This window comes from Salmo trutta, chromosome 9 (assembly GCF_901001165.1).
Source record: "Salmo trutta chromosome 9, fSalTru1.1, whole genome shotgun sequence".
Lineage (NCBI taxonomy): Eukaryota > Metazoa > Chordata > Actinopteri > Salmoniformes > Salmonidae > Salmo > Salmo trutta.
In genome coordinates, this window is record NC_042965.1 from 26,142,120 (window position 1) to 26,286,298 (window position 144,179).

Below are 144,179 nucleotides of genomic sequence, written 5' to 3' on the forward strand. Positions count from 1 at the left end.
AGTATGTCATCTGTCCTTGATTGAGCTTGCAATGAGTGCAATGGAACCAACTGAATAGTCCCATAAGCGCAAACCACCTTGAACCCTAGTCTGAGTTGGAGTTAGGAGAAAGACTTTACAAACCCTAAGTAACACAACCCTGCTTGATTACTACTTCTACTTCAGGCCAGACTTGTGTGATCGGCTGACCTGGAGGACCTTGACCAGTGAGGCTCCAAACCCCTCTTGCCACCCCTACCACCGACTCAGCTGACGAAAGAAGCAGCCCTCTTGTGCGGCCAAGCCCACCATCTTCTGATGTGGGCATGAGTATCCCCCTGGCGAAGCCAATGGAGGGCTCGCTCGCTGGGAAGGGCACTCCTCTCCCATACTGCATTAGCAGTGAATCACCAGGGTTGATGAAACCCCTGGCTCTTCCTGTTGCTGGCTTATCTGACAGAAGTCCTCCCTCCTGCAGGCAAGTCATGTGGGAGGCTTGGGAACTAGGCTTGTTTGGATCCATTCCAACTAGCTTCTCTCATATTCAATGCTTGTGAGATGCAAAAGGACATATGGAAACTTGCTAAACCATGAGAATGCTCCAGATGGGAATATGCACATGTATTTTCTCATAATGAAAATACCTACTTTGCTAGTATCAAACCACGTATGGAAAATGTATTATGACGGGGCAAAAGACAGGAGGCGACTTGCTGGGTTTGCTCAACGCCGAGGGCGCAACACTTGAGTTCACTCAGCAAGGCTCAGCCGCCAAGCCAATTCATGTCAGGGTAAAATTTGCAATATCTACGCCTGAGAACGCAACCGGTTGCTGCCAGTCGGGGATAGTTATAGCCGGCTAACTAGTTGCATGTGTTTTTCCTCTCTAACATTCATTAGACTAGTAACGTAAACTACTCAGACATGTTATACCAACATCAATATTGCAATGGCAATTTCTAGTGTTTTAACAACAGCTAATGAATGCTAGCAGCAAGCGTGACTGCTTTTTCTTGCAAAAACATGCACTGGTGGAAAAGGTAACGCGAGAGATAATCATATTTCAGCATGCGTCGCTATTTCGTTGCGTGATACGTTCTTTACAATTCAAACAGAATGCCAAACCTTATTTTCATCAACTTTTGCTGTATTTACAGGACTCGCATCTCAAAATGTGTACCGACCTGTCTGCCACTTGACAACTGTAGCCAAAATTACGGAATGTCTGGAAACACCCTGGTAAATCGAACAAATGTGTCAAAGTGCATTGGTTCACGATAGCTGTCAATCGGGAAAATAATATTCAATAAAATATTTACAATTGTAATATTTTACGACAGCATACATTTTCACAAATTACGCTTTAAAAATGTTAGCAATCTATTTTATAATATCTGACATGATGTAATAGAAGACACCATCGTCAATTCTAAGCATGTCCATTGTTGATATCTGTCACGACTTCGGCCGATGTTGGTGCCTCTCCTTGTTCGTTCGGCGGTCATCGTCACCGGCTTTCTAGCTACCACCGATCCACGTTTCTTTTTCCATTTGTTATGTCTTGATTGTTCACAACTGTTTCCCATATCGTTATGATTATTTTCCCTATTTAACCCTCTGGTTCTCATTATGTTTTGTGCGTGAATGTTTGCTTGTCATTGTGTTAGTTGTTTTGTGTCAGGATTATTTATCCCAGCGTGGATTTTTGACTTCTTCGAGAGTAAAGTACGTTATTTTACTCAGTTCTGTGTCCTGTGCTTGACTCTATCCTCATCTCCACAACTGACACTGACAATACCGTAGGAAGACAGCTGCTTTGCTTGTATCGATACTTATCATTCGGACCTTGCATTGCATTTTACATGGAAGGTTATACTGTAGCTAGTAAACGTTTATATTTATTTATCTTAATGATTAAACCCTGTATAAGTTCACCATGGGAACCTGTCAAGAAAAAGCATTTTGTCTTGAGACTTGACATCACTACAATGCATGCTGCTGGATGAAAACAGGAACGCATATCACCAAAATCAGCAGCACATACTGTATAACCTGAGTGGGAGATGGGTGGGCCTGTTTGGATTACATTTTGAGTTACAGCTGTACACAAGAGACAGAGGTTTGTTTGATGTGTCGATACAATTGAACATAGTGCAGGCAGTTGACATTTTATGTTTACTCACACACATTTTTGGCTGCTGCAAAGTCACCCTGCTGTTTTCCTTTTAAGCCAGCTGCATCCCAGCTGGGCCGGTCCACGGCATCAATGTGGTAGTGAGTAGTCCTAGAGATAGATCTACAGTAGTAACCCCTTTAAAACCTGTTGGGGCTAGGGGGCAGTATTTGCACGGCCAGATAAAAAAATGTACCCGATTTAAACTGGTTACTACTCTTGCCCAGAAACGAGAATATGCATATAATTAGTAGATTTGGATAGAAAACACTCTAAAGTTTCTAAAACTGTTTGAATGGTATCTGTGAGTATAACATAACTCATATGGCAGGCCAAAACCTGAGAAGATTCCATACAGGAGAAGCCCTGTCTGACAATTTGTTCTCCTTCTGCGGCATCTCTATCGAATATGCAGCATCTCTGCTGTAACGTGACATTTTCTAAGGCTTCCATTGGCTCTCAGAAGGCAACAAAGTGGAATGACGTCTCTCCAGTCTCTGGGCGAAAAACAGCAGGAGATTTTGTGAGTGGTCAGGCTGAGAACAGTGACACTGGAGATGCGCGTTCATGTGAATTCTCCATGTTTTTCTTTCTCTCTTTGAATGAATACAACGTCGCCCGGTTGGAATATTATCGCTATTTTACGAGAAAAATTGCATAAAAATTTATTTTAAACAGCGTTTGACATGCTTCTAAGTACGGTAATGGAATATTTTGAATTTTTTGTCACGAAATGCGCTCGCGCGTCACCCTTCGGATACTGACCTGAACGCACGAACAAAACGGAGCTATTTGGATATAACTATGGATTATTTCGAACCAAAACATCATTTTTTGTTGAAGTAGAAGTCCTGGGAGTGCATTCTGACGAAGAACAGCAAAGGTAATACAATTTTTCTTATAGTAAATCTGAGTTTGGTGAGGGCCAAACTTGGTGGGTGTCAAATTAGCTAGCCGTGATGCCCGGGCTATCTACTCAGAATATTGCAAAATGTGCTTTCGCCGAAAAGCTATTTTAAAATCTGACACCGCGATTGCATAAAGCAGTTCTGTATCTATAATTCTTAAAATAATTGTTATGTATTTTGTGAACGTTAATCATGAGTAATTAAGTAAATTCACCGGAAGTTTGCGGTGGGTATGCTAGTTCTGAACATCACATGCCAATGTAAAAAGCTGTTTTTTTATATAAATATGAACTTGATTGAACAAAACATGCATGTATTGTATAACATAATGTTCTAGGAGTGTCATCTGATGAAGATCATCAAAGGTTAGTGCTGCATTTAGCTGTGGTTTTGGTTTTTGTGACATATATGCTTGCTTTGAAAATGGCTGTGTGATTATTTTTGGCAGGGTACTCTCCTGACATAATCTAATATTTTGCTTTCGCTGGAAAGCCTTTTTGAAATCGGACAATGTGGTTAGATTAACGAGAGTCTTCTCTTTAAAATGGTGTAAAATAGTCATATGTTTGAGAAATTGAAGTTATAGCATTTATGAGGTATTTGTATTTCGCGCCACGCGATTCCACTGGCTGTTGACTAGGTGGGACACTTGCCCAGGGAGGTTAACAACCAACGTTCCCACAACTTTAGAGAAGAGTCTCATTAGGGCTCCCGAGTTGTGTAGCGGTCTAAGCCACTGCATCTCAGTGCAAGAGGTGTCACTACAGTCTCTGGTTCGAATCCAGGCTGAATCACATCCAGCTGGGATTGGGAGTCCCATAGGGCGGCGCACAATTGGCCCAGCGTCCTTTATTTAACTAGGCAAGTGTAACCGATGTGAAATGGCTAGTTAGTTAGCGGTGGTGCGTGCTAATAGCGTTTCAATCAGTGACGTCACTCGCTCTGAGACTTGAAGTAGGGTTTCCCCTTGTGTTGCAAGGGCCGCGGCTTTTGTGGCGCGATGGGTAACGATCCTTCGTGGGGTGTCAGTTGTTGATGTGTGCAAGGGTCCCTGGTTCGAGCCCGGGTTGGGGCGAAGAGAGGGACGGAACCTACACTGTTACACAAGTCAGTTAAGAACAAATTATTTTTTACAATGACAGCCTACACCGACCAAACCCGGACAACGCTGGACCAATTGTGCGCCGCCTTAACATACACAGAATACGGTTGCCATGTTCTCTGAATTAAAAATATTAACATGCTAGACACGTTCATGGGAATGTTGCAGGAACATTTCTGTGTATCAGTTGGCATGATGTCACCTAATGGTCCCAAAGAAATCAGACTTTGACATACATTATTACATTGTGCATGTTAATTGATGCATAGATTATTATCAGTGGCGATTTTAGCTTGTAAATCTTGCTAGGGTAAACTCGTTTTTTATTTATGCCAGCAAAGCCACTACATAACACAACACTAAACAATACATTAATTGCTCTATAACGGTGACAAATGGTGCCCACAAACTGTTAGGGCCTACATAAAGCTGTCCAATAGCAGAGCTTTCTTTTCAGCACCATGGAGTGAATCCTTACCACCGCTACACCTGGCTATCGGAGGAGCCTTCTCTGGCAGCGAAACAGTTCATTCAGCCTCATTTACTGCCTTTTTAAAAAACATAGCTGATATGGCTGACTTGCTTAAACAAATGTGGTTTCTACTGACAAATGTACAAACTATGGCAGGGAACGATAAGAGGCAATCCATAATTTCGATTAAGACAATGAGTGAGCTAAGACGAACGTAGTCAATATAACTATTGTTCAGCACTTTTTTGAAATGTTCAGCGACAGAATTCAGAACATTGGTCATTCTTACAGTATTATCCATGTACACCAAGTCAGAGCCATAGAATAAAAAAGGGGGCATATAAGCAGACAATGAAAGCTCTTGCAATATTCAATGATGGCATTTCTCTAAAGCAGGCTATAGGCTACATGTGCACCACCAACTCAGAACAGTAGGCTAAGTTATGAGGAGGAAAGGGACCAGATGATTAGGGTGAGGCACATGGGCAACTAACCGCTTACTACACAACATACACTTAGTATATACATATCTCCCAGGCATCTTGCATTTATGCAGCAGCATACAGTGCATTTTTGGACTCACCTTGTGCTGTCTGTGCTCACTTGAACAGGAAGTTATTTTGTACTTTGTCATTCAAATCTGGCATTCTCTGGATTTATGGTGCTTTCAAGATAACTGGGAACTCAAAAAAACAAGGTTGAATCATGACGTCAGTGATCTTCAGGTCAGAGCGCTAGAAAGAGGCCCGAGTTCCCGACTTGGAATTCTGAGTTGGATGACCATTCAAAACGTATTTTCCCAGTCGCAGCTCGTTTTTCGAGTTCCCAGTTGTCTTGAACTCACTGAAGTCTGAGATTTCCCAGTTCTGAGTTTCTAGATGTTTTGAACGTGGCAGAAGTCATGCTGGATTGACAGCAGGCTAGTGATTGCTTTGCAACGCTTGCAGTTAGCCACTGATTCCTTCCAAACCACTCATTGAATTTGCGATTTACGAACTTGTGTAATGTTTATATGTCCAATGGCCGATGAGCACTGATAGTTTTATCTATAATTTCTCCTCATACGACAAGGATTGAAAAGGATTTGCCATTAGATTGTCGACTTGATTCATGATGATAACTGCTTGTCTACCTTGCTAGCTAAGATTTAAAGTATGACGTTGACATGATCAGTCCAATCAAACCTACGGCAGATATTTACGTGATTTGACGTCATTCTATCTGTGGCCAATGACCTTGAGCCTTCTTGGATGGGCACTTCTAATGCTATGGTAGCACCCAAGGGGCTTGCATTTTCTAGCTCTCCCTGTAGATTTTGTGGTGACATAGTGTCCCCATGAGTGACAGAACACTGAGCCAATCACGGCGCAACTAGAGAACATTACCAACTCCTGCGCTTTTGTATTTTCCGCTGGCTGCCCCAATACCACAGAAGTCACTGAGCTAGGCTGAAACACCTGCATTTTGGAGCTGACTTACTCAAGAAAGCAAAGAGAGACCATGTTTGTATGCGGCTTTGTTAACTCTTTCTTTTTTTACATCATTTGCAAACTGATATGTGACACGTATTAATGACAAAGTAACATGCAAATATGGCAACAACAAAAATAAAATGAATATATATATATATATATATTTCTTTGCTGAACAGGTGGTGCTCAAAACAGGGTCGCCCTGAATGACGGGTTGTCACTGATTATTATTCAACATGTCCACACCTGGGATTTAAACTCACAACTTCTTGGTTCTCGGCATTCCGATCTTCCTGCTAAGAGACCATGTCAAGACATGTGTGTAGGTGGCAGAGAAGTCAAGCGCAGGAGAAACAAGCTTGGTGGAAGTGGAGTAGTTTAAGTAAAACAAACTCCAAAAACCAAATTACAATAAAAAGGAAACATGGGTACCAAAACCCTGTTGCGCACCAAAAATGACAACACGCGCAAAACAAACAATCTCTGACAAGGACATGAGGGGAAACAAAGGGTTAAATACACAACATGTAATGAATGGGTGTCGTAGGGTTTAGACCAAGACGCAGCGGGAAAATGTATACTCATCTTCTTTTATTAAAGGACAAAGAAGGAAAACCAAAATGAACACGTATACAAAAAAACATGACGACAAAGAACAGGCCGGTAAGGCACAAAGCTATACACAGCAACAATCTCCCACAAAATCCCATGACAAAAACACTCCTAAATATAGGACCTTCAATCAGAGGCAACGATAGACAGCTGCCTCCAATTGAAGGCCCCAATCCCCATTACCAAAACATAGAAATACAAACACCTAGACAGAACATAGAAAAACTAACATAGAACAATAACCAAAACCCTGGACTAATAAATCAAATACCCCTCTACCTAAATACATAGCCCGAACCATATAAACCAAATACCCCCTCTACATGAACACATACACAAACACACCCTGAACCACATAAAACAAATACCCCCTGCCACGTCCTGACCAAACTACAAGAACAAATAACCCCTTTACTGGTCAGGACGTGACAATGGGAATTGGAACCAGGTGAGTAGGAAGACAAGACAAAACCAATCGATAATGAAAAATGGATCAATGAAGGCTAGAAGACTGGTGACGTCGACCGCCGAGCACCGCCCGAACAAGGAGGGGCATCGACTTTGGCAGAAGTTGTGACAGACCATGTATGTGTCAGTTATCACTTAGTCTGACTATTCTCTCAAAATTGATTTGATTGACTTATTTAGGCAATTAACGCCTTCTGTATAGTTTACCCTGTTTTCACAATGATATATATATATATTTTTTCACCTTTATTTGACCAGATAAGCTAGTTGAGAACAAGTTCTTATTTACAACTGCGACCTGGCCTAGATAAAGCAAAGCAGTGCGACACAAACAACAACAGTTACACATGGAATAAACAAGCGTACAGTCAATAACACAATAGAAAGAAAAAATAAAGTCTATATACAGTGTGTGCAAATGGCGTGAGGAGGTAAGTCAATAAGTAGGCCATAGTTGCGAAGTAATTACAATTTAGCAAATTAACACTGGAGTGATAGAGCAGATGATGATGTGCAAGTAGAAATACTGGTGTGCAAAAGAGAAGAAAAGTAAATAAAAACAGTATGGGGATGAGGTCCCCAGATTGGGTGGGCTATTTACAGATGGGCTATGTACAGCTGCAGCGATCGGTTAGCTGCTCAGATAGCTGATGTTTAAAGTTAGTGGGGGAAATATAAGTCTCCTGCTTCAGCGATTTTTGCAATTCGCTCCAGTCATTGGCAGCAGAGAACTGGAAGGATTTGGGGATGACCAGTGAGATATGCCTGCTAGAGCTCATGCTATGGGTGGGTGTTGTTATCGTGACCAGTGAGCTGAGATAAGGCGGAGCTTTACCTAGCATCAACTTATAGATGACCTGGAGCCAGTGGGTCTGGCGATGAATATGTAGCGAGGGCCAGTAAGGGGCTTTGGTAACAAAACGGATGGCACTGTGATAGACTGCATCCAGTTGAGTAGAGTATTGGAAGCTATTTTGTAAATGACATCGTCGAGGATCGGTAGGCTAGTCAGTTTTACGAGGGTGTGTTTGGCGGCGTGAGTGAAGGAGGCTTTGTTGCGAAATAGGACGCCGATTCTAGATTAAATTTTGGATTGGAGATCGGAGATGTTTAATATGAGTCTGGAAGGAGAGTTTACAGTCTAACCAGACACCTAGGTACTTGTAGTTGTCCACATATTCAAACTCAGAACCGTCCAGAGTAGTGATGCTAGTCGGGCGGGCAGGTGCGGCCAGCGAATGGTTGAAAAGCATGCATTTGTTTTTTTTCTAGCGTTTAAGAGCAGCTGGAGGCCACGGAAGGACTGTTGTATGGCATTGAAGCTCATTTTGGAGGTTAGTTAACACAGTGTCCAAGGAAGGGCCAGATGTATACAGAATGGTGACGTCTGCGTAGAGGTGGATCAGGGAATCACCCGCAGCAAGAGCGACATCGTTGATATATACAGAGAAAAGAGTCGGCCTGAGAATTGAACCCTGTGGTACCCCCATAGAGACTGCCAGAGGTCCGGACAACAGGCCCTCCGATTTGACACACTGAACTCTATCTGAGAAGTAGCTGGTGAACCAGGCAAGGCAGTCATTTGAGAAACCAAGGCTGTTGAGTCTGCCGATGAGAATACGGTGATTGACAGAGTCGAAAGCCTTGGCCAGGTTGATGAACACGGCTGCACAGTACTGTCTTTTATCAATGGCGGTTATGATATCGTTTAGGACCTTGAGCATTGCTGAGGTTCACCCGTGACCAGCTCGGACACCGGATTGCACAGCCGAGAAGGTACGGTGGGATTCGAAATGGTCGGTGATCTGTTTATTAACTTGGCTTTCAAAGACTTTAGAAAGGCAGGGCAGAATGGATATAGGTCTATAACAGTTTGGGTCTAGAGTGTCACCCCCTTTGAAGAGGGGGATGACCGCGGCAGCTTTCCAATCTTTAGGGATCTCGGACGATACGAAAGAGAGGTTGAACAGACTGGTAGTAGGAGTTGCAACAATGGCGGCGGATAATTTTAGAAAGAGAGAGTCCAGATTGTCTAGCCCAGCTGATTTGTACGGGTCCAGGTTTTGCAGCTCTTTCAGAACATCTGCTATTTGGATTTGGGTGAAGGAGAAGCTGGGGAGGCTTGGGCAAGTAGATGCGGGGGGTGCAGAGCTGTTGGCCGGGGTAGGGGTAGCCAGAAGGAAAGCATGGCCAGCCGTAGAGAAATGCTTCTTGAAATTCTCGATTATCGTGGATTTATCGGTGGTGAGTGTTTCCTACCCTCAGTGCAGTGGGCAGCTGGGAGGAGGTGCTCTTATTCTCGATGGACTTTACAGTGTCCCAAAACGTTTTGGAGTTAGAGCTACAGGATGCACATTTCTGTTTGAAAAAGCTAGTCTGCTTTCCTAACTGACTGCATGTTTTGGTTCCTGACTTCCCTGAAAGGTTGCATATCGCGGGGACTATTCGATGCTAGTGCAGTCCGCCACAGGATGTTTTTGTGCTGGTCGAGGGCAGTCAGGTCTGGAGTGAACCAAGGGCTATAGCTGTTCTTAGTTCTACATTTTTTGAAAGGGGCATGCTTATATAAGATGGTGAGGAAATTACTTTTAAAGAACGACCAGGCATCCTCGACTGACGGGATGAGGTCAATATCCTTCCAGGATACCCGGGCCAGGTCGATTAGAAAGGCCTGCTCGGAGAAGTGTTTTAGGGAGCGTTTGACAGTGATGAGGGGTGGTCGTTTGACAGCGGACCCATAGCGGATGCAGGCAATGAGGCAGTGATCGCTGAGATCCTGATTGAAAACAGCAGAGGTGTATTTGGAGGGCAAGTTGGTCAGGATAATATCTAATTAAATAGTGTTTCTTGAGTGTACTTTTAACCAAGCTGATATTTACTTCAAAGTGCATTCACCCTATTGCTTACACCTATGCAGTTGTTTCAGTTCTACACAAGTGCCTCTGGAGAAGTGGTTAGGGTTTGCTTCTGGACAGGCCATAACTATACTGGTCCAATAAGCACATGCCCTAGGGGAAACCCTTATTGGGACAGTGGTTAAGGTATTTGTCATTGCTGCTGGGGGCCTGTGTTCGAGATCCGCTAGAGGAGTCGCACTACTCTCACATTCTTAGTAATATATCTTAATGTCAATATTTGGCAACAGTTGTAACTCCCCTAATTTATCTAATTCAAATGAGTTTCTCATTGAAAGATGGGAATCTGTAGGATTACCCCTTGAGCCCAAATGATGACCACAGCTGGGAAGTTCCACCCTCTCAATCTCCAGCATGGACTATTCTGAATTCTGCATCAGTGATTGACATTCTAGGGGGAAGGCTGTCATTGACATGCGTTATCTGCATGATTTAGGAAAACAACTAACTTCCTGCATTTCAACACATTTTGCCATGGGGTATAGTGAAAAATGTGCAGTTTTATAATGCTATTCTACAAATGTATTTTTATGTGCACTACATCATCAGACACAGCCTTTTATCTGCTCGTTGCCAATTGGATGGAAACCTAACTATAGTCCTCGTTATGTCAACTAGTTTATTGAACATTAGTCCAGTTAATTACTACCATCAAAGAGATGAGGCTGTCGCACAGCTGCCAACCTCTGAATATAACTTTTACAATTACTCTGATTATTGGCATTTGTAATCATCATAATCTTTTGATTATTTCATGTCCCAGAACCGAGTCCTTGACCAGATAATGTCGGGATTAAGGTCACAGTAACGAATAATCTTCAATTTACCACCAACCAAACGAGATAAACAATGTTTATCTTCATCTCTCCTAGAATAAGCCTGCATTATCACAAACTGCCCCATAGAATGTACTACACTACATGACCAAAAGTACAGTTGAAGTCGGAAGTTTACATACACTTAGGTTGGAGTCATTAAAACTCATTTTTCAACCACTCCACAAATTTCTTGTTAACAAACTATAGTTTTGGCAAACATCCTACTTTGTGTATGACACAAGTAATTTTTCCCAAAATTGTTTACAGACTGCCAATCCAAGTTGGCGTAGCAGTCAGATGTCTTTGTTCTTCATATTGTCGTGTCCCATGTATATATATTTTTATATATTTTTCTTCGCATATCTTTTTTATATATTTTTCTAAACCTAAACTTCAAGACTCTCCTGCAACCCGCCTCACCCAATGTGGTGTGGATCTGTTTTTTCTAAAGTATTTTTATTTACTTCCAATCCAGAATCCCCCAACAGAAGCTAGCCAGCTCACTAGCTACTAGCTAGTAGTCAGCTAACCACTGCTAGCGGTCACCAGCTAACCTTTAGCTCGGAAAGCTCTCGCCAGTTGTACAACGCGACTCAAACCAGAGCATACCGGACCTATTTTCTCTCCATATCCCCGGATTCCTACCGCAAGCTCTGGACATTTTCACCTGTATCATCGCAGCTAGCTAGCTGCTATCCGAGTGACTTCTCCGGCTAATGTCGGTCCCGAAGCAAGCACAAATTAGCCTGGAGCTAGCCCATGCTAGGCCCTTTCTCCAGCTAGCTAAAGAGGCCCATCAGCCACTCCTAGGCTACAATACCCGGACCCCTTCTACTGCCGGTACGGGGCACGGAACCCCACCGATCCTTCACGAATGGACTACGACGTAATCTGCTTGAGGGGGTACTCAACTGGCCTCTACATCGCGACATCCCCTGAATGCCCATCTGTTAGCCGGGGCCCGCTAGCTACTAGCCGCAGGCTGCTAGCCGCGGCCCGCTAGCTGTCTAGAGCATATTGGACTGTTAGCTGTATATAGATCCATCAGCCAATTTCTTGGGCTACTATACCTATAGTGAGGGAAAAAAGTATTTGATCCCCTGCTGATTTTGTACATTTGCCCACTGACAAAGAAATGATCAGTCTATCATTTTAATGATAGGTTTATTTGAACAGTGAGAGACAGAATAACAACAAAAAAATCCAGAAAAACACATGTCAAAAATGTTATAGATTAATTTGCATTTTAATGAGGGAAATAAGTATTTGACCCCCTCTCAATCAGAAAGATTTCTGCCTCCCAGGTGTCTTTTATATAGGTAACGAACTGAGATTTGGAGCACACACTTAAAGGGAGTGCTCCTAACTGCAGCTTGTTACCTGTAAAAAAGACACCAGTCCACAGAAGCAATCAATCAATCAGATTCCAAGCTTTCCACCATGGCCAAGACCAAAGAGCTCTCCAAGGATGTCAGGGACAAGATTGTAGACCTACACAAGGCTGGAATGGGCTACAAGACCATCGCCAAGCAGCTTGGTGAGAAGGTGACAACAGTTGGTGCGATTATTCGCAAATGGAAGAACCACAAAAGAACTGTCAATCTCCCTCGGCCTGCGGCTCCATGCAAGATCTCACCTCGTGGAGTTGCAATGATCATGAGAACGGTGAGGAATCAGCCCAGAACTACACGGGAGGATCTTGTCAATGATCTCAAGGCAGCTGGGACCATAGTCACCAAGAAAACAGTTGGTAACATATTACGCCGTGAAGGACTGAAATCCTGCAGCGCCCGCAAGGTCCCCCTGCTCAAGAAAGCACATATACATGCCCGTCTGAAGTTTGCCAATGAACATCTGAATGATTCAGAGGACAACTGGGTGAAAGTGTTGTGGTCAGATGAGACCAAAATGGAGCTCTTTGGCATCAACTCAACTCGCCGTGTTTGGAGGAGGAGGAATGCTGCCTATGACCCCAAGAACACCATACCCACCGTCAAACATGGAGGTGGAAACATTATGCTTTGGGGGTGTTTTTCTGCTAAGGGGACAGGACAACTTCACCGCATCAAAGGGACGATGGACGGGGCCATGTACCGTCAAATCTTGGGTGAGAACCTCCTTCCCTCAGCCAGGGCATTGAAAATGGGTCGTGGATGGGTATTCCAGCATGACAATGACCCAAAACACATGGCCAAGGCAACAAAGGAGTGGCTCAAGAAGAAGCACATTAAGGTCCTGGAGTGGCCTAGCCAGTCTCCAGACCTTAATCCCATAGAAAATCTGTGGAGGGAGCTGAAGGTTCGAGTTGCCAAATGTCAGCCTTGAAACCTTAATAATGACTTGGAGAAGATCTGCAAAGAGGAGTGGGACACAATCCCTGCTGAGATGTGTGCAAACCTGGTGGCCAACTACAAGAAACGTCTGACCTCTGTGATCGCCAACAAGGTTTTTGCCACCAAGTACTAAGTCATGTTTTGCAGAGGGGTCAAATACTTATTTCCCTCATCAAAATGCAAATCAATTTATAACATTTTTGACATGCGTTTTTCTGTTGTTTTTTTTTTATTCTGTCTCTCACTGTTCAAATAAACCTACCATTACAATTATAGACTGATCATTTCTTTGTCAGTGGGCAAATGTACAAAATCAGCAGGGGATCAAAAAAAAAATTCCTCACTGTATCTTGCCAATTGGACCTGGACCCCTTTACCACTCGGAACCCTACTAATCCATCACGACTGGTCTATCGACATCACCATATGCTGAGGCTAAAACAGACTTTCCTCTGTCGAGACGTCCCTCTAAGGCCCGCTACTAGCTTGCTAGCCCCGGCCTGCTAGCTGTCTGAATCGCCGTGTCTCCAGCCAGCCCAACCACTCACTGGACCCCTATTGATCACCCGCTACGCATGCCTCCTCCTAATATCAATATGCCTTGTCCATTACTGTTCTGGTTAGTGATCACTGTCTTATTTCACTGTAGAGCCTCTAGCCCTGCTCAATATGCCTTAACCCACCATTTAGTTCCACCTCCCACATATGCGGTGACATCACCTGGTTTAAACGTCTCTAGAGACAATATCTCTCCTATCATTACTCAATGCCTATGTTTACCTCCAATGTACTCACATCCTACCATACCTTTGTCTGTACATTATGCCTTGAATCTATTCTATCGTGCCCAGAAACCTGCTCCTTTTACTCTCTGTTCTGAACGTAATAGACGACCAGTTCTGATAGCCTTTAGCCGTACCCTTATCCTACTCCTCCTCTGTTCCTCTGGTGATGTAGCGTTTAATCCATGCCCTGCAGTGCCTAGCTCCACTCCTACTCCCCAGGTGCTCTCATTTGTTGACTTCTGTAACCGTAAAAGTCTTGGTTTCATGCATGTTAACATTAGAAGCCTACTCCCTAAGTTTGTTTTATTCACTGCTTTAGCACACTCTGCCAACCCTGATGTCCTAGCCATGTCTGAATCCTGGCTTAGGAAGACCACCAAAAACCCTGACATTTCCATCCCTAACTATAACATTTTCCGACAAGATGGAACTGCCAAAGGGGGTGGGGTTGCGATCTACTGCAGAGATAGCCTGCAGAGTTCTGTCTTTCTATCCAGGTCTGTACCCAAACAATTCGAGCTTCTACTTTTAAAAATCCACCTTTCCAGAAACAAGTCTCTCACCGTTGCCGCTTGCTATAGACCACCCTCTGCCCCCAGCTGTGCCCTGGACACCATATGTAAATTGATTGCCCCCCATCTATCTTCAGAGCTCGTGCTGCTAGGTGACCTAAACACCCCGGCTATCCTACAATCTAAGCTTGATGCCCTCAATCTCACACAAATTATCAATCAACCTACTAGGTACAACCCCAAATCCGAAAACACGGGCACCCTCATAGATATCATCCTAACCAACTTGCCCTCCAAATACACCTCTGCTGTTTTCAACCAAGATCTCAGCTATCACTGCCTTATTGCCTGCATCCGTAATGGGTCTGCGATCAAACGACCACCCCTCATCACTGTCAAACGCTCCCTAAAACACTTCAGCGAGCAGACCTTTCTAATGGACCTGGCCCGGGTATCCTGGAAGGATATTGACCTCATCCCGTCAGTAGAGGATGCCTGATTATTCTTTAAAAGTGCCTTCCTTACCATCTTAAATAAGCATGCCCCATTCAAACATTTTAGAACCAGGAACAGATATAGCCCTTGGTTCTCTCCAGACCTGACTGCCCTTGACCAGCATAAAAACACCCCGTGGCGTTCTGCATTAGCATCTAATAGCCCCCGTGATATGAAACTTTTAAGGGAAGTTAGGAACCAATATACACAGGCAGTTAGGAAAGCTAAGGCCAGCTTTTTCAAGCAGAAATTTTCATCCTGTAGCACAGAGTCAAAAAAGTTCTGGGACACTGTAAAGTCCATGGAGAATAAGACCACCTCCTCCCAGCTGCCCACTGCACTGAGGGTAGGAAACACTGTCACCACCGATAAATCCGCTATAATTGAGAATTTCAATAAGCATTTTTCTACGGCTGGCCATGCTTTCCACCTGGCTATCCCCAGACTCAACAGCCATGGTTTCTCAAATGATTGCCTTTCCTGGTTCACCAACTACTTCTCTGAGAGTTCAGTGTGTCAAATCGTCTCTATGGGGGTGCCACAGGGTTCAATTCTCGGGCCAACTCTCTTCTCTGTATACATTAATGATGTCGCTCTTGCTGCTGGTGATTCTTTGATCCACCTCTACGCAGACGACAGCCTTCTGTATACCTCTGGCCCTTCTTTGGACACTGTGTTACTAACCTCCAGATGAGCTTCAATGCCATACAACTCTCCTTCCGTGGCCTCCAACTGCTCTTAAATGCAAGTAAAACTAAATGCATGCTCTTCAACCGATCGCTGCCTGCACCCGCCCGCCCTTCCAGCATCACTACTCTGGACGGTTCTGACTTAGAATATGTGGACAACTACAAATACCTAGGTGTCTGGTTAGACTGTAAACTCTCCTTCCAGACTCACATTAAGCATCTCCAATCCAAAATTACATCTAGAGTCGGCTTCCTATTTCGCAACATGGCATCCTTCACTCATGCTGCCAAACATACCCTCGTAAAACTGACCATCCTACCGATCCTCGACTTCGGGGATGTCATTTACAAAACAGCCTCCACCACTCTACTCAACAAATTGGATGCAGTCTATCACAGTGCCATCCGTTTTGTCACCAAAGCCCCATATACTACCCACCACTGTGACCTGTACACTCTCGTCGGCTGGCCCTCGCTTCATACTCATCGCCAAACCCACTGGCTCCATGTCTCTGCTAGGTAAAGCCCCGCCTTATCACAGCTCACTGGTCACCATAGCAGCACCCACCCGTAGCACCCGCTCCAGCAGGTATATCTCACTGGTCACCCCCAAAGCCAATTCTTCCTTTGGCCGCCTCTCCTTCCAGTTCTCTGCTTCCAATGACTGGAATGAACTGCAAAAATCACTGAAGCTGGAGACTCATATCTCCTTCACAAGCTTAAGCAGCAGCTGTCAGAGCAGCTCATAGATCACTGCACCTGTACATAGCCCATCTATAAATAGCCCATCCAACTACCTCATCCCCATACTGTATTTATTTATTTATCTTGCTTCTTTGCACCCCAGTATCTCTACTTGCACGTTCATCTTCTGCACATCTACCATTCCAGTGTTTAATTGCTATATTCTAATTACTTCGCCACCATGGCCTATTTATTGCCTTACCTCCCTTATACTACCTCATTTGCACATGCTGTATATAGACTTTTTCTACTGCATTATTGATTGTATGTTTGTTTATTCCATGTGTCACTGTGTGTTGTTGTATGTGTCGAACTGCTTTGCCTTATCTTGGCCAGGTCACAGTTGCAAATGAGAACTTGTTCTCAACTAGACTACCTGGTTAAATTAAAATTAAATTTAAAAAAAATATATATATATTTCACTTTTATTATTCACTGTATCACAATTCCAGTGAGTCAGAAGTTTACATACACTAAGTTGACTGTGCCTTTCTGGAAAATTCCAGAAAATTATGTCATGGCTTTAGAAGCTTCTGATAGGTTAATTGACATCATTTGAGTCAATTGGAGGTGTACCTGTGGATGTATTTCAAAGCCTACCTTCAAACTCAGTGCCTCTTTGCTTGACATCATGGGAAAATCTAAAGAAATCAGCCAAGACCTCAGAAAAAAAATTGTAGACCTCCGCAAGTCTGGTTTATCCTTGGGAGCAATTTCCAAACGCCTGAAGGTACCATGTTCATATGTACAAACAATAAACGCAAGTATAAACACCATGGGACCACGCAGCCGTCATACTGCTCAAGAAGGAGACGGCGTCTGTCTCCTAGAGATAAATGTATACTGCTCAAAAAAATAAAGGGAACACTAAAATAACACATCCTAGATCTGAATGAATGAAATAATCGTATTAAATACTTTTTTCTTTACATAGTTGAATGTGCTGACAACAAAATCACACAAAAATAATCAATGGAAATCCAATTTATCAACCCATGGAGGTCTGGATTTGGAGTCACACTCAAAATTAAAGTGGAAAACCACATTACAGACTGATCCAACTTTGATGTAATGTCCTTAAAACAAGTCAAAATGAGGCTCAGTAGTGTGTGTGGCCTGCACATGCCTGTATGACCTCCCTACAACGCCTGGGCATGCTCCTGATGAGGTGGCGGATGGTCTCCTGAGGGATCTCCTCCCAGATCTGGACTAAAGCATCCGCCAACTCCTGGACAGTCTGTGGTGCAACGTGGCGTTGGTGGATGGAGCGAGACATGATGTCCCAGATGTGCTCAATTGGATTCAGGTCTGGGGAACGGGCGGGCCAGTCCATAGCATCAATGCCTTCCTCTTGCAGGAACTGCTGACACACTCCAGCCACATGACGTCTAGCATTGTCTTGCATTAGGAGGAACCCAGGGCCAACCGTACCAGCATATGGTCTCACAAGGGGTCTGAGGATCTCATCTCGGTACCTAATGGCAGTCAGGCTACCTCTGGCGAGCACATGGAGGGCTGTGCGGCCCCCCAAAGAAATGCCACCCCACACCATGACTGACCCACCGCCAAACCGGTCATGCTGGAGGATGTTGCAGGCAGCAGAACGTTCTTCGCGGCGTCTCCAGACTCTGTCACGTCTGTCACATGTGCTCAGTGTGAACCTGCTTTCATCTGTGAAGAGCACAGGGCGCCAGTGGCGAATTTGCCAATCTTGGTGTTCTCTGGCAAATGCCAAACGTCCTGCACGGTGTTAATCTGTAAGCACAACCCCCACCTGTGGACGTCGGGCCCTCATACCACCCTCATGGAGTCTGTTTCTGACCATTTGAGCAGACACATGCACATTTGTGGCCTGCTGGAGGTCATTTTGCAGGGCTCTGGCAGTGCTCCTCCTGCTCCTCCTTGCACAAAGGCGGAGGTAGCGGTCCTGCTGCTGGGTTGTTGCCCTCCTACGGCCTCCTCCACGTCTCCTGATGTACTGGCTTGTCTCCTGGTAGCGCCTCCATGCTCTAGATACTACGCTGACAGACACAGCAAACCTTCTTGCCACAGCTCGCATTGATGTGCCATCCTGGATGAGCTGCACTACCTGAGCCACTTGTGTGGGTTGTAGACTCCGTCTCATGCTACCACTAGAGTGAAAGCACCACCAGCATTCAAAAGTGACCAAAACATCAGCCAGGAAGCATAGGAACTGAGAAGTGGTCTGTGGTCCACCTGCAGAACCACTCCTTTATTGGGGGTGTCTTGTTAATTGCCTATAATTTCCACCTGTTGTCTATTCCATTTGCACAACAGCATGTGAAATTTATTGTCAATCAGTGTTGCTTCCTAAGCGGACAGTTTGATTTCACAGAAGTGTGATTGACTTGGAGTTACATTGTGTTGTTTAAGTGTTCCCTTTATTTCTTTGAGCAGTGTAGTTCGGTGCGAAAAGTGCAAATCAATCCCAGAACAACAGCAAAGGACCTTGTGAAGATGCTGGAGGAAACCGGTACAAAAATATCTATATCCACAGTAAAACGAGTCTTGTATTGACATAACCTGAAAGGCCGCTCAGCAAGGAAGAAGCCACTGCTCCATAACCACCATAAAAAAGCCAGACTACGGTTTGCAACTGCACATGGGGACAAAGACCGTACTTTCTGGAGAAATTTCCATTGGTCTGATGAAACAAAAATTTAACTGTTTGGCCATAATGACCATCATTATGTTTGGAGGAAAAAGGGGGAGGCTTGCAAGCCGAAGAACACCATCTCAACCGTGAAGCACGAGGGTGGCAGCATCATGTTGTGGGGGTGCTTTGCTGCAGGAGGGACTGGTGCACTTCACAAAATAGATGGCATCATGAGGACGGAAAATTATGTGGATATATTGAAGCAACATCTCAAGACATCGGTCAAGAGGTTAAAGCTTGGTTGCAAATGGGTCTTCCAAATGGACAATGACCCCAAGCATACTTCTAAAGTAGTGGCAAAATGGCTTAAGGACAACAAAGTCAAGGTATTGGAGTGGCCATCACAAAGCCCTAACCTCAAACCTATAGAAAATGTGTGGCCAGAACTGAAAAATTGTGTGCGAGCAAGGAGGACTACAAACCTGACTCAGTTGCACCAGCTCTGTTAGGAAGAAGGGGCCAAAATTCACCCAACTAATGGTGGAAACTTGTGGAAGGCTACCCTAAACGTTTGACCCAAGTTAAACAATTTAAAGACAATGCTACCAAATACTAACTGACAGAGGTGGGACCAAGTCATTGTTTTACAACAAGTAAGTCTCAAGTCTTAGAACTCAAGTCCCAAGTCAAGTCTCAAGTCAAGAGGTGGGACAAGTATCAAGTCAAGTTTCGAGTCCTAAACAAGTCATAATGTACTCTTCAGCAAATGTAATACCATTTCATATTTTTAACAAGAGAAATAGTTTGTATATTACATTTACGCAAGTCATGAATGCTTTTAAAAATATATTTATTACTTTCCAAATAGACTTTATTTTTCCATGTTAATACATGGGTAGCCATTAGAAAGAACTCGCCGACGTTCCTCTGCACTGCCACGTGCAACTTTTTCTCAGCTGGAACAATTTGATTGGCTGCTGTCCGATTCAATCTATAATCTGTTAAATTAAGAGTTGATGTGCTGCACACTTTTTTTATATTTGGGGTTGGGGAAGGGAATATAAAGTCAGTTCGAGTCAAAAGGCTCAAGTCCAAGTTAAGTCACGAGTCATTGGTGTTAAAGTCAAAGTCGAGTTGCAAGTCATCATATTTGACTCGAGTCCAAGTCATGTGACTCGAGTCCACTAATTGAGTGTATGTAAACTTCTGACCCACTGGGAATGTGATGAAAGAAATAAAAGCTGAAATAAATCATTCTCTTTACTATTATTCTGACATTTCACATTCTTAAAATAAAGTGGTGATCCTAACTGACCTAAGACAGAATTTTTACGAGGATTAAATGTCAGGAATTGTGAAAAACTGAGTTTAAATGTATTTGGCTAAGGTGTATGTAAACTTCCGACTTCAACTGTATGTGGACACCTGCTAGTAGATCATCTCAATTGAAAATAATGGGCAATTATATGGAGTTGGTCGCCCTTTTCTGCTTTAACAGCCTCCGCTTTCCACTAGATGTTGGAACTAGAGGTCGACCGATTATGATTTTTCAATGCCGATACCGATTATTGGAGGACCAAAAAAAGCTGATACCGATTAATCAGACGATTTTTATATATATATTTGTAATAATGACAATTACAACAATACTGAATGAACAATGAATACTTTTATTTTAACTTAATATAATACATCAATAAAATCAATTTAGTCTCAAATAAATAATGAAACATGTTCAATTTGGTTTAAATAATGCAAAAACAAAGTGTTGGAGAAGAAAGTAAAAGTGCAATATGTGCCATGTAAAAAGCTAACGTTTAAGTTCCTTGCTCAGAACATGAAAGCTGGTGGTTCCTTTTAACATGAGTCTTCAACATTCCCAGGTAAGAAGTTTTAGGTTGTAGTTATTATAGGACTATTTCTCTCTATACCATTTGTATTTCATATACCTTTGACAATTGGATGTTCTAATAGGTACTTTAGTATTGCCAGTCTAATCTCGGGAGTTGATAGACTTGAAGTCATAAACAGTGCAATGCTTGAAGCATTGCGAAGAGCTGCTGGCAAACGCAGTAAAGTGCTGTTTGAATGAATGCTTACGAGCCTGCTGCTGCCTACCACCACTCAGTCAGACTGCTCTATCAAATCATAGACTTAATTATAATATAATAACTCACAGAAATATGAGCCTTAGGTCATTAATATGGTCAAATCCGGAAACTATCATTTCGAAAACAAAACGTTTATTATTTCAGTGAAATACGGAACCTTTCCGTATTTTATCTAACGGGTGGCATCCATAAGTCTAAATATTGCTGTTACATTGCACAACTTTCAATGTTATGTCATAATTACGTAAAATTCTGGCAAATTAGTTCGCAACGAGCCAGGCGGACCAAACTGCTGCATATACCCTGACTCTGTTGCACAGAACGCAAGATAAGTGACACAATTTCCCTAGTTAAAAGAAATTCATGTTAGCAGGCAATATTAACTAAATATGCAGGTTTAAAAATATATACTTGTGTATTGATTTTAAGAAAGGCGTTGATGTTTATGGTTAGGTACACATTGGTGCAACGACAGTGCTTTTTCGCAAATGCGCTTGTTAAATCACCCATTTGGCGAAGTAGGCTGTGATTCAATGATAAATTAACAGGCACCGCATCAATTATATGCAACGCAGGACAAGCTAGATAAACTAGTAATATCATCAACCATGTGTAGTTAACTAGTGATTATGTTAAGATTGATTGATTGTTTTTTATAAGATACATTTAATGCTAGCTGGCACCTTACCTTGGCTCCTTGCTGCACTCACATAACAGGTAGTCAGCTTGCCACGCAGTTGCCTCGTGGAGTGCAATGTAATCGGCCATGATCGGTGTCCAAAAATGCCGATTACCAATTGTTATGAAAACTTGAAATCGGCCCTAATTAATCGACCATTCCGATTAATCGGTCAACCTCTAGTTGGAACATTGCTGTGTGGACTTGCTTCTATTCAGCCACAATAGCATTAGTGAGGTCGGGCACCTATGTTCTGGCTTGCGTTCCAATTAATCTCAAAGGTGTTAGATGGGGTTGAGGTCAGAGCTCTGTGCAGGCCTGTCAAGGTCTTTCACACCGATCTCAACAAACCCTATCTGTATGGACCTAGCTTTGTGCATGAGGGCACTGTCATGCTGAAACAGGAAAGGACCTTCTCCAAATTGTTGCCACTGTCAGGGTAGGTTCCTTATCCCTTGTCAATCATTGGCTTATTGGTGAAATCAGCAGTCAGACAATATCTTTAAGTAAATCAATCATTCATTTATTAATGCAATTGCAGGCAGAAGTTGACAACGGGAACAAAGCACGCATGTTTCCGAGTAAGTTCTGCACCCCACCTAAGGGCGCAGCTGATTTTATACACTTGTGGTATGATACCTAGGGGTATGATAACCTACGTCAATGTATGTGTGTATCAATAAGCTGAGGTTACTTTATAAGACAACCTAGTACAGTAGCTTCTCTGAATTTATTAGCATTGTCTACTGTCACACAGATCAAAATGTCAAAACCAGAGTGTGGTTACTTCTCTTTATCTAGTTTCGGTCTGACTCAGACCTAGCCTGCAAGCACACTTTCGCAACAGCCAGGGCTTAACCACAAAGACTAATATAGATAGCTTATGCAACATATAGTGGCAGAGTTAAAAACAGCCCTAGACCATTATACCTCCTCCACCAAACTTTACAGTTGGCACTATGCATTGGAGCATGTAGCATTCTCCCGGCATCTGCCTAACCCAGATTCGTCCGTCGGACTGCCAGAGAATGAAGCGTGATTCATCACTCCAGAGAACGCTTTTCCACTGCTCCAGAGTCCAATGCCGGCTAGCTTTACACCACTCCAGCCGACACTTGGCATTGTGCATGGTGATCTTAGGCTTGTGTGCGGATGCTTGGCCATGGAAACACATTTCTTAAAGCTCCCAACGAACAGTTTTTGTGCTGACATTGCTTCCAGAGGCAGTTTGGAACTCAGTAGTGAGTGTTGCAACCGAGGACAGATGATTTTTACGCGCTACGTGCTTCAGCACTCAGTGGTCCCGTTCTGTGAGCTTGTGTGGCCTACCACTTCGTGACTGAGCTGTTGTTGCTCCTAGACATTTCCACTTCAAAATAAGAGCACTTACAATTGACCGGGGCAGCTCTAGCATGGCAGAAATTTGATGAACTGACTTGTTGGAAAAGTGGCATCCTATGACTAGGCCACGTTGAAAGTCACTGAGCGCTTCAGTAAGGCCATTCTACTGCCAATGTTTCACTGTGGAGATTGCATGGCTGTGTGCTCGATTTTATACACCTGTCAGCAATGTGTGTGGCTTAAATAGCTGAATCCACTCATTTGAGGTGTCCACATTTTTTGTATTTGTAGTGTATCTGCTGTTAAAAGAGAAGACAGCAGAGAATGGAGCTCTGTGTTTGATTGACCAGGACAATTATACCTATTTTTACACTGTCAGTCGCAGTAGTTTGGACTTGGGCAGATTGACTCCTATACCCATTTTCCCAATTTAGTCACATCAGATGACAAAATAATTCACTCTACTCTACTATCACAGGCAGAGTTTTAGGGAATTGATTCCTTCCCTGGAGCCACAGAGAGCACATAGATTGCTGGGCTGACTGGTTGCCCACAAAGAGGAAAGAGGATGTGCTACACTTGTAAATCTCATACAGGGTTAGTTATCGAGATTTCCTTGAACTTGTTTTGCAGTCTGACTATCTCACAAAGCCGAAGTGACCCCAATCAGCAGCTACTATCTACAGTTAGTTTGAGTTGTCACTCACTGCATAAACTTTCGCTCTTGCACTGCAGGAGTGTTCCTCCAGTCTGCCAGAGCAGCTGTTATCCCAATTAATCACCTCTGCTTCTACCCTCTTCTCCATTACATGAGGCTGATTGAGGTGCTGACAGGATGCTGACAGGTTGTTTTGCATAAGCTCTCTGCGCTTGGGTCCGCCGGGTTTTACTGTGTAACAATGTGTACCACTGTCTCCTTGGCGTCCATTCCAGTGATAATGTGCCTCATTGTAAGTGGAGCAATTTCAATGACAGTAGGGCTGGCCAAGCACTGGCGTCACTGGACACTGGCGGTAATCTAATGCGACAATCATTATTACCGGCGTGCCCATCAGGCCCAGCAGTGGGTAATGACAAGCGAAGCCCTAGGCTGCGCTGGTGATCACATCCGGGGGAGAGACAGACAGCCCAGGCAGTGGTGCTATGTGGGAAGGAGTTGGCCTTCCCAAGGCCCAGAGTGGTTAACATACCACAGCTGTTCCCTGGATGATGTTGTGAGCAGCCGAGGAAGCTCTCTATCCCTTATGTCCTATCCATGCTGTCTGTCTCCCCCAGCATTTTTCCAATGTTGAAAATAACGTGTTTTCAACTCCAGTGGTTTTGACAGAATGTTCCTCCTCCATTTATTTATAGACAGTTTCCCTCTGCCAGGCCCAGAGGTGGCATGGAAGACACCAGAAGGACTGTTTCCTATCTGAACTGCAAGGTCACAGTCCACAGAGCATATGCATGGGAAAATCAGGTACTTTCCCATGTATTGAATAGGAAGCAAGATGTCAACTATTTGTTTTGTTTATCATTAAGTACAGGTAACGCTGTACTTGACATTTCAAAACCAACACAACAAAAAAGTATTACGCATATTTGTTTTTGTAGCGTCCCTGTAATCAATCATACTATGACCAGACTCTGCCAAGAGGTCTGGTGTTTATGGCACAGGCAGTAATGCACTTGCTCTATTTCTCCATGAACCGCTGGTTCAAGCCACACCAATGATTACCCTTTATTTACTATACCAAGTAAAACAGTATGTCCAAAACATCTGAATTTTTTTTTGATTACAAATAACAGAAAGCAGTCATTTTACCTGGTTTATGTTTAATAATGTGAAATTAAGAATTTTAGCCATTTATAGCCCATAAATCTAAATTGAGGATAGTATTAGGCTAATACAGCAATGTCCTCAATTTGAACCAGTATACTATACTGTCTGTCCTCAATTTAGATTTCCGATTATGTAAATATGTGAAGAATGATCCGTTTCCTTCATTGTTTAATTCCTATTGTCCCTCCCGACCACCCACCACCCCCACATAATCGCCATATAGCTTTTAGTACAGAGAAATCACCTTTTTGATACTATTCAATTAACTTGCGTCGTAGCCTGTGTTTGTGAACTCATTTTCTGGTGTGAGCGTTCGCAGACGGAGCTAAACCACTCGTGAGGAAATTCACATGTCAGCGAAGCGAAACAAACCACACGGGGAAACAAGCGCTTCGTGAAAACAACTTAAAACAATTGCTTAACATTTCAAGTGATTTGTGACGTTTTATGGATTTTTCTCTGAAGATAACGTGGTGCTGTCCATAGAATGCATTATTGTTTTTCGCCTCTTATTTTTGGAGAGGTACGAATCACTATTTTGGGCAGGTGAAAGCTCTGACTGTGCATGGCTTTGATGAATGAGCTTATGTTTCTCAGCACTGGCTGTCTTTTGATATAAGATAATAGCTACTGGATCCAAGACCACAGACATACTAATCAAGTATGCGCTTAACTGGAGTAGCCTACACTGGCGAGGTGTCCCTTGGATCACCGCCGGGATTACGTTGTCGTAATGTTCAATACTTCGGACGTCGATCACACTTTCAATAAGAGAGAGGATGTTTCCGAAGTTATCAATGGCACTCTGGAGCTTGTCTACAACGTCACTGCTGATCCTACAGTCATGTGGAACGATACGTGCGGGGAGACACTACTTGATTTCGGCAGTGGAGAGAAGATAATTATCGGAGTGATGTTGGCCATCATCACAGCGGTCACTGTGATGGGAAACACATTGGTTGTCATAGCGGTTTGCGTGGTGAAAAAACTAAGACAACCATCAAACTATCTTCTTGTGTCTCTGGCCGTAGCAGATCTCTCCGTGGCAATAGTTGTAATGCCGTTTGTTATAGTGACCGACCTAACTGGGGGCAAGTGGCTTTTTGGGGAGGTGTTTTGCAACATCTTCATTGGTATGGATGTAATGTGCTGCACAGCCTCCATCATGACCCTGTGCGTGATCAGCGTTGACAGGTGAGTTAGTTAAACTCTAAGAGTGGAATAAAATGTAGGGTGAGTATTGGTAAAGTGAGATACTCAAGCTTTGTAATGGATATCTTTAAATGTGTACAATAACATAACCAACAATCAATGCCTGTGTGTTAGTGAGGAAGTATGTCAGGATAACAAATGGGTTCAATGGGAGTGACGTCATCGTTGTGGGCGTGGCATCCTTTGTAATGACAAGTGTCTCTAGACTAGAGACATAATGGTAAGTAAAATTACATAAGGTTCTGAGGTAAAATGTTATGGTTATCTACAACTAGAACTAACTATTCAGTGTCTCATTAAAACATATATTTTGTAATGGGATGAACTTTTTACTCACAAGCATTTCGCTACACTCGCAATAACATCTGCTAACCATGTGTATGTGACCAATATGATTTAATTTGATTTACTTCTCTCATTTTTTTAGAATATTGAAATTTTGGCAGTGTCCCAGTATGCCAATGTAACTACTGTCAAACTGGGAAACTCCTCTAGGCCATTTTAATGCAATAAAATATTTTGGGGGATTATGAAAAACATGTTTTCTTAACAGAAATCCATTTTCTAAATCAGATGACATGTTGGATTTAATTTTCCTCAAATCTGCTATCAGCTAGCTTGCTAGCAAAAGCTAGCATAGCTGCATTTTACTTAGAAAGATATTACCTCAACAACATAAAAAATCCTAGCTAGCAATATTCATAACCATGCAGGTATATGATGACAAAAAAAAAACATTTATTTTGCTGTATTTGACTCTGGTGACATTGTTGAGGGGTGAGGTCTTTCTGGTTTCATTCTACAAAATGTCCACTAGAGTATATTGTTGAGAATGTTGAGCTGGTAGGCCTAGATGAAGTTTATTTTATTTATAGGCTTTACAATTACAAATAGGCTACTTCATATAATTATAATCAAGTATGATGAGGATAATAATATGAATAATAGCGTAATAACAATAAATTATAATTCTTAATGTTCCACAAAAATATCTAAAGAATGCGTATGAATAATTTAAGTTTATCATTAAAATATTGAAATCTCTTAACTCATCCTTCTTTACAAATAAAGAATGAAGTGTCCCACTTTGCCAATCAAGGTGTCCCAATTTGCCAGTATCGACAAAAAATGTGGTCTCAGGACAATATGTTTGATGAAGAGTCATCCATCCATTTTTCAATATTTTTTTATTTTGTATTGTCTAATAGAGTTTTTAAGCTATTTGGAATGGTATCATGTTGGGGGTTGAGACAATGGGATGATTCTGTAAGGTGTTCCAGAAAGCACATTTTCATAAAGTGTCCCACTTTACCAATACTTGCCCTATAACAAAGAAGTATCTAATGTATAGGCTATTAGGTGACATTAGTCTGGGGTTGGGCTGATTTTTATGATTAAATCGAATATCGCGATATTTTACATTGAAGATGTATCATGAAGTGTAAGACGATATATCGATAAGACTATGTGCAAGACTCTATTTGAACTTTACAAATAAACTGTAGTTTTTTTCAGTTAGACTGTATCAACATGTTAAACATTAAGTATAAAATAGGTTTCCATCCAGTTGCCAACAGATTTTTATGCCAATATTCTAAAGTCTGCTAAAAACAATAAGCGCATTTTTCCACCAGAGGTGTTTCCATCAAATTGACGACGTAGTGCACATAAACTTTTGCGGTTAAATTCCCATGTACTGAAAAAAACAAAAAACAAGTTAAATGGGTTTCCATAGCATTTTCAACTCTACTGGTGGTTTAGAATTTTGCGCTATTTAGCAAATGTGCCTGCTCTGGTCTTGTCACTTGCTCTCTAACCAACAGAGAGCACGTGCAGATACAGTGCAGCTAGGCTACAGTAGATACATAATGAGATTATTATGGACAAAATAGCAAGATTATTTTTATTTGTCAAATAGCAGCCAAGCATTACATTTACATTTACATTTTAGTCATTTAGCAGACGCTCTTATCCAGAGCGACTTACAGTAGTGAATGCATACATTTCATTTTCATTTCATACAATTTTTTTTTTCTTCGTACTTGGCCCCCCGTGGGAATCGAACCCACAACCCTGGTGTTGCAAACACCATGCTCTACCAACTGAGCTCTACCAACTGAGCTACGATCATCATGTCACCAGAATAAGACCCTATTTTTATTGGAAAGGAGCATCAAGCTCATCACCATGGACTTTCACCACCCTGTGAAGTTCATCATAATTTATTTGATCTGTGGCCTAATAAACTGTAGCCTATGCTTTCCAGAGTCCTAGTGGGAGGACCACAAAATATTATTGCGTGACTTCAAGTTTACTTTGATATGATGGTTTCCACCGCCATTTTACTGACACAAAAAGTGCCCACCTTGTCTAGCATATTTTGTTTTGTCGACATTTGGAACGTTTATGACAAATGTGCTCTTTTTGTTTGCGACATGTACTTTAATCTCATGAAAAGTTTGGATGGAAGCCTGGTTAGTGTGACTATAATATTGTAAATAAGCACAACAATTGCACAGTCTGGAATGATTTAGTCATTAACAGAGCAAAACGATTATATCGGATATCGAAATATTTGGAGTAGCATATCATAGAAGAGGTCTCCCCAAATATCACATAACCCTACATTAGTCAAAACATTTATAGCGCCAAATGACACACAGTAAGCCGGATGGGAATTGGTTTGCTTGAGGTTGTCCAGCAGAAAAAACATGAGCTTGCCAACATGAGCCATCAATAACACTTCCCACTGGGCAAAAACTGGTTGAATCAACGTTGTTTCCACATAATTTCAACAACAAAAAATCTATGTGATGTTATCTAGTCATCAAAGTATGGGAATGTTGTATTTTTTACAGCCAACTTTTAAGCTAAATCCAATGATGGGGTGACATTTTTTTGTGGAATTCACGTTAGTTGACAACTCAAACAAATGTAAATCAGAACTAGACGTTGAACTGACGTCTTTGCCCAGTGTTTTTTGTTGTTTGGTTTTTCCAGTTAGCAATAATCTAATTATTGATTCACAGCCCCTTGTGAGTGGATCAAACAATTTTTAAGGGTTGGTCGCTAGATTTGTTTCTTACGTGCCAATGTAAAATGTGAAAGTTATGTTTAGTCACTGCAAAGAGAGTTTGACTGTGAATAACCAGCTAACAATTCTAGATAGGCCGTTTTTATGTTACCAGTAATGTTCCCATGACGTTTGAGTGTCCAGTTTTCCTAAGTTTGGCGAACATTCTACGTATGTCAGCAAGAACATCATGAGAACCTATTTAGCATGTTTTGGCGTTAGTGTTAGAACATTACTGGTAATGTTGTCAAAAAGAACATACCCAGAACATGGTTACCAATGTTGGAAGGTTATTATAGTAAACTGAAAATAAACTAATCATGAAAAAACTATAATAATTTAAGAAACCAATTTGAAAAATGTAAACCTTAGTGAAACTATGATCTTTGACTCCCAAATGAACTGGGGTTTTCAGGCATCTGAATCTGGCAGGTAAATGCTGCCAGGAGATGGCGATGTTTCAAATAGGCCAAGTTTGTGCATCACTAATCTCTGTCGACAGACTGATTGCCTCATACAATGTACCAATGTTCCTGCATACATGTCTGTAGAAGTTCCTGCATCAGTTGGGACAGAGAGAAGGTGTCGGAAATGGGACGAGTGTCACCGGTGACGTCACCGCCATATCTTCTTATTTTCCTAGTGTAAACATACCCGCCGTACACAAAGTAGTAGCTAGCTAAGAAATGGAGAATGCAGAGGTTATTTTTAATGAATGCCTTTCGTAAGTGGCTAGTTTGCATCATCTACCTTCACTAAAACCACTGCAAAAGTTTTGCCTGCAAACTTTGGTTTCAAATTGTGATGTCCTGGTAGAGTTCAAAGGGGGTGACACACTAGACCCAAACTGCTACAGACCTATATCTAGCCTACCCTGTCTTTCTAAGGTCTTCGAAAGCCAAGTTAACAAACAGATTACCGACCATTTCGAATCCCACCGTACCTTCTCCGCTATGCAATCTGGATTCAGAGCTGGTCATGGGTGCACCTCAGCCACGCTCAAGGTCCTAAACGATAGCATAACCGCCATCGATAAGAGACATTACTGTGCAGCCGTATTCATCGACCTGGCCAAGGCTTTCGACTCTGTCAATCACCACATTCTTATTGGCAGACTCAACAGCCTTGGTTTCTGAAATGATTGCCTTTCCTGGTTTACCAACTACTTCTCTGATAGAGTTCAGTGTGTCAAATCGGAGGGCCTGTTGTCCGTACCTCTGGCAGTCTCTATGGAGGTGCCACAGGGTTCAATTCTCGGGCCGACTCTCTTTTCTGTATACATCAATGATGTCGCTCTTGCTGCTGGTGATTCTCTGATCCACCTCTACGCAGACAACACCATTCTGTATACTTCTGGCCCCTGTTTGGACACTGTGTTAACTAACCTCCAGACGAGCTTCAATGCCATACAACTCTCCTTCCGTGGCCTCCAACTGCTCTTAAATGCAAGTAAAACTAAATGCATGGTATTCAATCGATCACCGCCCGCACCTGCCCGCCTGTCCAGCATCACTACTCTGGACGGCTCTGACTTAGAATATGTGGACAACTACAAATACCTAGGTGTCTGGTTAGACTGTAAACTCTCCTTCCAGACTCACATTAAGCATCTCCAATCCAAAATTAAATCTAGAATCGGCTTCCTATATCGCAACAAAGCATTCTTCACTCATGCTACCAAACATACCCTCGTAAAACTGACCATCCTACTGATCCTCGACTTCAGCGATGTCATCTATAAAATGGCCTCCAACACTCTACTCAACAAATTGGATGCAGTCTATCACAGTGCCATCCGTTTTGTCACCAAAGCCCCATATACTACCCACCACTGCAACCTGTACGCTCTCGTTGGTTGGCCCTCGCTTCATACTCGTCGCCAAACCCACTGGCTACAGGTTATCTACAAGTCTCTGCTAGGTAAAGCCTTGCCTTATCTCAGCTCACTGATCACCATAGCAGCACGCGCTCCAGCACGTATATCTCACTGGTCACCCCCAAAGCCAATTTCTCTTTTTGTCGCCTTTCCTTTCAGTTCTCTGCTGCCAGTGACTGGAACGAACTGCAAAAATCACTGCAGCTGGAGACTCATATCTCCCTCACTAGCTTTAAGCACCAGCTGTCAGAGCAGCTCACAGATCACTGCACCTGTACATAGCCCATCTGTAAACAGCCCATCTATCTACCTCATCCCCATACTGTATTTATTTATTTATTTATCTTCCTCCTTTGCACCCCAGTATCTCCACTTGCACATTCATCTTCTGCACATCTACCATTCCAGTGTTTAATTGCTATATTGTAATAACTTTGCCACCATGGCCTATTTGTTGCCTTAACTCCCTTATCTTACCTCATTTGCACTGACTGTATATAGACTTTTTGTTTTATTTTTTTCTACTGTAATATTGACTGTATGTTTTGTTTATTCCATGTGTAATTCTGTGTTGTTGTATGTGTCAAATTGCTATGCTTTATCTTGGCCAGGTTGCAGTTGCAAATGAGAACTTGTTCTCAACTAGCCTACCTGGTTAAATAAAGGTTGTCTGTCTGAAGCGGACCCTCCCCGGAATTCTTTTCCCCCTTTCGAAATGTCCAAGAGAATCCGACATCCTCCCCAGACCTAGTGCTGCTGTTGCCTAGGTTTGGGATTTATGGGACTAGTGCATCACTATCATTAACTAACAAATGTGCTATGACTTCATTTGTTGTTTTTTCCTCTCTGTTTCTGTCAGATAAAGGTAAAAGTACTTGATTCTTCTTACATGTATTACTAAAGTTGAAAAAACATTTAATACATTTAAACGTGGGGAAAGAGTTTCCTTCCGTCATATTTCTTGCACCAGTCTAGGTACTAATCCTTTTAAATCCAAGTCACATTGAGATTGACTTTATAATTTAAAGCTAGAGTCCTTAATCGAAACAATAACAAAGCAAACACGCCAGTCTCTGTTTTGGTAAAAAGCTGAGGGATGCATGGGCCTGGAGAAATGTAACCACTCTCAAATTCATAGACAGAACTATGTCTGCAAGGGCTGACCAGGCATCCATGATACCAAAAGTATAATTTTAACCATGTATTGAGGCTATAGTGTGTGTTTACATTACATTGTTTAGAAACATTGGAGTAAAACAAGCTTATATTATTTGGAGTTCTGATGTTGAACACATTTTTATTGAACCTTTATTTAACTAGGCAAGTCAGTTAAGAATAAATTCTTATATACAATGATGGCCTACACCAGCCAAACCCGGAGGATGCTGGGCCAATTGTGCGCCGCCCTATGGTACTCCCAATCACGGCCGGTTGTGATACAGCCTGGATTCGAACCAGGGTGTCTGTAGTGACGCCTCAAGCACTGAGATGCAGTGCCTTAGACCACTGAGCCCAACTAAGCTCATGAGGCATTTATAAGTTATATTTTTCAAGAATCAATCCAGTATATATTCCTCAAACTTAACTCTGGACCTCGAATCCAGTTCCACAGCACTCTTTCATTGTTCCCCTCTAATCAGGGACTGATTTAGACCTGAGTGCAATTAATTATCAGGTAGAACTGAAAACCAGCAGGCTCCGGACCTCTTAGGACAAAAGTATTAATATAATTAATTTATAAGTCCAAAAATGGATGTAGCAGCTAAGGATTCTAGCTTTAAAGGCCCAATGCAGATGTTTTTATCAATATCAAATAATTTCTGCATAGCAATTAAGTACCGTACTGTAAATAAGAATTTGTTCTTAACTGACTTGCCTAGTTAAATAAAGGTTAAATAAATAAAATGAAAAACAGATTTCCATTAAAATGGGCAAAAATAGCTTTTTAGCCCCCCCTAAATTCACAAGCAAGAATTCTTCTAGGACTGTCCTGGAGTGGTCTTAGTGGGGAAGGGAAAACTGAAAACTAGCTGTTATTGGCAGAGAGGTTTGGAACTCTCTTTTTTTTATTGGTCTTATTGACCAATTCACCGCATGGTGATGTCACCATGTACAGCCGAAACTCCCGCCCATGCAAACCTGCTGATTAGAAGGTCCTGTGTATGTTTTATTCTCAGCCAGCAACTATCAGGAAATAACACTGATCACATTTTTCAAACTTTTACAGTGTTAGTTTCATCACATAAAAAAAAAAAGAATTTTGACAGCACTGGGCTTTTAAACCTAACCTAACCTATGACCTGACCCATCAATGTATGTATTACTGCCCAACAGTGGCAAGAAGTGACATCCCCAGAAACACAACTATAGGCCTCTTTTCACTATACTATTTCTCCTTTAATTTTAATTAAATTAAAAAGGCTTACATGTTCCCAATCAACAGTAGCCTAGGCCAAGTCTCCTTTCACTCGCTCTGTCTCTCTCCTCAGCAGCAGGCACACTTGACGTGAGCAGCCAGAACCAGTTTCAGCTGTACATAAGTTATACCTTTTATTGTGTTGCAATTGGCTAACACAGATAACAAGCTCCCGCTTGAGTCCCGGGTTGGATCTCAGGAATTTCGGGTCTGTTCGACCCGTGAAGACGTCTAGCTCTACCTCCAATGCATAGGCTGCTTTCTGTCCTTTACACTAAAACTGAAATGAAATAATATAAAAATGAAATAGAAATGTTTTTGTCAAACTAAATTTGAATAAAACGAGTAAATCAAGTCTGAAATCTAACTGAAACTAAACTGAATTTCAAATGAGAATCAAAAAAAGAACTAATATTAAAACGTTGTAAGAACGTTCATGTGTCCAGTTTTCTGAGGGTTAGGAGAATATTCCATCAACATCACACCAAACATACACAGACCATGGTTGCCATGGTCTCAGAATATAAGATATTAATGTTATAGACATGTTTCATTGTAAGAACATTCCTCTGTCCAGGATGTTTAATACATAGGACATTCTGCAATGGTCTCTGAAGGTTTTTTCTAGTTCCCGGCTTGTCACCGTCTCAAAGAAACTTTCATTACACATCACCCCTTGATACTGCTGCCGAGTCCATCGAGGCACTGATTGGTGAATCACTGATCCGTGTCGAAAGCTCTTTGTCTGTTGGAAAGGTTTGGGGCACCCACACAGTGTTTTCAACTTTCATATTTGACATACATGATTACATTGTGCATGTTTATTTGTACAGTAACTATCAATCAACATGTCTTCACCTGGGATTTGAACTCCCAACGTCTTGGTTCACAGCATTCCGATCTTCCTGGTACGCCACCATGTCTGTGTCAATGACTGATTTCACCTGTATTGCTACACTTTGCACATCAAAGTAAATCTCAGCTCTGTTAAATGCACACTCAAGAAAAACAATTGGTATTTATCATAGTGATTAAGGAGTAACATTAAAATAGAGTAATATGCCCCACAAACATTAGACAACTATACAGAAAAACCCTAAACTTTCTGAAATAAGTAAATAACATCAATGATGAGAGAATAGTGAGATTAGCTGGCATAGCAGGAAGATCGGAATGCCGTAAACCAGGTTTAATAATAATTCCTGTATAAATTAACAATGTAACCATGTATGTCACCACTATTCTATGCGAGTAAAGTCATACCGTATGGGGAAAAAAACAATCACGACAGCTGTGATGGAAACAGGAAGTATGGGTGTCCCTGATCTTGCCAACAGACACATACTGAATGGATTAGCTATGAATGGATCAGCTGCCATTCTGTATAGAAAGAAACAGCTGGATTGATATTTTCAATGTCTTTGTTCAGCCACGACTCAGAGAAACATAGGATATTACTGTTCTTCAGATCACATTGATAGGATAGTCTCAAAGTGAGCTTATCCAGTTTATTCTCCAGTGAATGGACGTTCACCAATAGAACAGGGGTTCAAGGTGGTTCATCCACTCACCGAGGTTGTCTTGTCAGATATCCTGCATGCTGGCCTTTGTAATGCCCCCTCTTCCTTCTTAGAGTGTTGGGGAGTTGGGCCTTCTCCGGGATGAGTAGTATGTAATTCATCTCCGACTCATTGATCTAGAAATGCTCATCCAAATCGAGGTTAGTGGTCACTGTTCTGATGTCCAGACGCTCTTTTCGGTCATAGGAAATGATGGCATAAACATGTAAAAAAAAAAAAAAAATCTGTGCATAAACAACACACAAAATTGCACAATGGTTCATGAGCCCGTAAAATGGCAGATATTCCATCCAGGCCGTTTCATATAATTTTTGGGGACCATCAGGCAACGTCCTAAATATGTGTGTCCCCGGAACAAGCTGAGAACTAGACAAAAACCTCTAGGAGACCATGATAGAACATTCTGTTTTAAACGTCATTGGACACAGGAATGTTCTTGCAACATACCCATGAAACTTGTCTAGAACATTAACATCTTATATTCTGAGAACATGACAACCATGTTCTGTGTACGTTTGGCGTGACGTTGATGCAATATTCATCTAACCCTCAGAAAACTGGACACATGAATGTTCTTGCAACATTCCCATGAAATATATCTATAACATTAATATTGAGTATTCTGAGAACATGGTAACCACGTTCTGGTTAAGTCTTTTTGACATTAAGGGAATGATATCTTGGAAACAGTCATTGCACATCACTGGAACATTCATATGAAAACGTTAGGTGACCTAATGAGACTCTTAAACTCTTAAGGGAATGTTCTCTGAAGTTGTGGGAATGTTTGTTGTTATCTGGGTATGAATGCATAAATGATTATGATTCTGCAAGTCGCACAAATGACACGATTACACGCCAGTGGTTTCAGGAAAAACAAGCATTTCAGATGTTGGGTTCCTGTGGGATTTTTTTATTTAACCTTTATTTTGACAGGGAGTCATGCTTAGACCAAGGTCTCTTTTACAGATCAGCCCTTTTCACACATCAATATACACTATAAACATCAATATACTCATCAAGGTTCAATACACAAAAAGAAAAACATACTCATAGAAACCAACACATTCTTCAGTAAAAATCTGCCTTTTGAATTGCCCTAGAGGCACCAATTCATCCAATTTTAGAGAGCCTTGGAGATTATTCCATAAGTAAGGTGCGGAGGTACAAACTGTTATCTCATACGTCTATAAGTTAAGAATGAAGTAAGGTATGGCAGAAGTTTATGCAGGCGGGCTTTCTTAACAGAAAGAGTGCAATACATCGATCTACTATACTTCAAAGAGGGCCAGCCTACTTTCTGATACAAAATGCAGTGATGTGTAGTGTGCCATGATAAACTGCGTCCAGTGGCTTCAATACAGTGGCAGCTGCATTCATATAGACAATATCACTATAGTCTATGACCTGTACGAATGTCGACTGAATTATTTTGTTTTCTGCTATTTAATGAAAGGCATGAACTATTCCTATAGTTAAGGGCATTTTAATAGCTTTTCGTCAATCCAGATCCCCAGATATTTATAAGCGTGGACATAATCAATGAGGGCACCATCCAATGTACTTATGCATTAATCATCATTTATGTGATTTGGAGAATAACATATACAGTACTTAGGGTTGCAAAATTCCAGGAATGTTCAATAAATTCCCGGGTTTTCCAGAAATCCTGGTAGAAGGGTTCCGGATTTCCTGCTTATTCTCTCCTGATTATGAGAATCCTTCAACTGGGAATTTGGGAAAACCAGGGAATATATTAAACGTTCTTGGTCCATACCAATTGCAGACAATATTTTTTACCAATAAAGAGTGGTCAACAGTATCGAAAGCCTTTGATAAGTCAATAAAGAGGGTCGCACAGTGCTTCCTCCTATCCATACCATTTACCACATCATTTAACACCAAGGTTGCAGCAGAGATGGTGCTATGACCAGGCTTGAAACCAGACTGGTTAACGCTTAGAATACATCTCGTATATAAGAAGGATCTAAGCTGACACTTGATTAATGACTCTAAAAATGTTGCTAGGCAAGACAATTTTGAGAAGGCACATTTTTGGGTGGTTGGAGTGGTCACCACCTTTGTGGAGAGGGAGTACATGGGCCGTCTTCCAATCCCTGGGGATAGCACCTGAGATAATCATAAGATTAAAAATATTTGTCAATGTCTCCGGAATCAGGGAAGCAGAAAGCTGCAGCAAGAAAAGGATGTACTTCCGTCCTGTCAAGTGATCTTCCCATTAGAAAATAAATGAGCAGACAAAATATTTTATTTATTTATATTTTTTATTCATGTATAGTAATTTTATTTGGTTATCCATTCACACCAGAAAATGGATACAAGCATGCATAATTATGCATGTTGGTTAATGCATTGTGTATTCTATGGATTATGTACAGTGTTTGTGTTAATTTTCCACATAAACTACAATGCCTTCAGAAAGTATTCACATCCTTGACTTTTTCCACATTTTGTTTGAATTTAAAATGGATTATATAGAGATTTTTTTGTCGCTGGCCTACACACAATACCCATATTGTCAAAGTGGAATGATGTTTTTAGAAATTTGTACAAATACATTAAAAAGTAATGGGACTCCCAATCATGGCCAGTTGTGATACAGCCTGGAATCAAACCAGGGTCTGTAGTGACGCACCTCTAGCACTGAGATGTAGTGCCTTAGGCTCCTGAGTGGCAAAGCGGTCCTATTGCATGGACTCTGTGTGCAAAAATGGTGTTTAACATTATTTTGGAATGACTACGCCATTAAAATACAATTCTGTAAGGTATCTCAAGTCGAGCAGTGAGATTCAACCACAAAGACCCGGGAGGTTTTCCAATGCCTCATAAAGAAGTGAACCTATTGGTAGATGGATAAAAATAAGGCAGACATTGAATATCTTTTTGAACCTGGTGAAGTTACAAAATTACACTTTGATGGTGTATCAATACACCCAGTCACTACAAAGATACCGTCCTTCCTAGCTCAGTTGCTAGAGAGGAAGGAAACCGCTCAGGTATTTCACCATGAGGCCAATGGTCACTTTAAAACAGTTACAGAGTTTAATGTCTGTGATAGAAGAAACTGAGGATGGATCAACGACATTGTAGTTACTGAACTATATTAATCTAATTGACAGAGGGAAAAGAGGGAAGCCTGTACAGAAGATTCCAAAACATACATCATTTTTATTTATTTATTTACCTTTTAATTCATCATGCAACGAGGCACTAAAGTAATACTGCAAAAAATGTGCCAAAGCAATTTACTTTTTGTAATGAATGTTACATCATGTTATGTTTGGGGCAAATCCAATACAAGACACTACTGACTACCACTCTCCATATTTTCAAGCATAGTGGTGGCTGCATCATGTTATGGGTATGCTTGTAATCATTAAAGACTGGGACTTTTTTCAGGATAAAAAAGAAATGGAATGGAGCTAAGCACAGGCAAAATCCTAGAGGAAAACCTGGTTCAGTCTGCTTTCTAACAGACACTGGGAGATGGAGTTGTTTACCAAGAAGACTGTGAATGTTCCCAAATGGCCGAGTTACAGTTTTGACTTAAATCAGCTTGAAAATCTATGGCAAAGCTTGAAAATGGTTGTCGAGCAATGATCAACAACCAATTTGACAGAGCTTTAAAAATGTTCAAAAGAATAATGGCCAAATATTGTACAATCCAGGTGTGCAAAGCTCTTAGAGACTTACCCAGAAAGATTGACAGCTGTAATCGCTGTCAAAGGGGATTTTTTAACATGTATTGACTTGGGGTTGAATACTTATGTAATCAAGATACTGTACCAGTCAAAAGTTTGGACACACCTACTCATTCAGGGGTTTTTCTTTATTTTTACTATTTTCTACAGCGTAGAATAATAGTTAACACATCAAAACTATAAAATAACACATATAGAATCATGTAGTTACCAAAAAAGTGTTAAACAAATATTTGAGATTCTTCAAAGTAGCCACCCTTTGCCTTGATGGCATCTTTGCACATTCTTGGCAATATCTCAACCAGCTTCACCTGGAATACTTTTCCAACAGTCTTGAAGGAGTTCCCACATATGCTGAGCACTTGTTTGCTGCCTTTCTTTAACTCTTCGGTCCAACTCATCCCAAACCATCTCAATTGGGTTGAGGCCGGGCGACTGGAGGCCAGGTCATCTGATGCAGCACTCCATCACTCTCCTTCTTGGTCAGATATCCCTTACACAGTCTGGAGGTGTGTTGGGTCATTGTCCATTTGAATAACAAATGATAGTCCCACTAAGCGCAAACCAGATGGGATGGCGTATCACTGCAGAATTCTGTGGTAGCCATGCTGGTTAAGTGAGCCTTGAATTCTAAATAAATCACTGACAGTGTCACCAGCAAAGCACCCCTACACCATCACACCTCCTCCTCCATGCTTCACGGTGGGAACCACACATGTGGAGATCATCCGTTCACCTAATCTGTGTCTCACAAAGACACAGCGGTTGGAACCATAAATCTAAAATTTGGACTCATCAGACCAAAGGAGAGATTTCCACCGGTCTAATGTCCATTGCTGTTTCTTGGCCCAAGTAAGTCTCTTCTTCTTATTGGTGTCCTTTTTAGTAGTGGTTTCTTTGCAGCAATTCGACCATGAAGGTCTGATTCACAAAGTCTACTCTGAACAGTTGATGTTTCTGTTACTTGAACTCTGAAGCATTTATTTGGGCTGCAATTTCTGAGGCTGGTAACTCTAATGAACTTATCCCTTGCAGCAGAGGTAACTCTGGGTCTTCTTTTCCTGTGGTGATCCTCATGAGAGCCAGTTTAATCATAACGCTTAATGTTTTTTGCGACTGCACTTGAAGAAACTTTCAAAGGTCTTGAAAATTGGTCTTTTACCAAATAGGGATATCTTCTGTATACCCCCCCTACCTTGACACAACACAGCTGATTGGCTCAAATGCATTAAGAAGGAAAGAACTTCCACAAATGAACTTTTAAGAAGGCACACCTGTTAATTGAAATGCATTCCAGGTGACTACCGGTCATAGGAATTTTCTATCCTAATGATTATAATTAACAATCAATAAGCTTTGACTAATCCCCAAGGTTTGTAAGACAATGGGTTAATAATAATTAGGCAAAGACTCAGCATCTGCAAAAGGTTTGTACAGTTTATTCAGAGAACGTTCTGCCCAACATTAACAAAGAAGTTCATTTTATCCTCTCTCTCCGCTTACACACACACCTCCACACCAACAGTAGATAACCTACGCACACACATACACACAAACAGTAGGTGAACAGTATCCCTCCCTTGACTTCCCACCACTGTTAATCACTATCCAGCGCTGCCTGTTCCTTTCCCCCAAGATTAGGAGAACCTTGAATGCTACTCCCGGTCTCTTCACCCACATACATGTCCACAGTTCCCTTAGGCCCACTAATCACACACACACACATTTCTCTCCCTTCCGGGTCTCTACTAGACCTTATGGAACTAACGTTCAGTACTTTAATTATTCATTACCCATGCTACATAACTACTAATTAATAATGGATTCTTTATTCATTTATCTTTATTAGATAATTATCTTATCACTACCTCATGAAGCTGGTTGAGAGAATGCCAAGAGTGTGCAAATCTGTCATCAAGGCAAACGGTGGCTATTTGAAGAATCTCAAATATGAGAAAAAAAGAAGAAACCTGCACACTGCTCTTGATAATAACACTGCTCTTCAATAAGCTTTTACGTATCGGCCTCACGGCCTTTGTCAAAGCTTTTGTGAGTTTAAATTGGCACCCTTATGTAGATATAGCCCCACTCACATTAGTTCCACGCATCGAATGGGATTGGAGTTGAGGGAAAACCTAATAAGTGCAACCAAATATAACTGTGCATTTCAGAAATATTAGAATAAAGTGTACATAAAACGTATTAAACACGTCTGTAAAACCACAATGAGGACATCGACCTACCAAGCAAGTTTTCATAAATCATTGGATACAGGGCAAGAAAAACGTCAGAGTAATCTGAAATGGGGGCATAATTCATATTCACAACATAACAATTTTTATTTATTTATTTATTTTCACCTTTATTTAACCAGGTAGGCCAGTTAAGTTCTCATTTACAACTGCGACCTGGCCAATATAAGCAAAACAGTGCGACACAAACAACAACACAGTTACACAAGGAATAAACAAACGTACAGTCAATAACACAATAGAAAAAGTATATATACAGTGTGTGCAAATGGCGTGAGGAGGTAAGGCAATAAATAGGCCATAGTAGCGAAGTAATTACAATTTAGCAAATTAATAGATGTGCAGATGATGATGTACAAGTAGAATACTGGTGTGCAAAAAAGTTAATAAAAACAAATATGGGGATGAGGTAGGTAGATTGGATGAGCTATTTACAAATGGGCTGTGTACAGCTGCAGCGATCGGTAAGCTGCTCAGATAGCTGATGCTAAAAGTTAGTGAGGGAGATATAAGTCTCCAACTTCAGTGATTTTTGCAATTCGTTCCAGTCATTGGCAGCAGAGAACTGGAAGGAGAGGAGGCCAAAGTAGGTATTGGCTTTGGGGATGACCAGTGAGATATACCTGCTGGAGCTCATGCTACGGGTGGGTGTTGTTATGGTGACCAGTGAGCTGAGATAAGGCAGAGCTTTACCTAGCAAAGACTTATAGATGACCTGGAGCCAGTGGGTCTGGCGACGAATATGTAGCGAGGGCCAGCCGACGAGAAGATACAGGTCGCAGTGGTGGGTGGTATATGGGGCTTTGGTGACAAAACGGATGGCACTGTGATAAACTGCATCCAGTTTGCTGAGTAGAGTGTTGGAGGCTATTTTGTAAATGACATCGCCGGAGTCGAGGATCAGTAGGATAGTCAGTTTTACAAGGGTATGTTTGGCAGTGTGAGTGAAGGAGGCTTTGTTGTGAAATAGGAAGCCGATTCTAGATTTAATTTTGGATTGGAGATGTTTAATATGAGTCTGGAAGGAGAGTTTACAGTCTAGCCAGACACCTAGGTATTTGTAGTTGTCCACATATTCTAAGTCAGAACCATCCAGAGTAGTGATGATGGGCGGGTGCGGACAGCGTTCGGTTGAAAAGCATGCATTTAGTTTTACTGGTGTTTAAGAACAGTTGGAGGCCACAGAAGGACTGTTATGTGGTATTGAAGCTCGTTTGGAGGTTTGTTAACACGGTGTCCAAAGAAGGGCCAGATGTATACAGAATGGTGTCGTCTGCATGGAGGTGGATCAGAGAATCACCCGCAGCAAGAGCGACATCGTTGATATATACAGAGAAAAGAGTCGGCCCGAGAATTGAACCCTGTGGTACCCCCATAGAGACTACCAGAGGTCCGGACAACAGGCCCTCTGATTTGACACACTGAACTCTGTCTGAGAAGTAGTTGGTGAACCAGGCGAGGCAGTCATTTGAGAAACCTAGGCTATTGAGTCTGCCGATAAAAATATGGTGATTGACAGAGTCGAAAGCCTTGACCAGGTCGATGAAGACGGCTGCACAGTGCTGTCTTTTATCGATGGTGGCTATGATATCGTTTAGTACCTTGAGCGTGGCTAAGGTGCACCCGTGACCAGCTCGGAAACCAGATTGCACAGCGGAGAAGGTACGGTGGGATTCGAAATGGTTAGTGATCTGATTGTTAACTTGGCTTTCGAAGACTTTCAGGATGGATATAGGTCTATAACAGTTTGGGTCTAGAGTGTGACCCCCTTTGAAGAGGGGGATGACTGCGGCAGCTTTCCAATCTTTAGGGATCTCGGATGATATGAAAGAGAGGTTGAACAGACTGGTAATAGGGGTTGCAACAATGGCGGCGGATAATTTTAGAAAGAGAGAGTCCAGATTGTCTAGCCCAGTTGATTTGTACGGGTCCAGGTTTTGCAGCTCTTTCAGAACATCCGCTATCTGGATTTGGGTGAAGGAGAAGCTGGGGAGGCTTGGGCAAGTAGCTGCGGGGGGTGCAGAGCTGTTGGCCAGGGTAGGGGTAGCCAGGAGGAAAGCATGGCCAGCCGTAGAGAAATGCTTATTGAAATTCTCGATTATCGTGGATTTATCGGTGGTGACAGTGTTTCCTAGCCTCAGTGCAGTGGGCAGCTGGGAGGAGGTGCTCTTATTCTCGATGGACTTTACTGTGTCCAAAAACTTTTTGGAGTTAGAGCTACAGGATGCAAATTTCTGTTTGAAAAGCTAGCCTTTGCTTTCCTAACTGACTGCATGTATTTGTTCCTGACTTCACTGAAAGGTTGCATATCACGGGGACTATTCAATGCTAGGACAGTCTGCCACAGGATGTTTTTGTGCTGGTCTGGAGAGAACCAAGGGCTATATCTGTTATTAGTTTTACATTTTTTGAAAGAGGCATGCTTATTTAAGATGGTAAGGAAAGCACTTTTAAAGAACGACCAGGTATCCTCGACTGACGGGATGAGGTCAATATCCTTCCAGGATACCCGGGCCAGGTCGATTTAGAAAAGCCTGCTCACGGAAGTGTTTTAAGGAGCGTTTGACAGTGATGAGGAGTGGTCGTTTGACCGCAGACTCATAGCGGATGCAGGTAATGAGGCAGTGATCACTGAGATCCTGATTGAAAACAGCAGAGGTGTATTTGGAGGGCAAGTTGGTCAGGATAGTGTCTATGAGGGTGCCCACGTTTACGGATTTTGGGTTGTACCTGGTGGGTTCCTTGATAATTTGTGTGAGATTGAGGGCATCTGGTTTAGATTGTAGGACTGCCGGGGTGTTAAGCATATCCCAGTTTAGGTCACCAAACAGAACGAATGAGGGGCAATCAATTCACATATGGTGTCCAGGGCACAGCTGGGAGTTGAGGGGGTCTATAACAGGCGGCAACAGTGAGAGACTTATTTCTGGAGAGGTTCATTTTTAAAATTAGAAGCTCGAACTGTTTGTTGCATAGACCTGGAAAGTATGACAGAACTTTACAGGCTATCTCTGTAGTAGATTGCAACTCCTCCCCCTTTGCAACTCCTCCCCCTTTGGCAGTTCTATCTTGACGGAAAATCTTGTAGTTTGGGATGGAAATCTCAGAATTTTTGGTGGCCTTCCTAAGCCAGGATTCAGACACGGCAAGGACATCAGGGTTGGTGGAGTGTGCTAAAGCAGTGAGTAAAACAAACTTAGGGAATCGGCTTCTGATGTTAACATGCATGAAAACAAGGCTTTTACGGTTACAGAAGTCAACAAATGAGAGCGCCTGGGGACAAGCAGGGCCTGGGTTAACCTCCACATCACCCGAGGAACAGAGGAGGAGTAGGATAAGGGTATGGCTAAAGGCTATGAGAACTGGTTGTCAAGTGCTTCGGGAACAGAGAATAAAAGGAGCAGATTTCTGGACGTGGTAGAATAGATTCAGGGCATAATGTACAGACAAGGGTATGGTAGGGTGCGGGTACAGTGGAGGTAAATCTAGTCATTGAGTGACGATAAGAGAGATTGCATCTCTGGACGCACCAGCCATGCTGGGTGAGGTCACTGCATGTGTGGGAGCTGGGACAAAAGGGGCATCCGAGGCATGTTGAGTGGGACTAGGGGCTCCGCAGTGAACTAAAACAATAACTACCCTAAACAACAGTATACAAGGCATATTGACATTAGAGACATAAAGCGAGGCATAAAGCAAATCACAGGTGTTGATTGGGAGAGCTAGCTAAGACGACAACGGGTAAGACAACATCAGCTAAGATAACAACAACAGGTAAAATACATTTACATTTACGTCATTTAGCAGACGCTCTTATCCAGAGCAACTTACAAATTGGTGCATTCACCTTATGATATCCAGTGGAACAACCACTTTGCAATAGTACATCTTTTTTTTTGGGGGGGGGGGGGGGGGGGGGGTAGAAGGATTACTTTATCCTATCCCAGGTATTCCTTAAAGAGGTGGGGTTTCAGGTGTCTCCAGGTGGTGATTGTCTCCGCTGTCCTGGCGTCATGAGGGAGCTTGTTCCACCATTGGGGTGCCAGAGCAGCGAACAGTTTTGACTGGGCTGAGCAGGAACTGTGCTTCCGCAGAGGTAGGGAGGCGAGCAGGCCAGAGGTGGATGAACACAGTGCCCTTCTTTGGGTGTAGGGACTGATCAGAGCCTGAAGGTACGGAGGTGCCATTCCCCTCACAGCTCCATAGGCAAGCACCATGGTCTTGTAGCAGATGCGAGCTTCAACTGGAAGCCAGTGGAGTGTGCGGAGGAGCGGGGTGACGTGAGAGAACTTGGGAAGGTTGAACACCAGACGGGCTGCGGTGTTCTGGATGAGTTGTAGGGGTTTAATGGCACAGGCAGGGAGCCCCGCCAACAGCGAGTTGCAGTAATCCAGACGGGAGATGACAAGTGCCTGGATTAGGACCTGCGCCGCTTCCTGTGTAAGGCAGGGTCGCTCTCTGCGAATGTGGTAGAGCATGAACCTGCAGGATCGGCGATGAATGGGCAGAGAGGGTCAGTTAACTACACACAGGGCCTGAGTTCCAAGCTGGGGCCGACAGATAAACAAAATGGAGTACCATGATTAATGAACAGTCCAGCAGGCATCAACTATGTAGTCAAGTGATCATAGGGTCCAATGAACAGCAACAGATAAAACAGGGAAGTCGCTAGGTAGTCGTTACTACACTGGCAAGCGGGAGACACGGCATTTAAAAAAAAAAGTTAGCAGGCTGGGGCTAGTAGAAGCATCTGCTCTGACGTCCGGCAAAGGCCGGTTGAGGGTACAACGGATGGAATTACGTTGGCAGACCGGTTGGGATAGAACGGCGGGGCTCTGTGTCGACAAAGGGTCCAGGCCAGTTGGCAAAAGAGGTATTGTAGCTGGAGTAATTTTGTTTGCTAGCCGGGAGATGCGCCTGGCTTGCGGCTAACTGGTGCTAGCTTTGGGACAAGGGCGTTAGCCACTATAGCCACTTGGTAGCAGCTAGCTAGTAGCGATGATCCGATGCAAAGGTCCAGAGTTTACGACAGGAATCCGGTGGTGTAGTGGAATCTAGTCGTGTTAGTGAAGAGTCCGGGAGGCATCATTTACACAGGAGAACAACACGCAACGTCTGCACTGCTATACCATCTTGCTACGCCAGCATTCCCCATATATAGTCATTTAATCATTTACCTCTTTGGGCTAGGTGGGGCGCTATTGACCCACCTCGACATCATCCGGTGAAATTGCAGAGCGCGAAATTCAAAATGCAAAAATCGTAATATTAAACATTCATGAAAATACAAGTGTCTTACATCGTTTAAAAGCTTAACTTCTTGTTAGTCCAACCGCCTTGTCAGATTTCAAAAAGGCTTTACGGCGAAAGCATACCATGCGATTATCTGAGGACAGTGCCCCACATGCACCAGCATTAAAAACATTTAACAAACCAGCCAGCAGAGGCGTCACAAAAATCAGACATAGCGATAAAATAAATCACTTACCTTTGAAGATCTTCCTCTGTTTGCAATCCCAAGGGTCCCAGCTACACAACAAATGTTTGTTTTGTTCGATAAAGGCCTTCTTTATATCCGCGTTTGATTCAGTAATCCACCCGTTACACTTGTTCAACATGCAGACAATGGAATCCGAAAAGTTACCAATAAACTTTGTCCAAGTCAAACAACGTTTCTAATCAATCCTCAGGTACCCAGTATGTAAATAAACAATACAATTTAAGACGGAATGTAGTATGTTCAATACCGGAGATAAATAACGAGGTGCATCTACACGCGTGACAGGACTACAGTCCAAATGAGAGCCACCTTGAAAAACTACAACTACTAATTCATTTTTCAAAACACAAGCCTGAAACCCTTTCTAAAGACTGTTGACATCTAGTGGAAGCCATAGGAACTGCAATCTGGGAGGAATTCCTTTGAGTATCCCATAGACAAGCAGTTGAATGGACTGTGACCTCAAAAAAAGAAATTCCCGGATGGATTCTCCTCGGGGTTTCGCCTGCCATATCTGTTCTGTTATACTCAGACATTATTTTAACCGTTTTTTGAAACTTCAGAGTGTTTTCTATCCAATGCTACCAATTATGTTCATATCATAGCTTCTGGGCCTGAGTAACAGGCAGTTTACTTTGGGCATGTCAATCATCCGAACTTCCGAATACTGCCCCCTAGCCGACCTCTAGGAAATAATGTCTGGAGGGTGAAAATCCAACAACTTTGTCTATTGCTCAGAGTATTATTTATATCACCTCACCTGTCTGATATCTTAACTTTCTCTATGCCACAAAATCGAAAAGGTAGAAATGTCATGTTTCAGGTCATTAAAATGTACTGCGACTGGATAATCCCTGTGAACTTTGTGTTCTTAACTTTTATGTTCACAAATTCTCTGTTTGAGAGAACGAGAGGTTTTACCTTCATAACACAGCTAACATGGACATTCATGTAGATCACATGGGTGGTGGTGTATGTAATAATGTCATTTATTTGGAACTGTTTTCCTATATGTGGGTGGCAGAAATATTCACACTTATTGTTGCACTGTTTGCAACCTCTGCATTTATAGCTACCATTTGGAAGAGTTGGCAGGCAGTTGGCATGGACCAATTTATTGCGTAAATTGTGACCTCTCCTATGTACAGTAAGTGGTGGATTTTTAAATTCAGTTGGCAAAGCTGGGTCCAATGATAAAACATGCCAGTGTTTTTTTTTGCGAGTTCAACGTATATGTGGTGGTGAACATTAGTGTTCTTTAGCTCTAGTCTTTTTTTGTACCAGTTCATCTTGTGTTTTCCCCAATGCCAAATTAAGAGCTTCATCCACACATTGTGAAGAGTAGCCTCTTATTAGAAACCTATTGCGCATCTCCACTGCTTTTTCTAGATAGTCCTCTGTGGAGTGGCATGTACGGCGCAGTCTGAAGAACAGGCTTCTTGGAAGGCTCAAGGGTGGAAGCTGTTCCCTTGTAATAGAGTATTTCTGTCCGTTTCTTTTCTATACAGAGTTGTAAACAGGGTTCCATTTGATTTCTCAATCCACATATTGAGATAATGAACACGTTTAGTGTCACATTCAATAGTGAATTTGAGATTTTGGATCAATGTCATTGAGTAATGCCATAAAGTCTGACAGCTCTTCTCCCATTCCTCCCCATGTGCAAAAAATGGTGTCAATATATCGATACCACTTCAGGACTTTATTCAAAAATTGATTTTCATTTTCATTGTTAACAAAACATTCTTCAAAAAGACACACATAAAGGTTAACATAGCTTGGAGCGAATGTTGAGCCCATCGATGTTCCATTCGTTTGGAGGTAGTATTCATCATCAAACCTGAAATAGTTATAGGTCAAAATATATTTAACCAGCTCTAGAATAAAGTTTGTTGGTGGGTATTCGTTAGTATCTCTGTCTCTCAAATAGTGAGAGAGGGCTGCCAACCCCCCTGTATGGGGAATGCTGGTATATAGACTCTCGACATCTAATGTGACCAAAATACAGTCTTCTGTTAATCCCATTATTGGTAAGATCTTGTTTATGAAGTCTACAGAGTCTTTCACATATGATGGCAATGCTTGCGCATGAGATTTAATTAAAGAGTCTACGAAGTTCGACAATGGCTCTAGCATTGAGCCTATTCCTGCAACCACTGTTCTGCCTGGATAATTGCCATGTTGTGTTTTAGGTTTGTGTAGTTTCGGCAAAATGTACAGGCATGGACGTATGGCACATTTTCAGTTAAAGTATTCATATTCAGGTTTTGAGATAAGGTTATTTAATAGGGCTTGCACCAGATTAGAGCATATATCCCTTTGGAACACCTGTGTGGGATCAACACTCAGTTTTCTATAGCAACGTTCATTACTGAGTTGTCTCTGAATCTCTTCTTTGTATTTTTCATAGTCTAAAATGACCACAGCACCCCCCTTGTCTACAGGTTTGATAATGAACTAATGAAAGATTTGTCTTTATTTAAGTGCCTTTTCTTCTGTCCTAGTAAGGTTCTTTTGAATGTGTTTTGTTTTTCTCGTATATACTGACACGGCTTCTTGTTCGACTAACCTACAATAGGTATTAATCGAGGAGTTGTTAACTATAGGACAGAATTTGCTTTTGGGTTCTTTTTGGGGTTTCTAGGCCTGAAACAGTGTTTTGAGAAAACACGTGCTTAAATTTAATCTTGCTAAAGAATTGAAACAGATCTACTTTCGTATCAAATGGTTTGTCTGTACATGTAGGTACAAAAGAGAGGCCCTTAGATAAGACTGAGACTTGCACGTCAGTGAGCTCTTTTTTGGAGAGGTTAATTACTGCGTCTTGCTGTAGTTCCTTGTCCATGGCATGTGTTCCTGGTCCCCTCTTTGACCGCTTGCCTCTCCTACATCGTTTCTTTTCTTTTGTGGAGCCTTGTTGCGCTGCTTTTGGACTACAAAAACAGTCTGTGTGTGATGGTAGCTGGAGTCGCTGTCTGTAAGGAATTTGTGAACATAAAAGTTCAGTCAGAAGAAACGACAGGGATTATCCAATGGAGGTGCATTTTAATGACCCGAAATATGACATTTCTACCTTTTTTTAGATTTTGTGGCATAGAGAAAGTCAAGATATCAGATGGGAGGTGATATAAATAATACTCTGAGCAAAAGAGAATGTTTTGGGATTTTCACCCTCCAGACATTATTTCTTAGGCATTTCATCATTAAGACCTCTATGTATGTTATGTTGTAAATGTGAATATGAATTATGTCCCCATTTCAGATTACTCTGACATTTTTCTTGTGCTGTACCCAATGATTTATGAAAACTTGCTTGGTAGGTCGATGTCCTCATTGTGGTTTAATACGTTCTATGTTCATTTATTGTAATATTTATGAAATGCACATTGTTATATTTGGTAGCACTTATTTGTTTTCCCTCCACTCCAACCCCATTCGATGCATGGAACGGATGTGGGTGGGGCTATGTCTACATAAGGGTGCTAATTTAAAAAACCTCACAAAAGCTTTGATGAAGGCCGTGAGGCCGACACGTAAAGCTTATTAAAGAGCAGTGTGTGGGTTTCTTCTTTTTTCTCATTTTATTCAACTGTTACCTACCATGCACCTGCAAAAAAGATTGCTCAGATGTGAGAGTGCCTTTTGAATTAAGAATCTCAATTATAAAATATACACTTTTTTGGTTACTAAATGATTCCATATGTGTTATTTCATAGTTTTGATGTCTTCACTATTATTCTACAATGTAGAAAATAGTAAAAATAAAGAAAAACCCTTGAATGAGTAGGTGTGTCTTAACTTTTGACTGATACTGTATGTGACTTGTTTCAGGAAACTAGGGGTGTGTCACTAATTCACAAGAGGGCCATTTCAAGGTAAACTTTTTTTTGTCAGAATTGCCTTCTGGAACATGTAAACTTCCATGTGCCTTAATAACAAACTTGTATCTGTAAATACAAATAATTTTAAATTACGAGCCTAGTTGGTTTAGCCACAGAAAAATACATGATTGGCTGAGATAACGAGTGGGCTGGACATGCCCACACGAGAGATTAGTTCGGATTGGTCTGCCATGTAGCACCTTCTGTCTATAACATGAGCTGGTCGAGGGCCTCCCGAGTGGCGCAGCAGTCTAAGGCACTGCATTGCAATGCTAGTGGCGTCACTACAGATCCGGGTTCGATCCCGGCTGTGTCGCAGCCAGCCGTGACTGGGAGACCCATGAGGCGGTGCACAATTGGCCCAGGGTGGACCGGGTTAGGCGAGGGTTTGGCCGGCTGGGATGTTCTTGTCCCATCGCTCTCTAGCGACTCCTTGTGTCAGCCGGGTGCACGCATGCTGACTTCGGTCGCCAGCTGTACGGTGTTTCCTCCAATACAATGGTGCGGCTAGCTTCCAGGTTAAGCAAGCAGTGTGCAAAAAAGCAGTTTGGCGGGGTCGTGTTTCGGAGGACGCATAGCTCTCGACCTTCGCCTCTCCCGAGTCTGTACGGGAATTGCAGCGATGGGACAACACTGTAACTACCAATTGGATATCACAAAATTGGCGAGTAAAAGGGGTAAAAAGTCCCCCCCCAAAAGAAAAAGAATAAAAATAAAATAAAAAAATACATGAGCTGGTGTGTGTGTGTGTGTGTGTGTGTGTGTGTGTGTGTGTGTGTGTGTGTGTGTGTGTGTGTGTGTGTGTGTGTGTGTGTGTGTGTGTGTGTGTGTAGGTAATCCTTAAAGAAATCACATAGTAGAACTACATAAGTGTTGCTCTCCACTTTCTGGAAGACCGAGATTTGAAATCAGTGGAATTAAGAGTATGATAGCTAAGGAGATTGAGAAAATAATCGTGTTTGATAGCAAATATGCAGACAGAGTCGAAAAGAGAACACACAGAAGGATGTTGTATAAAACACCTGTCTCCGGGTTACATCTTCAAACTAAGGGCAACCATGGCATCCGTGACAGAGCGGGAGAAGCATCCATCCATGTACGGGTAAGATAGTCTAGCTAGCTACATTTTCAGATATTACACGTTTCTAATTTTGTCAGAAGTAGTTTATTTCAAGTTAAAGTGTACTGTTGGCTAGCTAACGTTACGTGTATGATCTGTGTGTAGTTATATTATTTGTATCTCAGAGCTATTTGCATTGCTAGTTATAGCCTAATGTTAGCTAGCTAATGTTGAACCGGGTTGGTTAGCAACCTGCAGTTTCCTTCAGGGTAGTAACGTTACGAGTTGGGATTATGGTTCATTGTTTAGCTAGCTAGTTACATGTCTAAACAAAAGACTCCACTATGCAAGTAACGATTTCAATACAATGTTCATGACGTCATTGCGACAACTGTCGATAGACGTAGCTGGTCAATTCGCTTTGGCTATCTGCTCTGATTTTAGAGCACTCTTGTCTGAGTGTGCGTGAGCGCAAAATAACTGATGAATTTACGAACACTCAACACCCATTGAATAGGGCCTCTGTTAGTGAACATTGGCAATAAAGCGTAATTAAATTGTTGCCAGCAGCACAGTTGCAGTCACCAACGCTCTGGATAACATAAAAATAGCCTAACCAGCTCTGCCAGGCCGAGTAAAATGGTCAGAGTGAGGTGTTCTCTCATTTGTGTCTGGAAGTAGCTAGCAAGCTAGACAACGTTATCCAGTTAGCTTGGGTGCTTGACTACTGTTGTTAGGTCAGAACGCTCGGATCAACCCTACTCCTCGGCCTGAGCGTCCAGTGTGCACTCTGGACGCTCCGAGAGCAAAACACTCTGAATTTACAAAATGACAATCTGACAACGCTCTGCGTTTATGAACGACCAGAGCGCACTCTGAGCACACTCTGGCACTCCAGATTAAATTGACGAACACATCGGTAGTATAAACCAACCTTTAGTCTTAATCTTTGGTTGTTTAGTACATGGCCACACATGTGAATCCTTAAAGAGATGGGTGAGGGTAAAGGTTTTAGAGGATGTGAACGATGCTGAATGGGTGTAGACAAAGAGCTCTCCAGTAGGTGTACCAAAACATTCAAGGGCCTTTTTCTCAAACGGTGGGTTTACAAATGTATCAATTTTCAAAGCAGAATTACTTTTCCATTGTTCCTCAACTGGAGTGTATGATATAGCATTTCACATTTCGTTCTATAAGACCGAATCAAGCTGGTTGGTCACTATATTATTGTTATTATTATTATTATTATATATGTGTGTGTGTATGTGTGTATATATATATATATATATATATATATATATATATATATATATATATATATATATATATATTTATTTATTTATTTATTTATTTATTTTTTATATATTTTTTTAAATGTACGAATCCATTTTAATCCCACCTTCTAACAAAACAATGTGGAAAAAGTCAAGGGGTGTGAATACTTTCTGAAGGCACTGTGTATGTAATACAATCCACCTACTCACAATGCTATATGTTTCACATAAATACAGGATTTAAAATTCATGCAACATTTGATGTCATTCTGCAAGCATGCCGTATGTGACTCACTCTCCTATTGAGCAAACTGGACCTACCCCATTGCCAAACATCCCTGCTTTCAACGGTCAAATAAACATGCTTTCTGCCAATTACACTGATCCTTGATACTAATATGTAGATACAAATCATCAAAATGGGCAGCTCTTCAGCAAGCATACTTAGTATATGCAATCCTCATGCTTTTTGTACTAGCCTGTCTTTGATTTGCCAAAATTATGAATGCTTACAAACCAAATTATTTCCTCAATGTATCTTTGCTTGCATCCATCCACAGATCTTTCTCCTGATGATGACTGAGACCCTGATTAGTTCTACGTTGAACATTTTGAAAGTAATCCCCAGTATTATTCCCCTTACCCCACCCGAACCCCTCTTCCTCTTCCTCTCAGGCAATCTTTAAGAACTATCACTTTCTGCCTGGAGAGCGAAAGAAGAGAAGTATGCTTGTGGGAATCATTGCTCACTGTAATTGACTGGTTCTAGATTGCTCTGATAGCATGTTGCATTGTGCAAAGAGGAGACCGGTTGGAAGCGCTCAACTGTTCCCCAATATTAATCCAGTATAAAATACATTTGAGGGATCAGTCAGGTTGCTCCACTCACTCAGAGGCCCCAATGAAGACAAAAGCTGATAGCGGTTACTATGATCAGATTATCCTTCTCCCTTCTTGCTCATAATGCCTTAATTAGTCCAATACATTACACCAAGAAATTACTCATGGTGCCAGCACTGCTTTCGTGAAAATAGAATCATTCTGTATGTCGGAATAGCTAATACTATTAAAGGGGGAACAGGAACACTCTGACGCACAAGCGCGTCAATCAATTAACATAATAAAAAATACCCATAAAAATATGTCTGTTTAAGCTAAAGATATCCAGTTTTTTTGTATGGGCTGCGTCTCAATCCACCTCATCCACCTATGTAGGCCTTCCGCATCTGCGGTGGAAAGTGGCAAAGCTACAGCGCTGTTTGTCAGACCAGGAGACATCCTTAAAATCGGTTTTCTCACGAAAATGTCTGTAGCATCCGAACCGTTTGGTTTAGTTCTACAAATTAATGGAAAGGGGAGACTCTCACGAACATGATGGTGTTCTCCATTTTGTTCTACAACCCCTGCAAGTGTCACGGGACTCGTCTGAAGGTAAAACGATACTGATATAAAAAAATGAATGGAAGTAGTTTTGTGCCCGCTAGATATGACAGACGCTTAAAAACCTTAAAACCTCTGATTTATTTTTCGACCGTCTGTTTTGTCATATTTATGAATGTGTTATTCAATGCGTTTCGATGGGCTATAGCAGTAAAGGCCAAATTGAAAATGTTATCAAAATATTTGAATATATATATATATATATATATATAAATAAATTTAGAATTTCAGGAACCCTGCAGGTATAAAATATATTTTTTATACCTGCAGGGTTCCTGAAATTCTAAATCAAATAGCTAAATGATCCATAGTATGACCATCTTAAAACAATTCCATACTCACATTTAGACTGAGAAAACAAAGTAAAGGGGCCAACATACTAGGAATTAATTAACTCAAAATTCCTTACCAAAAGAACCGAAATAGCTAATGAATTTACCTAATATTACAAAAAGACTCTATACTCCAGAGGTACAAGAATCTAACAGAGAAAATACAAAAATACTTAGAAAAAATGTTACTCCTGAAGTGACAGATGAGCAAAATAATTTACCATTTACTTTTTAAAAAAGAAGAGAAATGTCCCGGTAGCTACGGATACACTAATGAATTCTATAAGAAATTCAAACAAGACATACAGTTGAGTCGGAAATTTACATAAACCTTAACCAAATACATTTAATCTCAGTTTCACAATTCCTGACATTTAATCCTAGTAAAAATTCCCTGTTTTAGGTCAGTTAGGATCACCACTTTATTTTAAGAATGTGAAAAGTCAGAACAATAGTAGAGAGAGTGATTTATTTCAGCTTTTATTTCTTTCATCACATTCCCAGTGGGTCAGAAGTTTACATACACTCAGTATTTGGTAGCATTGCCTTTAAATTGTTTAACTTGGGTCAAACGTCTCAGGTAGCCTTCCACAAGCTTCCCACAATAAATTGGGTGAATTTTGTCCCATTCCTCCTGACAGAGCTGGTGTAACTGAGTCAGGTTTGTAGGCCTCCTTGCTCGCGCACGCTTTTTCAGTTCTGCCCACAAATTTTCTATAGGATTAAGGTCAGGGCTTTGTGATGGCCACTCCAATACCTTGACTTTGTTGTCCTTAAGCCATTTTGCCACAACTTTGGAAGTATGCTTGGGGTAATTGTCCATTTGGAAGACCCATTTGCGACCAAGCTTTAACTTCCTGACTGATGTCTTGAGATGTTGCTTCAATATATCCACATCATTTTCCGTTCTCATGATGACATCTATTTTGTGAAGTGCACCAGTCCCTCCTACAGCAAAGCACCCCCACAACATGATGCTGCCACCCACGTGCTTCTCGGTTGGGATGGTGTTCTTCAGCTTGCAAGTCTCACCCTTTTTCCTCCAAACATAACAATTGTCATTATGGCCAAACAGTTCATCAGACCAGAGGACATTTCTCCAAAAAGTACAATCTTTGTCCCCATGTCAGTTACAAACCGTAGTCTGGCTTTTTTATGGCGGTTTTGGAGCAGTGGCTTCTTCCTTGCTGACCAGCCTGTCAGGTTATGTTGATATAGGACTCGTTTTACTGTGGATATAGATAGTTTTGTATTTGTTTCCTCCAGCATCTTCACAAGGTCCTTTGCTGTTGTTCTGGGAATGATTTGCATTTTTCGCACCAAAGTACGTTAATCTCAACGAGACAGAACGCGTCTCCTTCCTGAGTGGTATGACGGCTGCGTCGTTCCATGGTGTTTATACTTGCGTACTATTGTTTGTACAGATGAACGTGGTACCTTCAGGCATTTGGACATTTCTCCCAAGGATGAACCAGACTTGTGGAGGTCTACAATTTTTTTCTGAGGTTTTGGCTGATTTCTTTTGATATTCCCATGATGTGAAGTAATGAGGCACTGAGTTTGAAGGTAGGCCTTGAAATACATCCAGAGATACACCTCCAATTGGCTCAAATTATGGCAATTAGCCTATCAGAAGCTTCTAATGCCATGACATCATTTTCTGGACTTTTAAACAGCTTGGAAAGGCACAGTCAACTTAGTGTATGCAAACTTCTGACCCACTGGAATTGTGATACAGTGAATTATAAGTGAAATAATCTGTCTAAACAATTGTTAGAAAAATTACTTGTCATGCACAAAGTAGATGTCCTAACCGACTTGCCAAAACTATAGTTTGTTAACAAGAAATTTGTGGAGTGGTTGAAAAAGGAGTTTTAATGACTCCAACCTAAGTGTGTGTAAACTTCCGACTTCAACTGTACACACACACACACACACACACACACACACACACACACACACACACACACACACACACACACACACACACACACACTGACTGCATATTGGAGAGTGTGGCCCCACTTCACAATGATTGAGGATTATGTTTTTGTTGTTGTCTTGGAATGGATTTTCTCTATGTGTTGTTTCTGCATCATTTGTGGTTATGAAAACCATGCAGGTAAATTAATTCTGGCTCAACTATCATCCCTGGATGAGGATCTTCTCAACTGGGTTCTACTCAGCTGAGCCAAACGATATACCCGAACAGCTCTTACCAAGTACATGGTCACTGCACAAATCTTACTCTGGAAAGTGTGAATAGGAAAAGAGTTTTCAGAAATATGATCAGGACTTTTCTCCATCCTTTGTTATTGCTTTTCTGTCCCTCCTCACTCTCCAAACAAACAAATGCATCATCATTTGGAAATAGTCTTACCTAGTGTGTCAGCACTAGAGCTGCCCTTGTCCACTCCTAAAAAGGTGCTTTCTCTTATGGCCAGTTCTAGTTCTCACCCCTCTGAGAGTAATACAGTATGTTGTATATACATTTTTTCTAAAAGCCAGATATGAATTATTCATTGGCAACAGAGGGGAGAGAGAGGATATTCCCTGTCTAGTCACCCAGACGTTGACAAAATCTAGATGGTACTAAAAGGAATGGAATAGTTAGTTATTGCAAAAACACATAAAATTGTAAACAAATAAAAAACAGTCTTGCACGCAATGCATTTTTGGATGGAGGTCTGTCTTAAATGGTGAGGTGTCCCTCTTACAGGGTCAGGCAGGCTGCTAGACTAAAGATGTCCCTTCTCTATGTGTGATGTGATTCCCCTCCATGGTAACAGCCTGCTTTGGCCCTTAAAGACATTATGCCCAATGTACCCAGAACCAGTTCACACCTAGCCTCTGGATAAGCCCAAGCCTGATGTGACAATCCTGTAGATTCTAACATACTGTAGTGATCTTCGCTATATGAGCCACGTAACAATTCCCACCAAGTGGGTTAACTCTATTGGTGCGATACTTAGGGTGTTTGCCTTTCACACGGGTTCGCTTCCCTGTCCTGCTGTTCTTTATACTGGTGTTAGGAGTGGGAATGGCGGCTGAAAGGCCATTGGAACGAACAGCCTGGACGTGGGATGTGTGAGGGGGCTGAGTAGTCAAAGCACGGGGACGTGCCTTTCCTTTCAAAGGAAGAGACGGCGTAAGAGAGTCTGACGTGCGGGCACCCTGTTCAAACTATGTCGGCAAATAAATAAATTATCCGCCTCTACCCCCATTCTATTGGTGAACGTACAATCACTGCAGAACAAACTGGACGAGCTCTGTTCGAGGGACTTGAAGAACTGTATTATCATATGTTTTTCGGAGTCATGGCTGAACAAGGACATGGATAATATACATCTAGCTGGTTTTCCTATGCATCAGCAGGACAGAACGGCAGCCTCAGGTACGCTCCAGGTGGGTGTGTGTGTCTCTTTGTTAACAACAGCTGGTGTGCGATCTCTAATATTAAGGAAGTCTCAAGGTTCTGCTCACCTGAGTTAGAATACCTCATGATAAACTGTAGACCATACTATTTTAAGAGAGTTTTAATCTATATTTTTTGTAGCTGTCTATTTACCACCACAAACCAATGCTGGCAATAAGACTGCATACAACAATCTTTATTGGGCCAAAAGCAAACAAGAAAATGCTCATCCAAAGGCGGCGCTCCTAGTGGCTTGTGATTTTAATGCAGGGAAACTGAAATCCATTTTACCTCATTTCTACCACTTTGTCACTTGTGCAACTAGAGGAGACAAAACTAGATCACCTTTACTCCACACGCAGAAATGCATACAAAGCTCTTCCTCGCCCTCCATTTGGTAAATCTGACCATAGCTCTATCGTCCTGATTCCTGCTTACAAGCAAAAACTCAAACAGGAAGTACCAGTGAAGTGGTCCGATGAAGCGGATGCTAAGTTACAGGACTGTTTCGCTAGCACAGGCTGGAATATGTTCTGGGATTCATCCAATGGCATTGAGGAGTTTACCACATCAGTCACCAGCTTCATTAATAAGTGCATCGACAATGTCGTCCCCACAGTGACCATACGTACATATCCCAACCAGAATCAATAGATTACAGGCAAAATCCATACTGAGCTAAAGGCTAGAGCTACCGCTTTACAATCCAGACACTTACAAGAAATCCCGCTATGACCTCCAATGAGCCATCAAACAGGCAAAGCGTCACTACAGGACAAAAATTGAATCCTACTACGCTGGCTCTGACGCTCGTCAGATGTGGTAGGGCTTGCAAACTATTACGGATTACAAAGGGAAACCCAGCCGCAAGTTGCCCAGTGATGCGAGCCTACCAGACACTGACCCATGCATGAGAGCACTAGCTGTTCCGGACGACTGTGTCATCAAGGTCTGTATAGCCAATGTGAGTAAGACCTTTAAACAGGTTAACATTCACAAGGCCGCAGGGCCAGATGGATTACCAGGACACATACTCAAAGCATGCGCTGACCAGCTGGCAAGTGTCTTCACTGACAATTTCAACCTCTCCCTGACCTAGTCAGTAATACCTACATGTTTCAAGCAGACCTCCATAGTCCCTCTGCCAAAGAACAGCAAGTTAACCTGTCTAAATGACTATCGCCCTCTAGCACTCACATCTGTAGCCATGAAGTGCTTTGAACGGCTGGTCATGGCTCACATCAACACTATTGCTCTCCACACTACCTTCTTCCTTCCTGGATTAAGAGGAACACCTATGTGAGAATACTGTTTATTGACTACAGCAAAGGGATTTGATTTGATTTATTAGGACACCATAGTGCCCTCCAAACTCATCACTAAGCTTAGGACCCTGGGACCTCCCTTTGCAACTGGATCCTGTACTTTCTGACGGGCCGTCCCCAGGTGGTGAGGGTAGGCAACAGCACATCCGCCACGCTGACCCTCAACACGGGGGCTGTTCAGGGGTGCGTTTTTAGTCCCCTCCTTTACCCCTTGTTCACCCACGACTGCTTGGCCGCGCACGACTCCAACACCATCATTAAGTTTGCTGACGACACAACGGTGGTTGATCACCGACGACGTTGAGACAGCCTATAGGGAGGAGGTCAGAGACCTGGCAGTGTGGTGCCTGACATCCAGGACCTCTATACCAGGCAGTGTCAGAGGAAGACCCTACAAATGGGAAAGACTCCAGCCACCCAAGTTATAGACTGTAAGCTTTGTATTCAGGACAAAAAGTACATTTGTTTGGCAATTTTTTTTGTAGTATAACTTTTTTTGTAGTATTGCCTTATTGCAAACAGGATGCATGTTTTGGAGCATGTTTATTCTGTACAGGCTTTCTTCTTTTCACTCTGTAATTTATCTTAGTATTGTGGAGTAACTACAATGTTGTTGATCCATCCTCCGTTTTCTCCTATCACAGCCATTAAACTCTGTAAGTGTTTAAAAATCACCATTGGTGAAATCCTTGAGCGGTTTCTTTCCTCTCTGCCAACTAACTTAAGGGCGCCTGTATCTTTGTAGTGACTGGGTGTATTGATACACCATCTAAAGTGTAATTAATAACTGCACCATGCTCAAAGGGATTTTAATTTTTTTTGCCATCTACCAATAGGTGCCCTTCTTTGCGAACCATTGGAAAACCCTCCCTGGTCTTTGTGGTTTTTATCTGTACTTAAAATTCACTGCTCGACTGAGGGACCTTACAGATACAATATATAGTCTTCCTCTACCATTTATTGTTGTTTGTGAGCCAGTGAATAAGTTCAAACAAAGGTAGGCCTGTGGGTGTGTGTAGTTGTTTGGTGCAGAATGAACATCCACAGCACAGCACAACAGCACACGAACTGGATGACGGTTGCACAGGTAATACAGAGTGACACAGAGGAGGATACACACTCAGTGGCATTCTCCCTCCCTCCCTCCCTCCTCCACATCTCCAAAGATGCAGTCCCCTGCCTAATCTGAAATATGTAGGAGAGGAGGAATGTGGCTGAGGAGAGAGGACAGAGGAGGTCTCCTGTAAAGTAATAGTAGTGTGGTCATATCAAAGTGAATGCGTGCTGGGAGAGGCATGCTTCTTCTCATGTAATCCTTTAATATACACCCCAAAAAATTTATAGATTTTCTGCAGAAGTCCATCAGTATATTATGCACTGATATACAGTGCCTTTCGAAAGTATTTAGACCCCTTGTAACGGCTGTCTGTGGAAGTAGACCAAGGTGCAGCGGAGTTAGTGTTCATCTTCAGGAATTTATTAACGACGAAAGAACACTATACAAAAAACAAGAAAACCGACAGCCAAACAGTACTGTCAGGTGCAAACACGAACGAGTCAGAAAACAATCCCCCAATAAAACTCAAAGGATAAACAGGCTCCTTATGTGTGCCTCCTGTCGTTGACGAATCAGAATTAGTTGGGTAACATAGATAATTAAGATGTTTTATTAGTATAATATGCTTATTTGAGGTACTTGTCATTAGAAAGTGTCCATTGGACTCTGGTGTCTTTTCAGTTGCACGTCTACCTTAGCTGGGGCTCAGGCACTTGGGGCCCAGAGAGGGGAGAGGTCAGACTTGTCGTCATGGGAATGTGTCTTTACCTATTTCTTAAACCATGTGAAGGGATGCGTGATTAATGGGGAACCAATGACTTGTCTCCACAATGTCTGTGAGCAAGTCACTCCCACCTTTTCTTTATTGTGGGGAGGATTATGGCAGTAAATGGACCCTTGTATGTCCTCTCTTAGATCTCACACTTATCCTGTGATAATATATGGCCTAGAGGCTCACTCCCCCCAGTGAGCCTGTCCAGGAGTGGGGTCAAGAGGGGGTTTGCTTGAGATGGGAGTATCTAGAGTTGACAATTGATATATGCCATTGGATGAAATAGTTCTGTTCAATACCGTACCAGGGAGGGACGGTTCTAAGGAGACCAGATACTGGGCTATACCATTAATCCTGTTGACATAGCAGTTACTGTCTGATGTGTTTTATTGATATCTGTCATACAAAACTTAACCTTTGTGAACTGTTACTAAGTATCTGTGGTTTGTCAATGTACGTTGAAGGGGGTGTATCGTTGCTATAAAAGATCCCTGTAGCAATTCTGTAATCACCTTCCAATGGTTCATTCGAGAGAGTGCATTATTGAAGGTCAAGAACTTTTGCAAAAGTATCTTAATTAAGTATTAAAGATGTAGTTTTAACCCAGACTGGTGTGTTTGTAACTCCTCATTTGGTAATGCAGAAATTAGCCACCACACTCCCAATCAGCAACAACGAACTACAGCTGTGCCTGTGCCACACACGGCCCAAAACAAAGAAATACAAAAACATAGAAAAATGAACATAGAAGCCCACCCAATGTAACATCCTGGCCTAACCAAAATAAAGAACAAAAACCCCTCTCTATGTCCAGGGCCTTACAGTACCCCCCCCCCCAAAGGTGCGGACTCCGGCCGCAAAACCTGACTCTGAAGGGGAGGGTCCGGGTGGGCCTTCTTACGGCGGCGGCTCAGGTGCGGGACGTGGCCTCCGCTCCACCCTCGGCGTTGCCCACTTAGGTGGCGCCCCTGGCCGCGCCAGAGGACTGGCGGGCGACTCTGGCGACGACCGGATGGCGGGCGACTCTGGCGGCGACCGGCTGGCGGGCGACTCTGGCCCAGGATTCACTAGGCTGGGGAGACATGAAGGAGGCCTGGCCCTGGGCGCAGGCACAGGACTCACCAGGCTGGCGGGCAGCTCTGGCGGCTCCGGGCTGGCGGGAGGCTCTGGCGGCTCTGGCCCAGGATTCACCAGGCTGGGGAGACATGAAGGAGGCCTGGCCCTGGGCGTAGGCACAGGACTCACCAGGCTGGCGGGCGGCTCTGGCGGCTCCGGACAGGCGGGCGGCTCTGGCGGCTCCGGACAGGCGGGCGGCTCTGGCGGCTCTGGACTGGCGGGCGGCTCCGGACTGGCGGGCGGCTCTGGCGGCTTTGGCCCAGGACTCACCAGGCTGGGGAGACATGAAGGAGGCCTGGCTCTGGGCGCAGGCACTAGACTCACCAGGCTGGGGAGACCCACAGGAGGCCTGGTCCTGGGAGGAGGCACAGGATAGATCAGGATGGGGAGACCCACTGGAGGCCTGGTCCTGGGAGGAGGCACAGGATAGACCAGGCTGGAGAGACCCACAGGAGGCCTGATGCGTGGTGCTGGTACTGGAAGTGCCAGTTTGGATACTCGCACCTCAGAGCTAGTGCGAGGAGCAGGAATAGGACGAGTAGGACTGGGCTGACGCACTGGAGGCCTGGTGCGTGGGCCTGGTATTGTCTTTACCAGACGGCTAGCAAGCACCTCAGGACAAGTATGAAGTACTAACTCAGGTGACATTATTTCTAGGACACGCTCTGCAGGGCGAATGCCGTGCCTAATACACCAACACAATATCTCTCTCATATTCTTCTCCTCCAATTTACCCATCAACTCCTTAACAGTCTCTGCTTCGCTCCCCACCAATTTTACCCCGACTGGCTCTGGTTCCATCCTCGGCTCCTCCGATCTGTCCATGTGCCCCCCCCAAAAAATTATTGGGGGTGCCTCTCTGGTTGGAACGCTATCGGCGTTCCACTGTAATCTTCCCGGTCCTTCTTTGCCTTCTTCCATGGGCCCACTCCGGCTCTGATCTCCTCCCAGGTCCACGACTCCCGATAGTCCATATTATTGTTCCGTCGCTCCTTGTGCTTCTCCTTCCTCCGCTGCTTGGTCCGTTGTTGGTGGGGGATTCTGTAGCGGCTGTCTGTGGAAGTAGACCAAGGTGCAGCAGAGTTAGTGTTCATCTTCAGGAATTTATTAACGACGAAAGAACACTATACAAAAAACAAGAAAACCGACAGCCAAACAGTACTGTCAGGTGCAAACACGAACGAGACAGAAAACAATCCCCCAACAAAACCCAAAGGAAAAACAGGCTCCTTATGTGTGATCCCAATCAGCAACAACTAACTACAGCTGTGCCTGATTGGGAGCCACACACAGCCCAAAACAAAGAAATACAAAAACATAGAAAAATGAACATAGAACGCCCACCCAATGTAACACCCTGGCCTAACCAAAATAAAGAACAAAAACCCCTCTCTATGGCCAGGGCGTTACACCCCTTGACTTTGTCTACTTTTTCTTACGTTACAGCCTTATTCTAAAATTGATTTAAAAAAAAATCCTCATCAGTCTACACACAATACTCCATAATGACGAAGTGAAAACCGTTATTTAGACATTTTAGCAAATTGTATTAAAAATAAAATAAATAATACCTTATTTACATAAGTATTTAGACCCTTTGCTATGAGACTCAAAATTGAGCGCAGGTGCTTCCTGTTTCCATTGATCATCCTTGAGATGTTTCTACAACTTGATTGGAGTCCACCTGTAGTAAATTCAATTGATTGGACATGATTTGGAAAGGCACACACCTGTCTATATAAGGTCCCACAGTTGACAGTGCATGTCAGAGCAAAAACCAAGCCATGAGTTTGAAGGAATTGTCCGTAGAGCTCAGAGACAGGATTGTGTCGAAGCACAGATCTGGGCAAGGGTATCAAAACATCATTCTTAAATGGAAGGAGTTTGGAACCAGCAAGACTCTTCCTAGCAATCGGGAGAGAAGGGCCTTGGTCAGGGAAGTGACCAATAACACGATTGTAACGGCTGTCGTTGGGTAGAGAGGACCAAGGCGCAGCGGGTTGCATGTTCATCATTATATTTTATTAAATAAATGTGAACACAGGAAAAACAAGAAAACAAAGAACGACAGACCGACAGTTTCACAGGCTAATACTCACAGCAGTGCGAAATACAACTACCCACAAACTACAAACAAAACACATACCTATATATAGGACTCTCAATCAGAGGCAACAGAAAACACCTGCCTCCAATTGAGAGTCCAACACCCAATTACCTAGACATAGAAATACAAAGAACTAGAATGAACCTAGAAATACAAAACATAGAACATAAACCAGAACATAAACCAAAACCCGGAAATAATAAATCAAACACCCCTACACAATACACATAACCCCCGAACCACATGAAACAAATACCCTCTGCCACGTCCTGACAAACCTACAAATACAAATAACCCCTATACTGGTCAGGACATGACACCGATGGCCACTCTGACACAGCTCCAGAGTTCTTCTGTGGAGATGGGAGAACATTCCAGAAGGACAACACTCTCTGCAGTACTCCACCAATCAGATCTTTATGGTAGAGTGGCAAGACGGAAGCCACTCCTCAGGAAAAAGGCACATGACAGCCCGCTTAAAAAAAAGGCACAGACCAGAAACAACATTCTCTCGTCTGATGAAACCAAGATTGAACTCTTTGGCATGAATGCCAAGCTCCCACAGCATGATGCTGCCACCACCATGCTTCACCGTAGGGATGGTGCCAGGTTTCTTCCTCTGGCACCAGGATGGTACCAACCTGACAGAGCTTGAGAGGATCTGCAGAGAAGAATGGGAGAAACTCCCCAAATATAGGTGATTCAACAAAGTACTGAGTAAAGGGTCTGAATACTTGATATTAGAGATTTTATTTTTAAAGATTACTAAAAATAATTTGCTTTGTCATTATGGGGTATTGTGTATAGATTGATTAGGGGGAAAAAACAATTTAATCAATTTTAGAATAAGGCTGTAATGTAACAAAATGTGGAAAAAGTCAAGGGGTCTGAATATTTTCCCAATGCACTGTCCATATAATAGCAGTGATGTATTCAGTCGTCTCTATACCCTTTTCCCAGTGGGAAGTTATGCAATGCAAGCTGCAAACAGTGTTTTCTAAACAATGGGAAGTTGGAGTTCGTACGACATACTGGAATTTGTGAAAACATAAATGAATAATTCAGTTTGCTGGGAACTTTATTTGTGGAAAGCATGCATTCACAATAATAGTTTTGCCTCAGAACTGCCCTCCCCCTTGTTTGGCATTTGACTAAAATAGAAAGACAAAAAAATGTCTGATCAATGTGATAGGCCTATAATGTCACCATTGTGGGTAAAGTACTCTTAAAATCGATTACCATTAATTACCAAAGCACATTGTTATAGAGCTACTGTACCAATCCATCATAATGATCTGTGAGAGAGAAGAGGTCCCTGAGACTTGGAGGAGAGGATGGCAGAAAGGATAATAACACCGCCTTGGTGGCTAGGCTACATCGTTTGTGCTATTACTTTGTAAATGTACTTTCCGTCCACAATATTGACTCTGTGAGGTTAGAAAGTGTCTTGGTCGTTCACTTGGTTCTCAGCTGTCACAGAACTCTGATAAGCTGTCTGGCCAGCTCTCATCGTGCAGCATGTAGCCAAGCAGTTAGAGAGGTGAGCCACCAACCTGAGAGTTGCCAGTTCGAATCCCTGTTCCGATGGGAACATTTCATATCGACAGGGATGTACAGGAAGTGAGCTGGCAACCGGAGGGCTGTAGGTATCAAATCCTAAATCATATCCTTGAGCAAGGCACTTTACTACCCGCACCCCCACCTATCAAGTGATGGACTTATACTGTGATGGACAAATACTGTACATGCCCGTCATTGAACAAACCCATGCCATGATTAGAAAGTGAAAGAACACACCAACCGCTTTCATAATTTCTTTAAACAATGAAAGCTCATTTACCAACAATTCTGAAAATGGATATAAAGCATTTTGGAATTAGACTCTTATGCCTCATACTTAGAGAGAGTAGGCACAGTGATGGAACAGGGACCTTGAAAACTTCCCAGAATAAACTTCCTCAGGCAAGGTGTTAATGTAAGGATTAGGGATAATTGGGTTGTGAATAATTTGCACATTTTGCACTGTGGGTTCATTACAGAGCAACGCAAGTAAGAAAAAAAGAGGATAAAGTATGATGGATTAGCTATAAACCTCCAGGAGATTGAGACCTGCTTCTATACTATGCATATAATGTGGCAGTGACTTGCATGTATAATCTCAGAGCAAGGGAGAGAGCATGCTGGGGGGAAAAGGCCAACTGTTGACAAAGGTTTTAAATGGCGCAGGGAGTTTGGCATAAATCACGTTGCATAAATCATGTTGCAGGTTGCATTATTCATCTGGGATAGACAAAAGCTAAACGTTTTACCCAGAGCAGGATAATGGGAATCCCATTGATGGAACAGATTATATACTGTAGATTGTATGGTGTGTGTGTGTGTGTGTGTGTGTGTGTGTGTGTGTGTGTGTGTGTGTGTGTGTGTGTGTGTGTGTGTGTGTGTGTGTGTGTGTGTGTGTGTGTGTGTGTGTGTGTGTGTGTGTGTGTACGCGCGATTTGGCGTTGTTATAATGCTCTCCAACCAAGGGTACTAATGAGACACAGATATACTGTACATCCCTGTCGATATGAAGATTTATCATGTTGGTAAAGTCTTCCACTCAAATTATGATTGGTAGTGAATCTTTGTTGTGTGTGTGTTCATGTGCTGGTGTGTGCATGTGTGTAGACATGTATCTACATATCTGGGAAGAGTTTTCACTCTCAATTCCAAAATTCATCATATAGAATTATGATGCTGTGGTAATATAGCGGGCATTTTCCTGCTTCCTTGAACACCACAACTGACACAGGGAGAGAACACGAAGTACGATTATCTCTGAAACACAGATTCGGTTTTTCTTTTAGCGTTCTAATGTGAGTAAAGGCCAAGTCAGCAATCTTTCAAAGGCAATCTTCTCTCAGGGAACAAATATCCTACTTATTTCATGCTGGAATTAACTGTCATAACTTTGACATCCACTTAGTAATTTACAATAGGCTATAGCAGAGTGGAGACTTCTATCATTTTTAAACCCTTTCACTTAATGTAGAATAACCTAGCTATATTTTTTTTAGGAATCCTTAATAAATCCTTCAATGCTACTTTAGATTCTCCTATAACACTTCTGTCGTATGTTGTTTACACTGTAGATGCCTGGTGCAATCCATGTTTACTGTGTGAGTGTGCACTTTGTTTGCTCACCTGTAAAGGTACACTTCAGGTATCTAAGAGGAGATATATAATATATATAGCGTAGAGATAACACGTCTTAGCAATATTCAAACTTGTCCCAACTTGCAAGTGAAGATGATGAAATAGATAGAGGGTATGAACATAAACTATTCCATGCTTACTTTTTTGCTCATAGCACCGGATGTGTTTAAAGAGATAAACAATATTGTGCTTGACTGTAAAGTTTCCCTGGTAATGGGATATATTGAGATAAAGTGGAGAGTTATGCTATAGTTTCCTACTATATTATTCTGTATGTGCATTGAACAAACAAACAGAAACATACTCTCCCCAAAATCTGTCATTTCTGATGCATGTCAGTAGCTAGGTTTCCATCCAATTGGAGACAGATTTTCATGTGAATATTATAAAAGAAAATATGCAAATTTTCCCACCAGTGGTGTGTTTCCACCTAAAGGACTTTCTGCAGAGCGTGATGATGTAGTGCACACAAAATGTACTTTTCTGCTTAAGTTTTTATGTACCGAATACAAATCTGAAGTTCAATGTGTTTCCATCGCATTTTAAATTCTACCAATAGTTTTGACACAAAACCTTCCGTTAAATAGCAAATGTGCCAACTCTGATCTTGGCACGTGCGCTCTAGCCAACAGCTTGCAGATACAGTGCGTGCAGGCTGTGCAGTTCATCATAATTTATTTAATCTGTAGCCTAATAAACTGCATGGTTTCCTGAGTCGTAGTGGGAGGACTACACACCATGTCATCGCGTGACTCTAAGTTTACTTAGATATGGTTGTTACATCAATATTTGTGCAGAAAGGCGTTTCCACTGCAATTTCTCGCATAATTCATTTTACAGACACAAAAAGATCCCACCATGTCGAACGAGCAAATGATCTGTCGACTTTCATAAAATTGTACCGAAACGTACTGTTTTCATCACAGCTGTTGTGATTTTTTTATATATGGTATGACTTTACATAAAAACTGTAGATGGAAACCTGGTTAGCGCCTGCTTTCAAATGTAAATTACATTACATTTTGCTTCCTTGCTCTCTCTTTTGGAGGTGTATTCATTGCTGATGTAAGCAATAGGGTAAGACCGTTGCCTTTCCTTCTTGATAAAATGAATTAGTCATGAATTTCCATGTTAAGATATTACCATCTTTTATCTATACTTTTTTGCCATAGTCTCTCAGTAATGTTTGGTGTTTGCAGCAACAAAGGTCAAACTACACACACTGTACAAGCCAGTAAGGGTTTGTTTACTTGTAGGCAGTGGCGTGTCCACCCCCCACCCTGAAATCTGATTGGCCACACCAGTGGCCTCCCAAGAAACTCTGAGATCTGAAAGGTCGTCTCTGAATATATTGATCATTTTGACCAAGACACAATCTCACTGAAAAAAGCATCCGAGCTAGGCAAACAACACCCTTCGGTCTTAGTATGTGTAGCCCATGTATCTGATGCTGTCTGGCCAAAAAGAGCATGACATGTCATATTACTTTTGGCCAGACAGCATCAGATACATGGGCTACACATACTAAGACAGAGGGGTGTTGTTTGCCTCGCTCAGATGCTTTCTCCAGTGAGAGAGATTCAGCAGTATGAAACACATATGGACACAAATGAGAAATAATTGGATATGTGTTATTTCTGTCTTTATTAAAAGTTTTGGTGCCACTACACCCCACTTTGTAGGCAGAATGTCATTATGTCATTACACTTAGGGTGTTTGTTATAGATGTCCCTTTCCGTTCAAATGGTGGGTGCACAATGCACTGTTCGGATGCTTGACTTATTCTTATTTTGAAGTAGAAGAACTTGCGCAGGTAACTGACCTAGCCTAATTTTTGAAGCGGTTTGTTTGAAAATCAGATGAAAACATCAAGACTAGTTGTGTTCATGACACATATAAAGGTAATACATTTGTGACTCGTTTCAGGATTTTTTTTTTTTTTTATCAAAATGCGTTAATTTGGGCAGAAATGCATTCTGGAATGTGAACTTTCATGTGCCTTAATAACAAACTTGTATGCCATCTGTAAATAAGACTCTTTCTAGAGCTGGCCACCTGGCCAAACTGAGCAGTCGGGGGAGAAGGGCCTTGGTCAGGGAGGTGACCAAGAATCCGATAGTCACTCTGATAGAGCTCTAGAGTTCCTCTGTGGAGATGGGAGAACCTTCCAGAAGGACAACCATCTCTGCAGCATTCCACCAATCAGGCCTTGATGGTAGAGTGGCCAGACGGAAGCCACTCCTCAGTAAAATGCACATGACAGCCCTCTTGGAGTTTCCAAAAGGCACCTAAAGACTCTTAGACCATGAGGAACAAGATTCTCTGGTCTGATGAAACCAAGATTGAATTCTTTTGCATGAATACCAATCGCCACATCTGGAGGAAACCTGGCACCATCCCTACAGTGAAGCATGGTGGTGGCAGAATCATGCTGTGGGGTTATTTTTCAGAGGCAGGGACTGAGAGACTAGTCAGGATCAATGGAAAGATGAACAGAGCAAAGTACAGAGAGATCCTTGATGAAAACTGCTCCAGAGTGCTCCGGATCTCAGACTTGGGCGAAGGTTCACCTTCAAACAGGACAACGGCCCTAAGCACACACCGAAAACAACGCAGGAGTGGTTTTGGGACAAGTGTCTGAATGTTCATGAGTGGCCCAGCCAGAGCCCGGACTTGAAACCGATCGAACATCTCTAGAGAGACCTGAAAATAGCTGTGCAGCGACGCTCAAGTAACAGACACATCTCAACATCAACTGTTCAGAGTAGACTATGTGAATCAGGCCTTTATGGTTGAATTGCTGCAACGAAACCACTACTAAAGGACTCCAATAATAAGAAGAGAGTTGCTTGGGCCAAGAAACACGAGTAATGGACATTAGACCGGTGGAAATCTGAAATCTGAGTCCAAATTTGTGATTTTTTTGTTTCCAACCGCCATGTCTTTGTGAGACGCAAATGAGGTGAACGGATGATCTCTGCATGTGTGGTTCCCACCGTGAAGCATGGAGGAGGTGGTGTGATTGTGTGGGGGTGCTTTGCTGGTGACACTGTCAGTGATTTATTTAGAATTCAAGGGACACTTAACCAGCAACCCAATTGAGATGGTTTTGGATGAGTTTGACCGCAGAGTGAAGGAAAAGCAGCCAACAAGTGCTCAGCATATGTGCGAACTCCTTCAAGACTGTTGGAAAAGCATTCCAGGTGAAGCTAGTTGAGAGAATGCCAAGAGTGTGTGCAAAGCTGTGAGACAAAGGGGGGTACTTTGAAGAATCTTAAATATAAAACATGTTTTGATTTGTTTAACACATTTTTGATTACTACGTAATTCCATGTGTTATTTCATAGTTTTGATGTCTTCACTATTATTCTACAATGTAGAAAATATTAAAATAAATACACTTCTGAATGAGTTGGTGTGTCCAATTTTTGACTGGTACTGTACATTTGCAAAAATTTATAAAAAACAGTTTTTGCTTTGTCATTATGGGGTATTGTGTGTAGATTGATGAAGGGAAAAAACAATTTAATCAATTTTAAAATAAGTCCTTAACGTAACAAAATGTGGAAAAAGTCAAGTGGTCAGAATACTTTCCGAATGCACTGTAAATGGTCAACTGTCTGGGGTAGTTTCTCTCCTACTGAAGCAGGAGCCGGGGGACAGTATAAACACCCAATCTTTCAAAATAAATTGGGAGCCCCTCACCCTTCAACGTTACAATGAATATTGGCAAAATCTATTTGTCATAGAATTAAAAAGGTCTTACCGGATATTATTCATCAAGATCAGTCAGGATTCCCAAAATGAATATATATTGGCGACAACATTAGACAATGATTTGAAATAATTGTAAACTATGAGAATGCATGGAAACCAGGCACAATCTTGAAAGAAGATTTTGAGAAAGGCTAGAATTTATTTATAAGTGCGTGGATTATTTCAACTTTGGAGAATCTCATAAAATGGATAAAAGTAATGTATAACACTCATTTATGTACAATTATTTATAATGGTTATTTCTCTGAGAATGTTGAATTGCCAAGAGGTTTGAAACAAGGTTTCCCTCTATCACCATACTTGTTTGTTAATGCCATTGAATTGTTAGCTATAATAATCAGATCCCATGATAAAATTAAGGTGTTTGAAAATAATGCATTAGAAACAAAGGTGTCAATGCATGCTGATGATTCAAGTTTGCAATGGTTTTCAAGTGATTCAAGGGTCTGATTGAGCACCTGGAGAGTTTCTCCAGTTTATCTGGACGTAAACCCAACTATGATAAGTGTATTATTTTACGGATTTGGTCTCTAAAAGACACAAACTTTTAATTGTTATGTGGTCTCCCGATTAAATGGGCGCATGGTGCAGTTATGTACTTGGTGTTCACATCCCGGAAACGTTGAATGATCTTGCAACTATACATTTTGATCAGAAAACTAAGCAAAATAGGTAGGATCTTGAAACCAGGGAAAGGGAAACACCTGTCCATCTATGGGAAAATAACCCTAATTAATTCTCTAGTGATATCTCAGTTTACATATCTATTCATGGCTCTACCGACTCCAGGATAATCTTTTTGTGAGCAAAAATATGTGAGCCAACAAAAATATTTCATTTTATTTCGAATGGCAAACCAGATAAAGTTAAACGGACATATTTCTATAATGAATATGACTTTGGAGGGCTAAAACTATTAAATATCAAGGCATTAAACCTCTCTCTTAAAGCTTCTATTATACTGAAACTGTATCTAAATCCAAACTGGTTTTCCAGTAGGCACAAACGGGGGCTCTTTGCTGATATACAGATCAAAACCATCCATTTATGGTGGATTAACAATGGAACCCGGTTTAAAGAATCCATACAGAGTTGGCTACAATTCCAATTTTATCCTCCAGTACAGGCAGAACATATATTACAGCAAATAATATGGCTAAATGCCAATGTACTGATAGCAGATAAATCAATTTTCCTGAAGAGAATGTATAAGGAAGGCATCATGTTTATGAATGACATAGTAAGCAATGACACTAAAATTGTTACACAAGCAATTAATCAAGTTTTATGGAGAATTATAACTAACTCATCGCAGCTCTGCCATAAAAATGGAAGAGGCAATTACTTAAAAGAGGAAGAAATGAATTGGTTTGTCTGCCACCAATTAAAAATCATAAATGGCTTAAAATGACCAGTATAAATCGTAAAATGTATCAGTTTTACTTACGGTGAAGATGGTTGACAACTATGCTGCATAAAATGCAAGATAATTGGGAACAGATTTTCGAAGTCTCAATACCATGGAATTGGGTTTTTGAACTGATTGACCCATCAATCTGTTATTTTCAATTGAATCTATTATATAAAAAAATGCTCAGTGTATGGGGCATTGAACAGTCAGCGCTCTGCAGACTTTGCCACGTGGAAACAGACTCAATAGAGCACCTCTTTTGGTACTGCTCATCGGTGGCTCGTTTTTTATGTCAGACCTGCAAACTGTATATTTGGGGGATTTGAAGGACCACAGTCCGTAAATAGGAAATATCATTTTGTTCGTGGGTAAAATGTTTATTGTTGGAGCAATTTGGTCAGAAATGTTGCAGATGGGGAGGTTCAAGTCCCTAGTGAGACACCATAGTATAATGGATGGATGTATTGCAAGAGAAAATGGTAGCATGATGATTAACTGGGAAACATGGGTTGATCTATGGCTGTCTGAAGTTTGGAATTAATGAGTGTGGGAATAAATACATACACACATGCACAGTATAAATGTTTGACGTCCTCCAATCAGGGGTGAGTGTGGGGATGTGATTATTTTATGTTTTGTGTTTATTTCTGTTTTGGTTTCAGACTGTGAACGGTGTGTGCTGGTCCTGGTAGTTTGGGTGCGCTCACTTCCATACCTGCCCGGGGGTCCTTTGCGCCCTTGGAAAATCCCTTTGGGGTGTGGGCTAAACCCTGCCGGCTTCACGGGCGGGTGGGGGCGAGCACACCCACTGACCAGAGATCCCACTGATGGGAGGGGCCATTTGCATTGTCTTTCTATTGTTTTTATTTTTTTTTAAATAAGATTTTTTTAGAACAGGGAAATGTCCCAAACCTAAGCTGAATCCTTAATGCATTTAACCATCATCATTTTATAAAAAAAATTCACCTTGCATCTATTAAGGTTCAACATTTTATTGCCCCCCTAAACTGGGTTTGTGCCCACCTTTGCCACCCCATAAAAAACATTCTGGACACGCCACTGCTTGTAGGAACATGGTTGTCACCACGAAACACTGAATGAATATTGAGATGAAGATTACCGTTGGTCTACATTGATAAAACCGTATGTCTTAGTTATGTTTTACTCTCTGTTTGCAGAGCTCAGGGCAGTACACACATTGATATACCCCAGGGAAGGCTTAACATTTACTATAATTAAAGTCTCTTCTCTTTCCAGCTAGAAACTGAGTGTACAGAACATTAAGAGCATTTTTTCCATGACATATACTGACAAGGTGAATCCAGGTGAAAGTTATGATCCGCTATTGATGTCACTTGTTAAATCCACTTCAATCAGTGTAGATGAAGGGGAGGAGACCAGTTAAAGAAGGATTTTTAAGCCTTGAGACAATTGAGACCTGGATTGTATATGTATGCCATTCAGAGGGTGAATGGGCAAGACAAAATATTCAAGTGCCTTTGAACGTGTATGATAGTAGGTGCCAGGCGCACCAGTTTGTGTCAAGAACTCAAACATTTCCTGTGTTTATCAAGAATAGTCCACCTAATTTGACACAACTGTGGGAAGCATTGAAGTCAACATTGGCCAGCATCCCTGTGGAACACTTTCGACACCTTGGTCTGCAAATTTCAGGTCTGCTGAGCTCAAACAATTCTGTGCAACTTCCAGCGTACGTCTACTGTGAACACTGAGGCTGTACCCGCTTTAAGTTACAGTTTTAACAGTTGCTAAGTAGGCTACTGTGGCTATTTGATCATAATGTAGGCCGACCAGAGTGGAGACAATGGAGATAATGCATCCCATAACATTTTAACATGGAAATAGCTGTTCTATCATTCAGCCTACAGTAACAGCCAGTATGTGGTGTTCAATGTAGGCATACATTCCATGAGACTTTTGAAAATGCAGGGCTTGACATTAACTTGTTTATCCACTTGTCCTTCAGACAAGGAAGTGACTGAAAATGTTGTGTTTGATGCAAGACACCACTTTACAAAATAAAACGCATTATTATTCCCTACCATTATTACAGAGAATTAGAACAATTGTCTATTGGCTACATAGCTTATTCAACACTCTCTAACACTGCCCCCTCAAGATGAAAAACGTTTTACCTGACTCGCTTTTCAAAGATGTCTATAAATGTACATGTTTTGAGCTCATGTAAGAAGCAATCACTCCCCTATTGCTGACTACAAATATCTATAACTGTGCTAATAACTTACTAACTAGCAAAGGATATGAACAAAATGTGCACATGTGGCTACATGCAGCTCCTGCTTTGATCTCAAAACAAGCGCATCTACTCACATCCGCTCATGCTCTAAACAGTCCAGTTCAAAGTGAATGGCACAGACCCATATATGGCAAAGGTCTATTTGCATATACAGTGCATTCAGAAAGTATTTCAACTCCTTGACTTTTTCCATATTTTTCCTTATTCTAAAATTAACTACATTGTTTTTTCCCCCTCAGCTTTGTACACTTGTATTTGGGGAGTTTCTCCCATTCTTCTCTGCAGATCCTCTCAAGCTCTGTCAGGTTGGATGGGGAGTTTTGCTGCTCAGCTATTTTCAGGTCTCTCCAGAGATGTTCGATTGGGTTCAAGTATGGGCTGAGGCTGGGCCACTCAAGGACATTCAGAGACTTGTCCCGAAGCCACTCCTGCGTTGTCTTGGCTGTGTGCTTAGGGTCGTTGTCCTGTTGGAAGGTGAATCTTCGCCCCAGTCAGAGGTCACGAGCGCTCTGGAGCAAGTTTTCATCAAGAATCTCTCTGTACTTTGCTCCGTTCATCTTTCCCTCGATCCTGACTAGTCTCCCAGTCCTTGCCGCTGAAAAACATCCCCACAGCATGATGCTGCCACCACCGTGCTTCATCGTAGGGATGGTGCCAGGTTTCCTACAGTTTTGACATTTGGCATTCAGGCGAAAGAGATTAATCTTGGTTTCATCAGACCAGAGAATCTTGTTCTCATGGCCTGAGAATCCTTTAGGTGCCTTTTGGCAAACTCCAATTGGGCTGTCATGTGCCTTTTACTGAGGAGTGGCTTCCATCTGGCCACTACTATAAAGGCCTGATTTTGGTGAATTGCTGCAGAGATGGTTAACCTCCACAGAGGAACTGTGGAGCTCTGTCGGAGTGACCATTGGGTTCTTGGTCACCTCCCTGACCAAAGCCCTTCTCCCCCGATTGCTCAATTTGGCCGGGGCGACCAGCTCTAGGATGAGTCTTACTGGTTCCAAACTTCTTCCATTTAAGAATGATGGAGGCCACTATGTTCTTGGGGACCTTCAATGCTGCAGACATTTTTTGGTACCCTTCCCCAGATCTGTGCCTTGACACAAATCTGTCTCGGAGCTCTACAGACAATTCCTTCAACCTCATGGCTTGGTTTTTGCTCTGACATCACTGTCAACTGTGGGACCTTATATACTGTAGACAGGTGTGTGCCTTTCCAAATCATGTCCAATCAATAGAATTTACCACAGGTTGACTCCAATGAAGTTGGAGAAACATCTCAAGGATGGTCAATGGAAACCGGATGCACCTGAGCTCAATTTTGAGTCTCATAGCGAATACTGAATACTTATGCAAATAAGGTATTTCTAGTATTGTGTGTAGATTGATGAGGAAAGGGGTCAATTTTAGAATAAAGCTGTAATGGAACAAAATGTGGAAAAAAGGAAGGGGTCTGAATACTTTGCAAATGCACTGCAGGCCACAGGAGGTTGGTGGCACCTTAATTGGGGAGGACGGGCTTGTGGTCATGGCTAGAGCAGAAGAGGTGGAATGGTATCAAATACATCAAACACATGGAACCATGTGTTTGATGCCATTCCATTTGCTCCGTTCCAGCCATTGTTATGAGCCATTCTCCCCTCAGCAGCCTCCACTGATGTAGGCCTATTGCAGCTCTGATTGCTTATGCCGCACCAGTCTGTCTAGAGTACGGGCTGAGTCGGGCTGAGTCGTGCTTATTAATGCAATAGAGTCCTACTCCAATGAGTTCTGCCTACAACAAAATCTATTGTAGTTAATTTTGCATACTAAGTCTTGCATAGTTCCTTTGTTTCGTTATGTTGAGAGTGGCTGATATTGCATTGATTCGATCACAATTGTCACAGTAAAGGGAAACATTGATAGTGTTAACTAACAGAGAAAACTAGAAAGTTGAGTTAAGTTCAATCTTGTGCTTCTCTACGTCGGCTGATACTGTATTTCCTCTGCTGCTGCAGTCTCGGGGCTACTGCGGTCCCGCGCAGGTGCGCAGCTTAGAGGAAACATTGCTTTTAGGTGTTCCTAATGTTTGCTATACTCTATAGGGTTTGCTCACTTTCCATAAATGTTGAATTACAGAGAACGAGACAACGTACAGAGTCTGAACAGATATTTACAATGCTGTGTGAAAGACACAGAAAAGCGTGACTTTTCACTGTAACATGAGAGATCTGCTGTTATATAAAACATGTTATCCTGTGTGCTCTTTTGAAAAACTGATGGAGCTCTTCCATCTTGAAGATCTTTGAAGGAAGATAGTCTCTCTTTCTCTCTCGCTCACACTCTCTGTCTCAGGGTGTTTTTTTTTACAATGTTGACCTGCAAAGTGCTATTAGGGTTGCATCATTTAAAAGGTATTAGGGACAATTAAATATTGACCTTTAACCAACATCCTTTGGTTTTTAAATGCATTCAAACGGACACAGAAATAATTTCCCACACATTCCTGTTCTATTCAGTTGTCTACATCTAGAGATGTTTAGGTTACAAGCGGAGGCTTCAACTAGGGAACGTAGATAGTGAAATGTTGGGAAATGAGACGGATAACAATAAAACCTGCTCATTATGGTGTTGGTTACCTTGGTAACCATGAACTTCAAAAACGTCCCAGAGGTCAAGAGCAAAAAAAACATATTTAACATACAAAATTATTTATGTTCCCCATTAGGGGTTTAAATGCATACCTCCTAATAGCAGGGCCCATTTGATTAAGAGGTTCCAGTCTCCATTTGAAGCAGCTATAGCTAAATCATGGTCACACAGAGTGTTTCTTGGCAGTCTTAAATAAATACTACTTTGAAACAAAAGTATACACCTCACAAAAGAGAAGAAACCTGTACCATGTCAGATATAGAGTTTAAATGTATTTCATTTTGAGTTTGCATCCCAATATTACACTTTATGTACATCACAGAAGACTGAAATATAACAAAACCGGATTTTCGGCATTTAAAAAAAGTAATGTTTATTAATTATGAAATTATGAAAAATATGAATAACATTCCACCCATGAGGTCGCTAAGTCACTTGACTGCAGGAAAGGGCTACCAGTACGATTATAGATTACACAGAATGAGGGGTAAGTAAACATGGATCACCATGATTTGGATAGAAACAATGGACTAGGTAAAGCATAAATATTCAGCTTCTACCAATAGACATACATATTCAGCATCTACCAATATATTTGTCATTGCATAATAATGAGTTAAATAGTTGTCAAATTCATAAATATTTTTGTGACCATTTTAGGACCCCTAGTAAATGAGTTTGGTTCTGGGACTGGCTGGCTCATAAATATACTCTACATGGTAGTATTACATGTTGTATAGCACAACTGTGTGTGTATGCTGGTTCATCACAATGTAATTTATTCACTCTTATATCTTAAACATATTTATCTATAATTGTTTTTTAGGTATAATTACCCACAATATCCAGAGGAAACGATAGAGCTTATTATCTAATCATAGACTCATTCACCCTCGAATTAAACTTGACATACACACCCGCTCTTACATATAAAGTGACAGACCAGCTGTGCGCTATATTAGTGTGCCCATTAACCGTTTATTGTTTTGACTCTAATAGCCGGCTATTATCTTTATCTGTGGGAAACTCTATAAACTCGTGGTGCAGGTGGTTTCTGAGGCCTGCAATGATCCACTGTAAATAAGGCTATAAAACATGAATGTTTTATTGACTAACACACAGTACCAGCCGCTGAACAGGCTGTTTGGAGAGAGGAAGGAAGAGACATAACAGAAGAGAGTGTATCTAACTTTGGGATATTATGTGCTCACGAAGTTGCAGGGGCCAGGGTTACTACTCAAACATCCTCTTCTAAATTGGAAAGAGTTATGGTTTCCAGTCGATGAGGCACAGGCCAGACAAATAGGTCTACAGATTATATGCTTTTGGTGGTATTCTCATGTTTCAGTGTAACAGAGTTGGTTATGTTTCCCCTTGACACTGCAGAAATATGTATTTGATGTTTATGTATTCTAATTGGTTGGTTCAAGTCAGATGTCAATAAGGTGTTATGCCATTGGTCATGCTTGCAGATAGGGGGAGATCGCAAATGCAAATTCTTCCCAGTCTGATATAGACATGTAAGTGGTAGATCACGTTTTGAAATACTGTATTCTATTTTACAATGTATACGAGTCCACTATGTACATTTCCTTCTGTGTGTGTGTGTGTGTGTGTATATGTGTGTGTGTGTGTGTGTGTGTATATATATATATATATATATATATATATATATACAGTGGGGGGGAAAAGTATTTGATCCCCTGCTGATTTTGAACGTTTGCCCACTGACAAAGAAAGGATCAGTCTATATTTTTAATGGTAGGTTTATTTGAACAATGAGAGACAGAATAACAACAAAAATATCCAGAAAAACGCATGTCAAAAATGTTAGAAATTGTTCTATAGGGTTGAGGTCAGGGCTTTGTGATGGCCATTCCAATACCTTGAATTTGTTGTCCTTAAGCCATTTTGCCACAACTTTGGAAATATGCTTGGGGTCATTGTCCATTTGGAAGACCCATTTGCGACCAAGCTTTAACTTCCCGACTGATGTCTTGAGATGTTGCTTCAATTTTCCGTCCTCATGATGCCATCTATTTTGTGAAGTGCACCAGTCCCTACTGCAGCAAAGCACCCCCACAACATGATGCTGCCACCACCATTCTTCACGGTTGGGATGGTGTTCTTCAGCTTGCAAGCTTCCCCCTTTTTCCTCCAAACATAACAATGGTCATTATGGCCAAACAGTTCTATTTTTGTTTCATCAGACCAGAGGACATTTCTCCAAAAAGATCGATCTTTGTCCCCATGTGCAGTTACAAACCATAGTCTGGCTTTTTTATGGCGGCTTTGGAGCAGTGGTTTCTTCCTAGCTGAGCAGCCTTTCAGGTAATGTCGATATAAGACTCGTTTCACTGTGGATATAGATATTTTTGTACCTGTTTTCTCCAGCGTCTTCACAAGGTCCTTTGCTGTTGTTCTGGGAAGGATTTGCACTTTTCGCACCAAAGTACGTTCATCTCTAAGAGACAGAACGCGTTTCCTTCCTGAGTGGTATGACGGCTGCATGGTCCCATGGTGTTTATACTTGCGTACTATTGTTTGTACAGATGAACGTGGTACCTTCAGGCGTTTGGAAATTGCTTCCAAGGATGAACCAGACTTGGAGGTCTACAATTTTATTTGGAGGTCTTGGCTGATTTCTTTTGATTTTCCCATGATGTCAAGCAAAGAGGCACTGAGTTTGAAGGTAGGCCTTGAAATACATCCACAGGTACACCTCCAATTGACTCAAATGATGTCAATTCGACTATCAGAAGCTTCTAAAGCCATGACATCATTTTCTGGAATTTTCCAAGCTGTTTAAAGGCACAGTCAACTTAGCGTATGTAAACATCTGACCCTCTGGAATTGTGATACAGTGAATTATATGGGGCGGCAGGTAGTCTAGTGGTTGGAGCGTTGGACTAGTAACCGGACGGTTGCAAGAACGAATCCCCGAGCTGACAAGGTAAAAATCTGTCGTTCTGCCCCTGAACAAGGCAGTTAACCCACTGTTCCTAGGCCGTCATTGAAAATAAGAGTTTGTTCTTAACTGACTTGCCTAGTGTTACGAACCGGCTCAGAGTTCGCAACAAAAGGGAGACAACGTGGAGACAAGGAGTATCAAAATATATATTTATTAAATAAAGTAACTAAGTAATTAACAATGGTGTGTGTAATCAGTAGTGTAAGTGAGTGTTTTGCATACCTGAATGTAATAATGCAGGGTGTTGAAAGGTGTCAAAGCAAATAACCAAAAGGCCACAAAACTACACAACCAAAATCAACAGTGTCTGCGTGGAGAGAGTCTCCCCAATGACTGTGGAAGAGTTGTCTTTATCCTGGGACACACCCGAGCCCAGGTGTTTCCCATCTAGCTGACGACCCTTCCACTCCGCCCACTGGCATCCTAATGAGGAACAAGAGCAAAGAGAGAAAATACAGCAGACAGAGTGGGAGGGTCGTCACACTAGTTAAATAAAGGTTAAATAAAATAAAAAATAAGTGAAATAATATATCTGTAAAAAATACTTGTGTCATGCGCAAAGTAGATGTCCTAACTGACGTGCCAAAACTATAGTTTGTTAACAAGAAATTTGTAATGAATTGATGTTTTTTTGCAGAGGAGGCCTTAAGTTTTGCAATTTGACATCTAAGATGTTTGGTAAAGTAATTAGCATGAAAACTAGTCATCTGTTGTTGAATGACAACAAACACTAGAGGTGAAGAATCCCTACTGTTGGCCAATCACAGACGAAAGGGCCGAATTAAAACAAGCCCCAAGCAAAAAATGTTTGCCTCCCCCCCCAAAAAAACAACAGCATAACGCTGCAGAGGCCAGGCCCTGGGGCAGCAAAGCAGCTCCAAACCACGAAAACAAACAAAAACATCACAAAATGTCATAATATATGTGCAAACTGTTTCGACTGGGAAGCATACGGTAAGCTTTATGTGCTCCAATGGTAAATAGGCTATCATCAATGCAGTGCTATCCCAAAAATAAATGTGGGCCTGGTCACCGTTTACAAATCAGGGTTGTCAAGGGTGGGGCCAGACAGAGCACATTACGGACTTCCATATTAATGTTCCATTAGGGAGTTTTTCAAGGATTCAAATAGTGTCACAGGCTAGGGAGCAATTTTATGCAAGCACATTGTATTGTTTTTTTCCCAAATACTTCAGCTGTGCTTGATTGAGCATTTCCAAATGGAACTAATGGAATCGACCGAGAAGGGCCCCAAACCCACCCATCTGGCACTCGATCAGGCTCTCGATCTGGACTTGCACGATTAATCAAACTCTCAAGTGTAATACTATTTAAACCCAGGGATTTTGAGCTGCAGAGAAAGGGGAGCGGGCAGCACAGAGGGATGGCATGTGGGGAAGGGCTGGTGGGCTGGTGGGAAGACAAACCCCAGCGCAAAGATAAAACCGTCCAGGGATGACTCAGCCAGGGTTTATGTAAGAGACAAAGCCATTTTATATAGGCACTTCCAGCTCCTAACTGACCTCTCCGCTCATTCGTTTTAACCTTGACCTGGCCACAGATGTGCTAGACATCATTGTATAATGACATCATTATACAGACTCATTTGTGTTAGTCCATTATCAGCAGGAGGACTTGTAAGGCAACTGCAGCATACTTCAATAATACAGAGCTATTCAGTATGAAGATGTGCTGAAGTTGCTGTCTTTCTGTGCAATCAAGTTTCTCCATGGCACTAACATTTTCTTTATATTAAGGAAATGAACCATGAAGCAAGCAGCAAATGTACTGAACGTTTAAGGAAAAACAGCAACTTAACAGTTCTCACGTTCTGAAAAAAGTCAACTTCATTTCAGATTAGCATCAGCCCTGTGCATCTCATTCAAATCCACTGTTCTCTCATCTGTGCAAATACATTGTACAGCATTATTGCAAATGCACATGACATGTACAGTACCTCTAATATTTTTACTAAAGCAGAGAGCGATCTACATTTGTAAAACTCAATCCGATTGTTTTGTTGACACTGAAAACCTCCCTTTAAAATAAACCCAATTTGTTTGAAAATTACAGAATTGTACTCTTATTCTTAGAGACACTTGGCCTAAAAGCTACCCAGCAGACTATATTCCTTTTTAGTGTGTTGCTTTTTTTGTTGTTGCTGGAAGCCATTCCAAATTAGCTACTCCAGCCCAGTTAAATATTTCACCATGTTTCCCATCTCAGACATAGAACGCTTGAGTGGTGCTCCTGCACCTGGAGGTGAATAACAGCCACTGCAACCATGATGCGGATCCAGGTCCTTCCATTATGCATGTGTGCAGAAAATAGTTCCACTTTACTGTGCTTCGCCAGCCTAGTGGAAGTAACAGAACTCTCCATTAACTCAGCCACACTGTTTGACTAGGGCAGGGGTTTCCAACCTTTTCTAGCATGAAAGCTACTTTTTAAAAATTAAACATGTCGGGAGCTATTCATTTATTTTATAGCTTTCAAATAGGCACATTCTTCTCTTCTCCTCTTCTCTACCCTGCAACTATTCCCCAGGTCCTTAGTGTACAATATATGTGTTTTCTGTTAATATACCTTGAAAATATAATGTTATAAAACAACTCCAAGGGACCCCAATATATTCACATTTACATAAGTATTCAGATACTTTACTCAATACTTTGTTGAAGCACCTTTGCCAGCGATTACAGCCTCGAGTCTTCTATGACACTATAAGCTTGGCACACTTGTATTTGGGGAGTTTCTCCCATTCTTCTCTGCAAATCCTCTCAAGCTCTGTCAGGTTGTATGGGAAGTGTCGCTGCACAGCTATTTTCAGGTCTCTCCAGAGATGTTTGATCAGGTTCAAGTCCGGGCTCTGGCTGGGCCACTCAAGGACTTTCAGAGACTTGTCCCGAAGCCACTGCTGCATTGTCTTGGCTGTGTGCTTAGGGTCGTTGTCCTGTTAGGTGAATCTTCGCCTCAGTCTGAGGTCCTGAGTGGTCTGGAGCAGGTTTTCACCAAGGATCTCTCTGTACTTTGCTCCGTTCATCTTTCCCTCGATCCTGACTAGTCTCCCAATCCTTGCCTCTGAAAACCATCCCCACAGCATGATTCTGCCACCACCAGGTTTCCCCGTAGGGATGGTATTGGCCAGGTAATGAGCGCTGTCTGGTTTCCTCCAGACGTGACGTTTGGCATTCAGGCCAAGGAGTTCAATCTTGGTTTCATCTCTGCCTATTGGCAAACTCCAAGCGAGCTGTCACGTGCCTTTTCACTGAGGAGTGGCTTCCGTCTGGCCACTCTACCATAAAGGCCTGATTGGTGGAGTGCTGCAGAGATGGTTCTCCTTCTGGAAGGTTCTCCCATCTCCACAGAGGAACTCTGGAGCCCTGTCAGAGTGACCATCGGGTCTTGGTCACCTCCCTGACAAAGGCCCTTCTCCGGCGATTGCTTAGTTCGGCCGGGTGGCCAGCTCTAGGTTGAGTCTTGGTGGTTCCAAACTTCTTCCATTTAAGAATGATGGAGGCCACTGTGTTTTTTAAATGTATTTATTTAACCTTTATTTAACTAGGCAAGTCAGTTAAGAACAAATTATATTTACAATGACGGCCTACCAAAAGGCAAAAGGCCTCCTGCAGGGACGGGGGCCTGGGATTAAAAATAAAAAGTAATTAAAATATAAATATAGGACAAAACACACATCACAACAAGAGAGACAACATTACATAAAGAGAGACCTAAGACAACAACATAGCAAGGCAGCAACACATGACAACACAGCATGGTAGTAACACAACATAACAACAACATGGTAGCAACACAACATGGTAGCAGCACAAAACATGGTACAAACATTATTGGGCACAGACAACAGCACAAAGGGCAAGAAGGTAGAGACAACAATACATCACACAAAGCAGCCACAACTGTCAGTAATAGTGTCCATGATTGAGTCTTTGAATTAAGAGATTGAGATAAAACTGTCCAGTTTGAGTGTTTGTTGCAGCTCATTCCAGTCGCTAGCTGCAGCGAACTGAAAAGACGAGCGACCCAGGGATGTGTGTGCCTTGGGGACCTTTAACCGAATGTGACTGGCAGAACGGGTGTTGTATGTGGAGGATGAGGGCTGCAGTAGATATCTCAGATAGGGGGGAGTGAGGCCTAAGAGGGTTTTATAAATAAGCAAATAAGTAAGTGGGTCTTGCGACGGGTATACAGAGATGACCAGTTTACAGAAGAGTATAGAGTGCAGTGATGTGTCCTATAAGGAGCATTGGTGGCAAATCTGATGGCCGAATGGTAAAGAACATCTAGCCGCTCGAGAGCACCCTTACCTGCCAATCTATAAATTATGTCTCCGTTATCTAGCATGGGTAGGATGGTCATCCGAATCAGGGTTAGTTTGGCAGCTGGGGTGAAAGAGGAGCGATTATGATAGAGGAAACCAGTTCTAGATATAACTTTAGCCTGCAGCTTTGATATGTGGTGAGAGAAGGACAGTGTACCGTCTAGCCATACTCCCAAGTACTTGTATGAGGTGACTACTTCAAGCTCTAAACCCTCAGAGGTAATAACACCGGTGGGAGGAGGGTCATTATTCTTACCAAACCACATGACCTTCGTTTTGGAGGTGTTCAGATCAAGGTTAAGGGTAGAGAAAGCTTGTTGGACACTAAGAAAGCTTTGTTGTAGAGAATTTAACACAACATCCAGGGAGGGGCCAGCTGAGTATAAGACTATCATCTGCATATAAATGGATGAGAGAGCATCCTACTGCCTGAGCTATGTTGTTGATGTAAATTGGAAAGAGCGTGGGGCCTAGGATCGAGTCTTGGTGACAGGCACTTCTAAAGCCATGACATCATTTTCTGGAATTTTCCAAGCTGTTTAAAGTTAGTCAACTTAGTGTATGTAAACTTCTGACCCACTGGAATTGTGATACAGTGAGTTATAAGTGAAATAATCCGTCTGTAAACAATTGTTGTAAAAATGATTTGTGTCATGCACAAAGTAGATGTCCTAACCGACTTGCCAAAACTATAGTTTGTTAACAAGAAATTAGTGAAGTGGTTGAAAACAAGTTTTAATGACTCCAACCTAAGTGGATGTAAACTTCCGACTTCAACTGTATATATATAGTACCGGTTCAAAGTTTGGACTCACCTACTCATTCCAGGGGTTTTCTTTATTTCTACTATGTTCTACATTGTAGAATAATAGTGAAGACATCAAAACTATGAAATAACACATCTGGAATCGTGTAGTAACAAAAAAGTGTTACATTTTGATTTGTTTATTTTTTATTTCAGATTCTTCAAATAGCCACCCCTTGCCTTTATGACAGCTTTGCACACTCTTGGCATTCTCTCAAACAGCTTCATGAGGTAGTCACCTGGAATGCGTTTCAATTAACAGGTGTGCCTTGTAAAAAGTTATTTTGTGGAATTTCTTTCCTTCTTAATGCGTTTGAGCCAAACAGTTGTGTTGTGACAATGTCGGGGTGGTATACAGAAGATAGACTTGGTCTTTAACAAAATAGGGCTATATCATGGAAAGAACAGCTCACATAAGCAAAGAGAAATGACAGTCCATAATTTCTTTAAGACATGAAGGTTAGTCAATCCTGAACATTTCAAGAACTTTGAAAGTATCTTCAAGTGCAGTAGCAAAAATCATCAAGCGCTATGATGAAACTGGCTCTCATGAGGACCGCCACAGGAAAGGAAGACTCAGAGTTACCTCTGCTGCAGGGGATAAGTTCATTAGACTTAACTGCACCTCAGACTGCAGCCCAAATAAATGCTTCACAGAGTTCAAGTAACAGACACATCTCAACATCAACTGTTCAGAGGAGACTATGTGAATCAGGCCTTCATGGTCGAATAGCTGCAAAGAAACCACTACTAAAGGACACCAAGAAGCACCAAGAAACACAAGCAATGGACATCAGGCTGGTGGAAACCTCTCCTTTGGTTTGATGAGTCCAAATTTGAGATTTTTGGTTCCAACTGCTGTGTCTTTGTGAGACGCGGAGTAGGTGAACGGATGATCTCTGCATGTGTGGTTGCCACCGTGAAGCATGGAGGAGGTGTGATGGTGTGGGTGTGCTTTGCTGGCAACACTGTCAGTGATTTATTTAGAATTCAAGGCACAGTTAACCAGCATGGTTACCACATCATTCTGCAGCAATACACCATCCCATCTGGTTTGCACTTAGTGGGACTATAATTTGTTTTTCAACAGGACAATGACCCAACACACCTCCAGGCTGTGTAAGGGCTATTTAACAAAAGGGCTATTTAACTAAGAAGGAGTGTGATGGAGTGCTGCATCAGATGACCTGGCCTCCACAATCACTCGATCTCAAGCCAATTGAGATGGTTTGGGATGAATTGGACCAAAGAGTGAAGGAAAAGCAGCCAACAAGTGCTCAGAATATGTGGGAACTTCTTCAAGACTGTTGGAAAAGCATTCACTATTTAGACTTTGGGACCATGTATGCATTCACCTGTTGTCTTTTCTTTGTGGGTTTTGTCATACACAGTCTAGTGCATTTTTTGGGGTTGAAGAACGGCAACTACAGATACACGTGCTTGTTTGAGCAACTCAAAGTCTAAATTCAATGTAGAATAAGTTTAACAGGTGACAAACAGATTAATTTACTATTGTAACATTCAGTGGGGAGATTTCTATTGTTCGCTTCAGGAGCCCAGGCTTTTGCCATAGATGGTACATTTCTCGTCTCTGGACCACACCAGTTTTAGATTTAATTTTGCTAAGGCACTTCTCTCTCCACATCGGTCAGCTACATTGGTGACCATGGTGGGATCCTTTTGATATGCCTATGGGGCCTGGGTACACAAATGCTCCTAGAGAGAAAGGGGGAATACTGACAGTTCTACAGTCTCCATCAGAGGTCCAGGCTTTTGGCGTAGATGGTAAAGCTCTCATTTCTGGACTGCAACATTGTAAGATTGTGCCATCCACAGCACTTTATATACATTGATTAGTAGGTTACACTATATTTAGATACTTCAAATACTGCCTGAGACGCCTTTACTATTTGTCTCCGTACTCAATAATTGTGAAACACTATTTGTCATGGTGTTCTTTGTTCAAATGTATATGCATGAAACGTACATTATGGAAAACATGTCTCACACTCTGTCATAGTTAGTAGATTAATGAATGGATTGGCAAATTTTGGTACCATCAACTTTTAGGTCAGTAGAAAAGCTAATCATTTAAACCATCTTAATATACTCACATTCACTGAACATTTAGCATTTTAAACTCAAACATTCATTTCCCAACTGCTTTTTCTATAATCCTACAGGCTCTTTATCATTCTCCATACCTTATATTCCAATGCATCCAACATTATGCATGCCTATCATGATATTGGAAAGCTGCTATTTGAAAACTCATCTGGTTTTGAAATCAAACTTTGTTTATCTTATTGCAGAGCACATTATACAACAGTTTTTTTTAGAGAAGATTTTATTGCAACGTATACTAAATGTGTAGGCTATGCCATATGTATTGGCTAATATGTATATGCAGCTGTCGTTTTTAAACCTCCATTCTAGCATACATGACACACTCAAACACACACACTTTCTATCGACATGCTTTTATTTCGGTTTCAGTGCAACGTTTATGATTGAATGTTTCTTTAAGCATGCAGCTAGTTACTTGAAATGAGGCATACAGTCATATGAAAAAGTTTGGGCACCCCTGACAATTTCCATGATTTCCATTTATAAATAATTGGGTGTTTGGATAAGCAATTTCATTTTGATCTATCAAATAACTGATGGACACGGTAATATTTCTGTAGTGAAATGAGGTTTATTGGATTAACAGAAAATGTGCAATATGCATCAAAACAAAATTAGACAGGTGCATAAATTTGGACACCCCAATAGAAAAATCACATCAATATTTAGTAGAGCCTTCTTTTGCTAAAATAACAGCCTCTAGACGCTTCCTATAGCCTCTAATGAGTGTCTGGATTCTGGATGAAGGTATTTTGGACCATTCCTCCTTCCAAAACATCTCCAGTTCAGTTAGGTTTGATGGTTGCCGAGCATGGACAGCCCGCTTCAAATCATCCCACAGATTCTCAATGATATTCAGGTCTGGGGACTGGGATGGCCATTCCAGAACATTGTACTTATTCCTCTGCGTAAATGCCCGGGTAGATTTTGAGCAGTGTTTTGGGTCGTTGTCTTGTTGAAATATCCAGCCCCGGCATAACTTCAACTTTGTGACTGATTCTTCAACATTATTCCCAAGAATCTGCTGATATTGAGTGGAATCCATGCGACCCTCAACAAGATTCCCAGTACCGGCACTGGCCACACAGTCTCACAGCATGATGGAACCCCCTCCAAATTTTACTGTGGGTAGCAAGTGTTTTTCTTGGAACGCTGTGTTCTTTTGCCGCCATGCATAACGTCCCTTGTTATGACCAAATAACTCAATCTTTGTTTCATCAGTCCACAGCACCTTATTCCAAAATGAAGCTGGCTTGTCCAAATGTGCGTTTGCATTCCTCAAGCGACTGTTTGTGGCGTGTGTGCAGAAAAGGCTTCTTCCGCATCACTCTCCCATATAGCTTCTCCTTGTGCAAAGTGCGCTGAATTGTTGAACGATGCACAGTGACACCATCTGCAGCAAGATGATGTTGTAGGTCTTTGGAGGTAGTCTGTGGGCTGTTTTTGACCGTTCTCACCATCCTTCGCCTTTGCCTCTCTGATATTTTACTTGGCCTGCCACTTCTGGCCTTAACAAGAACTGTGCCTTTGGTCTTCCATTTCCTCACTATGTTCCTCACAGTGGACACTGACAGCTTAAATCTCTGCGATAGCTTTTTGTAGCCTTCCTCTAAACCATAATGTTGAACAATCTTTGTTTTCAGGTCATTTGAGAGTTGTTTTGAGGCCCCCATGTTGCCACTCTTCAGAGGAGAGTCAAAGAGAACAACAACTTGCAATTGGCCACCTTAAATACCTTTTCTCATGATTGGATGCACTTGTCTATGAAGTTCAAGGCTTAATGAGCTCACCAAACCAATTGTGTGTTCCAATTAATCAGTGCTAAGTAGTTACAGGTATTCAAATCAACAGAATGACAAGGGTGCCCAAATTTTTGCATAGCCTATTTTTCACATCTGATTTAATTTCATACAACTTAATATTGCTACACTAAAAATCTTTGTCTGGACAATAACCCAGTACTCATCTTTTATTAGAAAATAAATGGCATGCCACTGTGATAATTTTCTGTGACGACAGAGTAAATTATTATGCAGCCTCAGAGGGGTGCCCAAACCTTTTCATACGACTGTATAATCATGCATAAGCATGATTACAAAATGTAATTCACTGACAGAGATAGCTAATGAAACACAAACTGACAATTACAGTAGGTGGCTAGGCTACTCAAACTGTAACATTGGCTAGCTTTCAATAAATTGGCTAAACGGTCAACAGAATTCCCTATTCATACGATCAAAACAATTCGTATTGCATGCTGCATATTTAAAGTGGACATGAAAACAGATATTTATCTTATTTCAATCTTTGGGAGCTAGCTACAGTGTCTTCAGAAAGTATTCACAACCCTTGACCTTTTGAACATTTTGTTGTGTTACAGCCTGAATTTAAAACGTATTAAATTAAGATTGGCTGTACAGTGGAGGAAAAAAGTATTTGATCCCCTGCTGATTTTGTACGTTTGCCCACTTACAAAGAAATGATCAGTCTATAATTTTAATGGTAGGTTTATTTGAACAGTGAGAGACAGAATAACAACAAAAATATCCAGAAAAACTCATGTCAAAAAATGTTATAAAATGATTTGCATTTTAATGAGGAAAATAAGTATTTGACCCCTCTGCAAAACATGACTTAGTACTTGGTGGCAAAACCCTTGTTTGCAATCAGAGGTCAGACGTTTCTTGTAGTTGGCCACCAGGTTTGCACACATCTCAGGAGGGATTTTGTACCACTCCTCTTTGCAGATCTTCTCCAAGTCATTATGGTTTCGAGGCTGACGTTTGGCAACTCGAACCTTCAGCTCCCTCCACAGATTTTCTATGGGATTAAGATCTGGAGACTGGCTAGGCCACTCCAGGACCTTAATGTGCTTCTTCTTGAGCCACTCCTTTGTTGCCTTGGCCGTGTGTTTTGGGTCATTGTCATGCTGGAATGCCCATCCACGACCCATTTTCAATGCCCTGGCTGAGGGAAGGCGGTTCTCACCCAAGATTTGACAGTACATGGCCCCGTCCATCGTCCCTTTGATGCGGTGAAGTTGTCCTGTCCCCTTAGCAGAAAAACACCCCCAAAGCATAATGTTTCCACCTCCATGTTTTACGGTGGAGATGGTGTTCTTGGGGTCATAGGCAGCATTCCTCCTCCTCCAAACAAGGCGAGTTGAGTTGATGCCAAAGAGCTCCATGTTGGTCTCATCTGACCAAAACACTTTCACCAGTTGTCCTCTGAGTCATTCAGATGTTCATTGGCAAACTTCAGACGGGCATGTATATGTATTCTTGAGCAGGGGGACCTTGCGGGCGCTGCAGGATTTCAGTCCTTCACGGCATAGTGTGTTACCAATTGTTTTCTTGGTGACTATGGTCCCGGCTACCTTGAGATCATTGACAAGATCCTCCCGTGTAGTTCTGGGCTGATTCCTCACCGTTCTCATGATCATTGCAACTCCACGAGGTGAAGTCTTGCATGGAGCCCCAGGCCGAGGGATATTGACAGTTCTTTTGTGTTTCTTCCGTCTGCGAATAATCGCACCAACTGTTGTCACCTTCTCACCAAGCTGCTTGGTGATGGTCTTGTAGCCCATTCCAGCCTTGTGTAGGTCTACAATCTTGTCCCTGACATCCTTGGAGAGCTCTTTGGTCTTGGCCATGGTGGAGAGTTTGGAATCTGATTGATTGATTGATTGCTTCTGTGGACAGGTGTCTTTTTTACAGGTAACAAACTGCGGTTAGGAGCACTCCCTTTAAGAGTGTGCTCCTCATCTCAGCTCGTTACCTGTATAAAAGACACCTGGGAGCCAGAAATCTTTCTGATTGAGAGGGGGTCAAATACTTATTTCCCTCATTAAAATGCAAATCAATTTATAACATTTTTGACATGTGTTTTTCTGGATTTTTTTGTTGTTATTCTGTCTCTCACTGTTCAAATAAACCTACCATTAAAATGATTGACTGTTCATTTCTTTGTCAGTGGGCAAACGTACAAAATCAGCAGGGGATCAAATACTTTTTTCCCCCACTGTAACTGGTCTACACACAATACTTTGTAATGTCAAGTGGAATTATGTTTTGAGACATTTTTACAAATTAATAAAAAATGTAAAGCTGAAATATCTTCAGTCAATAAATATTCAACCCCTTTTTTATGGTAAGCCTAAATAAGTTCAGGAGTAAACATTTTCTTAAGTCACAATACGTTGCATTGACTCACTCTGTGTGCAATAGTAGTGGTTACAATAATTGTTGATGCATCATCTCTGTACCTCACACATACAATTATCTGTAAGGTCCCTCAGTTGAGCAATGAATTTCAAACACAGATTCAAAGAAGGGCCCCTATTGGTAGATGGGTAAAAACAAAAGCAGACATTAAATTCCCTTTGAGCATGGTGACGTTATTAATTACACTTCGGATGATTTATCAATGCACCCAGTCACTACCAATATACAGGCATCCTTCCTAACGCAGTTGCTGGAGAAGATGGAAACCACTCAGGGATTTCACCATGAGGCCAATGGTGACTTTCAAACAGTTACAGAGTTTAATGGCTGTGATAGGAGAAAACTGAGGATGGATCAACAACATTGTAGTTACTTTACAATACTAACCTAAATTACAGAGTGAAAAGCAGGAAGCCTGTACAGAATAAATAAGGCACTAAAGTAAAATGTGGCAAAGAAATTAACTTCATGTCCTGTATACAAAGTGTTATGTTTGGGGCAAATCCAACTCAACACATCACTGAGTACCACTCTTTATATTTTCAAGCATGGTGGTGACTGCATCATGTTATGGGTATGCGTGTCATCGGCAAGGACTAGGGAGTTTTTTGGGGGGGATAAAAATAAATGGAATAGAGCTAAACACAGGCAAAATCCTAGAGGAAACATGGTTCAGTCAGCTTTCCAACAGACACTGGGAGACAAATTCACCTTTCAGCAGGACAATAAACTAAAAAAGAAGGCTAAATATACACTGGAGTTGCTTGAAAATTTATGGCAAGATTTGAATATGGCTGTCTAGCAATGATCAACAACCAACTTGACAGAGCTTGAAGAATAAAAATAAAAGTGCAAATATTGTACAATCCAGGTGTGCAAAGCTTTTAGAGACTTACTTCAAAAAACTCATGGCTGTAATTGCTGCCAAAGATGATTCTAACATGTATTGACAAAAATGTTTTTTTTTTTATGTTTTCCTTTTGGGGTATTGTGTGTAAATGGGTGAGACATTTTTTTTAAAGCAATTTTGAAGTAAGGCTGTAATACAACAAAATGTAGAATAAGTCAAGCAGTGGAGGCTCCTCATATGAGGAAGGGGAGGACCATTGCATAAAAAAAGTTAAACATAAAAAAGTCAACCTTTTTAAATAAAACTATATTAAATATATTCATGTCACCAAATAATTGATTAAAACACCCTGTTTTGCAATGAAGGTCTACAGTAGCCTCAACAGCACTCTCTGAAGTAGCACCATGGTGTAGCCGGAGGACAGCTAGTTTCCGTCCTCCTCTGGGTACATTGACTTCAATACAAAACCTAGGAGGCTCATGATTATGCCCTTCCATAGACTTACACAGTAACTATGATGTCCTCCAACGTATCAGAGCTCTTGCAGCATGAACTGACATGTTGTCCACCCAATCAAAAGATCAGAGAATGAATCTAGTACTGAAAGCAAAAGCTACAGCTAGTTAGCACTGCAGTGCATGACATGTCATGAGTAGTTGACTCAAAGAGAAAGATAATAGTTTAACAGTTTTGAACAAATACATTTCTTCAAAAATGAAGGAGAGGTAAGAGAGAGAGCGAGAGAGCTAGCTAACATTATATTCCTTAGGATTTTTTTTCACTTTCACTTACTTAGCTAGCGAATGCAGCTAGCTAGTTTAGCCTATTCAAACACCCTGCTCAAACTGAAAGGAATGCTATGTTAGCTAGCTGGCTATGACTATCCAACACTGGAACCCTTCCAAGTCAAGGTAAGCTTTTGGTTTTATAAATGTATTGCCACCAGGGCCCACCGGTGTAACTGCTAAACTGCTTGCTGTACACTGTACTGCATGATTGTAGCGGGTTTTCTAACGAGTTAGTTCTAGTTGCTATGTTGACTATGACGTTAACTAATATGGTGACAATGATGTAGGCTGTGTGTAACGGTTAGCGGTTATGGTATGAAGGTCTGACTTGGAAAGTTTTTTTCACCTGTTCACAGACAGCTTTTCTGTTGTGATCTGAAGATCACAAGTAAAGAGAAAAGGTGAGAGGAGGAGAGCACGTAGATGCGAGAAGGAGATATTATAAAACGAGCAAAGTGATCATGCTGTTTGTATGTGGCTGCTATGAAAGTGAACTGTGCGTGTGGTCAGGGGTGTATTTATTTAGTCAATTCTGTTGACAAAGTTTCTTAAAAGGAACGAAACAAAGACAAACATACATGAATTTGTCCAAAATAAACTCTAATTTGCAACTGTTGGACTAATGATTACACCCTAGATCAGTTAGATGCAGTCAAGAGTGTGCAAGGTGGTATTGAATGTGTCACTGTCTGTCACCTTGATTACAATTTCTCTCAACCTATGTTTTAAACTTTAATTCATAGATCTAGGTTGTAGCAACCTCATGGTGGGTATAGGGAACATTTTAGTATCATGTAGTAGCCTAAACCTATCAATGTTACATTGAGCTGGGTGAATGGAATATGAATGACAGTCATCCAATATCCTGTAATAGAAATAAGGCCCTGCTCATAAAAAATAAATATCGTCCTCCCTCATCTTAAACGGCACCGACCGCCACAGAAGTCAAGGGGTATGAATACTTTCTGAAGGCTCTGTATATCTGTTCCTCTCCCTTACTGAAAAAACAGGCTTCTGGCTAATACTTGTGGCAAATATTTGGCCAATTTACAAACGGAGTATGAAAATGCAAATTAGATCAGGTTGTTGGTTACTGTGTGTTAACAAAATTGAAATGTATTTACATTAACCAAATCACATATAACTTTTTAAATTAACTTGCTTCTCACAGAGAAAACAAACTAAACATAATAAATGTAGTAAATATACTAAACTACATGTATTCAATGTCTCAACAAATGCAGGTAAATCCAATACAACTTGAAATCATCAGCATGGTGAAACAAAGAGCAAAGACAGGATATTTACCAAATAAATTGTTTATTTAATATTTTATACAAATACAACATTTACTTGAGAGAAATGTGAACACTGGGGATGTTGACCTTAGGATGTTTAAAGGGGCCGTATGAGTCTAAGCCCTGTCTAAGGCAGGGGAGTGGGGGGGTTCTACTAAGCTAAGTGGAAATGTTTTAAGAAGATCTTACCAAGGATCGTTTTGCTATTTGATTTAGAATTTTAAGACCCCTTGAAGTATCCCCCAAAAATATTTTCAAATTATTTGCAGAAAAATTGTATTTGGGCTTACTGCTATTTGCCCATACAAACACTCAATAACATATTCACTACATGGAACAACAGATTGCCCCCCACCCAAAAAAAAAATAAAACAAAATAAAAAATATGTAAAGGAAGTTTGTTCTGAAGTGTCTGTCCTATATCTGAGAGACATAAGAAAGATCAGGAAACATTCTAATTTTTTACATGTATTTAACCCCTTATTTTTGGCACTAAACAGTCTCCATATATACACTACCGGTCAAAAGTTTTAGAACAGCTACTCATTCAGGGGTTTTTCTTTATTTTTACTATTTTCTACATTGTGAATAATAGTGAAGACATCATGTAGTAACCAAAAAAGTGTTAAACAAATGAAAATAGATTTTATATTTGAGATTCTTCAAATAGCCACCCTTTGCCTTGATGACAGGTTTGCACACTCATGGCATTCCAACAGCCTGGAGGTGTGTTGGGTCATTGTCCTGTTGAAAAACAAATGATAGTCCCACTATGCCCACACCAGATGAGATGGCGTATCGCTGCAGATTGCTGTGGTAGCCATGCTGGTTAAGTGTGCCTTGAATTCTAAATAAATCACAGACAGTGTTACCAGCAAAGCACCCCCACACCATAACACCTCCTCCTCCATGCTTTATGGTGGGAAATACACATGCGGAGATCATCCGTTCACCCACACCGTGTCTCTCAAAGACACAGCGGTTGGAACCAAAAATCTCAAATTTGGACTCCAGACCAAAGGACAAATTTCCACCGGTCTAATGTCCATTGCTCGTGTTTCTTGGCCCAATCAAGTCTCTTCTTCTTATTGGTGTCCTTTGGTAGGGGTTTCTTTGCAGCAATTCGACCATGAAGGTCTGATTCACACAGTCTCCTCCGAACAGTTGATGTTGAGATGTGTCTGTTACTTGAGCTCTTTGAAGCGTTTATTTGGGCTGCAATTTCTGAGGCTGGTAACGCTAATGAACATATCCTCTGCAGCAGAGGTAACTCTGGGTCTTCCATTCCTGTGGCGGTCCTCATGAGAGCCAGTTTCATCATAGCGGTTGATGGTTTTTGCAGCTGCACTTGAAGAAACTTTCAAAGTTCTTAAAATGTTCATTATTGACTGACCTTGATGCCTTAAAACGTCTACAGGATCGGTGTCACCCCCGCGGGACGGTTGAGCTAACGTAGGCTAATGTGATTAGCATGAGGTTGTAAATAATACGAACATTTCACAGGACATAGACATAAACCCAGCAAAAAAAGAAACGTCCCTTTTTCAGGACCCTGTCTTTCAATGATAATTCGTAAAAATCCAAATAACTTCACAGATCTTCATTGTTCAGTTTATGTCTCAGTTGTTGCATCTTATGTACATACAAATATTTACACATGTTAAGTTTGCGTCTGGGCTGGAATAATACATGATGGCCTTTCACTTGCATTTCAAAGATGATGGTACAATTTTTTTTATTATCTTTTAGTTGACTACCTCATGAAGCTGGTTGAGAGAATGCCAAGAGTGTGCAAAGCTGTCATGAAGGCAAAGGGAGGCTATTTGAAGAATCTCAAATATATTTTCATTTGTTTAACACTTTTTTGGTCACTACATGAGTTATTTCATAGTTTTGATGTCTTCACTACTTTTCTACAATGTAGAAAATAATGAAAATAAAGAAAAACCCTTGAATGGGTAGGTGTTCTAAAACGTTTGACATGTAGTGTACAGTCATGGCCAAAAGTTTTGAGAATGACACAAATATGAATTTTCAAATTTTGCTGCTTCAGTGTCTTTAGATATTTTTGTCAGATGTTACTATGGAATACTGAAATATAATTACAAATCATTTCATAAGTGTCAGGCTTTTATTGACAATTACATGAAGTTGAAGCAAAGAGTCAATATTTGCAGTGTTGACCTCTGCAATCCCCCCTGGCATGCTGTCAGTTAACTTCTGGGCCACATCCTGACTGATGGCAGCCCATTCTTGCATAATCAATGCTTGGAATTTGTCAGAATTTGTGCGGTTTTGTTTATCCACCCGCCTCTTGAGGATTGACCACAAGTTCTCAATGGGATTAAGGTCTGGGGAGTTTCCTGGTCATGGACCCAAAATATCGATGTTTTGTTCCCCAAGCCACTTAGTTATCCCTTTTACCTTATGGCAAGGTGCTCCATCATGCTGGAAAAGGCATTGTTCGTCACCAAACTGTTCCTGGATGGTTGGGAGAAGTTGCTCTCGGAGGATGTGTTGGTACCATTCTTTATTCATGGCTGTGTTCTTTGGCAAAATTGTGAGTGAGCCAACTCCCTTGGCTGAGAAGCAACACCACACATGAATGGTCTCAGGATGCTTTATTGTTGGCATGACACAGGACTAATGGTAGCGCTCACCTTGTCTTCTCTGGACAAGCTTTTTTCCGGATGCCCCAAACAATCGGAAAGGGGATTCATCAGAGAAAATTACTTTACACAAGTCCTCATCAGTCCAATCCCTGTACCTTTTGCAGAATATCAGTCTGTCCCTGATGTTTTTCCTGGAGAGAAGTGGCTCCTTTGCTGCCCTTCTTGACACCAGGCCATCCTCCAAAAGTCTTCGCCTCACTGTGCGTGCAGATGCACTCACACCTGCCTGCTGCCATTCCTGAGCAAGCTCTGTACTGGTGGTGCCCCGATCCTGCAGCTGAATCAACTTTAGGAGACGGTCCTGGCGCTTGCTGGCCTTTCTTGGGTGCCCTGAAGCCTTCTTCACAACAATTTAACCACTCTCCTTGAAGTACTTGATGATCCGATAAATGGTTGATTTAGGTGCAATCTTACTGGCAGCAATATCCTTGCCTGTGAAGCCCTTTTTGTGCAAAGTAATGATGATGGCACGTGTTTCCTTGCAGATAACCATGACTGACAGAGGAAGAACAATGATTCCAAGCACCACCCTCCTTTTGAAGCTTCCAGTCTGTTATTCGAACTCAATCAGCATGACAGAGTGATCTCCAGCCTTGTCCTCGTCAACACTCACACCTGTGTTAACGAGAGAATCACTGACATGATGTCAGCTGGTCCTTTTGTGGTAGGGCTGAAATGCAGTGGAAATGTTTTTTTTGGGATTCATTTCATTTACATGGCAAAGAGGGACTTTGCAATTAATTGCAATTCATCTGATCACTCTTCATAACATTCTGGAGTATTTGCAAATTGCCATCATACAAACTGAGGCAGCAGACTTTGTGAAAATTAATATTTGTGTCATTCTCAAAACTTTTGGCCACGACTATACTTCCATTCATTTTTTTCAACTGGTACCGTGGACCTTCAGACAAATCTTTTGAAACCTGTGGGCGTCCTAGAGCAAAACAACATGTTCGTGAGAGTCTCACCCTTCCACAGTGGGGTGTCCCAAACTGTTCGGACACTACAGACAGAAGTTGGCAGATTGGCTGTACCGACTTCAGACGAGCCCCAAGACGCTTGCCAGGTTAGTAGAGAAAAGCAACATGTACAGTGCATTCGGAAAGTATTCAGACCCCTTGACTTTTTCCACATTTTGTTAATTTACAGTCTTATCGTAAAATGAATGAGGGACTCTCATGGTCTGAGAGTCCCTTAGGTGCCTTTTGGCAAACACCAAGCTGGCGGGCTATTGTGCCTTTTACTGAGGAGTGGCTTCCATGGAGTGATTGGTGAAGTGCTGCAGAGATGGTTGTCCTTCTGGAAGGTTCTTGGTCACTTCCCTGACCAAGGCTCTTATCCCCTGATTCTTCAGTTTGGCTGGGCAGCCAGCTCTATGAAGAGTATTGGTGGTTCCTAACTTCTTCCATTTAAGAATGATGGAGGCCACTGTGTTCTTGGGGACCTTAAATGCTGCAGACATTTTTTGGTACCCTTGCCCAGATCTGTGCCTCGACACAATCCTGCTCTACGGACAATTCCTTCTACTTCATGGCTTAGTTTTTGCTCTGACATGCACTGTCAACTGTGGGACCTTATATAGACTGGTGTGTGCTTTTCCAAGTCATGTCCAATCAATTCAATTTACCACAGGTGGACTCCAATCAAGTTGAGAAACATCTCAATGATGATCAATGGAAATAGGATGCACCTGAGTTCAATTTTCAGTCACATACAGTGAGGGAAAAAAGTATTTGATCCCCTGCTGATTTTGTGCCCACTGACAAAGAAATAATCAGTCTATACTTTTAATGGTAGGTTTATTTGAACAGTGAGAGACAGAATAACAACAAAAAATCCAGAAAAAAGCATGTCAAAAATGTTATAAAATGATTTGCATTTTAATGAGGGAAATAAGTATTTGACCCCCTCTCAATCAGAAAGATTTCTGGCTCCCAGGTGTCTTTTATACAGGTAATGAGCTGAGATTAGGAGCACACTCTTAAAGGGAATGCTCCTAATCTCAGCTTGTTACCTGTAAAAAAGACACCTGTCCACAGAAGCAATCAATCAATCAGATTCCAAACTCTCCACCATGGCCAAGACCAAAGAACTCTCCAAGGATGTCAGGGACAAGACTGTAGACGTACACAAGGCTGGAATGGGCTACAAGACCATCGCCAAGCAGCTTGGTGACAACAGTTGGTGCGATTATTCGCAAATGGAAGAAACACAAAAGAACTGTCAATCTCCCTCGGCCTGGGGCTCCATGCAAGATCTCACCTCGTGGAGTTGCAATGATCATGAGAATGGTGAGGAATCAGCCCAGAGCTACACGGGAGGATCTTGTCAATGATCTCAAGGCAGCTGGGACCATAGTCACCAAGAAAACAATTGGTAACACACTACGCCATGAAGGACTGAAATGAAGGTCCCCCTGCTCAAGAAAGCACTTATACATGCCCGTCTGAAGTTTGCCAATGAACATCTGAATGATTCAGAGGACAACTGGGTGAAAGTGTTGTGGTCAGATGAGACCAAAATGGAGCTCTTTGGCATCAACTCAACTCGCTGTGTTTGGAGGAGGAGGAATGCTGCCTATGACCCCAAGAACACCATCCCCACCGTCAAACACGGAGGTGGAAACATTATGCTTTGGGGGTGTTTTTCTGCTAAGGGGACAGGACAACTTCACCGCATCAAAGGGATGATGGACGGGGCCATGTACCGTCAAATCTTGGGTGAGAACCTCCTTCCCTCAGCCAGGGCATTGAAAATGGGTCGTGGATGGGCATTCCAGCATGACAATGACCCAAAACACATGGCCAAGGCAACAAAGGAGTGGCTCAAGAAGAAGCACATTAAGGTCCTGGAGTGGCATAGCCAGTCTCCAGACCTTAATCCCATAGAAAATCTGTGGAGGGAGCTGAAGGTTCGAGTTGCCAAACGTCAGCCTTGAAACCTTAATGACTTGGAGAAGATCTGCAAAGAGGAGTGGGACAAAATCCCTCCTGAGATGTGTGCAAACCTGGTGGCCAACTACAAGAAACGTCTGACCTCTGTGATTGCCAACAAGGGTTTTGCCACCAAGTACTAAGTCATGTTTTGCAGAGGGGTCAAATACTTATTTCCCTCATTAAAATACAAATCAATTTATAACATTTTTGACATGCGTTGTTCTGGATTTTTTTGTTGTTATTCTGTCTCTCACTGTTCAAATAAACCTACCATTAAAATTATAGACCGATCATTTCTTTGTAAGTGGGCAAACAGCAGGGGATCAAATACCTTTTTCCCTCACTGTAGCAAAGGGTCTGAATTATTTTGTAAATAGGGTTTTTTGTTTTTACTTTTTAATACATTTGCATCAAAAAAAAATAAACAACCTGTTTTCGCCTTGTCATTATGGGGTATTGTGTGTAGATTGATGAGAGAAAAAAAACAATTCAATCAATTTTAGAATAAAATGTGGAAAAAGTCAAGGGCTCTGAATACTTTCCGAATGCACTGTATTTAATTACCCATTCACAGTCTTACCACAGCGGTGTAAGTGCACTGGGACTGACAGAGAAAGAGTTTGAGATTGAGATTGTTATTAATGCATTAGTCAGAGTTGTGGAGTGGTGGCATGACTCTGTTGTTGTGTAACCAAGGCAAGACACATACACCAACCTACCAGTCTGATCCTTGAAAAACTCTCAGATTGCTATCACCCAGTCAATAAGAGAACGGAATGTATATGTTTTTAATTAACATTCTTAGAATGTTCTGTGAAAGTTATTTACATTTTCTTCAATTTTTGTATGTAAAGTTTTCATGTTCTGAGAATGGAATTTAGAGCTAATTAATGTTAATATGTAGATTTTTTTAATGCATTCCCGGAATATTGCCAAGGACTGACATAAGAGATGTTCTCAGAACGTTCAAAGAATGTGTATGTGTCTCTTAAGTCACACCACGTGTGAAGTAGTTTAGCTCGTCTGGTAGGCTCGTGTCACTGGGCAGCTCTCGGCTGTGCTTCCCTTTGTAGTGTGTAATGGTTTGCAAGCCCTGCCACATCTGACGAGCGTCAGAGCCGATGTAGTACGATTCGATCTTAGTCCGGTATTGAAGCTTTGCCTGTTTGATGGTTTGTCGGAGGGCATAGCGGGATTTCTTATAAGTGTCCGGGTTAGAGTCCCGGCAGCTCTAGCCTTTAGCTCAGTGCGGATGTTGCCTGTAATCCATGGCTTCTGGTTGGGGTATGTATGTATGGTCACTGTGGGGACGACATCATCGATGCACTTATTGATGAAGCCAATGACTGATGTGGTGTACTCCTCAATGTCCTCGGAGGAATCATGGAACATATTCCAGTCTGTGCTAGCAAAACAGTCCTGTAGCTTAGCATCTGCTTCATCTGATCACCTTTTTAATTGTTCGAGTCACTGGTGCCTCCTGCTTTAATTTCTGCTTGTAAGCAGGAATCAGGAGGATAGAATTATGGTCAGATACGTCTCTGTGTGGAGTAAAGGTGGTCCAGAGTTTTTTTCCCTCTGGTTGCACATTTAAAATGCTGATAGAAATTTGGTAAGACGGATTAAAGTTTCCCTACATTAAAGACCCCGGCTACTAGGAGCGCCGTCTCTCGGTGAGCGTTTTCCTGTTTGCTTATGGCAGAATACAGCTCATTCAGTGCTGTCTTAGTGTCAGCATCAGTCTGTGGTGGTAAGTAGACATCTACGAAAAATACAGATAAACTCTCTAGGTAGTTAGTGTGGTCTACAGCTTATCATGAGATACTCTACCTCAGGCGAGCAAAACCTTGAGACTTCCTTAGATATCGTGCACCAGCTGTTATTTACAAAAATACATAGTCCGCTGCCCCTTGCTTTAACAGACGCCGCTGTTCTATCCTGCTGATACAGCTTATAACCAGCGAGCTGAATGTTGATAATGTCATCGTTCAGCCACGACTCCGTGAAGTATAAGATATTACAGTTTTGAATGTCCCGTTGGTAATTTAATCTTCTGCGTAGGTCATCGAATTTATTTTTCAAAGTTTGCTGTGTGCTAGCAGAATGGAAGGAAGTGGGGGTTTATTCGATCGCCTATGAATTCTCAGAAGGCAGCCCACCCTATGGCCCCTTTTTCTCTACCTTCTCTTCACGCAAATGACGGGGATCTGGGCCTGTTCCCGGGAAAGCAGTATATCATTCATGTCGGACTCGTTAAAGGAAAAAAGGATTCTGCCAGTCCGTGGTGAGTAATCGCAGTTTTGATGTCCAGAAGTTATTTTCGGTCAAAAGAGACAGTAGCAGCAACATTATGTACAACGCAAAACACAATTGGTTAGGAATCCGTAAAACGTCAGCCTTGTTCTCCGGCGCCATCTTTTACATTGGAGTAGATGGTGTAGCCAAAGTCCTGGCTGATGAGGCACACACCGCCCGTTTGGACATTCTTGGCCCAGCCGCAGAAGGGGGGCATGTGGCCTTGTATGTTTATCCTGCTTGCATTTCCATATGGGATAATAAAGTTTACCTTGCTAAATTATTTTTGTTTCTTCTCTCTCAGGTATCTGGGAATCACCCGGCCCCTCACATACCCAGCCAGGCAGAACGGCCAGCTGATGGCCAAGATGATCCTGGGGGTGTGGTTGGTGTCCGCCTCCATCACCCTGCCCCCCTTCTGTGGCTGGGCCAAGAATGTCCACACGGGCGGCGTGTGCCTCATCAGCCAGGACTTTGGCTACACCATCTACTCCACGGCTGTGGCCTTCTACATCCCCATGCTCGTCATGCTCTTTATGTACTACAAGATCTTCAGGGCCGCCCGCAAGAGCAGTCTCAAGCACCGCTTCACCGACTTTGCCCGGCGGGAGCGGTTGGAGACAGTGGCCAGTGAGGCGCTGAGGATGCAGGGCCTGAAGCCGCAAGGTGTGGCCGAGGAGTGTGCGGCACTATCCCGTCTGCTGTCCCGCGAGCGCCGCAACATCTCCATCTTCAAAAGGGAGCAGAAGGCGGCCACCACGCTGGGGGTGATCGTCGGTGTGTTCTCTGTCTGCTGGCTGCCCTTCTTCATCCTGTCCACAGCCAGGCCCTTCATCTGCGGGGTGGAGTGCAGCTGCGTGCCCATCTGGCTAGAAAGGTTCCTCCTCTGGCTGGGTTATGCCAACTCCCTCATGAACCCCTTCATCTATGCCTTCTTCAACCGGGATCTGCGCTCCACCTACAAGGACCTGCTACGATGCCGCTACCGCAACATCAACCGACGCCTGTCCGCCGTGGGCGTGCATGAGGCCCTCAAGGTGTAGGAGGAAGAGGACAATGATGACGAGGAGGAGAGTTTTGGGCCCCAGAAGCGTCCAAGGAATTTTAAATGCCGTCCTTATTGCAAAGACTACTGGGAAGTGCAGTTTCTGTGTTTGTATAATGGAGGCTTAGAGGGATGACCTATGACCTGGCGGTAGTATTGTAGATAAAGACAGAGGCTGACTGTTACTTCCTCTCTAACCCACTGTAGAGGCACAGAGATCAGGCCGTTACTTAGGTCTGTGTCTGTGTGACTCACTCAGTCATTCTATTTTGGGACCCAAAACCATGGACCGTATTTGACGGGCTATTCAAGTTGACACTGGCTTTGTGCATATGCTACAGTTCAGTCCTGACTTCATATTCATGTCAGGTGGATGGTGCATTGACTGGGGAAATGACATGCGGATCCAGGTGATAATTCTCGGTCATTCAAAGCATAGGCTGCGAATAGATTTCTGCATGATGATATTTGCCAAATTGATGCTTGGGCAAGTAGGTGCCAGTGGCTATTGACTTAAACCAGTGAAGGTCACGGAATCGGTATCTACATAACTGTTTCCAGTTCAACTTGTCTGTGGTACAGTAGGTGATGATGGTGAACAATTGAAAGTGGTCTGTATAGGTATATGTGAATCTATTATTTTGTGGAGGCAGTTAAGTGTTTTCTGTTTACCAACAAAAACACTGCAGAACAGAGGGGTATACTACAAAGCAGGATCAAGGAGCCTGAATATTCTGAAAATGTTGAACGTTTTCAGAAAGATTATCTTGAAATTGCCATTGTCTCATTGACTCAACAACCAAAAACACATACATGTATCTATGTTTAGCTTTCTTAATGAACCAGAAAATCATCTGTTATTTCTAGTTGTTTATCAAAGTTAGCTGGCTAACTCATTGAATCTGCTTTGTAGTATACACCTCAGAAGGCACCTTCGCGTTGTCATTTTATTTCCAGACATGCCTTTGACTGTCAGTTTCTCTATTCAATCATTGAATTGAATACATTGATCTCTGCTGGCCAACATCACTTAGGTATTAAAGAGTTAACTACAAAGTCAACCCAAGGGGGACACACAGACCCAAGAGACACACACAGACCCAAGAGACACACACACACAGACCCAAGAGACACACACAGACCCAAGAGACACACACACAGACCCAAGGGGGACACACACACAGACCCAAGGGACACACACAGACCCAAGAGACACACACACAGACCCAAGGGGACACTTACACACAGACCCAAGGGACACACACACAGACCCAAGGGACACACACACACACACACACACACACAGACCCAAGGGGGACACACACACACAGACCCAAGAGACACACACACAGACCCAAGGGACACACACACACACAGACCCAAGGGGGACACACACACACAGACCCAAGGGGGACACACACACACAGACCCAAGGGGGACACACACACAGACCCAAGGGGACACTTACACACAGACCCAAGGGGACACACAAACACAGACCCAAGGGGGACACACACACAGACCCAAGGGACACACACACAGACCCAAGGGGACACACACACAGACCCAAGGGGGACACACACACAGACCCAAGGGGACACTTACACACAGACCCAAGGGGACACACACAGACCCAAGGGGGACACACACACAGACCCAAGAGACACACACACAGACCCAAGGGGACACACACACAGACCCAAGGGGGACACACATACAGACCCAAGGGGACACTTACACACAGACCCAAGGGGGACACACACACAGACCCAAGGGGGGACACACACACACAGACCCAAGGGGACACACACACACACAGACCCAAGGGGACCCACACACACAGACCCAAGAGACACACACACAGACCCAAGGGGACACACACACAGACCCAAGGGACACACACACACACACAGACCCAAGGGGGACACACACACAGACACAAGGGGGACAAACACACAGACCCAAGGGACACACACACACAGACCCAAGGGACACACACACACACACACAGAGACCCAAGGGGGACACACACACACAGACCCAAGGGGGACAAACACACAGACCCAAGGGACACACACACACAGACCCAAGGGACACACACACACACACACAGACCCAAGGGGGACACACACACACAGACCCAAGAGACACACACACAGACCCAAGGGACACACACACACACACACAGACCCAAGGGGGACACACACACACAGACCCAAGGGGGACACACACACAGACCCAAGGGGACACTTACACACAGACCCAAGGGGGACACACACACAGACCCAAGGGGGGACACACACACACAGACCCAAGGGGACACACACACACACAGACCCAAGGGGACCCACACACACAGACCCAAGAGACACACACACAGACCCAAGGGGACACACACACAGACCCAAGGGACACACACACACACAGACCCAAGGGGGACACACACACAGACACAAGGGGGACAAACACACAGACCCAAGGGACACACACACACAGACCCAAGGGACACACACACACACACACACACAGAGACCCAAGGGGGACACACACACACAGACCCAAGGGGGACAAACACACAGACCCAAGGGACACACACACACAGACCCAAGGGACACACACACACACACAGACCCAAGGGGGACACACACACACAGACCCAAGAGACACACACACAGACCCAAGGGACACACACACACACACAGACCCAAGGGGGACACACACACACAGACCCAAGGGGGACACACACACAGACCCAAGGGACACACACACACAGACCCAAGTGGACACACACACACAGACCCAAGGGGGACACACACACAGACCCAAGGGACACACACACAGACCCAAGGGACACACACACACACAGACCCAAGGGGGACACACACACAGACACAAGGGGGACAAACACACAGACCCAAGGGACACACACACACAGACCCAAGGGACACACACACACACACACAGAGACCCAAGGGGGACACACACACACAGACCCAAGGGGGACAAACACACAGACCCAAGGGACACACACACACAGACCCAAGGGACACACACACACACACACACAGACCCAAGGGGGACACACACACACAGACCCAAGAGACACACACACAGACCCAAGGGACACACACACACACACACAGACCCAAGGGGGACACACACACACAGACCCAAGGGGGACACACACACAGACCCAAGGGACACACACACACAGACCCAAGTGGACACACACACACAGACCCAAGGGGGACACACACACAGACCCAAGGGACACACACACAGACCCAAGGGACACACACACACAGACCCAAAGGGGACACACACACACAGACCCAAGGGGGACACACACACACAGACCCAAGGGGGACACACACACACAGACCCAAGGGACACACACACAGACCCAAGGGGGACACACACACAGACCCAAGGGGGACACACACACACAGACCCAAGGGGGACACACACACACAGACCCAAGGGACACATACACACAGACCGAAGGGGGACACACACACACAGACCCAAGGGACACATACACACAGACCCAAGGGACAAACACACAGACCCAAGGGACAAACACACAGACCCAAGGGACACACACACACAGTACATGGCCAAGATAATATATTACTTCCGAATATAAATCGTAATGCAAATGAAAGCCAACAAACAAAAGTTAATCTTTCAATGTTACCACAAAGCACCTGAAGGTAGCAAAGATGACAAGCCTGTGATTTGATGTGATTTAATGGGGAAGAGGCAGAAGAGAGGTGGTACAACAAGTAGGCCTAATGGTTAGCGCCTGAGAATGTACTGTAACTAGAAACATATCTCTGAGAAATGCCCATTTACAAAATCCACAGGAACCCTCACTATTTCAGAAAACACAACTCTTCATTTGGCATTCATTGTTCAGTGGAGTCTGCATTGAAGCTTGCATCTGTCTAACATTCTATGCATTATCCATGGAGGAGCAGAATGTTGTGCATAGTAAATCTGACATACAGTACATATGTAGGATCTTAAAACCTTTTACTGCAGTGGACTAAATCAGGGTCACACAGTGTTTCTTGGTAGTCTTAAACAAATCTACTATGAAACAAAAGTATACACCTCACACACATTGTTATGGGCTTTATAAAAGAAGACACCTGTACCATGTCAGATATAGATAATGTGTTAAATTTACACATCACAGAAGACTGAAATATAACAAAAGCTTTGATATAGAAACACACGTCAGGTTTTTTAAAATGGTGTTTCTTAATTATGAAATTATGAAAACTATTAATAACATTCCACCCATGAGGCAAGTAGGTCATTTGGCAGCAGGAAAGGGCTACTTTGATCACCCCGTTGCAGGAGAACGTTCCTGCAATGCAGGACATTTAAAACTTGTAGTGTATTTGAGGTTTAAATAGGCTTCTGAAGTTTGTAATTTCCAGACTTGGTTTCCCCTTACGAAAAATATATCAACCCCTAAAAAAATGTAATTCATTATAATCCACATAATAATTCACATTTCCTGTTGCTGGATTATTTTCTTGCTGTAGCAAACTGGCTGAAATACATCTGTAGTTCAGCAGCACAGTGGTTTAAACTACTTCACCCAAGCATACTTAAGCACATAAGTGTAAAACATGTAGAAGTGATATTAAACTGTGGAGCTCTATGGGGATGTTTTTGCTGAGTTGAGTTTTTACCACGTACACAAACAGTTAGCGTTGGCTGCTCGAAACAGACTGATTTTCCCTACCGTTTTGATTGTGTTGTAACAAAAGCTGATCAAACTATTCAACATGACCATTATGGAAAAGGCACTAATTATGCTGATGAGGTTCACCCAACAAGGAATAAGTCCACCCATCAACATCTTCATCTCTAACACCCGAAGCATCAGGTATTGCTTCTTCTGCTGTCTCTACTTCATAGCAGGATGTGGTCAAAACTTCTAGGAATTCTGCCTCAACTTCAGTTGATCACAACAACTGCTCTGTTCTGTTGACATTCTCTGTATTGATCTGTGTAAAACGTAATCATTGAAGCAGCGTGTGCTTTCTCTACCTCGATTTTTGTAAAATACTTGTTCATTATTATTGCAAACAGATATCTATTCCTGGCTTGCACTATATTTTGTCATATGATTCCATGTTATTTAAAGTGTCTAGTGTCGACGACATTCATTGACAAACCGTCTACAACTGCTTTGCCGACATTATTCTCTGAAATTTACCTGGAGAAATGAAAGCATATTTATTTCATCACTTTGTAAATAAAGCAGCACTTGGTTTAAAATCTCACAGTGGTTTCTTCCAGTATGCACATATATTCCCCAGTCACTCAGACATTCAAAAAGTCATGAACTATTTAATACCCACAGATGTTATAGCTCGGCCAGCTGTTTCACACTTAAAACATGCACTGTCATATTGTACTTTAAAACAAGAAACCGTCAAGAGGCCTTTAAAATGCTCCTTCATTGTTACATAAAATATCTCCTCACCAAAGAGAAAAACCTAAATAATGCAAAATATATCAACAAAGCTGGCTAGATTTATAGACCTTTCATAGAGGGAATCAGGATCGACCTTACGGCATTGTATACTGTAGGTCTAGTCCTGAAACATTCATAGATTTTCAGATGAACTCAAAACAATCAAAAAAGATTTGCTTCTGAAACATGAGCGACTCTGGAGGAGTGAATGAGGACAGTGACCCAAAAACTCCTCATTATTCTCAACCTGCTCCCAGCTAAATATTTTATTCAGCATTAGTTTGGCAGCTGTCGGCTTCATATCCCGAGAGTCATATGTAAGCGATAATCAACAAGGGGCTATGTGTTCTATGGAAAATAATGAACGACTTGGGAAAGGGGGATACCTAGTCAGTTGTACAACTGAATGCATTCTACTGAAATGTGTCTACCGCATTTAATCCAACACGCTAGTGGAGTTATGGGTAATTCTAGGGAGAGAATGTTTTTGTAATGTTACCCATAATGTTCCCCTAATGTTTGAGTGTCCAGTTTTCCATTAGTTAGGAGAATATTCTATCTATGTTAGCAAAAAACCTTCTGAGAACCTTTTTAGCAAGTTTTGGTGTTAACGTTAAGAGAACATTCCCTTAATGTCAATCAGAACTTACAGTGCCTTCAGAAAGTATTCACATGACTTTTTCCACATTTTGTTCATATACACATGTTTAGCAGATGTTATTGTGGGTGTAGGTAAATGCTTGTGTTTCTAGCTCCAACAGTACAGTAATATCTAACAATTCACAACAATACACACAAAACCTAAAAGTATTATAATGGAATTAAGGAATATATGAATATTAGGATACGCAATGTCGGAGTGGCACAGACTAAAATACAGTGGAATAGAATACAATATATACATATGAGATGAGTAAAGCAAAAATATGTAAACATTATTAAAGTGACTAGTGTTCCATTATTAAAGAGGCCAGTGATTTCAAGTCTATGTATATAGGGAAGCAGCCTCTAAGGTGCAGGGTTACGTAACCGGGTGGAAGCTGCCTAGTGATGGCTATTTAACAGTATGATGGCCTTAAGATAGAAGCTGTTTTTCAGTCTCGGTTTTTCAGTCTCTCGGCACCTGTACTGACCTCGCCTTCTGGATGATAGCGGGGTGAACAGGCAGTGGCTCGGGTGGTTGTTGTCCTTGACATCGGGTGCAGTAGGTGTCCTGGAGGGCAGGTAGTTTGCCCCCAGTGATGAATTGGGCAGACTGTACCCAGACACCTCCTCCCTGTAGGCTGTCTCGTCATTGTTGGTAATCAGGCCTCCACTGTTCTGTCGTCTGCAAACTTGATGATTGAGTTGGCGGCGTGCGTGGCCGCGCAGTCATGGGTGAACAGGGAGTACAGGAGGGGGCTGAGCACACACCCTTGTGGGGCCCCTGTGTTGAGGATCAGCGAAGTGGAGGTGTTGTTTCCTACCTTCACCACCTGGGAGCGGCCCGTCAGGAAGTCCAGGACCCAGTTGCACACGGCGGGGTTCAGACCCAGGGCCTCGAACTTAATGAGCTTGGAGGGTACTATGGTGTTGAATGCTGAGCTATAGTCAATGAACAGTGTTCTTACATAGGTATTCCTCTTGTCAACATGGGATAGGGCATAGTGCAGTGCGATGGCGATTGCATTGTCTGTGGGTCTATTGGGGCAGTGAGCAAATTGAAGTGGGTCTAGGGTGATCCTTAACTAACCTCTCAAAACACTTAATGATGACAGAAGTGAGTGCTACGAGGCAATAGTTATTTAGTTCAGTTTCCCTTGCTTTCTTGGGTACAGGAACAATGGTGGACATATTTAGTGGGGACAGCAGACTGGGATAGGGAGAGATTGAATATGTCTGTAAACACACCAGCCAGCTGGTCTGCACATGCTCTGAGGATGCGTCTAGGGATGCCGTCTGGGCCAGCAGCCTTGCGGGGGTTAACACGCTTAAATGTCTTACTTACGTCGGTCACGGAGAAGGAGAGCCCACAGCCCTTGGTAGTGGGCCGCGTCGGTGACACTGTGTTATCCTCAGAGCGGGTGAAGAAGGTTTTTAGGTTGTCCAGAAGGAAGACGTCCGTGTCGTGGCTGTAACACTTTGTTGTGTTACAAAGTGGGATTCAAATGGAAAATACTCTGTAATATTAAAGTGTAAGAAAAATTCTAACATTTGAAAAAATATATACATAAAATAAAACACTAATATATCTTGTTTAGATAAGTATTTAACCCCCTGAGTCAATGCATGTTAGAATCACCTTTGGCAGCGATTACAGCTGTGAGTCTTTTTGGGTAAGTCTCGAAGAGCTTTGCACACGTGGATTGTACAATATTTGCACATGAGTTGTTGTTTTTTTTTTCAAGCTTTGTCAAGTTGGTTGTTGGTCATTGCTAGACAGCCATTTTCAAGACTGGCCATAGATTTTCAAGCCAATTTAAGTCAAAACTTAGGCCACAGGAACATTTCATGTCATTTTGGTAAGTAACTGCAGTGTATATATGGCCTTGTGTTATAGGTTATTGTCCTGCTGAAAGGCAAATTTGTCTCCCAGAGTCTGTTGGAAAGCAGACTGAACCAGGTTTTGCTCTAGGATTTTGCCTGTGCTTAGCTCTATTCCATTTCTTTTAATCCTAAAAATCTCCCTCGTCCTTGCCGATGACAAGCATACACATAACATGATGCAACCATCACCATGCTTGAAAATATGAAGAGTGGTACTCAGTGATGTGTTGAGATGGATTTGCCCCAAACATAACACTTTGTATTCAGGACATAAAGTTCATTTCTTTGTCCCATTTTTTGCAGTTTTACTTGAGTGCCTTATGCAGGATGCATGTTTTGGAATATTTATATTCTGTACAGGTATCCTTCTTTTCACTCCGTCAATTAGGTTATTTGCCTCATGGTGAAATCCCTAAGCGGTTTCCTTCCTCTCCGGCCACTGAGTTCCGAAGGACGCCTGTAGTTTTGTAATGACTGGGTGTATTGTTACACCATCCAAAGTGTAATCAATAACTTCAATGTCTGCATTTTTTATTTTTACTCATCTACCAATATGTGCCCTTCTTTGCAGTTCATTGGAAAATGTCCCTGGTATTTGTGGTTGCTCGACTGAGGAACCTTACAGATAATTGTATGTGTGAGGTACAGAGATGAAGTAGTAATTCAAAAATCATGTTAAACACTATTATTGCACACAGCGTGAGTCCATGCAACTTATTTGACTTGTTAAACATTTTTCCTGCTGAACTTATTTTGGCTTGCCATAACAAAGGGGTTGAATACTTATTGACTCAAGACATTTCAGATTTTCATTTTTTATTAATTTGTAAACATTTCATAAAACATAATTTCACTTTGACATTATGGAGTATTGTGTATAGGCCAGAGTAAAAAAAATATCTAAATTCAGGCTCTAACACAACAAAATGTGGAAAAAGTCAAGGGTTTGAATACTTTCTGAAGGCAATCTATCTAGAATGTGGTTAGAATGTTCTCAGAATATAGAACATTAATGTTCTTGATGCGTTTTTTTGGACATCGCAAGAACATTCATGTGTCCATTTTTCTGAGGGTTAGTAGAATATTCCATCAACGTTCCACCAAACATCAAATCAAACTTTATTTGTCACATGCGCCGAATACAACAAGTGTAGACCTTATCGTGAAATGCTTACTTACAAGCCCTTAACCAACAGTGCAGTTCAAGAAGAGTTAAGAACATATTTACCCAAGTTCCCGAAGAACACAGTGGCCTCCATCATTCTTAAATAGTAGATGTTAGGAACCACCAAGACTCTTTCTAGAGCTGGCCGCCCGGCTAAACTGAGCAATCGGGGTTCTTGGTCAGGGAGGTGAACAAGAACCCAATGGTCACTCTGACAGAGCTCCAGAGTTCCTCTGTGGAGATGGGAGAACCTTACAGATGGACAACCATCTCTGCAGCACTCCAACAATGAGGCCTTTATGGTAGAGTGGCCAGACAGAGGCCACTCCTCAGTAAAAGGCACGACAGCCCAATTGGAGTTTGCCAAAAGGCACCTAAAGGACTCTCATACCATGAGGAACAAGATTCTCTGGTCTGATGAAACCAAGATTAAACTTGGCCAGAATGCCAAGTCTCACATCTGGAGGAAACCAGATACCATCCCCACAGTGAAGCATGGTGGTGGCAGCATCATGATGTGGAGATGTTTTTCAGCAGCAGGGACTGGGAGACTAGTCAGGATCGAGGGAAAGATGAATGGAGCAAAGTATAGATAGATCCTTGATGAAACCTGGTCCAGAGTGCTCAGGACCTTTGACTGGGGCGAAGGTTCACCTTCCAACAAGACAATGACCCTAAGCACACAGACAAGACAATGCAGGAATGGCTTCGGGACAAGTCTCTGAATATCCTTGAGTGGCCCAGCCAGAGCCCGGACTTGAACCCGCTCAAACATCCATGGAGAGACCTGAAAATAGCTGTGCAGCGATGCTCCCCATCCAACCTGACAGAGCTTGAGAGGATCTGCAGAGAAGAATGGGAGAAACTCCCCAAATATACATGTGCCAAGCTTGGAGTGTCATACCAAAGAAGCCTCGAGGCTGTAATCATTGCCAAAGATATTTCAACCAAGTACTGAGTAAAGGGTCTGAATACTTATGTAAATGTGATATTTCAGTTTTTATTTTAATACATTTGCAAAAATGTCTAAAAACCTGTTTTTGCTTTGTCATTATGGGGTATTGTGTGTAGATTGATGAGGGAAAAACACTATTTAATTCATTTTAGAATGATGCTGTAACGTAACAAAATGTTGAAAAAGTCAAGTGGTCTGAATACTTTCCGAATGCACTGTACACAGTACATGGTTGCCATGTTTTCAGAATGTAAAATATGAATGTTCTAGACACGTTTCATGGGAATGTTGTAAGAACATTTCTGTGTATCAGTTGCCTGATCGTTCCAAAGAAATGTTCTCCCACTCCAACATGTTTCATTATTATTATTATTATTACTCGTTTAGAAAGCTGGCTATACTAATTTATCAATCTATAAAATGTTAGCTGACATGGGTGAGTGACTGTCACTGACTAACATAACAAGAGAAAAACTGCCAATCCACAACCAAATTTCGAAATTGGACCTGTGTGCTAAGCTGTCATCAAGGCAAAGGGTGGCTACTTTGAAGAATCTCAAATATAAAATATATTTTGATTTGTTTAACACTTTTTTGGTTACTACATCGTTCTGTATGTGTTATTTCATAGTTTTGATGTCTTCACTATTATTCCACAATGTAAAAATAAAGAAAAACCCTGGAATGATTAGGTGTGTCCTAACTTTTGACTGGTACTGGAAGTTTAACTGTGAAATATACAGTACATTTGTTTAATCACCAAAACACAACATAATGGTACCTTCTCAATTTTGCTGTTTTAACAACCAGTTAATCCAATAGGAAAACGTTTAATATACATGTTTCAAAATGTCCCTTGAACGTAATATGCTACAGTAGTATAAATTACAGCTACAGTAGTATAAATTACAGTGCATTACACTTTTTTTCACATTAGACAATACACTTGCACTACCCTATCATTGAGGACATCTATCACAATGTAATCAAATGAAAGTGTCACGTCCTGACCCTTGGAAGAGGTCATTTTCCATAGTAGAGTGGTCAGGGCGTGACAGGTGGTTGTTTTGGGTTTTCTGTTTATATGTGGGCGTTTTCTAGATTTGTATTTCTATGTTTTGTTTTCTATGTTTTGGCCGGGTATGGTTTCCAATCAGAGGCAGGTGTCTATCGTTGTCTCTGATTGGAAGCCATACTTAGGCAGCCTGTTTTTCCTTTGGGTTTTGTGGGTAGTTGTTTTCCGTTTTGTCAGTGTACCTCATGGAACTGTTGGCTGTCGTTTTTGTTATTTTGGTTTAAATGATTTCATAAATAAAGGAAATATGAGCACGTTACACGCTGCGCCTTGGTCCCCTTTCGACGACCCTTGTGACAGAAAGAAATTAAAGAAACATAATGTTTAGCAGGCACTAGTTTGCATCAAGGGTTGGAACCGCTATTTTAAAAGCATGGGAACCAGTTAAAAACGTTATTTCACGTTCCGGCCATTTCTTTTCAAGTCCCACAGAAATCGCAACAAAGCGCCGATGCAAAGCCCTAACTCTGTCACTCAGAAACTCATTCCAGCGTCTGCCTGCCAGCAGGAAATCTCTGCCAGTGGGCGTGTGTGTGTAGGCTACCCCCCCCCCCCGAAGCATAGGTTACTGTAGCCTACTGACGACGTTACAGGCATTATTCAGAAATTAGGGGGAGATGTTCAACAAAAAAATAAATACAACATGCAACAATTTCAAAGATTTTACTGAGTAACAGTTCATAAGGAAATCAGTAAATTGAAATAAATTAATTAGGCCCTAATCTATGTACTTCATATGACTGGGAATACAGATTTGCATCTGTTGGTCACAGATACCAAAAAAAAAAAGCATGGGCGCGGATCAGAAAACCAGTCATTATCTGGTGTGACCATCATTTGCCTCATGCAGCGTGACACATCTATTTCACATAGAGTTGACCAGGTTGTTGATTGTGGCTGGATAATGTTGTCCCACTCTTCTTTATTGGCTGTGCAAAGTTGCTGGATATTGACGTGAACTGGAACACGCTGTCATACCCGTCGATCCAGAGCCTCCCAAACATGCTCAATGGGTGACATCTCTGGTGAGTATGCAGGCCATTTTCAGCTTCCAGGAATTGTGTACAGATCCTTGCGACATGGGGCCATGCATTATCATGCTGAAACATGAGGTGATGGCGGAGGATGAATGGCACGACAGTGGGCCTCAGGATCTCATCAAAGTATCTCTGTGTATTCAAATTGCCATCAATGCAATTGGGTTTGTTGTCTGTAGCATATGACTGCCCATATCATAACCCCACCGCCACCATGGGGCACTCTGTTTACAACGTTGACATCAGCAAACCGCTCGCCCGCACAACGCTATACATGCTGTCTGCCATCTGCCCGGTACAGTTGAAACCGGGACTCATCTGTGAAGAGCACACTTCTCCAGCGTGCCAGTCGCCATCAAAGGTGAGCATTTGCCCACTGAAGTCGGTTGCAATGCCGAACTGCAGTCAGGTCAAGACCCTGTCGAGGACGACGAGCACGCAGATGTGCTTCCCTGAGACTGTTTCTGACAGTTTGTGCAGAAATTCTTCAGTTGTGCAAACCCACAGTTTCATCAGCTGTCCGGTTGGCTGTTTCTTAGACGTTCCCTCAGGTGAAGAAGCCAGATGTGGAGGTCCTGGGCTGGCGTGGTTGCACGTGGTCTGCGGTTGTAATGCCGGTTGGACATACTGCCAAATTCTCTAAACGATCTTGAAGGTAGCTTATGGTGGATAAATGAACATTACATTATCTGGCAACAGTTCTGCAGTCCTGCAGTCTGTATGCCAATGGAATGCTCTGTGGCATTGTGTTGTGTGACAAAACGGCACATTTTAGAGTGGCCTTTTATTGTCCCCAGCTCAAGGTGCACCTGTGTAATGATCATGCTGTTTAATCCGTTTCTTGATAGGCCACACCTGTCAGATGGATTGGTTGCGTTTATATTTTTGTTCAGTGTAGTTAAGGACACTATAGTTATCATGTTTCACATTGGATTTACTAACTACAAAAAGATAAGATGTGTTTTTAATTGTAGTGCTGCTCGGCACACACAAGTTTGTTAGCTAGCTAGCTACTTAGCTAATGTTTGTGCTGGTCCAACGTTAAACCAACTCAGAAGTTCAAAGACATTAAAAGTTTCTCAAAACAAAATGCCCAGCGCTTCTAGGCAAGCTTCCTCCAACCTCTCTCGCTTTCTCCTTACCCTCAAAATTTCAGTTGCATCTCACGGCCTACACTTGTGAGCGCTTGCTGGACTTTCTTGGGCGCCCTGAAGCCTTCTTCACAACAATTGAACCACTCTCCTTGAAGTACTTGATGATCCGATAAATGGTTGATTTAGGTGCAATCTTACTGGCAGCAATATCCTTGCCTGTGAAGCCCTTTTTGTGCAAAGGAATGATGACGGCACGTGTTTCCTTGCAGGTAACCATGTTTGACAGAGGAAGAACAATGATTCCAAGCACCACCCTCCTTTTGAAGCTTCCAGTCTGTTATTCAAACTCAATCAGCATGACAGAGTGATCTCCAGCCTTGTCCTCGTCAACACTCACACCTGTGTTAACGAGAGATTCACTGACATTATGTCAGCTGGTTCTTTTGTGGCAGGGCTGAAATGCAGTGGAGATATTTTTTGGGGATTCAGTTCATTTACATGGCAAATTAATTGCAATTCATCTGATCACTCTTCATAACATTCTGGAGTAAATGCAAATTGCCATCATACAAACTGAGGCAGCAGACTGTGAAAATTAATATTTGTGTCATTCTCAAAACTTTTGGCCACGACTGTACAGTACCAGTCAAAGGTTTGGACACACCTACTCATTCCAGGGTTTTCCTTTATTTTTACTATTTTCTACATTGTAGAATATTAGCGAAGACATCACAACTATGAAATAACACATATGGAATCATGTAGTAACCAAAAAAGTGTTAAATATTTGAGATTCTTCAAAGTGGCCATCTTGTGCCTTGATGACAGCTTTGCACACGCTTGGCATTCTCTCGACCAGCTTCATTAGGTAGTCACCTGGAATGCATTTCAATTAACAGGTGTGCCTTGAAAAAAGTTATTTTGTGGAATTTCTTTCCTTCTTAATGCGTTTGAGCCAATCAGTTGTGTTGTGACAATGTAGGGGTGGTATACAGAAGATAGCCCTATTTGGTAAAAGACCAAGTCTATATCATAGTTTCTTTGCAGCAATTCGACCATGAATGCCTGATTCACGCAGTCTTCTCTGAACAGTTGATGTTGAGATGTGTATGTTACTTGAACTCTTTGAAGCATTTATTTGGGCTGCAATCTGAGGTGCAGTTAACTCTAATGAACTTAACCTCTGCAGCAGAGGTAACTCTGGGTCTTCCTTTCTTGTGGCGGTCCTCATGAGAGCCAGTTTTATCATAGTGCTTGATGGTGTTTGCGACTGCGCTTGAAGAAACTTTCAAAGTTCTTGAAATTTTCCAGATTGACTGACCTTCATGTCTTAAAGTAATGATGGACTGTCATTTCTCTTTGCTTATTTGAAATGTTCTTGTCATAATATATAGGGGCTCCCGAGTGGAGCAGCGGTCTAAGGCACTGCATCTCAGTGCTAGGGGCATCATTACAGACCCAGGTTCAATTCCAGGTTGTATCACAACCGGCCGTGATTGGGAGTCCCATAGGGTGGTACACAATTGGCCCAGCGTCGTCTGGGTTAGGGTTTGACCGGGGTAGTCCATCATTGTAAATAAGCATTTGTTCTTAACTGACTTGCCTAGTTAAATAAAGGTTAAATATGTAATTGGTATTTTTCCAAATAGGGCTATCTTCTGTATACCACCCCTACCTTGTCACAACAACACTGATTGGCTTAAATGCATTAAGAAGGAAAGAAATTCCACAAATTAACTTTTAACAAGTTGATAGCAGAGAACATGTCTACCCTTTACCCTCACTTATTGGACAGACCAGAGCCAGAGCCTTTGAGAACAAGGCATTGTAAGATGGTGCCGCTAGAGATGGCAGCTTCGCTTCTAGTCCTTAGGAAACTGTGCCGTATTTTTATTTTTTTAATGTATTATCTCTTACATTGGTAGCCCAGAAAACATTAAGCGTTATTACATACAGCCGGGAAGAACTATTGGATATCAGAGAGACGTCAACTTATCAGCACAACCAACACTATGACAAGGAATACGACTTTCCCAAAACGGATCCTTTGTCTGCATCTCCCAGGGCATTTGAACTGATTCCAGAGACCAACCCAAAACAACCCCGTTGGAGGAGAGGGTGCCGGAGCGGTCTTCAAGTGAGGCTTTGGTTGCGCACACACCACCCACCACTTCCGAGTATATTACTCATTAATGTCCAGTCCCCAGTTAACAAAGTCGACAAAATCAGGGCAAGAGTTGCTATCCAAAGAGATATCCGGGATTGTAACATGGCTAGCTTGGGACATGCTATCGGAGTAAGTCCAGCCAACGGGATTTTCAGTGCATCGTGCCGACAGGAATAAGCATCTCTACGGTAAGAAGAAGGGCGGGGGTGTATGTTTCATGACTAACGACTCATGGTGTAATTGTAACAACATACAAGAACTCAAGTCCTTTTGTTCACCTGACCTAGAATTCCTCGCATCAAATGCCGACGTTATTATCTCCCAAGAGAACTCTCCTCGGTTATTGTCACAGCCGTGTGTATCCCCCCGCAAGCAGATACCAAGACGGCCATCAGGGAACTTCACTGGACTTTATGCTAACTGGAAACCATATATCCAGAGGCTGCATTTATTGTAGCTGGGGATTTTAACAAAGCTAATTTGAGAACAAGGCTACCTAAATTCTATCAGCATATCGATTGCAGTACACGAGCGAGTAACACGCTTGACCATTGCTACTCTAACTTCCGCGATGCATACAAGGCCCTCCCCCGCCCTCCTTTTGGCAAATCTGACCATGACTCCATCTTGTTGCTCCCCTCCTATAGACAGAAACTAAAACAGGAAGCGCCCATGCTTAGGTCTATCCAACGCTGGTCTGACTAATCGGATTCCACGCTTCAAGGTTGCTTCGATCACGTGGACTGGGATATGTTCCGGGTAGCCTCAGAGAACAACATTGACATATACACTGTAATCGGTGAGCTAGTTTATAAGGAAGGTTATAGAAGATGTTGTACCAACTGTGACTATTAAAACCTTCACTAACCAGAAACCGTGGATTGATGGCAGCATTCGCGCAAAACTGAAAGCACATACCACCGCATTTAATCATGGCAAGGCAACTGGGAATATGGCCAAATACAAACAGTGTAGGGATTTCCTCCGTAAGGCAATCAAACAAGCAAAGTGTCAGTATAGAGACTAAGTGGAGTTGCAATTCAAAGGCTCAAACACGAGACGTATGTGGCAGGGTCTACAGACAATCACGGATTACAAAAAGAAAACCAGCCCTGTCGCGGACATCGACGTCTTGCTTCCAGACAAATTTAACCTTTGCACGCTTTGAGAACAATACAGTGCCACTGACGCGCCCCGCTACCAAAGACTGTGGGCTCTCCTTCTCCGAGGCTGATGTGAGTAAAACATTTAAACGTGTTAACCCTCGCATGGCTGCCGGCACATGCAGCATCCCTAGCCGCGTCCTCAGAGCATACGCAGAGCAGCTGGCTGGTGTGTTTACGGACATATTCAATCAATCCCTATCCCAGTCTGCTGTCCCCACATGCTTCAAGATGGTTACCATTGTTCCTGTTCCCAAGAAAGCCAAGGTAACTGAACTAAATGACTATCTCCCCGTAGCACTCACTTCTGTCATCATGAAGTGCTTTGAGAGACTAGTCAAGGATCATATCAACTCCACCCTACCTGTCACCCTAGACCCACTTCAATTTGCTTACTGCCCCAATAGGTCCACAGACGATGCAATCGCATTCACACTGCACACTGCCCTATCCCATCTGGACAAGAGGAATACCTATGAAAGAACGCTGTTCATTGACTTCAGCTCAGCATTCAACACCATAGTACCCTCCAAACTCATCATTAATGACCCCGCCCTGTGCAACTGGGTCCTGGACTTCCTGACGGGCCGCCCCCAGGTGGTGAAGTTAGGAAACAACATCTCAACTCTTCTTATCCTCAATACAGGGGCCCCACAAGGGTGCGTTCTCAGCCCCCTCCTGTACTCCCTGTTCACCCACGACTGCGTGGCTATGCATGTCTCCAACTCAATCATCAAGTTTGCAGACGACACAACAGTGGTAGGCTTGATTACCAACAACGACGAGACAGCCTACAGGGAGGAGGTCAGGGCCATTGGAGTGTAGTGTCAGGAAAATAACCTCACTCAATGTCAGCAAAACAAAATAAATGATCGTGGACTTCAGGAAACAGCAAAGGGAGCACCCCCCTATCCACATCGACGGTACAGCAGTGGAGAAGGTGGAAAGTTTTAAGTTCCTCCGTGTACATATCACCGACAAACTGAAATGGGCCACGCACACAGGCAGTGTGGTGAAGAGGGCGCAACGTGGACCATTGGAGGAGGTTTCTCCACAGCGTCTCTTCAACCTCAAGAGGCTTAAAAAATGTGACTTGTCACCAAAAACCCTCACTAACCTTTACAGGTGCACAATCGAGAGCATTCTGTCGGGCTGTATCACCACCTGGTACGGCAACTGCACTGCCCACAACCACAGGGCTCTCCACAGGGTGGTGCGGTCGGCACAACGCATCACTGGGGAAAAACTACCTGCCCTCCAGTACACCTACAACATCAGATGTCACAGGAAGGAAAAAAAGATCATCAAGGACAATAACCACCCGTGCCACTGCCTGTTCACCCCGCTTTCATCCAGAAGGCGAGGTCGATACATGTGCATCAAAGCTGAGACAGAGAGATTGAAAAACAGCTTCTATCTACAGGCCATCAGGTTGTTAAAGAGCCATTACTAGCACAGAGAGGCGGCTGCCTACCTACAGACTTTATATCATTGGCCACTTTAATAAATGAAATACTAGTCACTTTAATAATGCAATTTTAATTATGTTTACATATCACGCATGAGTTATCTCACATGTATACACTGTATACTACACTATTTACTCTATACTACCTATTCTATTGCATCTAAGCCACTTTGTTACTGCTCATCCATATATTTTATATTTATATGTTCTTATCCCATTCCTTTACTAGATTGTGTGTATTAGGTTTTGTCGTGGAATTGTTAGATATTACCAGTTAGATACTGCTACACTGTCGGATCTAGAACCATAAGAATTTCGCTACACTTGCAATAGCATGTGTATGTGACCAAAATGTTTATTTTATTTGATTTACATATGCAGTTTTAGAAACTGTTCTCCGTCCTCTAAGCATGACAACGAGGGAATTTTGATAGCGGGCCAGAAGGTTGTGGCTTCGCAGACCACAGTGGACAAGAGTAAGAGTGGAAAGCTCTCCTTTTTAGTTAAAGCATTGCATGAATATATCATTCTATTTGCAGCTCCTAGAAAAATGTGTATTTTATAAACATTTCATGCTATTCAACGTAATTTTACATATTAACAGAATATTTTTTTAATACTACACAAATTACAGGCTAAGAATATATAGAGAGATAGGCCTATGTCTTCATCTTATAATATTTCTCCAATGCCAAATCAGTATATCTTGTTTGCATCGGCTCCAACGCGCGTCTTATGTGGCAGGGCTTGCAAACTATTACAGACTACAAAGGGAAGCACAGCCGCGAGCTGCCCAGTGACCCGAGCCTACCAGACGAGCTAAAGCACTTCTATGCTCGCTTCGAGGCAAGCAACACTGAGGCATGCATGAGAGCATCAGCTGTTCTGGATGACCGTGTGATCACGCTCTCCGTAGCCGACGTGAGTAAGACCTTTAAACAGGTCAACATACACAAGGCTGCGGAGCCAGACGGATTACCAGGACGTGTGCTCCGGGCATGTGCTGACCAACTGGCAGGTGTCTTCACTGACATTTTCAACATGTCCCTGATTGAGTCTGTAATACCAACATGTTTCAAGCAGACCACCATAGTCCCTGTGCCTAAGAATACAAAGGCAACCTGTCTAAATGACTACAGACCCGTAGCACTCAGGTCTGTAGCCATGAAGTGCTTTGAAAGGTTGGTAATGGCTCACATCAACACCATTATCCCAGAAACCCTAGACCCACTCCAATTTGCATACCGCCCAAACAGATTCACAGATGATGCAATCTCTATTGCACTCCACACTGCCCTTTCCCACCTGGACAAAATGAACACTTATGTGAGAATGCTATTCATTGATGTGAGAATGCTATTCAGCTCAGCGTTCAACACCATAGTACCCCCAAAGCTCATCACTAAGCTAAGGATCCTGGGACTAAACACCCCCCTCTGCAACTGGATCCTGGACTTCCTGACGGGCTGCCCCCAGGTGGTGAGGGTAGGTAGCAACACATCTGCCACGCTGATCCTCAACACTGGAGCTCCCCAGGGGTGCGTGCTCAGTCCCCTCCTGTACTCCCTGTTCACCCATGACTGCATGGCCAGGCATGACTCCAACACCATCATTAAGTTTGCCGACGACACAACAGTGGTAGGCCTGATCACCGACAATGACGAGACAGCCTATAGGGAGGAGGTCAGAGACCTGTCCGCGTGGTTCCAGGACAACAACCTCTCCCTCAATGTGATCAAGACAATGGAGATGATTGTGAACTACAGGAAAAAGAGGACCAAGCATGCCCCCATTCTCATCGACGGGGCTGTAGTGCAGCAGGTTGAGAGCTTCAAGTTCCTTGGTGTCCACATCACCAACAAACTAACATGGTCCAAGCACACCAAGAGAGTCGTGACGAGGGCACGACAAAACCTATTCCCCCTCAGGAGACTGAAAAGATTTGGCATGGGTCCTCAGATTCTCAAAAGATTCTACAGCTGCAATATCGAGAGCATCCTGACTAGTTGCATCACTGCCTGGTATGGCAACTGCTCGGCCTCCGACCGCAAGGCACTACAGAGGGTAGTGCGTATGGCCCAGTTCATCACTGGGGCTAAGCTTCCTGCCATCCAGGACCTCAACACCAGGCGGTGTCAGAGGAAGGCCCTAAGAATTGTCAAAGACTCCAGCCACCCCAGTCATAGACTGTTCTCTCTACTAGTCACTTTAGTCACTTTAACCATATCTACATGTACATACTACCTCAATAAGCCTGACTAACCGGTGTCTGTATGTAGCCTCGCTACTTTTATAGCCTCGCTTCTGTATATAGCCTGTCTTTTTACTGTTGTTTTATTTCTTTACCTACCTATTGTTCACCTAATACCTTTTTTTGCATTATTGGTTAGAGCCTATAAGTAAGCATTTCACTGTAAGGTCTACACCTGTTGTATTCAGCGCACGTGACAAATAAACTTTGATTTGATTTGAAACTGTCTCTGTTTGCACTTTTTTAAATCTGAGATGTCATTAGGAATCTGAGCATGGTACTTTCAAAAGTTAGGCCTACCTTTCCACCCCAGACAGAGTAGGCCTACCAGTGGCGGTCAGTGCCATTTATGATGAGGGAGGACGATTTCTTTTGTTCATGAGCATGGCCTTATTTCTATTACAGCATGTTGGATGACTATCATTCATATTCCATTCACACAGTTCAATGTAACATTGATGGGTTTAGGCTACTACATGATATTCTAATTTTCCCTATACTCATCATGAGGTTGCTGCAACCTAGCCTATGAATGAAGGTTTAAGGTGTAGGTGCACACAGGTTAAGAGAAAAATGTGAGATGACAGACAGTGGCACATGGACAGACAGTGACACATTCAATGCCACCTTGCTCACTCTTGCCTGCATCTAGCTTATCTAGGGTAAATCATTAGTCCAACAGTTGCAAACGAGAGTTTCTATTGGATAGATTCAGCTATTTTTATCACTTTCATTTGCTTGGCTTTAAGAAAGGTTTTTCAACAGAATCAGCGGAATGATTACACCCCTGATCATAGCAGCCACGTTGTATTCATTCTAGCCTCTATGCACTCTCCTCCTCTCACATTTCACTTTGTTTGTAGACTTCAATGAACAACGCATAAGCTGTATGTGACCAGGTGAAACAACCTTTCCAAGCCAAACCATGTGATAACCGCTACACACAGCCTACATCGTTGTCCCAATATTAGCTAAAGTAACATCCTAGTCAACATAGCTAATATAACTAATGTGTGAGTAAACCCGCTACAATCATGTAGTAACGTTAAAGTGTATAGTCAGTAAGCAGTTACACCGGCGGACTCTGGTGGCAATACATTTATAAAGCCAAAAGCTTACCTTGACGTGGAAGAATTCATCATCAATCATAGCCAGTGTAATCATAGCCTGCTATCTAACAGAGCATCCCTCTGTTTGAGCCGGGTGTTTGAGTAACTAAACTAGTCAGCTGCATTTGCTAGCTAAGTAAGTGAAACTGAAAGGGAAAAAAATGACAATCTCTCTCTCTCTCTCTCTCTCTCTTCTCCTTCATTGTTTTGAAATTATTTTGTTGAAAACTGTTCAACTATTGTCTTTCTCTCTCTTTGAGTCAACGACTCACCACATTTTATCCACTGCAGTGCTAGCTAGCATTAACTTGTGCTTTCAGTAATAGATTCATTCTCTGATCCTTTGATTGGGTGGACAACATGTCAGTTTATGCTGCAAGAGCTCTGATAGGTTGGAGGATGTCCTCCGGAAGTAATCATATTTACTGTATACGTCTATGGAAGGGGGTGAGAACCAAGAACCTCCTAGGTTTTGTGTTGAAGTCAATGTACCAAGAGGAGGATGGAAGCTAGCTGTCTTCCTTCTACACCATAGTGCTACCCTACAGAGTGCTGTTGAGGCTACTGTAGACCTTCATTGCAAAACAGTGTGTTTAAATCAATTATTTGGTGACGTGAATATATTTAGTATAGTTTTAGTATAGTTCAATGTTTTACCATTTTTATTTTTATGAAATTCACTGAGGAGGATGGTCCTCCCCTTCCTCCTCTGAGGAGCCTCCACTGAGGCCTACCGACCCAAACCCTAATGCGGTACATCCAAGATGGCAACATGTCAAGTCGTTTGTCTGTGACCAGTAGTTTTTAACCTAATAACCTATTCATTTATGGTGGAGGAAATCTACAATTTCCTTGTTGTGTAGTGCAACCTATTTAGTTTTGCTGTTGTAAAGATCGCGGGTCTCCCTCAAATCAGATTATGTTTCTTTGCTATTTGCACTTCTTTACTTGAAGTTTACCAAAGTTACCCTCCTCTGGGTTCTATCCTGGGTTCTATCCTCAGCTTTCCCTCCGCAAAGTGTCTCATCCAAGCTGCTCCTCTTCGCTCTCCACCTGGCTGTCAGAGGCAGCTCAACAATCCCCAACCTGTTCTCTCAATCGACCTCCACACCCAATCTACTCACACGCGCACACACTCACATACAGACTCATACATACACACAGTCCCTCTCTCCCCTTACTTGTCCTTGGCCTCTATTTCTTACATCGCTCAGATAAATGACAATTTTCGTAGTAAAATGAACATTGTCTCTGGGTGAGTACATCTGACAATGTGCACTCCCGTCCATTAGACATTGTGTCTGCGGGAACTCTCTCTTTTTCACTCGGTCCACTCGTCCAAGTGCCGATGCATTTGTGGCATGATGTGAACAGTACGAACTTGTGTCACTACCAAAGTCTAATGGTTTTAAATAACTGTTTTTTATTGTCTGGAAACTCACTTCTAGAATTCTCTTGCAGTAGGTCTGTTAAAGAAGAGAAGCCGTGCAAGGTCATTAAACAGAGGTGCCTAGTTATTCTTATTTTGTTGATATCGGGTAACGTGCAACCTAACCCTGGCCCTGCTATGCAATGTCTCCAAACCCCCTCTAATTTTAAATCTAGATCTGGTTTAGGTATGTTTCATTTAACAGTGAGAATGGCAGAATGGCAGAATGGTGAACTTACTAAATGACAGAGTTTGACTGTGTGATATTAGGTTGCTTCTTGTGTAAATATTTTCCATCTGGATTTTAATGATTTGTAGGTTGCTTCTTGTGTAAATATTTTCTGTCTGGATTTTAATGATTTGTAGGTTGCTTCTTGTGTAAATATTTTCCATCTGGATTTTAATGATTTGTAGGTTGCTTCTTGTGTAAATATTTTCTGTCTGGATTTGAATGATTTGTAGGTTCCTTCTTGTGTAAATATTTTCCATCTGGATTTTAATGATTTGTAGGTTGCTTCTTCTGAGCTGTCTTGTATTATTCACAAACGTAATCTAACCAGGGCTAAAGCAAGGAAATCATGTTCTGATGCTGATTGCCTTCTTTTTAGGCAGCTATGAAATAAGTGTTATTTTCTTCTCAGGAAGGTCAAGTCTGAATATTTTATGTCTGTTACCACTGATAACTTGAATGATCCTAGAACGTTTTGGAAGGCTATTACTGTACGTCTATGTCTGGTAACAGTAATGTTAATGAATTACTGTCATGTGTATTGAAGGACATTGTTGCTGTATATGACACTGAAACACTGAAATGCTGAATTGTTTCAATGAGCACTTTGTTTCATCTGGTAGGCTGTGTTGACGCAGTATCCTCTGTCTCTGTACAACCCTTTGTGGATGAACCAGTGAGAGCTGGTGAAATAGATTTTGCCATTCTCAGTGCAGGAGGTACATAAAGCCCTGAAATCCTTAGATCAGAGAAACCCTGCAGGTCCTGATCATCTTGATCCCTGCTTTTTTTTCACTTTTAAAGGGGGGGGGGGGGATCCAACTCTTTTAAATAATTATAGGCCAATTTCAAAGCTGTCACCCCTGGTGAAAATACTTGAAACCCTTATTAGTATATAAAAACTATTTTAGCTGTTCACTAACTCTATTTTATCAATATACCAATCGGGCTTCAGGAAGAAGCATAGCACAAGTACAGCAGCCATGAAGGTTTTAAATTATGTCACTGAAGCCCTTGACTAAAAACAGAACTGTGTCTCACTTTTTTATTGATCTCTCTAAGGCTTTTGATACAGTTGATCATGCTATACTGAGGCAGAGATTATCGAGCGTAGGTCTTTCGGAGCATGCATTTGCATGGTTTGCTAACTATCTGTTTGATAGAACTCAGTGCACTCAATTTGATGGGCTCATGTCTGTTAAATTGTCTGTCTGTAATGGTGTGCCCCAGGGCTCTGTACTTGGTCCCCTCTTATTCACTATTTATATAAATCATTTAGACAAAATGTGCAAAATGCGCAACTTCACTTTTATGCTGATGATACTGTTATTTATTGTTGTGCCTCATCTCTCACAAAAGCTTTCCAGAACTTGCAAACTGCTTTTAATACTGTTCAACATACCTTGTGTCAATTGAGGCCTATCCTCAATACTGACAAAAGTAAACAAATGGTGTCTCTAAAGCAAGAAATAGACCCATGAACCTTTCACCTATTACTACCTGTCAGGGCAATGAGATTGAGACTGTAACCTCATATAAATATATTGGAATTGTAATTGATTATGGCCTCTCTTTTAAAAAGCATATTCAACAACTTACAAAAAAATTGAAGCTGAAGTTGGGACTTTATTTTAGGAATATGGCCTGTTTTTCTTTTGAAGCCAGAAGGAGGCTAGTATCAGCTACATTTAAACATATATTAGACCATGGGGATATTTTATTTATGAATGCTTCCGCTCAGTGTTTGAGATCAATTGACACCCTTTACTATGGAGCATTGAGATGTATTTTAAACTGCAAAACTCTTACGCACCACTGCACTTTATATACGTCTGGCCTTTTCTAGGGATGTCTGGCCTTCTCTAGTCAATCGTAGGCTCAGTCACTGGTATACTTTTATTTACAAAGCTATTTTGAGATTACTACCATTTTATTCGGGCATTTTTATTGTTCAGAAATGTGGTGGGTACTCTCTTCGTTCGCAGGACTTTATTTTGCTAACTGTTTCAATTGTCCGAACTGAATTTGGTTAAAGGGCTTTTATGTACTCTACGCCATTGGCTTGGAACGCCTTACAAAATACTTTTAAACTAGAAGAACTTGTCCTGATTGGTGTTTGTAAATAATTGATGAAGGATTTTGAGGCTGATTCCCTGACCTGTCAATGTTTTTAATTTGCTGTTTTATGATCTTGTTATACTCTTGTGAATTCTATGGTTTTTTACTGGATTACCTGTAGTTTTTCATGTTGTTTGTCTCTAATTGTTTAATGACTTGGTGCTGCCTATCTTGGCCAGGACGCTCTTGAAAAAGAGCTTTAAAATTACAATGAGCCCTTCCTGGTTAAATTAAGGTTAAATAATAATATATATATTTTTAAACCTAACCCAGAAAAATTGTACCATTAACTGCTGTCTACTCTTCTTCTGTGGCTTAACCCAACAATGGTCACAAATGTTTCTCAAAAGCTGTCTGGGCTTAAAAGATCCGCCCCTTTTTTCAATTTTCACCTAAAATGACAACCACATCTAACTGCCTGTAGTTCAGGACCTGAAGCAAGGATATGCATATTCTTGATACCATTTGAAAGGAAACACTTTGAAGTTTGTGGAAATGTGAAATTAATTTAGGAGACTATAACACATTAGATCTGGTAAAAGATAATACAAAGAAAAAAAAAACTGTTTTTTGCTATTTTTTTGTACCATCATCTTTGAAATGCAAGAGAATGGCCATAATGTATTATTCCAGCCCAGGCGCAATTCAAAATTTGGCCACTAGATGGCAGAAATGTATGTGCAAAGTTTTAGACTGATCCAATGAATCATTGTATTTCTGTTCAAAATGTTGTATCAAGTCTGCCCAAATGTGCTTAATTGGTTTATTAAAAACTTTTCAAGTTCATAACTGTGCACTCTCTTCAAACAATAGCATGGTATTCTTTCACTGTAATAGCTACTGTAAATTGGACAGTGCAGTTAGATTAAAAAGAATTTAAACTTTCTGCCAATATCAGATATGTCTATGTCCTGGGAAATGTTCTTGTTACTTACAACCTCATGCTAATTGTATTAGCGCACATTAGCTCAACCGTCCCACAGGTGGGACACCGATCTGTAGAGATCCTTAAGAGGTTTTAAACATCTAATGTACAAAAAGTGAATAACTTAATCAATTGATAGTGACAGAATTGGACTGCTTCCCAAACAAATTCAGCCTCTGAATGTCAAAGAAACGAAGCAATGATATGCCCATTATGCATCAGAGTCTTTCCTGGGTATTTTACAGCCTCCATCTAGCAGAAAGCATTGTGGACCAAAGCGCTCTTATAGATTACTTTATATAATCGGATCCATTTAATTTTCTTTAAAATCTTAAGCTAAAAAGCCTGTACTTTTTGCTATTTTATTTAATACAAGGTAGGCCTATGGCATACCCTCTTATAACCCCTCAATTCATGTCTTGGTTTGAACTCAGCCTGTTCTCATAGACTAGATGTAACATACACTATCGTTCAAAAGTTTGGGGTCACTTAGAAATGTCCTTGTTTTTGAAAGAGAAGCACATTTTTTGTCCATTAAAATACCATCAAATTGATCAGAAATACTGTGTAGACAGTGTTAATGTTGTAAATGACTATTTATTATCTGTGCATAGTCAATTTAAAAGTATTTTCACGTTCGGATGAAAAACGTACCCAAATTAAACTGCCTCCTACTCAGACTCAGATGGTAGGATATGCGTATTATTAGTTGATTTGGATAGAAAACACTCTGAAGTTTCTAAAACCTTTTGAATGATGTCTGTGAGTATAACAGAACTCATATGGCAGGCAAAAACCGGAGAAAAATCCAACCTGGAAGTGGGAAATCTGAGAATTGTAGTTCTTCTTTTGAATCCCTATCGAAACTACAGTGTCTAAGGGGTCACGTTGCACTTCCTAAGGCTTCCATTGGCTGTCAACAGCCTTCTCCTGTTACTGGGCAGAAAATAGGAGCTCAGTCAATCAGTGGCTTGTCTGAGGACAAGGGACTTGGTGATGCGCGAGCCCGCGAGCGTGCCGTTCCTTCTTTTTCTTCTGGAATGAATACGCTATTGTCCGGTCGGAAAATTATCACATTTTTACGTAAAAAATACCCTAAAGATTGATTTTAAACATTGTTTGACATGTTTCTACAAACGGTAATGGAACTTTTGAGCTTTTCGTCTATTTATTTGCGCCCCCGCCTCGTGCCTTTGGAATAATGTTCTGGACGTGCCAACAAAACAGAGGTATTTGGACATAAATGATGGACTTTATCGAACAAATGAACATTTCTTGTGGAAGTGGGAATCCTGCGAGTGCATTCCGCCGAAGATCAGTAAAGGTAAGAAAAGATTTATAACACTATTTTAGAGTTTTGTTGACGCCGTGACTTCGTGGCTAACTGTATAGCTTGCATTGATGGTTGAGCTATGTACTCAGAATATTGAACAATGTGCTTTCTCCGTAAAGTTATTTTGAAATCTGACACAGCGGTTGCATTAAAAAGTAGTATATCTATAATTCTTTAAATAATTGTTATATAATTTGTCAACATTTATGATGAGTATTTCTGTAATATGTGTGCTCATTGTGCTCATTCACCAGAAGTTTTGGAGGCTAAAAATGTTCTGAACATCACGCGCCAATGTAAAATGCTGTTTTTGGATATAAATATGAACTTGATCGAACAAAACATACATGTATTGTATTTGGGTTTTTTGTGACGCCTCTCCTTGCTAGGAAAATGGCTGTGTGGCTTTTCTTGTTTAGGTGGTGTCCTAACATAATGTAATGTTTTGCTTTCGCTGTAAAGCCTTTTTGAAGACGGACAATGAGGTTGCATTAAGGAGAAGTGTATCTTTTAAAATGGTGTAAAATAGTCGTATGTTTGAGAAATTGAAATTATTAGATTTTTGTTGTTTTGAATTTCGCGACATGCTATTTTGTCAAATGATCCCGTTAACAGGATCCTATCTCGAAGGGGTCCTCAACAGGTTAAAACTGCTTGTTTGGTTAAGGGCTTGTAAGGAAGCATTTCACGATAAGGTTAACCTGTTGTATTCTGTGCATGTGACAAATACAATTGTATTTTATTTTATTTACTTATTGATTTACTTTATTTACTTCTCAACAATGAAGAGAGAGAGAAAATAGAGAAATAATAGAAAAGTAATAACACGTTATAATAAAAGTAATAATAAATACACAATTAGTAATGATATCTTGGCTATATACAAGGGGTACCAGTACTGAGTCAATGTGCAGGGGTACAAGGTAATTTAGGTAGATATGTACATATGTGACCCGATTCAGAAAATTAGTCGTATGTCGCAAGTCACGGCTTCACAGGAGAGCTGTTTGAACGTTAAAAAATAGTTTTTAATCAAAATGCATTTTTTGTCAGAAATGCCTTCTCGAACAATGTGAACTTTCATGTGCCTTAATAACAAACTTTTATGCCATCTGTAAATACGAATAAAGTTGTTAAATTAAGAGCCTAATTGGTTTAGCCAAAGAAAAAGTGGGGAACCTTCCCACTAGCCATGATTGGCTGAGACAATGAGTGGGCTGAACATGCCGAGAGATTTGTTTCAGATTGTTCTGTGGTGTAGCATCTTGTGACTATGAAATGAGCTGCTCGTTATGCGTTGATAATCCTTTCTACTGCAGTTTGTTCTAAAGATATATCGTTAGCTGTGGAGAACTGCAAATATGTTGTTACTGCTCTCAATAGCATTGCTGCTCTGAATTTATCAGGTGCTATCAACAAAGGTCAGTAAGAAAAGTTGTGATTGACTACTTTCTGGAGGACAATCGTGGCATGCTGACTCTCTCTGACTTTGAAAATGAATCAGACGATGAGGAAATGTCTGATTTAGGTAAAAACATTTTCATTGAAGAAGACATTGTAGAGTCTTCTGATGACGGTGATGTGGAAGATACAGCGATCAACAGTGTTGTTGTCACGGAAGAAGTTGACCAAGTTTTGAAATCAGTGGAACACAACGGGTCAAACAAGCTGTGCAAACTAAACGGAAACAACACAGGATGTCTTATTTAATGAAAGGGGTTGCAATCTGCCCTGAAGCTTTCCATGTATATGGGTAAGAATCTAGCTACAGTTTCAGATATTATACGTTTCTAATTTTGTCAGAAAGTTGTTTTCATTGCAAGTTAATAAGCCTTGCTGTTAGCTAGCCAGCTGGAGTTCGATGGCTGGCTTGCTAGCTAATGTTAACATTGACCCTAACTTATTTGGTTAACTTTAGCTATGACAATCGGTTTGTATTGCTTGTAACGTTACTGTATGGATTGGGATTAAAGTTCATTTTTTAGCTAGCTAACGTTAACGTGACATGTCTAAACAAAATACCCCAAGTTAAAGCTTGCTGTTAGATGGCTGGGAATAAAGTTACATGGGGTTTCTATGGGAAGGTGAGGGTAGAATCACCTTATTACTTATATCTAAATACTCAAGCAATGGACCTAAAAACTAAAAACTGTCTGGGGTACTGACAAACCACCAAGTGTTATAAAAGGCCTAGAAGTGTTTTTGGGTGAACTTCTCCTTTGACATAAATTGCCAGGCCATCAGCACCAATGACAAACACCCTAACCACTCTCCCGATAAGGGATATATATAGTGCATGTGTTTATGGGTCAGTATTAGGCCCTGTCCAGAAGAAACCCTAAACCTGTCACACCCTGATCTGTTTCACCTGTCTTTGTGCTTTGTCTCCACCCCCCTGCAGGTGTCGCCCATCTTCCCATTATCCCCTGTGTATTTATACCTGTGTTCTCTGTCTTTTGCCAGTTCATCTTGTCTTGACAGGTCTTACCAGCGTGCTTTCCTGTCTTCCTTTTTCTGAAGTTTGTTTTCCTAGTTTTCCTGGTTCTGACTATTCTGGCTGACCTGACCCCGAGCCTGCCTGCCGTCCTGTACCTGCTTGACTCTGACCTGATCACAAAGCCAGGCCTGTCCTCAACCTGCCCTTTGCCTGCCCCGTGTTTTCAATAAATAATCTGAGAACTGTACTATCCGCCTCCTATGTCTGCATCTGGGTAATATCCTGATTCGTGATAAAACCAGCGTTTGCAAACTAGGGGTCGCAACCCCATGTTGGATTGCCTGATTTGAAAATGGGGTCACGAGAGAAACACAAATAAAATAAAATAGAGCTTGGTTCATAGAATTGGGTTACGTCTGTAACATCCAGTAGCCAATAGATGCGGTTGTAATAAACAGAGTGGTATCTGTTTTCTTCTAACAAATGTGGCTCTATCTTTTGAATGGTTTAAGCTACAAAATATTATGACCCCCTCACTGAAGATAAGACTCTCTGTTTCCCGCTACAATACCCACAAGCCTCATTAGAACAGAGTGGATAAGATCAGGCACTAAATCAGACTGTGGGGAAAAGAACAATCAATTATGATGTTCTTTTCCACAAAGAAGATCACACAAAATGATTGCCTAATGATCTTCTGAACTTCCCAATATGTTCAGTCACTTCAAACCATACTAACTTCAGACTGAAATACTGTCAAAACTACTGTCAGACTGATTTGTAATAGACTGTTATAGCCCCAATGAATTTTTTTTTGAGTGGGCCTCAAAATAATTGTTATATCAAATTGCAGGCCAAAGACATTTTGGAATCCCTAACCTAATGAAACTTTTAGGGGAACATTCTTTTAAGTTGTGTGAACGTTTGTTGTTAGCTGGGTGTACAGCAAGGTTCCCCAACTGGCAGCCTGCAGGCCAAATTTGTTTTATTTGTCCTCCCAAGTTTTCTGAGCCAAAAAAAAAAAAATTGTTTTTATTTATTACATTTTTTATTTTCATCGTTGGACATAAAAGACTGTAAAAACACCAGGAAATCACCTCCAAGTGATTTTAATAAAAAAAATATGTTCCAAAGTATTCTCACGCATAATAGCATGATGATGATTGCATACAAATGTAAGCAAGGTTTGAAATGATTATGTTTTCATCAAACAATATATCTCTTTGGGCTTCTTGCGGTCAATTTGCAATCTGCAAATTATTTGGAAGTATGTTCCAGCCCCCTGACAATCGGCTCAATAAATAATCCTTCCGCTGGCTGAATTTAGTTGATGATCCCTGGTATATAATATGACTGAGAGGAGAGAAAAGGAACATACACAACAGACGAGGGAGAGAGAAAATAGCCTTTGCTCCTGTAGCATGCTGACATTCTGTTTGTGGCAGTCAGACCCACAGGACTGCCAACCCCATCTTGTCCAACCGACGATGTCTGATCTCCTAACAGCCATGGGTAACACTCTGAGGAATGAGAAGAGCACACCCTGAGAGGAAGCCACCCTGCATGTCAGCACACAGCTTCTCTAGCTTCCTGTCCCTGTCCCTGTGCTGGAATAAATGCGTATTACCACTAGGAGGGAGATGGGGGCAAATGCTCACATGTGATGTCTGTTCATCAAAGGGAAGCAGACAGTAGCAGATGACTCCTTCACATATGCTACCTAAAGGCTCCCACTGCCAACTGCAATATGACAGCCTGTGTTGGGGTGAGGGGTGAACATACGTGGACAACTGTCATCAGGCTTGAGACTTCGAACGACCACCTCTCTGGAACACAAAATCTTCTTGAAGATGAACAGGAAAATCTTGTTTGGTTGAACAGAAAAACACACACACACACACTGCTATTTTTAATCCTGCCTGGAAATTAAGCGGAATGCTTTTATTAAACATGAAAGGAAACAGCACCATTTAATGTGTGCCCTATGCCCTAATTCATAAAGAGAATGACTACCCAAGAGCAGTACAAGCATGTCCTAAAGCATACAGTAGTAAATGTTTTTGATGTGTGCAATGCAGCAAGGAGAAGTTATGTAAATGTTGTTGATATTATAAATATCACCAAACACTTGAGAAGTACTTCTAGGTCACCTGTTCTGTTAGGATGAATTAAGGTACTGTGGTCCTCTAAAGACTAATGCAGTGGTTGGTGAACCATAACACTAGGAGGCCAAAACATGCATAGCCAGGAGGACTTATACACACACTCTTTCTCATGTAATTGGGCTACAAATGCACCCTTGTTTCCACTCACAACCACTCTCCCACCAACCTCCTTCAAGCCACAGCTATAAATAGACCTAGCTGTAAACACTGCAATTACTGAGTAATTACTGAGTGATCTGAAATATCAAGTTCCTCCCCCAGACATACTTAGAATCTGTGCCGAATTCTGCACGAGAGATAGCTACACTCGTGTAAACATAAACATGGCATCAAAGCAGTAGCTACTGTAGCCTACATGATGTAGCCTTCTTCCCCCTCCCCCCTTTGCAAATCTTACCCACCATGCAGGCCTATCAGTCTTTTCTGGAACAGTAAGTAATTACTTCCCTACATCACAGGATATTTGAGTCTTGACTCACCGTCTTCCATTTTAATACAGTATATTCATTATGGTCAATGCCAGGAATACACTCCTATGAACAGTATATATATATATATATATATACAGTAACGTGAGATCAACCAGAGTTTTGTGTGGGAAGGTGCTGCATCCATATTCAATTTACATATTTTCATATTCTCTCAATGAACAAAAAATAATCCGCCCTAACAGGTTATTCAACCCTTCCTTAATGCTGTTGACAACCTCAGAGTTGGGTTGGCAACAGGCGAGCGATTTTTTTGCCCCCCCCCCCCAGTTTTCTGTTAAAAAAAAGACTGTAAAATCCAGTATTCCCACTAATATATTTTTGGGACATACATGTATGTGATCATGTCTCAATGTAATCAAAGTATGAAATTATTGTCTCACATACACACACAAATACAAACACACAGCCAACGCTGCTGTCCCATGTGCTGTATTTGGAGATATTATACACTGGACTGTTTCATTTATAATGTTTTTCACATTCATACTGTATTCTTCACATACAGTGCCTTCAGAAAGTATTCAGACCCCTTGACCTTTTCCACATTTTGTTGTGTTACATCCTACATTTAAAATGGATTCAATTGAGATGTTGTGCCAGTGATCCACACACAATAACCCTCAATGTCAAAGTTTTTAGATGTTTTTTTACCAATGATTAATAAATGTAAAGCTCCAATGTCTTGAGTCAATAAGTATTCAAGTCCTATGTTATGGCAAGCGTAAATATGTTCAGGAGTAACATGACACATAATAAGTTGCATGCACTCTGTGTGCAATAATAGTGGTTAACATGATTCTTGAAGGATTACCCCATTTCTGTACCCCACACATTCAATTATCTATAAGGTCCCTCAGTCGAGTAGAGAAATTCAAGCACAGATTCAACCCCAAAAAAACGGAAGGTTTTCCAATGCCTCGCAAAGAAGGGCACCTATTGGTAGATGGGTCAAAATAAAAACACTGAATATCCCTTTGACCATGGTGAAATTATGAATTATGCTTCGGATGATGTATCAATACGCCCAGTCGCTACAAAGATACAGGAGCCTTAACTCAGTTTCTGAAGAGGAAGGAAACAGCTCAGGGATTTCACCATGAGGCCAAATGGGGATGTTAAAGCAGTTACAGATTTTAATGGCTGTGATAGGAGAAAACTGAAGATGTGTCACGCTCTGACCTAAGAGAGCTGTTTTTTTCTCTGTTTAGTTAGGTCAGGGTGTGAGATGGGTGGGCATTCTATGTTTTTTGTTTCTATGTTTAGTTCTATTATTCTATTTCTATGTTGGAGGTTTTTGGGATGATCTCCAATTAGAGGCAGCTGGTTCACGTTGTCACTAATTGGAGATCATATTTACGTTTTTTTTTCTTCTCTATTGTGTTTTGTGGGTAGTTGTTTTCTGTTTCGTTCACGTAACCTGACAGAACTGTTGACTGTGGTTTTGTTTCTTTTGTATAAGTGTTCATTTTCATTAAAATATAATTATGAGCACGCATAATCCATGGCAAGAAGCCTGTAGGAATGATCCATGGCCCAGAGCCTGTAGAGATGATCCATGGTACGAAGCCTCCAGTGATGATCCATGGCGCGGAACCTGTAGAGATGATCCATGGCATGGAGCCTGCAGCAACGGTCCCAGTCCGGAACCTATAATGACGCTTCCCAGTCCGGAGCCTCCGGCGATGCTCCTCAGTCCGGAGCCTCCAGCGATGCTCCGCAGTCCGGAAACTCCAGCGACGCTCCCCAGTCCGGAGCCTCCAGCGACGCTCCCCAGTCTGGAGCCTCCAGCAACGCTCCCCAGCCCGGAGCCTCCAGCGACGCTCCCCAGTCCGGGGCCTCCAGCGACGCTCCGCAGCCCGGAGTCTTCAGCGGCGGTCCGCAGCCCAAAGTCTTCAGCAGCGGTCCGCAGTCCAGAGACTTCAGCTGCAGTCCACAGCCCAGAGCCTTCAGCAGCGGTCTGCAGCCCAGAGCCTTCAGCGACGGTCTTCAGCCCAGAGACTTCAGCGGCGGTCTGCAGCCCAGAGTCTTCAGCGGCGGCCTTTAGCCTAGAGTCTTCAGCGGCGGTTGGCTGTCCAAAGCTTCCAGCGATGATCCACGGTCTGGTTCCTCCGGACACACAGAAGCGGGGGGATCAGCGGGCGGTGGGGGTGCTACGCCCCGAACCAGAGCCGCCGCCAAGTACAGATGCCCACATGAACCCTCCCCTATAGGTTCAGGTTTGTGGCCGGGAGTCCGCACCTTTGGGGGGGGGGGGTACTGTCACGCTCTGACCTAAGAGAGCTGCTTTTTTCTCTGTTTAGTTAGGTAAGGGTGTGAGATGGGTGGGCATTCTATGTTTTTTGTTTCTATGTTTAGTTCTATTATTCTATTTCTATGTTGTAGGTTTTTGGGATGATCTCCAATTAGAGGCAGCTGGTTCGCGTTGGAGATCATTGGAGATCATATTTAAGTTGGGTTTTTTCTATTGTGTTTTGTGGGTAGTTGTTTTCTGTTTCGTTCACGTAACCTGACAGAACTGTTGACTGTCATTTTGTTTCTTTTGTATAAGTGTTCATTTTCATCAAAATATAATTATGAGCACGCAACACGCTGCGCCTTGGTCCCCTTTATACGACGGCCATTACAAGATGGATCAACAACATTGTAGATACTCCACAATACTAACCTAAATGAAGTCTTTACATAATATAAATATTCCAAAACATGCATCTGTTTGCAATAAGGCACTAATGTAATGATGTAAAAAATGTGGCACAGAAATTAACTTTTTGTCTTGAATACAAAGCATTATGTTGGGGGCAAATCCAACACCGCACATCACTGAGTACCACTCTTCATCGGCAAGGACTAGGGAGTTTTTGTTGTTGCAAAATCCTAGAAGAAAACTTGGTTCAGTCTGCTTTCCAACAGACACTGGGAGACAAATGCAATAACATAAAACTCAAAGCCAAATATACACTGGAGTTGCTTACCAAGACGACATTAGTAGTTACTGTAGGGCGGTTTGTGTCAAACTGTATTGCACACCTCTGGATTTAGGATGGGGGCATGTCCGGTGGTAATAACATTTGGTAATTAAAATAGATAACCCGGTGGTTTCATCTGTGGTTGTAAAAACTTTTGATCTGAATTGTCTAGGGTTCAAACCACACACCAGTTTATTTTTGTTTTCCACTTTAGGTATTTATAATGTCACAACGTTTAGGGTATTTAGTTCAGACTTGGCTGAGTGAAACTTGGTATGCTCTATCGATCATCTACCATGGAGCTTGATCAAGTACCTGTGATGGATGTTGAAGCACCTGCAAAATCTACCAATAGGTCGGGTCTACTTTACCCCACCAAGAGGGTCCATCTTGTTGAAGACGTGATGAATTTGTCAGCCCCCAAGAAATCTCTGCCGATTTTAAGACAAGTTCTCCAGCTAGATTCAGATATGTTGAGGAACGAGTGGAACATTTCAGATGGTCGTATCGAGGGTTATTGTTTTCTTGCTCTGGGAACCTATGGTTACATTTTACACAACAGAAGAAGGCAAGGATTTTTTGCAAAGTAAGACACCACATGTGGATTTTACCTCAAGGGAATGGGGTGATTTCAGGAATGTTTTTTCTGTGTCTCACACGCAAGATGTCGCAAACGGAATGACGATATTAGACCAGAGATATTTCCGGCCAATGTTGAAGACGAGCTAGAGTGTGACTGTGGATATTAACACTGACGTATTGTGGCCCCGTCTCGAGCTACCAGAACAACGGTTTAAAAGAGACAAGACAACTGTCGTGTCTTTGGCTATGCCGGATTAAGTGATATGACATGCTAACTTATAAAATGATTTCTCTGTAATTAATATTACCTGATTAAGCTAATCATGTAAATGTAATTAACTAGAAAGTCGGGGCACCACGGAAGAACGTTTATAGAGCTGTTATCTTCCGAATAAACTCTGAAAATACTTAGTAATATTTTATATCGATAGCAGTCAATATTAACCCTTAACTTATTTTCAGTCTCATAATGAAAGTTGTAAATTCTTGGTTATCTTCACGAACCCTGGCTAACAAGTTGAATCAGCAATACAAAATTGGGTTTAATTATTTATTTACTAAATACCTAACTAATCACACAGAATTACAAATACACAGAATACATATGATGTCATACAGAATTCACCCCTGGTGGACGGAACCTGTATGAAAGCTGGTTACACAAAGGAAAGGGGGTTGGGCTTGAATGAAAGAGCGAGAAGATTTAGGAACAGAGAAACAGCAGCTATGCTATCGTAAATACATTATCTTATGCATTCTAAATTACCGCCCATTTGGAAAAGGAAAATGCAATAAATATTTACTCTGAGCTGCGCTTCGGTAGATTGGTCGTAGATGCTGGCCGGGTTGGCCAACAGATCTTCCTGTAGTGGAAGAATGTCAATGGTGGTAAATTGGATACGTGGTGGTATCTTTGTCTGGTTGTTAGACTGGATCCGTCGTCCGTCCTTTCCTAGCCCACGTTAGCAGCGGCTAACTCAACGGCTAGGAAGTATCACTTCTGTAGTGAATAAGATCAAAGTTCATACCAGTTCATACCATAGCTCACGCCGAGGTTGGCTTAGTTCTGTCCTTGATATGTGTCCTTCTAACGTAGAGGCTGCAGACCTCCCGTACTGGAACTGGTGAATGTCTTTTCGTCAAAGGCTTATATAGTGGAGAGGGGGAATGAGGTGTTTCATCGTTTATAACCCCTGTCTCTTCACAGGGTTGGACCACTGATCGTGCAGGGCACTTTCCTTATGAAAACCCAATTCTCTCATTTGGAAGCTAAAATTACATTTAATCTCCTAACAAACAATTTCAATATCAAACATTTCAATTGCATAACAATTCCATGTGACTCTGATAACTAGAGGGTGTATACTTTCTCAGGTACAGTTTATGTCGTCCTGTCATCAATCATAATGTCCCAGATAACAACGAACCTGACATACATACTCATTACGTTATCAAGCATATTTCCAACTGGTTTTATTATGTAAATACGGTTCCTTTCCCCTTTTGTTTGATGTTCCCAGACTCTCTATATTTAACAGGACAGCAGTCCTTCAGTAGGGTCAGTAAGAGAAGGGAAGGGAGAAAGGTATTTATGGGGGGGTCATAAACCTTACCCACAGGCCAACGTCATGACACAACTATTGAATGACAAATTCCCGGCACCAGTTTGAAGAGTATGTCTAAAGAATATTCAAAAACCGGCTTTGAAGACCCTAGCCCTATGGACTGGTACCTTGAGGCCTTGGCTGACAACGTGCAGACTGGTTTTCCTGGCGCATGTCCACCCCTAAAACCTACGACTCTGAGTCTTTTCCACCAACGAACTACCACTGGCTCGAAAATAGGGCCTTTGAATCTAACATGCCTGCCAAAGCCTGTGGAAGTGCTTGATGACCCAGAAAGTTGTCTCACCACCCCAATCGTAAAGATTATCAAGGCAACATTGGTTTTGATCCTGGAGCACATCGTAGCAATCAAGGCAAATAAGTTGTGCATAGGGTGTGGAAGTGAACCATCCTAGCCAGCTAAGGCATTGTTGTTTGTTTGAACCAGATGCTTATTATTTTGATAGGTACTTTGATGACATCATAAAACCATTTTATACACCAAGACTGAAACCCTCCTTGGCTAGGGCTCTGAAGGCCTTTAGTTTTCAACTGCCATTGCCCAAGATTCAAGGATCTGTTGAAACAATTGTTAGATCTCAAGGACGAACTGTAGTTTTTAAAACTATATAACTGCCTTAATTTTGCCGGACCCCAAGAAGAGTAGCTGCTGCCTTGGCAGATCCATAATAAATACAAATACAAATACATTGTATAAAAGCTAAGAGAAACCAGGGAGATACTCCTCGGTCAAAATAATGAGCAAGCAGTGTTTGACGCTGTGGACTATTGGGTTGGCGAATCTGATTCAAAAGCTGAGAAATAAGGATGGGGAACCACCTATGAAACTTTGTCAGCTATCTAACCAAGGACTCTGCGGCTTTAGAGTTGGATGGTATGTTACAAAAAGTTATTTGTGTTAGAGTTGATGATACAGGATTTTTCTTACAGTTACCAATATGTTAATATAACATGTTTTGTTAACCTGATCAAACATATGGATTTGGTCAGGAATACAAATGACCAATGGTCAAAATTGTTGTCAGATTGGTTTGATTCAGCTGATACTCTGTGAAACTTGTGTAAACTTTTAACAAAATTCTCGAAAGAATGTCAAGACATTGAAGTGGGTAATGTATTGTGCTTGTTTACCTACAGTACCAGTTAAAAGTTTGGACACACCTACTCATTACAGGGTTCTTCTTTATTTTTACTATTTTCCACATTGTAGAATAATAGCGAAGACATCAAAACGATGAAATAACATATATAGAATATTGTAGTACCCAAAAAAGTGTTAAACAAATAAAAATATATATTTATCTTTGAGATTCTTCAAAGTAGCCACCTTTTGTCTTGATGACAGCTTTGCACACTCTTGGTATTCTCTCAACCAGCTTCATGAGGTAGTCACCTGGAATGCATTTCAATTAACAGGTGTGCCTTGTTAAAAGTGAATTTGTGGAATTTCTTTCCTTCTTAATGCGTTTGAGCCAATCAGTTGTGTTGTGACAAGGTAGGGGTGGTATACAGAACATAGCCCTCACTAAAAGTGGCAGTAATAAAGCCTCTCTAGAAAAAGCCAAAACTAGACTCAGAAAATATAAAAAACTATCGGCCTATATCGAATCTCCCAATCCTCTCAAAATTTTGGGAAAAAGCTGTTGCACAGCAACTCACTGCCTTCCTGAAGACAAACAATGTATACGAAATGTTTCAGTCTGGTTTTAGACCTCATCATAGCACTGAGACTGCACTTGTGAAGGTGGTAAATGGCCTTTTAATGGCATCAGACAGAGGCTCTGCATCTGTCCTCGTGCTCCTAGACCTTAGTGCTGCTTTTGATACCATCAATCACCACATTATTTTGGAGAGATTGGAAACCCAAATCGGTCTACACGGACAAGTTCTGGCCTGGTTTAAATCGTTAGGGTATGTGAATGGTTTGTCCTCTGACAAATCAACTGTAAATTTCGGTGTTCCTCAAGGTTCTGTTTTAGGACCACTATTGTTTTCATTATATATTTTACCTCTTGGGGATGTCATTCGAAAACATAATGTTAACTTTCACTGCTATGCGGATGACACACAGCTGTACATTTCAATGAAACATGGTGAAGCCCCAAAATTGCCCTCGCTGGAAGCCTGTGTTTCAGACATAAGGAAGTGGATGGCTGCAAACTTTCTACTTTTAAACTCGGACAAAACAGAGATGCTTGTTCTAGGTCCCAAGAAACAAAGAGATCTTCTGTTGAATCTGACAATTAATCTTGATGGTTGTAC

The 144,179-nt window shown here is 42.0% G+C and overlaps 1 protein-coding gene across 1 annotated transcript; it reads left to right on the forward strand.

Moving 5' to 3' along the window:
* Positions 1-25,403: 25,403 nt before the first annotated feature.
* LOC115200328 (5-hydroxytryptamine receptor 7-like) lies at positions 25,404-104,916 on the forward strand. The gene is made up of 2 exons (XM_029763296.1): positions 25,404-26,244; positions 103,370-104,916. Exons 1-2 carry the CDS (start codon positions 25,784-25,786, stop codon positions 104,106-104,108), a joined length of 1,200 nt encoding a protein of 399 aa, XP_029619156.1. The 5' UTR covers positions 25,404-25,783; the 3' UTR covers positions 104,109-104,916.
* The last annotated feature ends 39,263 nt before the right edge of the window (positions 104,917-144,179 follow it).

Coding starts and splice junctions, on each gene's coding strand:
- LOC115200328 (XM_029763296.1), top strand. CDS start 25,784: ATGTTCAATACTTCGGACGTCGATCACACTTTCAATAAGAGAGAGGAT. Junction 26,245..103,369: donor TGCGTGATCAGCGTTGACAG/GTGAGTTAGTTA, acceptor CTTCTCTCTCAG/GTATCTGGGAATCACCCGGC.